The sequence below is a fragment of the Puccinia triticina genome, chromosome 5A (genome assembly GCF_026914185.1).
Source record: "Puccinia triticina chromosome 5A, complete sequence".
Lineage (NCBI taxonomy): Eukaryota > Fungi > Basidiomycota > Pucciniomycetes > Pucciniales > Pucciniaceae > Puccinia > Puccinia triticina.
Genome location: NC_070562.1, coordinates 6788080 through 6930352, shown reverse-complemented (window position 1 = coordinate 6930352; position 142273 = coordinate 6788080). Strand labels below are relative to the sequence as shown.

Below are 142273 nucleotides of genomic sequence, written 5' to 3'. Positions count from 1 at the left end.
TATCTGATTGGTGAGAGTCAGGTAGAGGAGTATTGTCCATGGTAGGAGGTGGTCTGTGGGAAGTAAAATGAGCAGGATTTCTCAGATTATCTTGGTGGTGTTGGCCCTCACTCTGAGCATTAAGCACTGGATTATTATAGTTGAGATGAGGAGGACAATCTCTATCAGTAGGTCCAATCAATTGCTCTAACTTGGTATTGGTACTATTCACTACAGAAGAAATATCACAGAGTCTCCTTTTGGTCTGCTCAAATCTATTGTGGCCATTAGATTGGAGGTCACTCATTTGATTTTCTAAAGAGGAAAGTTTGTGATACATTTTAACTTCCATTTCATCCAAATTCTTACCAAGTAAGTCCATATTGGAATGGCATTGGGATTCATTGACTAGAATGAGGTCTTGTACTCCTTCTAATTTCTCTTGAACACCTCCTAGCTTTTCTTCAAGGAGTTTTCTCAATTGTTCAAACTCATTGGAATTCACAGCAGGTCTCTCTTTGGCGCAGTCTCTCATTTGATTCAGGAATTGGTCAAGCAAATGGGGCATAAATTCCTCTCTAAAGATATCAATGATGGAAACATTGAGGACTTCTCTGAAATTTTGGACACAAGATTCTAAAAGAGTACCAGGGATTGTTTCCACAGTTCCAGACAGTTCAGAAAGAAATTTAGAGAACAATGAATGTAATTTTTCTTCTAACAAAATGGGACCATTGTTAGACAAATCATTGTTAAGATGACTAAGGAAAATTTCTCTGCTGGATTGGCTAGAAAGATTATCAAGATCTAAACTTAAACCTAGGGGAGAGGCTGAACTTATTGGTGAAAACCTCTGCCTCTCCCTCTCCCTCTGCCGCGGCCTCTCCCGTTGGACCTGGTCAACCTCATCAAAAACTCCCCGACGTTGATGATCCTGTGGGTATTCCCCAAGGGCGGGTTCCAGTTCCTCCCGGATCCTCTCGAGCCGTGGAAATGGGACTGATGGTGGTAATTCCCGCGCTGACCTCCCCACTGTTGATAATGGGGTTGAGGTTGATGGTAATGCGCGTTGGGGCGCTGGTAGGGATGATGGCGCGGCGCTTGGGTCCCATCTAGCTGTGTGGAAGCTGGTGGGAGTCTCGCCATTTGCTGTTGTTGCGGAGGGGGCGGCGGCGGCATTTGAAGAGCCTGATGGTCGTAGGGGGGCGGCATTGGCGCTTGGGGCACGTAAGGGGGGGTAGGACCCTGGTAACCGGTCTCTTGCGCTTGGTGTCGCGAAGTTGGAGGCTCTGGTGTCGGCGTAGCTACCATAGGTTGGTGGCCTGGGTGTGGGGCTATGGCTAGGCCGGTGTTGGTCTGCGCGGTTATTATCGGCGGTGCTCTGCGCTCGGCTTCTAAGGTCTGCTGGTATAACGTCCTCTCCAGAGCGTTGAGGTCCTCTCTGGGGATCCAGTCCTGGCTGAGACGGATAGCTTCGTCTCTCCCAACCATCTCTTCTATCATCTCTTGCGTCGTAGCGGCTTGAGAGAGGAGGCGCCTCAGAGCTCGTGTATTCTGCGTCTCCCGAGCGCGGACGTGCAGTTCGTATTGCTCGTTGAGAAGGTTGACTAAATCTAGGATCTCCTGATCCTCCGGCGTGAGCTCCATTGGTCCGGAGGAATCTTGAGGAGCCTGGTTCTGAGCTGGGTGAACCAGGGATAGATCTGGCGGCGCTCCCGGTCGCAAACCCTCTGGGTTGGTAGGCTGGGGGGAGGGATGAAGTCTCATCTGCTCCCTCTCTATTGGTCGCGGTACCGGCGTCGACCTGTTCGAAGCTAGGGCCAGGGACGTCTCCCTCGGATTGTACAGAGCTGGGGGAATGCCCGTGTCCGGCGGCAAAGGTTCCTCTCGAGGGAGCGCGAGAAAGTCCTCGTCCAACTGCGGTAATGCCGACTCTAGCTCGTTGAAGCCGTTCCTCTGCGGCTGGGCTGAGCTGGTAGCGGAGTCGTTGCTCTGCTGAGAGGTCCCTTCCATTTCTAAGATGGGGGGGCATTTTGTACAATTAGTTATTAGTTTTTTTTTTTTCTTTTGTTTTTTTTTTGTGTTTTTATGTTTTAATATGTGGAAATAAAGAAATAAAGAAAAGAAAAGTACCTGAAACCTTAGCTTTGGCGGAAAGTCTGCGGCTTTTACGCGTAGTAGAAGAGACTTTCTTCTTTTTTTGTTTGGCTTTGGTTTTTGCGGTAGGTTCAGTCGTCCAGTCGTCTATATTAACAGCGGCTGTGACTTTTTTGCAACGGACTTTCGGAAAAGTAGTTGTAGCAATGGGTGTCCAAGATGTACTACTAATTAGATTTCCGTTTTGCGGAGTAGCAATTATCCTATTTTCGTAATCTTCTTCTTCTTCGCTGTCCTACGCCGTTGCGAATTTTTTTACGGTCAATTGCGGCAATTATAGTTCAGAAGGCAAGGAATCTTTTGAGCGCACTCCGATTTTTGATATCTCCTCTTGATCCGAAGGTATAGAGGAGTCAAGGGAGGATAAATCCGACGAAGGAATAAATAGGTCCGCGGAAGAGTCGCAATTCTGCACTTTCACGGTTAGAGGGGACGTAAAAAAATTTTTCAAGGGTTCAGTTAGGAATTTAACCAATATAGAACCAATTTGGGAAAGTTTTGAGAGAATTTTAGCGTTAGTAGTATATGTAAAAAGAATTTTTTTTTTTTTTTTTTGATTTAAACAGGATGATCAGTCCTTGGCTTTTAAGCAGTCTAGAAGTATGAAAAAGGGAGGATATTTCCCGATGAGGCCCCCAATTGTGAGCCTGTGTCTCTTGTGTGACAACAGGACACAAGGAAAATGGGGGGATTCTGGTTGGATTTCTTGGGATAAAGAAATACAAACAGAGAGAGAAGAAAGAAAGAGAGTAAGAGAAGATCAGGCCTAGACTTTAAGTCTTAATTAATTGATCTGGGCTATTCTCAACCTGGAAAAGTTGGAAGCCAGCTGTGCAAGGCCAAGAAAGAGTGCAACAGCCTCCACTCACAACAAGGAAACGTTGGTGGGATTCAGAAGTAGAGTTACTACTCTGCTCTGGTTTTGTAGGTCTTAACCAGAGATAACCTTTTGATCTTTTAAGATTGAAAGAGTTGAAGAAAAGAAGAAACAATCAAGAGCAACAGAGTTTCACTCTGGATAAGCAAGGTTCAGAGAAAGAGTTTACTTACTGTCAATATCCTAGGCGCCTGTGACGGTAGGTATACTGGGAGTGTGGTAATCTCTTTGGTGGTGATCCTGGGTTATCTGGGGTGTGGTTCTGGTGTGCTGAAGTCTGTGTATCCGCCTCAGGCAAGGGGGATCCAGACTACGAAAATTTTCACAGTTTGCTTATGTAATTTACATATGTACATGTGGTTTGGCGCGCCTGGTAGCGCTGACACGTCACAACTGCGCATGCGCGCCACAACTCAAGAACTCAGGGAAGGAGTATAGTTACAAAGAATTGATAAGTTGTAACTAGGGTTAAAATTGCATGAGGAATCAGAAAATGAAGTCAAAACAGTGATGTCTCTTAAGATGAAAAAGATATGAAGTAATTTCATATGTAATGAGTAGAAAAGGCAGACTTTAGGTCAGCTGTGTTGACTCTAAGGCTGACATACACCAGCCCGCTCCTGTCATGGATCAACAGCTTGCAAATCTTCTTTGACACAAAGACAATATCCTTAACCATTACAAGATCAAGATCACCGGGATATTAATCAAAGAAACTAACCTACTCTCCTTCTACTCAAACAAAGCAAGGAACTACCTGCGAAAGCCGTGGAAGGTTTTCAAAGAGGCACTCTTCAAGACTGCGATTCCAGTCCGTTGGTGCCACACGCTAAAATCAAAAATTTGTGGTCTGAAAATGGAAAACACCAAGACGTTCACTCAGTTCAAGACGCGGGCTAGGACACTTCAGCGGATGGTGAACTTTGACTGTGAAACCCCAGTTATCTCAGACCTTAGCCTTGCGGAATGGATGACTATTGGTCTCCCCAAGGAACTGCAAAGCAACTTGCAAAAATTTGAGTTGCTCAAAGCGGAGCCCTTTGAGTATAACGGCTTTGCAAAACGTTTCTGAACGTTCTACAAGGCTCTGCCAAAGCCCCTACTGCCAGCGAACCAAGGCAAACCACAGAACTCCCATGCCAACGCAACCGCACAAGCGTCCTTGAAAGATAAACCAACTGGACGGATGTCAGACGAGCTACGCTGGAGGATCCATTCATATTTGGACTTGTTGGGGTGTTGCCACTGGTGCAGAGAGCACTGCGGTTCACCAAATGGAACCTGTTCGGCTCCCCGCAACCAAAATCAGGTCATCGTCCCAAAATCTTTCTTCACTCCAGTCAAACCGCCAAACTACTCCGCTCCACAAGCGTGGAGCTCAGCGAAAGGACTGCCTAACCGCCCCTCTAACGCCAGCGTGGGTCGGGCAACTTCCTGCCCAGCAGGCGTGGCAAGCATATCCAACAAACAAGGTGACCTATATCCGGAAATGGAGCAAGCGGCGACAGCCGCACTCAACAAACTTGACTCTGCCATAGCACAGGGCTATGGAGAGGACAAGGATTTGATCACTGAGGAAACAGAAGCTGCCACAGTCCAGAACTTTGACGACATGCAAATGAGCTTTGCCTCCTTGCTCTTGCACCAGGAAAAAAAAATAGTCACTTGATGGCAAGTGACATGATGCAGCTTTGGTTTCTGCTCCAGAGCTACTCCAGCGCTGCTCCAAGTCTACTCCACCAGCACTTGTAGAGCTTGCAGGACTGCACCAGAGCACTCAATGTGGCACAGTCAGCTGATCCTAATTTTTTCCCAGGAACAGCTGATGCTCATCATAAGCTGAGCAGTAGGCATTGACTGAGCCTGGGCCAAAGCTGAGAATTGGCTGAGCCTGGGCCACAGCTGAGCATTGGATATTCCAAGCCTGATACAAATCCAAGTGTCGCTGGACCAAGAATATTCCAAATCTGAGCATCAGCTTAGCCAACAATGGTCCAAAGCTGAGCATCATCTTTTAAAAGGCTTGTGCAGAGCTTAGGATCAGCTGGGACAATACTGTTCCAAAGATTAACACCAGCTGGCCCAAAACATTTCAAAAGCTGAGCATCAGCTGAGCCAATGCTGGTACAAAGCTGAGCATTGGCTGAGCCAAGGCTGTTCTAAAGCTGAGTATCAGATGTTTTGAGACTATTAAAAAGATTAATATCACCTGAGCCAAGGCTGTTCCACAGCTGAGCATCAGCTGAGCCAAGGCTGGTCCACAGCTGAGCATCAGCTGAGCCAAGGCTGGTCCACAGCTGAGCATCAGCTGAGCCAAGGCTGGTCCAAAGCTGAGCATCAGCTGAGCCAAGGCTGGTCCACAGCTGAGCATCAGCTGAGCCAAGGCTGGTCCACAGCTGAGCATCAGCTGAGCCAAGGCTGGTCCACAGCTGAGCATTGTCTTAGCCAAGGTTGATCCACAGCTCAGCATCAGCTGAGCCAAGGCTGGTCCACAGATGAGCATAAGCTGTTACAGGAGTGGTCAGACTCAGAATCTGAGAATTGGCTGGGCCAAGATTTAATCAAAGCTGAAAATCAGCTGAGCCAATACTGGTCCAAAGCTGAGCATTGGCTGGGCCAATGATGGTCCTAGTATGAGTCTAAGATGAGCCATGAGTGGAATAAAGCTGAAACGCAGCTGGGCCAGGACTGGTTCTGATCTGGGCAACAAAGCTGAGCATGAGCTGGGCAACAAAGCTGAGCATAAGCTTGGAGCTAAAGCTGAGTATCAGCTGACCAGAAATGGGGATCAGTGGTGCCCAGTGAAAACTGAGGATCTCCTGTGGAAATTCTGAAAGTGGTTAGATGGTGGGTAGATGATGGGTAGATGGTGGGTAGATGGTGGGTAGCCTGCTGGAGCTGGCATGATGTCACTTGTCATCAATTGACTATTTTTTTTCCTGGTGTTGTCCCTCATTGATGGCACCATCCTAGAACAGGACGCGGGGTATGTGCTGCATTCCCCTAGAGTTCACAGGAACCTACACCTCCTTCATAAGGGAAGAAGCTTACACGGCCAAATCGTAACAGTGCGGAGACCGAGACCAGTGATTAGGCCTAGATTAGATCTCCTTACGCTTCCCACCTCGATACACGCCAAGAACTAGACCCCCAACCCACTCCCTCCACCCCCAACCAACTCCCCTTTCCTCCTGATCCCCTTTCATTCACACGATCACTCCCCAATTTTCTTCCTTTGCAGTCACTCCACTGAACCCCCTTACATGCCTGCCAAGGCTCTCAACATCGGATTGCATTGACAAGATAAGACTGCTACACCCCACTGATTGTCAAAGAGAAAATTGAGTCCCCCTTCCCACAAATCATTGGCTCCCTTCCCCCTGACACCCATTATTACAGCCCGCGTCACTAAGCGATTTGAGGACCGTGACTGTTCCCCAGATCGACCATTTGGACGTCTCCATCCCCCCCTCCCCGTGAGCTCAATCTATAGAGGGGGAGAATGTGAGCTGCGGCTCCCGCAAGCTCACAGAGAGGTTCACAGGAGGATCACTGACCAACACCAACCACCTACTTAGTCTCAGATTCTCACTATCCTAGTTCGGCAGGGAAGTACTGAGACTTCCCCCAAACTAGGTGAGTGCGGCCCCCTTCCTTCTCTTCCACTTTTCCTCTCTCTCCTTTTCATCAGTTGTATTTCAAGTGAAGTACTGAGACTTCCCCCGAACTAGATCCCCTTTGCAATACACACAGAGGTTCTAGAATTCTGCGCCCTCGTCCCTTGCCCCTTAGCCCCGCTCAGTGAAGCACTTCCAATCAAGCGCTTGCAGGCCTAGAAGGCTGTGAAAAGTGAAAAAGATAACAGTAAAGGAGACAGGAACAGTAACAGGACAGGGTATTTCACCCGAGACAGTCAGAAAAAGGCCCATCACTTGAGATGGACAGGGCAAGTGCATCTCACTTGAGAGGAAAAGACAAGGGTTGTCTTGAATGGGGAGATAAACAGGGAAGTGGAATCACGGAATGTGATGGTGATGGATTATAGAACATTGTGGGTGGATAGTAATGACAGAACTTTGAGAGGTTTTGCTAGATTGGCTTAAATGCCTGAAATTTGCTTTTGGGATCCCACAAGGATAGTACATGCTGGAAAAATTTACCAACTTGTTCCTTGGCAGTAAAAGACATAAATATATGACCCCAGTGGGCCCGAATGATCAATAATGTATCTTTTAGCAATCCTGGTGCAGTCTTGTGAGAATTGGGCTTGAAGTAAGTAATATTAAATAGTGCTTTGGCATAAATTGCAATATTTGCTTGCTCTTTGTTGTTTTTTCCTGACAGCGGAGAAATCTCTTTCATCACCCGCCAAATTAGTTCTCTTAACTTTTGGCTTGCAACTCCGTCTGGTTCCCGTTTGAGATCTTCGTTGAACTGACTAATCAGTTCATCAACTAATTTGATTTGCGCGGCATACACAGTGAAGTATTCTGGCAGTTGTTGATAATTTTTATCACCCTTTAGTATTTGATAATTGTTATCACTCATTAGGAACAATTGGGTTGCCAATGGTTCATTGTCTTCAAGGAGTTATTTTTTCAAACATATTATTTCAGCTATTTTATATGAAACCGCTGCCAATAATAAAAGGTATATTATGTGATTGCAAGTGAGTAGTCACTTACAAATCTTGTTCAACCACTCTTCCAGCTGTGAGTCTTTTTTGGGTTCTTTCATCCATCTCGGTCTACTTGTGAAATTGCTTTCTAGAAGTAGAGTCTGTGAGATCAAAACTCCGCTTGAATTACACTCGCTGTTTTTTGACTTACCTCTTGATTTCAATCTTTGCCGTGAACAACATCCGCCAGCTGTAGAACATGATCCTTCCTCTTGCATATCTAGTTTAATCAACAGGGATCATAGTCAGTGCTGGCCAGCGAGCTTGATTCACAAAGTGTATACTTTTTTCTCTATCCAAGTTTATTAAAGACACAGTTTTTCCAAAATTGAAAAAATCAAGATCAAGGGTTTCCCCTTACAATTACACAAAATGAAGAAAAAAAAATCATGGGTTTCCCCTTTAACAAAATATATAAAAAAAGCTGAAGTTTCCCCATCACAAAAAAGACACAAACAAATTCTCAACCCATCCTTCCAACAGCGGCAAAGCCGTGCTCACAGGCTCAACACCCAGCCCGCGTCAAGCGCACGGGTCAAAAGTGATGGACGTGAAGGCCCCCGGCCCGCAGCAAAGGCTGCAGACCCGTGGGGGGCCCACTCTTTGCCCCTCAGACTGCGCACATGCAACAGCGGAGGGGTTGAGGACGATGGATAGCTGGAAGTGCAGCATTGCCAATCGCCTGGGGAGTCAACTCACGGCCAAACTATCTGCCTTTTAAGCTCTTCACCATTGACTCAAATCTAAAACTCCCAACGTCAGAACATTTGCTCCTGCCTATGCCAACGCCACGCTGTGGCCCTTGTAACCATACATTACTCTATTGCAACCATGCCAGCCACTACGGATCCGGATGAGAATCCAGCTTTATGGCGATAATCACCGCGCCACTGCTTGCAAGCCACCAGTCGCCTCCTCCCCTTCCACCTGTCCTAACCAGGCAAGGGAGCAGTTACCAGCCCCACAACAGTATCAACACTACCACGCACATGCCTGAAAATTCAACCTCATTAAACCCAACTGGTGTCATGCAACCACATTGATTACGCTGGACGTGAGTTGCAATTCCTTCCTGACCAGGATGTGAAGCCCCCGCGCACCGCGAGGTTTCACAATGAGATGTCACAATTCATAGGCTACTTCAACCCAAGTTCCTTTCCACGTCCTAGCCGGAAGAGATCCCTGCTCCCACATCTCTCCCGGCTAGGTAAGAGGATCTCTTTCATTTCCTCTCCGCGTTTCCTTTCTTTCCCTTCTTCCCTTGTTCCAGTTGTACTGAGAGATCCCTGCTCCCACATCTCTCCTGGCTAGCTTTCCCTTGTTTGCAATATCAGCCCGCGGACTAGAGTCATCCCAAGCCTTGTGTCCTTTTGGGCCCACTCTCCTCAGAATTAGTGAAGGACTCAAGTTTGAGTCCTTACACAGCAACAAAGGGTAGTTACTTTATCAGTTACTATCAGTTACTTTTCTTCTTTGGTCTTTAATTTAAACTAGGAGCAAAACAATAAATTCTGTCAGCTAGGTCAAAAAGTCAGAGCTCTCCTCTAAAAATTGAGGAAACAATTTTTGATTTTGGTCAAAAGACTGATTGGATATCTCTGATTCTGTGTCCAACTTTTATTCACTTTAGTTACTTTACTAGTAACTAAAAATTGGACATGGAATCAGGGATATCTAGTCAGTCTTTTAACAAAAATGTATTTTTTTTCACCAATTTTTAGAGTAAAGCTCTGACTTTTTTACCTAGCTGACAGAATTTATCAATTGGTTTACAATTTGTAATTGAAGACCAAAGAAAGGCATTAAATGAAAAAGTAACTACCCTTTGTTGTACACAGGAGGGCGGTGTGTTGGAGTGTGGGATGTGTATGGGGTGGGCCGGCGGGGCATGCTCTAGGGGCCTGCCATGCCACTCTCTGTAGGAGGTTTTCTGTCAAACTTGACGTGTGCAAGTCGCTGCAGAAAGTGTGCGCCCATCGTCCCTCCTTGCCCCGGACACCACCCTGCCCTGCTCCGTGGCCGATGTCCTCGCCGGACCGGGCACCTGACACCAAGCAGTGCTTCGGAGCTGGGCCAACCGCTGCGCCGCCGCCGTCAAAGCCCACCCCGCCCCGGCTGGATCTCTGCCGCTGGGTGACGGTTGGTGGATGGGGTGCACTGGACCAGCACGCGCAGGATGGCAAACTAACCTGCGGACCTTCCCGTCTGCGTCTCGCGCCAGCCCTTGGCATATCGCGCATCACTCACTCTGGGCAGTCGGGATGGGGCCAAACACTGGGCTTGGCCGTGCGGGGGCTTGCGGCGCGGGCTTCAGCGTTGGGCGGTGAGGATCAGAGGCCGCGGGTCTGGACAAGGGTGGGCCGTTACGTTACCCGTAATTGGGAACGTAACTGTAACATAACTTTTAAAGTTACGTTACCCAGTAGTTACAGATACCTTGATTTTAGTTACAATATCTGCCGCAGAAAAAGGGCTGTTTATTTTCTAGTTACGTTAACCAGAAGCTTTCAACAAAATGGGTTATGTTACAGGTTTGCCCAAATTTGGGTAACTTTGCCGTAACTTTCCAAGAGAAATGACTATTTGTGGGTTTTTTTGTTCAATATGAGTACATATTGGGCTCAAGTTGATGTAAAACAGCCACTGATGCCAGTTTCTGCCCAGGGTGTCAGGTCAAAATAGGTGCACAGTGAGGCTTGAACCCGCAACCTGCATGTTGCAAAACATACAACAGGCAAGCACTAACCATTACACCGCCAGCAAACAGCTGACGTAACCCGGATTTCGTCGCGCTGACAAAATTCAAACTCGCGCCCCGGGTGTGTCGTCACCTGTTGTGGATTTCGTCACCTGCCATTCTCAGTGGCAGGTGCAAGCAACGGTGAAACAATTACGCTCCATGTATTGCGTAACGGCTGTAACGTATTTTTTTTGTATTGCCGTTACATTTTTATGTATTGGTGTGAAATGAAGTATGAAGTGAATACTGCACAGTGAGCTGATAAAAAACAAGAATACAAAAATAACTTAGCGGAGCCGATCAATTTCTCGATGCGCTACAGCGATTGTATTCGCGGCACCAATTTTTTTGCCGATGATCTGCATTGGTACACCTTGGCCCATGAATGATGTATGCACATTTTGGCATTTTTTTCATTGGCGTGCAATTACGCTAAAATGTAACGGCGTTACATTACATGTAGCGTAATGGTTTCAGCGTTGGTGCAAGAGAGCACCACTCCCTTGATGGCCGGTGCTAACCGGTCATTGAGGGGACACACACACCTAGCTCCCTTGATGGCCCGTCTGTACCGGCCATCAAGAGGAACACCCTACACCCTCTCGATGGCCGGTCAGTACCGGCCAGCAAGAGTAAAGCACTATTTATACTCTCAATGGCCGCTACTGACTGGCCATCAAGAGGTGATACACATACCCCTTGATGGCCTGTCAGTACACCGGCCATTGAGACAAAAACACTAAACTCTCAAAGGCCCGTACTGGCCGGTCATTGAGAGCAAAACTCTCTTGGTGATGTGTATACACATCACCCTTGATGGCCCGTCAGTACCGGCTATCAAGAGGAACATAATACACTATCGATGGCCTGGACTGATTGGCCATCAAGAGGAAATACACACCCCACTCGATGGCCCGTCAGTACCGGTCATCAAGAGGAATATACTACACTCTTGATGGCCTGCGCTGACTGGCCATCAAGAGTGAAGCGCTTTGCTCTCAATGACCAGTTGGGTCACTGTGCGAGATGTGCATGTCCTCTCAATGACCGATCAGTCCAGGCCATCAAGAGTGTATTATGTTCCTCTTGATGGCCGGTACTGACGGGCCATCAAGGGTGATGTGTATACACATCGAGAAAAGAGTTTTGCTCTTGATGGCCGGCCAGTACGGGCCATCAAGAGTTCAGTGTTTTTGTCTTGATGGCCGGTGTACTGACAGGCCACCAAGGGGTATATGTGTCACCTTTCAATGGCCGGTGTGGTGTGCCGCATGGTACAGATGTAGACTCAGTTCAAAGCATTGCGCGCTGGCGCGCGGCTGGTCAAGGTGCCCTAGGATTCAAGCTTCAAGACTCAAGACTCAGTTCCTTTCAAGATCTTCGCGACGCGGCGCGCGTCGCGCCTTCAAGACGTGTTCAGGATCACCCTTTCCTTTGTTTGTTCTGCTTGTTCTCTCAGGTTGTTGTTTTCTTTTTCATGGATCCTCTGTTCTATTTTCCTTTTCTCTACTGCGCGCTTTGGATGGGTTCAGTGGGGAGGGTTTGGTTTGTTCTCTTTTGTGGCCTGCTTGTGGTTTTGTGTTGTTTTGTTTTGTCTTTGTGCGCGCGCGGGGTGTGATGACTGGTCCGCAGCGCGCTGCGCCTCCCTGAGTCTGAGTTCAGCCCCGAACTCAGACGAGGGGCGGCATGGAACCTAGCTGATCCCAATCAGGAATCCATCAGAGTTTATTGATCATTATCCGGCGCCCTCCATAGCGCTATTCCGAATCTTATTGATCTTTCAAGTTTTCTTCCTTCTAACAACAAAACCGCCGACGCGCGCTCAACGCTGTTGTAAAATTTCCCCCCCCCAAAAACCTCATCGCTCAACCGATCCTCATCGCTCATCCCGACCATCACCCGGAGGGCACATAAAAACTTCTTTTCCCCATTCCCCTCCAACTAACTGCCGCCGGCCTGCACCGGACGGAGTTCCACATTTGGTCCCCCGAGCCGGGATCGAACCAGCGACCTCAAGATTTACAGTCTCGCCGAATTTTCACGGTTTCGAGACGCTTGGCGGTCGAGTTTCTTTTTTTTCTGTTTTCCTTTTTTTTAGTGAGTTCAGCGGCGGAGGCACAAGGAGATAGAAGTAAGTCCTCCCCAATAGTGCACCTCCGAGGGCTCTACTACTTGTTTTTCGAAAGCATTACGTTGCCACAGCCGTGAGCCGCCCTCGATCGTCTCTCTTCCTTTTCTTGCCAGATCATTATGGATACACCTCAAGAATCCGGACCATCGCGTAAGATGGTGAAGATCAAACCTCAAGATCGCAATCTCAAGTTCACCGGCACGCGCGTGGAAGCGTTTCTTCGCCAGTATGAGCTGGCCGCCAACCTTGATGGCGCGTCGGATGAGGACAAGGTCCTCCAGATCCCTTCCTTCCTCGGGAGCGAGGACATCCAGGATGCAGTGTGGGATATGAGCGGCTACGCGACGAAGTCGTGGGCCGTGCTCCGCGAACAGATGTTCGAACGCTGGGGCCAGGTTGATATAGTCCGCTACACGGTCGCGGATCTCCAAGCCCTCAAAGACTCGTGGACCGCCAAAGGCGGCATCGCAACGTTGGACGCGTACAGATCCTTCAAATCCGTGTTCGACGTCATCCTATCTTATCTGATTCGCTATCAGCACCTATCTTCGGAGGACCTAGCCGTCGACCACTTTTTCTTTTCATTCTCTTCCGGGTTCCAGCAGCGCATCAAGTCCTATCTAGTCAGGAAGAAGAAGATGGTTAAGACGTTGGACGGGCGGTACCGCCTTCCAGTCCTTAGTGAGCTCAGAGCAGCCGTAAAATCCGAGATGGAAGAGGAGGTGGCTTTTACCTCTGAGCAGATCAAACCCGAGCCAGTCGCAGTTCCCGCATCCGAATTCAAGGCCGCGAATGACATCATGCAAAAAATGGAGGACGATCAACGGCCGAAGGATGCCTCCGTCTCGGATAAGGCTCCTGCGACCGTAGATGAAATCTCCAAGATGTTGCAGTCGTTTGAGCAACGCTTGGAAAAGAAGTTCGCGACGAAGGGCGCGCTTCCTGCGCCGGGAACGCCGCGCGAGCCGCGTGGACCTTTGGTTTGCTACTATTGTCATCGAGAGGGACACGGCACGGGGCGCTGCATGGAGCTTGTCAAGGATAAAGAGGCGAATCTAGTCGAGCAGAAGGGCAGCAATTTCTTTTTGCCAAACGGCGCGCTGATCCCTTTTGACTCATCACGCCCAATTCGGCACGTGGTGGCGTCTTATCAGCCTAAGGCCGCGGTGGCTTCTGAAACTCCAGAATTCCGTGCCACTTGCGGTGCGCTCAAGCCCTGGTACCCTCCGGCAATCTCTTCTCAGACCTTCTCTGGGACCTACAAGGCCGACGCCGCGAGGAAGAAGCACGAAGCTCCCAATCTCTACAAGGCTCCGATGGTTCCGCCCTCTGCAGCGCGCAAGCCGGCGCGCAAGGCTGCGAAGGCGCCAGCTGAATCTGATGTTGAAGATATGGACGAGGAGCCTGAACTGTTTGAGCGAACCCCCGCTGCTCCGGCTGAGGACGCGATTCCTTCGACCGCGGATGCGTCGGAACCAGCGGGCAAATCCAAATCACCCGCTCCTAAAGTGCGCTTCGAGAGAGGGGTTACCAAGGATCACCCCCACGCAGTGGAAGGGATGTTAAAGAAGATATTCGATCTTCCGGTGCCGGGCGTGACGGTTTCTGAACTCTTGGCGTCTTCGCCATTGGTGGCGGAGGGAATGAAGAAGTGGGTCTCCAAGCGGCGCGTGGAGATTGGCGTTGAAGATCTCAAGGTGTCCTCTGGCACGCTTTTGGCTGAAGGGCCTGACACAGAAGGCTCTGGTGGCGACGCGCGCCTATACTCGTGTCCGTTGGGTTTCCTTCCGTGCTTGATCGGCGATGAGGAGAGTTCGGCTTCCCCTCTCATTGATTCAGGATCCCAACTGAACCTGATCTCCGACGCAATGGCTAACAAGTTTTGTATAAGCCCGCGCGTTAACTTTAGCTCCGCCGTTTACGGCATTGGCAATCAGTCGTGCGAGCTCGTGGGCGTTGCGGAAGACGTTCAGATCAAGATTGGGCGGACAATCCTCGGGTCTTGCCACTTCTGGATCACTAAGGCGGCAGGGCCCCTAATCTTAGGTCGCCCCTTCCTCATAGACTTCGAGGCCACCCTCATATTTTCAGGTCGTGGAGGCGAGAAGATTCTGCTGCCCGACTCAGAGGGACGCCAGATTGAAATTTCACTCTGCGCCACGGATCAAGGGCGATGGGAGCGGGATTTTCCCGCGAAGGGAAGGAAGGCGGTGCTGACGCGTATGGCGACGGGCCGCGACGACTCTGCGGAGGGTCGTCATTTTTTATGAAAGAAGTTGAACTGGGAAGCGGCCGTTTTAATCTAGGGCCTCGCACTCGCGCCGCTGGTTCAACTCACTCTCAAGAGGACCCATGGTTTTGTCTTCCATCTTTTTCCGGTTATCATCATATAGGTCGTCAACATCAACTTCATCAAAACATTAAACCCAAAAAACAGTTTAAAAATCATCAAATCAATAAAAAAATGTTGTCTGTTTCCGGTCCATCTCTTTCTTCGGCGTCTTTTCCCTCTTCTTCACTCTCTGGCGCGTTTCCGGCCGCGCCCGCGGTAACTCCAGGCCGGGGTCTCAAGGCACAGGATATTTTGGAGGATTTTGGGCAACAGCGGAGGGCTGGAGGACTGAAAGTAAGTTCCTCCCAGTTATGCACCTCCGGGCATGATGCTCCCTTCCCGTCGAAAACATTACATGCCACATATGTGAGCCTTGGACGCCCTGCCGCTATCTCTCTTTCAGATCAAGATTCATCGACGATTGGCAGTGTTCTCCGCGATGAGCATAAACTAGTTGCGCCTTCGAGCGGCCTCCGAGAAGAGGGTAAACTATTTTCTTCGAATTCGGACGTGCGGGCATTTGTGGTGGATATGGGCACTCAGCGGAGGGCTGGAGGACTGAAAGTAAGTTCCTCCCAGTTGTGCACCTCCGGGCTAGATGCAACCTCGTCGTCAAAAACTCTACCGCGTGCCACATCCGTGAGCAAAACTTTGGATCCGGTTTCCGCCTTCTTGTTAGGGTTCAACGCGACGTTTGAGGATCTACTCCGAAATGAGGATAAACTATTTTCTTGGAGAATGGACTGTGAGGGCGGGAGCGTGATGTTTGGTGCACCGTGGAGGAACTTTGGACTGAAAGTAAGTTCCAACCAAAGTGCACCTCCGGAGCGTGATGCTACGCAACGTCATTGTACCCTACCGCGTGCCACACTCGTGAGCAATGGACGTCCATCCGGTCTTTCTTTCGCAGACAAAGCGGCGTTTTTGGATGATGGCGAGCATCGTACTTGGTCCCTTTTGGAGCACGGTCTGCGTTTCACGGAGCAGAAGGCCCTTCTGGAGGCGTGGTCATGGGGCGAATACCTCACGTTTGCGACCAAATACAAGCCAGTTTCCAAGAAGATCAAACCGGTGAATCAAGCTATGCCCCAGGGCCTCAATCCTCCCTTACGCCGGCCTCCTCTGTCACGCGATCCGTATCGCGGACTCGCGCGCTCTCTCGCGGGCCCTTTTGTTCCTCAAGGGCGCGTCACGGAAGAACGACTGGCTGTGGTCAATTTCGGTCCCGACGGGTGGCTGCGGCCAGACGAGCTCAATCTGATCAAGAACGTCTTAGCAGAGCGAAACCTAGCGATAGCCTTTACGCCAGCGGAGCGCGGTCTCTTAAAAGACTCGTATGGAATGCCATACATCATTCCCGTCGTGGAGCACGCACCCTGGCAAAAGAAAAAGATTCCAATCCCTGCGGCCAAGCTAGACGAGTATATCAAGGTCATCCGGGAGCGAGTCGAGACGGGGCTGTATGAACAGTCTACCTCCAGCTACACTTCCCCAGTCTTCTGCGTCCTCAAGAGCAACGGCAAGCTTCGAGTTGTTCACGATCTCCAGCCCCTAAATAAGGTCACCATTAAGGATGCAGGCGTGCCGCCCGCCACAGAAGAGTTCATAGAGTCTTTTGCGGGACGGGCGTGTTATGGGCTCGGCAATATAATGGGCGGCTACGACGAGCGCGCTCTGGACCCGATTTCTCGTCCCCTCACAACCTTTGAGACTCCTCTTGGGCGTTTTCAGCTTACGCGCCTCCCTCAAGGGGCCACTAACTCTGTGGCTGTTTATCAGGCCCAGATGATGTGGATCCTTCAAGAGGAGATTCCAGATCATGCCGGTATCTTCATAGACGATGGAGGCATCAAGGGCCCCGATTCTGATTATGATAATGCGGCTCTCTCTTGGCACCCCGGTATTCGCCGCTTCATCTGGGAATACGCCACGACATTGGAGCGCGTTCTGTTTAGGATTGAGGAGTCAGGACTCACTGTCTCCGCCTCAAAGCTTGCTGCTTGCGTGCCAGCGCTTGAGATAGTAGGGCACGTCGTCTGCAAGGAAGGGCGAAGGATGTCTCGAGGAAAAGTCAACAAGATCTTAACGTGGCCGACCCCCGTCAACGCAACAGAAATTCGCGGTTTCCTTGGAGTTGTCGTCTACGTTCGTATCTTCATTCCCGCTCTCTCTCAGCTTTGCCTTCCTCTTCGTCGCCTGACGCGCAAGGACGCCGACTGGATCTGGACGGAGGAGTGTCAAGCGGCTTTCGAAAAACTCAAGTCTATCGTGGGCAAGGACATCGTCCTTGTCAAGATCAACTACGGCCCTGACGCTGGGAAGATTAAGCTAGCTGTAGATTCTAGTTTTCACGCGACGGGCGCGGTTCTCACGCAGGAAGACTCAAACGGACTGGATCGGCCAGCCTTGTATGAATCCCTCCTCTTCTCTGATGTCGAATCGCGGTACTCACAGCCCAAACTGGAGCTGTGCGGCGTGGCGCGGATACTCAAGAAACTCCAGACAATCCTTTGGGGCCAACGCTTCGAGCTTCAGGTTGACGCCCACTCTCTCATCAAAATGATCAATGCGCCAAGTCTGCCTAACGCCCCGATGACGCGCTGGGTGGCCTTCATTCAACTTTTCTCGTTCGATATTGTGCACCGGCCGGGAAAGACATTCCTGATGCCTGATGGTCTGTCCCGGCGTCCTAAGGGTGAAGATGAGTCGCCTCCTGATTCTGTTTTCGACGAAGAGGAGCCCACGATCAAACCCCTAGGGTTTTGCTTGACAACTGCTAACGGTGAATATTCAGGATACCAGCAGGGGTTCTGGCGACAGTTGGAGCGCTACCTGATCGACCTTCGGGCGCCGCATGGGATGGCGACGGAAGATTTCAGAGCTCTCAAGTGCAAATCGTCAGAGTTTTTCGTCCACGCGGGGCGCCTCATGAAGAGAGGCTCCCCTTGCCCGCGAATTGTTATCACGATCCCAGCAAAGCAGGATGCGGTGCTAGAGCAGCTGCATGAAGGATTAGGCCACCGCGGGGAGACGGAGACGTATCGACGCGTGGCGGAAAGATTTTGGTGGCCCTCTTTGAAGAAGAGCGTCGCGCTCTGGTGCAAGAGCTGCGAGGCATGCCAGAAGCGCGATTTGCGACGGCCTTTAGAGATCAGAGGACCCACGGGTGAATCATCTGTTTTTGGGCGTGTGGCCATGGATGTTGTCCATATCAAAGCCCCTGGCGCTCAATATCTCATCGTGGCCCGTGATGATTTTTCCGGTTGGGTCGAGGCTAAATTCTTGAATAACCTCAGCTCAGAGGCGGTGGCAACGTTTCTTCATGAGAACTGGACGATGCGCTACGGTTTGGCGCGCTCTTATTTGACAGACGGCGGATCTGAATTCGGCGGCAAACTTGCGGAGATGTTGCGCGAACTTCCCGGCCAACATTGTGAGCCTGAGTCTCTATAGTGACAGCAGGACACAAGAAATGGGGGGGCAATAGTTGGATTTCTTGGGATAAAGAAATTACAACTATAATAGAAAAAGAGAAAGAGAGAGAGAAACCAAGCAGGATAAGAAGGAAGAGAAGTACTAGGTTATTCTAGTGGGAATGCACGTCCACTGGCAATGCTACTCTTCAGAAGAGTGCTGCTAATCTGTGCAAGAAGTGCTACAGCTTCCTCTCAGGAGGGTATCTGGATTAGATAAGTCTTAATCCAGCCACAGTTTTTTAGACTTCTCTCTGGACAGTCAAGGTTCTTAATGGGAAACCTGAGGGACAGCCCTGAACCTAGATTTTGAGGCAAAGGCCTGATGATAAGAAGGGACAGCCCTGTGATCAAGATGGAGGCAAAGGCCTATAGATATGGAGGGACAGCCCTGTGATCAAGGAGAAAGCAAAGCAAGAAGAAAAGGCAGATCCAGCAAGACACAGAGTTGTACCTCTGAGATAAACAAGGTTCAGTGAAAGAGGTTACTTACTGTCAATATCCTAGGCGCCTGTGACGGTAGGTATACTGGGAGTATAGTAGGCTCTTTGGTGGTGATCCTGGAGTTATCTGGGTGGTGGTTCTGGTGTGCTGAAGTCTGTGGATCCGCCTCAGGCAAGGGGGATCCTGACTACGAAAATTTTCACAGTTTGCTTATGTAATTTACATATGTACATGTGGTTTGGCGCGCCTAGTAGCGCTGACACGTCACAACTGCGCAAGGGCGCTACAACTCAGTAACTCAGGGAAGGAGTATAGTTAAAATGAATTGGTAAGTTGTAACTAGGGTTAAAATTGCATGAGGAAACAGAATATGAAGTCAAAACAGGGATATCTCTTAAGATGAAAAAGATATAAAGTAATTTATATGTAACAAAGGTAGAACAGGCAGCTTTTAGGTCAGCTGTGATGACTCTAAGGCTGACATTCCCTACCACCAAAAGGGTTGGATTTCTGTAAGAAATTAAACCACAGGGTTAGACCTCTTGTCACTTCTGAATTTCCTGAGAAGGATAGCAGAGTCTGGGATGTCTTTCTCAAGGAGCCATTCATCATGATCAGCACTCATACCTTTGTATCTAGCTAAGTACATCATAACATCTCTGTTTTCCACTCTCAATCTCTTGTCTCTGAGAATCTTTTGTATGACTTTACTCTGAGGGGTTTTATCCATAGGGGGAATGACAACTTTGACTTTTTGTCTCAAAGGGAACTTGTCTGGATTGGGGTCCTTGTATGGTTTCACCAAGCTGACAGGAAATGTGGGATGTTTCCTGCTAAACTCTTCAGTCAGTATCACTTCTACAGCATTCTTCCCATGTAAAGCTTTCACAAGGAATGGTCCAGTGAAGGAGTCTCTCATCTTCTTAGGGCCAGACAGGTTGTTGAAGTTTGCTGTGGATATTAGGACTTTATCACCAACTTTAAAAGATGGTTCTTTGTGACTCTTGTCCCATCTTTCTTTGTTGTAGGATGTAGCTTCTGTTATGCATTGCTCAGCATGTTTTCTGGCTTTCTCAAAGATCTTTCCATAAGCAAGAGCAGTAGGATGAATGTCTACAGAGTCTTGCTTCAAGAAATTTCTGGGAAGGTTTGGGATCCAGCCTTTTTCCAGGATGGCAGGAGGTTTTCCAGTGGTTGAATGTATGCTGGTGCAGTAAGCTAACTCAAGGATTGGTAGAAGTGAAACCCAATCATGAGTGTAACCATCATTGTCTTTGAATTCTAGACCATATGCACAAAACCTCCTGATCATATCTTCAAGTGTTTGAATCATCCTCTCAGCTAATCCATCAGTCTGAGGGTGGTAAGCAGTGGAGAAGGAGAGTTTTGTTCCCAGCATACTATGTAAACCAGTCCAGAATTCAGATGTGAACTTAGGGTCTCTATCAGAGATGATGATTCTGGGGATGCCAGTCCTAGGCATTACTCTGTTCCAAAACAGTATGGCAGTGTCCATAGCAGAGTCATCCTTGAAGCAGGGTACAAATATAGGGGTCTTAGAGTATCTGTCCACTATTACCAGACAAGCATTGAAACTAGCTGCTCCTCCAGGGGACAAAGAAGTTACCCAATCCATGTTAATAACATCCCATGGTTTTGAAGGTTCTTCAATTTTCATGAGCAGTCCAAATCTTTTGCCTGTGGGTTTATTTGCTTTCTGGCATCTATCACAGGAAGAGCAGTATTCACCAGTGTCTTGTTTCCAGTTAGCCCACCAAGCAGTATCAGCTACTTTTTCTAAAGTCCTGTCTTCAGAAAAATGACCTGAGTAGACACTGTCATGGCATTCATGCAAGATGGTGTTGATACTTTCTTTGTCAGCTAGGACTAGGACAGAGTTGTGTTTCTCTCTGAAGTAGATGAGGCCATCAAATATAGAGAACCTTCCTTCATCATATAGCTTTCTCCAAGGATCTTGTAAGGAATTTTTCAGCTGGGCATCTTTAGCATCTTTCAACAAAAGTTCAGATAATATGGTAGTGTTCTTGTCTTGCTTGTAGCCTTCTCTCACTGAGTCAAAGAACTCATTCTTGAAAGTGGAAACATGTATGCCCATGATGGGGAATCTATCATCATCCTTGTCTTCTGGGTCATAAGCAGGGTTACTAGGATCATTTGGCAAAGCCCATCTGCTCAGTCCATCAGCATTCTTGTGAATATTCCCATCTCTGTGGATTATGGTCATATTGCCTCTGTATTCCTGAATAGCGATCTGCCACCTGAGCATATGTCTATTGGGAGTCTTCATGTTCAGCAGTGATCTCAAAGCTGTGCAGTCTGTTACAACATGAAAGACACTGCCATCTAAGTAGTAATGGAGTTTTTCCAGGGCCCAGACCAGACATAAGCATTCAAGTTGACTAGCACCATATCTTGTTTCACTGTCCTTCAGTTGTCTGGATATGAAAACAATGGGTCCTTCTTTTCTCACTCCATCAATGACTTGGACTTGATGTAAAGCAGCACCTAGACCAGTCATGCTAGCATCTACATATAGTGTGAAGGGATGGGCCCAGTCAGGAAACAGTAGCAATGGAGCTGTGGTCAGTTTCTCTTTTAACAAGTTGTAGGCTACTATTCTATGATGAGTCATCTCATATATGACATCAATCCTTGTCAGTTCAGTCAGAGGTTTTGCTATCTCTGCAAACTTCTCAATGTGTTGTCGGTAGTAGCCAGCAAAACCAAGAAATGATTGCATTTCTTTCCTATTACTAGGCACAGGCTTTTGGAGAACAGCAGCTACTTTATTCTGGTCTATTCCTATGGCAATACCAGACACAAGATGACCTAGAGCTTTGATCTGATCGAATCCAAAGTTACACTTCTTCAAGGAGATTTTCATGTTCATGTTAATAACAACTTTCAGGATCCTGTCTATCCTATTGAGGTGTTCCTCCCAAGTGTTGGACATAATGATGATATCATCAATGTAGATAATGGCCCACTTCTCATCAATTTCCTTTCTGAATTCAATGTCCATCATTCTCTGGAAATGAGAGGGGGCATTCTTGATCCCAAAGGGCATTCTCAGGTACTCATAGATTCCTTTGTGCATAATAATCCTGAGTAGATGTCTGGAATCTTCTGCAATGACATTCTGGTGAAAACCTTTGAGTACATCCATGCTAGTCAGGTACTTAGCTTTAGCCAGATTGTTCAGAGTCTCACTGATCTTAGGAATGGGATACCTGTCTGAAGCAGTGTAGGAATTCAAAGCTCTGAAGTCTCCTACCATTCTGGACTTTCCATTGTGCCAGGCAATGATCACAGGAGTAGTGATCTCAACTACTTCATTATGACCAACTTTCCTTAGAACATTCAGTTTTACTAGCTCTTCAATGTGTTGCTCAAGAGCTTCTCTGCTTTTGGGGCTGGCAGGATAAGGAGGTCTTCTGAGGAGAGGAGGGTAAGGTCTCTCAGTTGTCAACTTGATATGAACTTCATGACCCTTAATGGCACCAAGGGGCTGATTGGTGTTGGAGAAGGCAAGGTTGTTATTGTAGAGGACCTCAAACAGTTTCTCCTTTTGCTCAATAGTCAACTTATCACTGAATTTGGCTTCACAGAGTTCTTCTGTAATAAATTTCTGCAGTTGAGGATGGGACTTCTTTACAGCAGAAATTTCATTAGAAGGGCTCATTTTCTCCAGATGATGAGACTTAAAGCTGAATTTCTTCCTCTTGTTCTCATTTCCAATGGTAAAGAATCTCTCTTTGCTGTTTGTGATGTCAAAGCCATAAAGAGACATGTAATCATTTCCAAGGATAAGATAGTTAATTCTTGCATTTTTCATGACTACAAATTCTGTTAGAATTCTAATAGAACCTTTAGTGTGAGGAAAAATCAAAGCCATTTCTATTATGCCCATTGGCTGTAATTGGTCACTACAGCTGTGGAATTTAGCATGGTTAATTGGCATGAGCTTGTTTTCCCATTCTGGTAATATAGAATCTAGCAATTTGTTGCTGATGATTGAGCAAGAAGCTCCACTATCAAGAAGACATGATTGTTCTCTGGATTCAATGAGGACAGTAGTAAGATTTGCTTTTCCAGTAAGATGAGCTTTTCCTCTATCAGGCTTGCATTTCATTAGTCTAGCATCTTCTATGTGGGAAGACTGGCAGGATTTGTCCCAGGTCTGAGGTTGATGAGTTTCAGCTTGAATTTCAGCAATGGAGAAGTCTTGGTTTATCTCACACTCTACAGCATGTGTTCCAAAGTCAAAATCAACTAAGGGATCATAATTGGCACCATTTCCATTGTCCATGGCAAGAATCATGTGATTGGTTCTATGATTCTCTTCTTCTTCATCTAGTTCTGATTCAGACTTGTGTGGTTCACCTTGTTCTTCTCCATTGTCACTTTTGGGATCATCATCATCATCCATTCCTACATTATTGATTCTGTTCTTCTTCTTAGGGCATTCCCTGGAGAAGTGACCAGTTTGTTTACAGAAATGGCATATAAGTTTGTCTTTCTCAGGGGCAGAGACAGGATTCTTTTTGGCAGAGGAGTCAGTTGGCTTATCAGTTTTCTCAGGGGCAGGATTGCTTCTCCATTGGGATCTGTTTGGAGTGTTATAATTATTTGTCACAGGCTTGTTCTTTTTCATGACTCTGTCTATGACCTCTTCAGCAATTATAACCATATCCTCAAAACTCATTTCAGTGGCATCTCTTTTGTATCTGCTTTTAATAGCATGCTCAAGGTTTGGAGGGCACTGCTTTAAGATCTTCTCACAAATAAGGTACTGACTGAGTTCAGGTTGATAAGCTTTCAGTCTTTCTCTCTGATTACCAAACCATTTATGGATTTTCCTCCCGTCATAGGCAAAGTGATCATTCTCAAACTCTTGTTGCATTTTCCATTTCCAGTTCTCAGTGCCAAACTTATTTCTGATGGCATTCTTCCACCAAGCCCAAGATTTGTTTCCATACTCATCTCTGATGCCTAGGTACCAATTCCTTGCAGTGTCATTTAACAAGATTGTTAATCTACTGATTATCATGTTATCCAGCATCAAGTAGTCTCTAACCAGGATATCAGTATTTTTAATCCAAAGTTCATGATTGTAAGGCAATTCTCCAGAGAATTTCTCCCAGTCTCCATTTTTGGGGATACCTTTCCACAGTTCTTTCCTCATTTCAAAGTCTATAGCTCCATGATCAATGTAGGGGAATTCCTCTTGGGTCTTAGTATCAGGAGTATTGCTAGCAGGCTTAGGAAAGTGATCTCTTGGTGGTCTCTGTGGTTCAGGAGTAGGAACAGGAGGAGTTGGTCTGTGTTCCTGTTGTTGCTCATGGTGGACATTCTGGAAGGGATTATTGTACAAGAGATGAGGGGGTTGGTCTCTGTCATCTGGTATTAACACGGAATCCAGCTTTGAGCTCACGGTGTTTACTACAGAAGATATGTCACTGAATCTTCTCTTAGATTGTTCAAACCTGTTGTGCTCATTGGCATGAAGGTCATTGATCTGATTATCAATGGAAGTAAGATTGTTGCTCACTTTCTCTTCAAAATCTTTCAGATTTTGGCCAATTGTATCCATGTTAGAATGACATTGTGATTCATTTACCAGAATCAAATCTTGAACTGTCTCAAACTTATCATCTATGTGTTTCTTCAGTTGTTCTAACACATTGTTATTCACTGTGGATTTCTCTCTGGCACTTTCTCCTATGTTGTTCAGGATTTGATCAAGCAAAAGGGGAATGAATTCATTTTTAAATAGATCAAGAATGGAATGATTCAGGACATCTTTAAAATTGCTGACACAAGATTCAAGAAGAGTACCAGGAATGGTTTCAACAGTACCAGATAATTCAGAGAGAAATTTGGAGAACAATACTTGTAATTTTTCTTCTAGAAACAAGGGGCCATTTCTAGACATTTCAGAGTTAAGATTATTGAGAAAAAATTCTCTATTTGAAGGATCAGAGAGATTATCAATATCTAAACTGAGGCCTAGTGGTGAATCACTACTTAAGGAACTTTTAGGTAAAGATTCATCTAATAAGGGCCTCTCCCTCTGGCTCTCCCTCGTCCATAGCCTCTCCTCACTCCTTGTGTGGCTCTCATCAATTATTCTCCTATTTCTAGAACTCTCTGAGTGTCGTCCTGAGGGCGTCTCCAGTTCCTCCCTGATCCTCTCCAGTTGTTTTGAGGAGGAGGGGGGTTGTGGCCTGCGAATTCTTGCGGCATTTGCGGATAATGGGGTGGATTGTAGCCGCCAGTTTGCAGATGCGGGCTGGGGCGGAATAATTGAACCACCTCTCGCGGTATAGAAGCTGGTGGCTGCCTCGCTTGGAGCGTCTGCGGCGGTTGTGGCGGCGGCAAGGGAGTTCCTTGGTAGTTCTGATTCTCTGGGCGCATTTGAGGCTGCGTCTGTGGACGGGATTCTGGAAGATTGGGAAGGATAGGAGCCTGGAACTCCTGCGCCAAGGCTCGGTGCTGAAAACCCATAGGCTCTGGAGTCGGCGTGACTAGTAAAGGCTGTTGGCTGGCGTGCGGTATCATTGCTAGCTGCGAAGGATCTCGGATTTGTAGCGCGGTCGAGTTCGGCGGCCCGTTGCCGTTGTTCTGGCGCGTCAGAGATATTTCTAGATTGTTGAGTTCCTCTCTGGGGATCCAATCCTGACACAGGCGTATCCCGTCGTTCCTCCCAACCAGATCTATGATCATTTCTTGGGTCATTGAGGCTTGGGAGAGGAGACGCCTCATAGTTAATATGTTCTGCGCTTCCCTGGCGCGGACAAAAAGGTCGAATTGTTCGTTGAACATACTGATGAGGCTGGATAACTCCTCCTCTTCCGGGATAAGGTCCATGGGTCCTGAGGACGCTTCCCGTCGAGGGCTCTGAGTGTACGGAAGGAGGGCTAGATTGGACGGCGCCGTGGGTCTCATGCCCTCTGGGTTGATAGGCTGGGAGGGCGGCTGACTCGTCTGAGGAGGGTTCACCGTCAAATCTATTTGTTCCCTGTCGACAGGCCGTGGAACCGGCGTGGATCTGCTCGACGCTAGAGCTATGGACGTTTCTCTCGGCTGGTATAGAGCCGGAGGGATCCCGGTATCTGGGGGGAGCGGCTCCTCTTCCGGGAGCTTGAGGAAATCGTCCTGTGGAGGTGGCAAGGCTGCTTCTAGCCCTTTGAAGCCGTTCTTCGGCGGCTGGGCTAAGGCGGTACCGGTGGCGGAGCTCTTCGGAGAGGTCTCGGCCATTTCTAAGGTGAGGAGGCATCGTGATAAGGAGTAAGAGAGGTTAATTTAAGCGGAAAGAGAAAGTTTTTAAGAATTAATTCAAGGTTAAAATACCTTGGGACTTAGGTTTAGAAGATAACCTTTTACTTTTACGCGTCGTAGTAGAGGTTTTTTTCTTAGTTTCCTTTGCGCTGGGTTTTGCGGCGGATTTTGAGGTCCAATCAGAGATATTAACAGCGGCGGTGACCTTGCGGCGACGGACTTTTGGGTATTTAGTAGTAGCAATAGGGGTCCAAGAGGAACTATTGATCCAGTTTCCTTCTTTCGGATCAGTTACGCGGTTGTCGTCGCAATTTTCGTCTTCTGCGCTAGTCTGCGTCGTTACGAATTTTTTTACGGTCAATTGCGGCAATTATATTTAAGAAGCAGGAGAATCTTTTGAGCGTACTCCGTTTTTCTCTATCTCTTCTTGATCCGAAGATATAGAGGGTTCTGGGGAGGATAAGTCCGACGAAGGGATAAATAGCGGCGCGGAGGAGTCGCAGTTCTGCACTTTCACGAGTACACAGGACGTAAAAAAAAATTTTCAAGGGTTCAGTTAGGAAATTTATCAATGTAAAAGCAATTTTGGATGATTTTAGAAGAATTTCAGCGTTAGTAAGACATGTAGAAAAATTTTTTAAGGTGATTTTTCGAATTTTTAGAGTTTTTTTTTGTTTGATTTAGTCAGGAGGATCAGTCTTTTGGCTTTATAGCAGTCTAGAATTATGAAAAGGTGAGTATATTTCCCAATGAGGCCCCCAATTGTGAGCCTGAGTCTCTATAGTGACAGCAGGACACAAGAAATGGGGGGGCAATAGTTGGATTTCTTGGGATAAAGAAATTACAACTATAATAGAAAAAGAGAAAGAGAGAGAGAAACCAAGCAGGATAAGAAGGAAGAGAAGTACTAGGTTATTCTAGTGGGAATGCACGTCCACTGGCAATGCTACTCTTCAGAAGAGTGCTGCTAATCTGTGCAAGAAGTGCTACAGCTTCCTCTCAGGAGGGTATCTGGATTAGATAAGTCTTAATCCAGCCACAGTTTTTTAGACTTCTCTCTGGACAGTCAAGGTTCTTAATGGGAAACCTGAGGGACAGCCCTGAACCTAGATTTTGAGGCAAAGGCCTGATGATAAGAAGGGACAGCCCTGTGATCAAGATGGAGGCAAAGGCCTATAGATATGGAGGGACAGCCCTGTGATCAAGGAGAAAGCAAAGCAAGAAGAAAAGGCAGATCCAGCAAGACACAGAGTTGTACCTCTGAGATAAACAAGGTTCAGTGAAAGAGGTTACTTACTGTCAATATCCTAGGCGCCTGTGACGGTAGGTATACTGGGAGTATAGTAGGCTCTTTGGTGGTGATCCTGGAGTTATCTGGGTGGTGGTTCTGGTGTGCTGAAGTCTGTGGATCCGCCTCAGGCAAGGGGGATCCTGACTACGAAAATTTTCACAGTTTGCTTATGTAATTTACATATGTACATGTGGTTTGGCGCGCCTAGTAGCGCTGACACGTCACAACTGCGCAAGGGCGCTACAACTCAGTAACTCAGGGAAGGAGTATAGTTAAAATGAATTGGTAAGTTGTAACTAGGGTTAAAATTGCATGAGGAAACAGAATATGAAGTCAAAACAGGGATATCTCTTAAGATGAAAAAGATATAAAGTAATTTATATGTAACAAAGGTAGAACAGGCAGCTTTTAGGTCAGCTGTGATGACTCTAAGGCTGACAAACATCGCGTCTCTACGCCCTATTACCCAGAAGGTCAAGGGATGGTCGAGCGCGGCCATGGTCCTCTGAAGGCTGCCCTTGTCAAGCTCGCAGGTGAAAGCGCGAAGAACTGCCGGAAATATCTCCCGCTTGTCTTATTCGCGGATCGGATTTCAACAAAGCGCATGACGGGATACTCGCCTTACGAGCTCGTCTTTGGCCAGCGCGCTGTGCTGCCTATCGATCTGGAGATGGAATCCTACCTCGGAATCGACTGGGACGAAGTTCACAACACTGCCGACCTCCTAGCGGCGCGCTCACGACAGCTGGAGCGCAGCGAAGAAGTGCGCGATCTGGCGCACCGTAAGCTGATGAAGTCACGCGAGGAATCCGTCAAGTATTGGGAGGAGAAGAACGCGAGCCGGCTTCGGGCGCCTCTCCAGCCTGGCGACATGGTGCTGGCGTACAACCGGGCCCTTGAGACACAGTGGGGCAAGCTCTTCGCCGGCCGCTGGAATGGGCCTTTTCGCGTGGTGCGTCAGGTTCACGGTGGCTCCTATATCTTGGCGGAACTCGACGGGACCCCCTTGGCGCGGCGTTTCTCAGCAGATCAGGTAAAAAGGTATTTTTCTCGTGGAGGCATAGGAGAACAAAAGTAAGTCCTCCCAATGTGTGCACCTCCAGGGTATTTCTACCGCTTGTTTTTCGAAACCCTACTTTATGCCACGTTTGTGAGCACCGCGCCGGCCTTTGGTTCCTCTGCAGTTTCTAGGCTCCCCTTCCCCCTTCCTTTTCTCTTCCTTCCCCGATTAAATTCCCCGGTGGCGGACGCGAGCAGTCTAGGGACAGACTGCAAGCGTGGTGGAGATGTGGTGTGCCGCATGGTACAGATGTAGACTCAGTTCAAAGCATTGCGCGCTGGCGCGCGGCTGGTCAAGGTGCCCTAGGATTCAAGCTTCAAGACTCAAGACTCAGTTCCTTTCAAGATCTTCGCGACGCGGCGCGCGTCGTGCCTTCAAGACGTGTTCAGGATCACCCTTTCCTTTGTTTGTTCTGCTTGTTCTCTCAGGTTGTTGTTTTCTTTTTCATGGATCCTCTGTTCTATTTTCCTTTTCTCTACTGCGCGCTTTGGATGGGTTCAGTGGGGAGGGTTTGGTTTGTTCTCTTTTGTGGCCTGCTTGTGGTTTTGTGTTGTTTTGTTTTGTCTTTGTGCGCGCGCGGGGTGTGATGACTGGTCCGCAGCGCGCTGCGCCTCCCTGAGTCTGAGTTCAGCCCCGAACTCAGACGAGGGGCGGCATGGAACCTAGCTGATCCCAATCAGGAATCCATCAGAGTTTATTGATCATTATCCGGCGCCCTCCATAGCGCTATTCCAAATCTTATTGATCTTTCAAGTTTTCTTCCTTCTAACAACAAAACCGCCGACGCGCGCTCAACGCCGTCGTAAAATTTCCCCCCCCCAAAAACCTCATCGCTCAACCGATCCTCATCGCTCATCCCGACCATCACCCGGAGGGCACATAAAAACTTCTTTTCCCCATTCCCCTCCAACTAACTGCCGCCGGCCTGCACCGGACGGAGTTCCACACCGGTCAGTAGCGGCCATTGAGAGTGCAAACAGTGCCTTACTCTCGCTGGCCGGTACTGACCGGCCAACGGGATAATGTTGTGTGTTCCTCTTGATGGCCGGTCCAGACGGTCCATCAAGGGAGGTGTGTGTGTCCCCTCGATGACCGGTTAGCACCGGCCATCAAGGGAGTCGTGCTTTCGTCTTGCACCTGCCACTGAGAATGGCAGGTGACAAAATCCACAACAGGTGACGACACACCTGGGGCGCTGGTTTGAATTGGAATCTGGATTACGTCAGCGCGACAAAACCCAAACTACGTCACCTATTTGCTGGCAGTGTTATGCTAAATTCATTAGTCAAGTGAACCATTTTTTGGAAAATATTGAACCAAAAATGTCCACCCCAAAAAATTTATGTTATCCAAAACCTCCAAAACTCAAAAATAAAAAAAGTTACTTTATGTTACGTTACTCAAAAAAAATGTTACGTTACCCAAATGGCTAATTTGGATAACTAAAAAAAAGTTATGGTATCCAATTAGCCCTCCGTAACGTCACTGCCCACCCTTGGTCTGGATGTGCAGGAGACGCTGGGAAGGCCTGGCCACGCATCTTGCTGCCAACAAGCCCTAAAGGGGCTCGCTCTTAGGCGGGCCGTTTCGGAGGATAAGATGGCACTGGCTTGGCATAGCCTTGCCAGCACTTGCTGGCCAGCTTGCGCGAAGTGCATGCCAGGCTTATATACCCAGACGGAGCTCGCGTGTGAGAACCAAAGTTTGAGGTGCATTTTTTTTTTGTTTTCTTCTTTTTAAATTTTGTCTGTAAGGACTCTGTTAGTCCTTCACTGAGAGTGAGCTGGAACGGGCACGAGGGACAAGGCGGGAAGCCTAGAGCGGTTCTAGGACCAAACACAGGGGCGATTGGATTGCTAGCTCAGAGAGAAGAGGGATCAGTTCTCTGCTGTGAGATGAAAGATAAAAGGAGAGAGAAAAGAGACAAGCTTACCTAGCTCAGAGAGAAGAGGGATCAGTTCTCTGCTGAGCCAGGGATAAAATGCAAGTGCGCTATATACAACATTGTGACAGGCTTGTGTCATCTCATGACATATTGTGAACCCAACAGAGGAGGGGGGTTTACAGTCTCCCCTCCTATAAAAGAGAAGAAGGGGTAAATAAAACAGGAAATAAATTGGGAATGGGACATGAGAAGAAGGAGGATAGAGGAAGGGGGTGAGGTGGGAGTGGTAGGCCAGGAGGGAAGTTCAAGGAAAATGGGATGTAGGGACTTTGTCGGGAAGGGCAGGGTGTTGGGTGGCTTGTTGACATGGCGTCAGGCGGCGGAGAGGCGGAAGAGGTCGGCAGAAAGGTGGCAGAGGTCGGCAGAGAGGCGGCAGAGGTTGGCGGGGAGCCCGGTGACGTTAGATTAACATTTGCCGGAGAGGGGTAGTTTGCGCGTGGAGACGAGGGGATGGAGCGAGGCGGAGGGAGTGGGGAGGGATGGGGTGGAGTTGTCCTGTTTTTGATCGAGAGTGACTCGAGTCGGTCCCCAAGAAGACGTCGTATCTGTGTGAGGCAGTGGTTGAAGCTGTGTAGATTATTTTTGGGGGGCTGTAGTTTGTCAAGTCTTGGAGGTCCAATTTGTTGCGTGAGTGATGGACGAGTGGGGAGCGGCCGTGAGTAGCGAAAATTCAATGGTAGTGTGGTTGACACTGAGTCTGAGGAGGCGAGGGCGCGAAATGGGGCAGGAGAAGTAGGTTGAGCAGGGGGGAGTGCAGGATTTTGATGTACTCGATCAGAGGCCAGCAAGATTGAGGGACGCGCGGGGGGCGGTAGTTTGTCGAGGTTCGGAGGCCCGATTGGTTGTAGGAGCAATGGGAGAGCGGAGAGAGGAGGTGGGTAGTACCCTTTCTCGGATAGCATAGACGGTCTCGACGGCGCTTCAGAGGACAGAGTAGCGTCCAAGGAGGTTTTGAGAGCAGGCAAGGCGTTAGCGGGGCAATGAGGGTGGCTTTGAGAGGAGGGCTGCGGAACTGAGAGTCTGTTGAGTTGATTGAGTTGATGGGAAGAGTCGCCAGGAAGGGTCGCGCGGCTTTGCAAGTTATTGCAAGGCCCTGAGGAGTCAAAATCGGGGCTGCAGACTTTAGTGGAGCAATTGGAGGCCGACGAGAGAGATGGACAGTTGAAGACGGTTGGTGAGGAGCATGCAAGGGAGCCACCTTGGTCGCTGGTGGCGTTGCCAAGGAGGGAGGGGGCCGGCGGCGAGACTGGGTGTGAGGTTGCAGGGAGCTTGCTGGGTGGTGTAGTAGCCGGCACCGCTACATTCTGACGGGGAGAGTACGATTGGATGAATATTTCCACTTCCTCGTCCATGTGGGGCCAAAAAAAGTTCCGGCTGAGCGCTCGGGCTGTTTCAAGATATATTGCATTTCCCAGGCGTCTGTGCGTCCCGGCAATGAGATTGAGACGGATCACGGGGTCTGCTGGGATGACTAGGCGGCCTTCAATGAACATCAGGCCTTCAATCAATCTGCCTTCTTTGTGCCGGTGAATAGCACTCCGGAGCATCCGACAACAGGAGTCGACCGCGTAGCCGGATAGAATCCTGCGCTTAAGGTGGTCGGACAGGGAGGCGAGGATCTTTGGGAATCTAGGCTGTTCAGTTGCCATTGCCGGTGATTGGAGCATGCAGTCGGTGGATTGGGGGTTGTTGATAGAGTCTTGAGGAATGCAAGCAGAAGGGAAAAAAAAATTGATGGACGGAGTTGGGACGGTCGGATTTTGGCGCGGAACGGAACGGAACGGATTCGGAACGGAACGGACGGATTTCGGACGGAACGGAGTTGGGTGTGTTTGGGTGTAGAAAAAAAAAGTGTAAGGACTCTGTTAGTCCTTCACTGAGAGTGAGCTGGGACGGGCACAAGGGACAAGGCGGGAAGCCTAGAGCGGTTCTAGGACCAAACACAGGGGCGATTGGATTGCTAGCTCAGAGAGAAGAGGGATCAGTTCTCTGCTGTGAGATGAAAGATAAAAGGAGAGAGAAAAGAGACAAGCTTACCTAGCTCAGAGAGAAGAGGGATCAGTTCTCTGCTGAGCCAGGGATGAAAGGCAAGTGCGCTATATACAACATTGTGACAGGCTTGTGTCATCTCATGACATATTGTGAACCCAACAGAGGAGGGGAAAAATTGGAGTAACATGTACTCAGAACCAAAGAAGTGTGACTAAAAAAACACCCAAAATCAGGGGAACATTAAAAGACCTGATAGACCACTTTTCAATGCAAGGGAGCTTGTAATGAGAGATAATTGTAAGTTTTTGAATTCTTCTAGAAAATCATATGAATCTCATCAAAAAATTGAGATCATTTATTTTTGCTTCCTGTAAAATCTAGTGACCTTGGAAATTAATCCTCAAATGATATTTTTGCCTTGAGATTTATAATCATTCTCTGTAAGGATACAATGTGATTTTCAACATAAGTGTGAAGGAAATATGCTTGAATGGATTTGACTTTCAGAATAGAGCAAATAGTCCTGGAATGCTCTTGTGTCAGCAGATCAATGTACATGGAAAATTTATCCAGCTCCTTTAACTTCATCTTTGGAGCTGTTTCCTGATGAATGGCAGGGTTCCTTGATGAAATAATGTAGAAACTTTGTCCATAATACTTGTGAGATGAGTAGGTACCATACTTGTGATAAAGATATATAGAAACCTTGTCTAATTCAGAAAGAAAATGTCTGCTTGAGTGTAACATACTGAGTTTCTCAATCAAATCTTGGTCTTGATCCTTCAATCCTGAGAAAATTGTTGGATGATATTCATGAATGAATTCAAGAAAATGGGACAAAAGGATGGTCTCCAAACCACCAATGTCTCCCAATGCTGGATGCACTTTTAGTTTTAAGATTTTATGTGCCACTTGTTCAAGCTGGATATTTTCCAAGCCTTTGTATACTTCCTCAAATTTGAAATCCCGCTCAATCATTAAGAATGACCTGCAAAGGTTGATCATACTCGCTTGGAATTTGAAGTCTTGAGAATACTTCTGAACTTCAGACAAGTATTTTTTGGCTTTGAGAATGAGAAGATGGTATGCAAAATAACTCTGTTGTTCACGCCCAAGAACTTGAGAGAAAGATGTTTCCAAAAACATGAAAATTTTAAGTATCAAGGAAATCTTGACTGGGTTGTGTTATAATTTTCCCTTACCTTTGAGCAAATTTGTAAGATCTGAGAAATACCAGCACTGCCAGCATTTAAGCCTCGGATGCGTCCATCCCCATTAATCTGGGATGCACACAACTGATTTAACATTGGTTGCGCGCATCCGATGCTATCCGCATCCGAGTTGATATCGGGGGACAGTAACCCAAGGGTTTGGCCACCCGATTCAAACTCGGCTGGTCCGCGGCCGAGCCAAAACCGGCAGGCTGTCTGACCGACGAATCAAATTCCTTGATCAGTGGCCAGCCGAGTTAACCTCGGCCGCCACCAACCGAGCAATGGAAGCTCGGTTGACAGGTCAAGCGAGCTTTCATATGATATGAAAGCTCGGTTACGGACCCACCGAGTAAAATGAATATCGGTGGGTCAATCACCGATGAGTTCAAATCATCGGTGGGTAAATCACCGATGAGTTCAAATCATCGGTGGGTAAATCACCGATGATTTCAAATCATCGGTGGGTCAACAGCCGATGATTTTGAATCATTGGCTGTTCCACCCTCCTCGGAGAACTTTCCCGGGGAGGAGCCCTCCGGCAGATAGCACGTCGAGCCACAGTGGCCGGAGCAGTCTGCTCGCTGGTCCAAGAAGTCGACTCGCCGGTCCAAGCAGACTGCTCAGACTGGCGAGCAGTGCTGCCCAATCACGTACAGGTACCTGCTCGGCGAGCAGGTCAGCCTGCTTGCCAAGCAGGTACTTATACCCGCTTCGCCAGCAGGTTAACCTGTCAAGCTGCTGGCCGAGTAGGTCGACCTGCAGGCCAAGCAGGTTCAGGTACCTGGTCAGCGAGCAGGTCAACCTGCAGGCCAAGCAGTTAAAAGAGGTTAAAAGTACCTGCTCGGCGAGCATGCTGACCTACTCGCCGAGCAGGTAAAAGCTCTTTTACCTGCTCGGCCATCAGGATGACCTGCTCGCCGAGCTTGTACGGTTACAGGTACTTGCTCCGACTCGGCCAGCAGGTCAACCTGCTGGCCAGGAAACAGTACCTGCTCGGCGAGCAGGTAAAAGTTCGCCGAGCGGGTACTTTTAGCTGCTCGGCCGTCAGGATGATCTGGTCGCCTGGTTACAGGTACGTACTCCGTCTCGGCCAGCAGGTCATCCTACTGGCAAGGAGGTAACGGTACCTGCTCGGCGAGCAGGTTGACCTACTCGCCGAGCAGGTAAAAGGTCGCCGAGCAGGTATTTTTACCTGCTCGGCCATCAACCTGGTCGCCGGGCGGGTACAGTTACAGGTACCTGTTTCGGCTTGGCCAGCGGGTCATCCTGCTTGCCACGCAGGTAACAGTACCTGCTCGGCCATTAGGATGACCTGCCCGCCAAGCAGTTGCTTTTACCTGCTTGGTAAGAAGGTTGACCTGCTCTGCAAGCAGATAGCTGTAGCCGCTTTGAAGCGGGAAGAATTACCTGCTCGGCGCTGTTATTTGCTTGGCCAGTTGACCTGCTGGACGCGCCGGAGCAGGTACCTGTAACTGTACCTGCTCGGCGAGCAGTTCATCCCAATGGTCGAGCAGGTAAAAGTACCTGCTCGGCGGTCTTTTACCTGCCCAGCAAGCTTTTACCTGCTCTGGGAGCAAAACTCCACAAGCGAACTGCTTTAGCAGTTTTCCTGGGAGCAAAACTCCACAGGCAAACTGCTTTAGCAGTTTTCCTGGGAGCAAAACTCCACAGGCAAACTGCTTTAGCAGTTTTCCTGGGAGCAAAACTCCACAGGCAAACTGCTTTAGCAGTTTTCCTGGGAGCAAAACTCCACAGGCAAACTGCTTTAGCAGTTTTCCTGGGAGCAAAACTCCACAGGCAAACTGCTTTAGCAGTTTTCCTGGGAGCAAAACTCCACAGGCAAACTGCTTTAGCAGTTTTCCTGGGAGCAAAACTCCACAGGCAAACTGCTTTAGCAGTTTTCCTGGGAGCAAAACTCCACAGGCAAACTGCTTTAGCAGTTTTCCTGGGAGCAAAACTCCACAGGCAAACTGCTTTAGCAGTTTTCCTGGGAGCAAAACTCCACAGGCAAACTGCTTTAGCAGTTTTCCTGGGAGCAAAACTCCACAGGCAAACTGCTTTAGCAGTTTTCCTGGGAGCAAAACTCCACAGGCAAACTGCTTTAGCAGTTTTCCTGGGAGCAAAACTCCACAGGCAAACTGCCTTAGCAGTTTTCCTGGGAGCAAAACTCCACAGGCAAACTGCTTTAGCAGTTTTCCTGGGAGCAAAACTCCACAGGCAAACTGCTTTAGCAGTTTTCCTGGGAGCAAAACTCCACAGGCAAACTGCTTTAGCAGTTTTCCTGGGAGCAAAACTCCACAGGCAAACTGCTTTAGCAGTTTTCCTGGGAGCAAAACTCCACAGGCAAACTGCTTTAGCAGTTTTCCTGGGAGCAAAACTCCACAGGCAAACTGCTTTAGCAGTTTTCCTGGGAGCAAAACTCCACAGGCAAACTGCTTTAGCAGTTTTCCTGGGAGCAAAACTCCACAGGCAAACTGCTTTAGCAGTTTTCCTGGGAGAAAAACTCCACAGGCAAACTGCTTTAGCAGTTTTCCTGGGAGCAAAACTCCACAGGCAAACTGCTTTAGCAGTTTTCCTGGGAGCAAAACTCCACAGGCAAACTGCTTTAGCAGTTTTCCTGGGAGCAAAACTCCACAGGCAAACTGCTTTAGAAGTTTTTCTGGGAGCAAAACTCCACAGGCAAACTGGAGAACACACTGGGGCCTGTGAACAGGGGTGGTTTAAATCCCAGCAAAGAATGGCGGAGAATCTTAAGAGAAGGGGCTTAAACTTACTAGTAAAAAGCCCTTAGGGTCTTGAGGTTCTACAGGATAGAAAATGGGAAGCTGGAAGCGCTTGAAGAAGGTGATTCTGAAGGCTGGATGGAAACTGGGTAGTTTCTGGCGAAAAAATGAGACTAAAAATAACTACTAAGGGTCTTACCAGGCTGGAAACAGGCTATTGAGCACATGTTGAAGGCGGGTAAAATATAATAGTGTAAATAAGCATCGAAAATCTCCTTTTGGGCGGAGAAAGAGCCCTTTTTATAGCCTAGGCAGGCCTCCAGGGGCGCCCAGGGGACATGGGGACACTTGTGGGCGCCTTCTGAGGCAAATTGGCTGCGCAGGAGGGCGCTGATGGTCGTGGAACCTTGTGACTTGGATACAAGGGTTGCCAAGGATCAATTGCGGAGGTTCTGCGTGATTTTATACCATCTTTACCACGTCATAGGGGCTGGTTGGGGGGTTGTGTGACACTTATTTCCGTGGAAATGTGCCACAGAATGTACTAGAACTGGATTCTGTGGAGTTGTACATGTGTAAGCAGTGGTTAATACATGTTCTGGAGGCGCTCATTGAATGCTCCAGTTCATTTGCCCCATTCTACATATTTATTACATGTGTAGGTCATGTGTGCTGAGGCGTAGGAGGGAGCTAGGGCGCCTTCTCTGCTCTCCTGCACACGCTACAAGGGGTATTCTGGTCTCGTGAGACGTGCAAGATGTCCATATTTGATGACATGGTTATTATACCTTATCTAGCTGTAAATTACATGTGTGTGGTACGTGTAACACATGTAATATTCCTATTGGGGCGTATTCTGGCCCATTCTTGGGTACTGGTAACCCAGGCGCTTTGGTTGCGGGCTGGTTTATGCATTATGCATATGTGTACACCACGCGTGGGGGCTTGAGCTCCTGGCAACAGGGCTCTACTGTTGTCAGGTGCGCCTGGCTACAGAGCACGCGGGCTTGGATGCGCCACACAACAATATTGCTATTTTCTAAACTATACACAACACCTCAGTTTCGTCACTGAAACTGGGGTAAAAGCATATGTGCTTATGTACATAAGCATAAAGGTGCATCCACGCAGGATGTGGTGCACCTATTAAACTTTGAAGTCAATTTACACAAGGAAGGAATAACAATTAAGGGTACCTTTAAGTGAGTTACCCTAGGTTAAATTAGGCTTAGATTCAGAATCCAAGTTTATTAAAACCACAGTCTCACAGAAACTGACTTCATGGGTTCATGCTGCATTTCATTGAAATTGCAGGCAGAAGAAATTAAAAGTTTGAAATTTGTGTTCCTTAAGTTTAAAAAGTTTAAGTTTTTTTCATTATGTACAGAGTTTATGGTTTGTTTGAGTTTATATAATTATTGTTTTTGTGTGAGTTTATTTTATGTTTTTGTGTGTTTTGATTGTGTTCAAATGTTTTTGTTTTGTGTGAGTTCAAAGATTAAATTTTTTTGTGTTGTCTGAGTTCAAAGTTTAAATTTTCTTGTTTTGTGTGAGTTTAAAGTTTAAATTGTTAAAGTTTTGTTTGGGTTTGGAATTTTTGTTTTTTGAAATCAAGAAGGGGCCTACTCAAATGAAATAGGGGGCCTTCAGGGAGGGGGTGGACGAAACCAGATCCCCTGGGGGGACAAACAGCTCCCCCCCCCCAGCCCTTTAAGTATCCGACCAAGCTCACAGGGCCCTGACATCCTGCAAACCAAAACTTTTGGTTGTCAGGGCCCTGCACCTGGGCAGACACAATGCTGGCCTGTACACACTCATCCGAGTGTTTACAGGTCAGCTTGAGAGCTTGAATCCTCAAGATGACCAGTCAGGGTCATCGAGACATGTTCCGGAGAGGCATCCTCCCCGAGGTCTCCATCTCGTCTCAATGCCAATCTGTAGTGGTATCGGGGGGATTCACACGACGATCAAGGGGTAATGCACTGTGGAGTCCCCTCGATGACCGGTACAGACCGGCTTCGAGCAGATTCTCCTCCTCTCCAATGACTGGTCTGTGCCGGTCATCGAGAGGAGTCATAGCTCTCGATGACCGGTCTGTGCGGTCATTGAGGGAGGTAACACCTCTTGATGACCGGAACAGCCCGGCATTGAGGAGATTCATACCTCTCGATGGCCGGTCTGTACCGGTCATCGAGGGGACTCCACAGTACATTACCCCTCGATGGTCGGTCCGACCGGTCATCGAGGGGTCTCTCACCTCCCAATGACCGGTCGGACCGGCCATTGAGGGGTCTCACACCTCTCGATGACTGGTCGGACCAGCCATCGAGGGGTCTCATACCTCTTGATGGCCGGTCGGTACCAGTCATTGAGGGGACTCCGCAGTACAGTACACCTCGATGACAGATCAGTGCCGGCCATCGAGGGGTCCCTCACCTCCCGATGAGTGGTTGGACCAGCCATCGAGGGGTCTCATACCTCTCGATGGCCGGTTGGTACCGGTCATCGAGGGGTCTCACACCTCTTGATGACCGGTCGGACCGGCCATCAAGGGGTCATCAGGGGGGCTCCGCAGTACGATGACCGGTCGCGTGCCGGCCATTGATCTCTCACCTCCCAATGACCGGTCGGACCGGCCATCGAGGTCTCACACCTCCCAAAGACTGATCTGTACCAGCCATTGAGGGGTCTCACACCTCTCAATGACTGGTCTGTACTGCTCATTGAGAAGAGTTGCACATTAGCTGGTCATCAAGTGGGGTGTGCCCTGCTTGATGACTACTGTGGGCACTCCAGTTCATATTTGCACACTGGAGTGCAAAGCCAAAATCAGGGTGGAGTGCATCCCATTTTGGTGTATTTTGGAGTGCCGAGGCATGTGCTCCAACAAACATGGAGTTAAGAGTAAAATAGGCCCTCCAGATTTTTTGGAGTACCATCTTCCTAACCCACCTCCCCCAAAGCCAAAAATTAGTACAAGTTTGGAGTACATTTAGGCTTATCCTACTTTTAATTCAGAGAATATTAATTTGATATCAATTCAAAGGTACATCTACAGTTGCGCGCAACATTCTACTGTACAGAGCTACCCGTAAAAATTGAAACCCCAACTGGGTTGGGGGTCCAGCACTCTAACAGAGTATAAAGAGTGTGTGGATTCCAAATCTAAAGTGGCAACCAATTTGGTCCAGCCAATTTTTTTTTTGTTCACAGCCCATATTTTGGGATCCACCTCCCAAATAGGGGCATAAGTACATATGTATGGGCTCCTAAACCCATACTTCTACCTTCTGGTTGGGCACTAAACCCACACATGAAGGCAGAAACTGTCATGCAGTGCTTTGAGGAGTGTCTGGTGGGTGTAAAACCATAGCTAGGACACCATACCATGTCCCAGCCGCCCAAAAATATGTGAAAAAACTGTATTTTTTAGGTTTTGGACCCCAAAATTTGGGACCAGACAAAAACCTTGTACAGTGGAATGCTGCGTGCAACTGTACAGCCTAAAGACCAGCCTGAGAGAACTTGGGGATCTCAATCATAGAAGTATATTCCACCTCCTTGTGGATTAAAAACTTTGAAAACAGTACTCTGGTCAGATCAATGTCTAATTTAATTAATCTCTTTCCAAAGTATGTATGTATATCCTGAGGAAGAGGATTTTGATTTTCAGACTTAGGCTAGGGGTATAATTGTGGCATCATAATAAATAGAAAATTGAGAGAGTACTCCATGAGTACCACAAATATTCCATAAATCTTAGATACTGGGACCTGGGAGTGCAGCGGCGAAGCCGCCTTGGCCTCTAGTATGGAATAATATTCCAGGTTTTAAATGTGGAATCATAAGTAATAGCAGTAATAATGTCTCTTTCTTATGTAATGATATTTCATGTTTGCTTTTGATATGATGTCACAGTGGCTCTGACATAGTAGCCAGCTGACACTTGCCCCCCTCCTTAAATGAAGGGCTGGTGTAAAATCCCATGCTCCATGCAGGTTTCAAAACTCAATCACTTAAATATCTTGACTTGCAACCTTCATCCCTGGCCCCTGCTCCCGCCTAGATCAGTAGAGAACTGGAATGGGTCAATCTTCTCCTGAGCTCTTTAAGCTCCCATTTACGTTTCACTACATCTTATCACGTGCTCCCAATCCACCCACAATTTTATCACCTTCAGATGAATAGGGGAATCCTGCCACTGCAGCTGACTACTGTGTTGGTATATGTTGGAAAGCAGTGTAGCATTTCCACTCACCATAAGGGTGGAAGCGCTGCACTACAACAAGTGCAGCACGATTTGCCCCCGCTGTGGTAGAAGAAAGTGGGGCTCCAGTATAAAATGACTGGAGTGACTCTTCTACGCAACATATATCCCAGGTAGTCGAGGGAACATCCAAACTCCTGCGCGTAAAGCACATGAAGAAATCGGCAGAAGGTAAAGGATCCTTTACCTTCTGCACTGCCAGCATATTTGCCTGGCATGGCGCAATGCCCCTCTTCATCGGGTGCGCTCAACCTTTTCAAACTTGGTTGAGTGCACCCAATCAAATAGGCATCCGAGTTAAAATTGGATCAGACCCGCGCGAGGAAAATGCCTCCCGATGTGAACTCGAGTGCGGTACCCCCGAGCTCGGATCGGTCAGACATCCAACCGATTGAAATTCTTAATAGGTTGGGAGTAATCCAAGGCTCAGTTGGCTGGTCTGAACCGAGGGATGGCACCTCGGTTGGACCCTCAACCGAGGAAAATGACCTTCGGGTGTTGGCCAACCGAGGAAAATGACCATCGGGTGGTGGCCAACCGAGGAAAATGGGTGGTGGCCAACCGAGGAAAATGACCTTCGGGTGTTGGCCAACCAAGGAAAATGACCCTCGGATGGTGGCCAACCGAGCAAAATGACCCTCGGATGGTGGCCAACCGAGGAAAATGACCCTCGGGTGTTGGCCAACCGAGGAAACTGCATATGTATATACACATTTCCTAAACTCATGGGCTGGCGGGGCCAATCAAACCCCTGTCAACGGAAGCGACAACCAAAAGCAGCCTCTTCTTGACCCTTGCCCCGCCACCGACAATCAACGGCAGCCAGGAATATGAAGCCGTCCTTCATCTCCTCAATGTCACCACAGCGGTACATGGCTCGTTTAGCCGATTTTTTCAATTAAGACTCAACTAAAAAAATTTACAAAAAAAAATGAAAAATAAAAAATAAAAAATAAAAAATAAAAAATAAAAAATAAAAAATGTCTGTATAATTGGTCCCTTGATGAACTATGAGATACCAAGCCTACAATTATAACAAAAAAGTGATGGTACACAAGGACTAGATCCGGCCCATCTGATGATGAACTAACCGGATTCAGATCGTGCCTGATTCTCAACAAGAAATAGTTTACAGTTTCAGTATTTTCTTCTGTATTTTTATTTCACTGATCTGCGACTTACCAACCCGCCATGGCGAAGGACCAACTCTCTTGATATCCTTTCCATGTAAACATCAAAATTCTCTCCCTCTTGACCTACGTCAGCCCAATCTTCAGATGTATCTTGCCCTTCTACCCGCCTCCTGATAACGTCCTCGATCCACTGTGTTGCGATGGTCGTCTGGCGTTCAGCCTGTCTTACGAGTTCAACGTCAGCAGAGTCTGCCGCTATCCCCACCGTCGCCTCTGAATACGCCTTCTCTGCCTTCACAATCGTACGACGAGCCTCGCTGATGGTCACTTCGGCCTCGTCCATAACCCTGATATGCTCCTGAATGCTATATTCGATTATCTCGATGAGTTTATCCGCCCCAAGACGATTTGACGGGAACCTAGCCTCCCTCCCAGCAATCATAATTGGTTCCGCGCTCTCGACTTCACTGCCGTTTGATTCGCGTGGCAGGGGCTTGACCATTTGATCCATAACATCGACCAATTTCTCAAGCTCGCCAAATTGGGATGATGTGATACAGTCTGCGCCTGATACATAATTATATAGTAACAGGAGATAGTCAGAGGTTCAGATTGTTCCGAAAGTAGCTGCATATTAATACTTACGCAATAAGCCAAGAAGCACAGTGCGAATGGAACCAAGAAGATTTCCGCGCTCTGTTTGCTTTGCTATCAGACAAAAGCCATGTCGTTAGAATCACAATCTGGCTCTTTTGACTGGTCAAGACCTACAATCGGTACTAGCTGAGGAAGTTTGTTGCACCATCTCAGTATTGCAGTGCTCAATACGGCCTCCTCTCACTCGCGACATCCCATTGTGGCCTTCTCCTACGAAAGAATGATGTCAGAATAATTCCCTATTTATCTGCGTAATAATGCTACCCACGCATCAAGTTGGAAAGTGTGACGCAGAAAGAAGAAACAAGACACTCGAAATTATCGGTGCTGGCGGACGACATCCTATCAGGTTAATTGAAAACTAGTCAAGAAATGTTGGAATGTAGGCTGTTGGTAGTGATTTTGGGATGTGCCGTGGGCTGTTGGGAGCGATGCAGGCGTTGGATGGCGATGTTGGGATATAGGCCGTTGATACCAATGTTGGGAGGTACATAGGCTATTGGTAGCAAGATGATGTAGGAATCGTCTTTTGGGAAAGAAGCTGGCCTCTGAACCCGCCTGAAGGGGAAGGAAATTTGCAACCTCCTTGGCCGCGGCGGCACCTGTGCTCTACAATATTCTTAATTCTTCCTCAAAACTTTGCCAATCCAAGCTCACGCTGGCACAGTGGCAAAGCAGTGTAACATCCCTTGGCTACGCTGAACACAAACAGCCATTATGTAGCCAATCCTAAAATATAAGTTATGCATCCTCTCCGAACTGTAAAAAAATCAAGTTTATTCAAATCAATCATTTCTTTCAGCGGCTCAGCCAGCATGTATGTACATAGCTCATGACTTCAAATCATCAACCCATCATCCATCCAAACAACGGTGTATACGCTGCGCACACCAAAAAAAGCGGCCATTTAGCGTAGCGCAGCGGTTGACCGCCACGTGATCAAAAAGCGATAGCGCAGCGGGGACACCGCTGCGCTACTCGCTACGCGCAGCAATTCACCACTACCCCGGGTCTAGCAAAAGCGCAGCGGAAACCCTGCGTTAAATGCAGCTAAGCGGATACACCATTGATCCCTCAAGGTGTACCCACTTTCTGAGAATTGCTTGTTAGCAAAGATTCCTCTGCAAGCGGCTTGTTTTATGTGCTTGCTGGGGCCTGGCGGATTCCGCGTTGGCAGAATGCCGTATTTATGTATTTACATAACGGTTCGGTCCGCGCGAAGTTATACGTACATACATAATTATCATATATACATAAATATTTGGCATTTTGATTTGCCTTTGTCAGTAGCTTATGTTTGTAAAAGTGACGATACATAGTTCAAACTTCAACTTCACAATCAAGCGGTTGGTGCTACTCTCAATCGTAGACCTCAACAGTAGGCGGCCGGCAAGAGCAAACATCAGTACACTTTTGAGTTCAACTGGCTAACGGTGTCGCATTACAAACTTTCCGGATATCAATTCTTCTCCAGTTGGCTTGCTTTTTTCAAAAACCCTTAGGCTTCAGACGGTGATACTTGAATGGTGAGTCATCAGTCAACTGTCAGTCGGTGACAATCTTTCCAAGATTCCTTAATCCCATCTCACGACACTGCCTGCCCCCCCCCCCCCCAAAACGCACAGATGGATACTCATATTCCAACATCTCGAGACTTGGAGAGTATCCAGCTTCAAAGTAAGTTCGACTGAGCTACCAGAACCATGCATTACAAACCTCATGTCTAAGTCCCGGGGTTTGCCATAGTCCTTCATCTTCAAAGTTGCTTAGCAGAGAATCGCGAGCGTTTAGAAATCGTTGAAAGAGCTGCCGTGGATAAAGTCGCACTATTGGAGATTTCTATCGAGCAGTTGGAGCGCCATATCTTAGAACATAGAGAACTCTTTTGAAAATCCTGCGGTGTTTTAATGCATCGCTTCGAATTTGACAGTGACATCCGTAAAATCTGTGAGCGGCTTCACGCGCAACACACTGTAGATATTGAAGACTTCGTCAACGGCAAACTCTTTAATTGTGAAGATCGGCTTCTTAATAACTTAATTCAGCATCTGGAAGGGATGATCAATGACTTTGGAAATTGTACTCGCACATCGGCGATGGACCCCGGCGATAGCACTCGCGCCTCGGCGATGGACCCCGGCGATAGCACTCGCACCTCGGCGATGGAATCCGGCGATAGCACTCGCGCCTCGGCGGTGGACCCCGGCGATAGCACTCGCGCCTCGGCGATGGACCCCGGCGATAGCACTCGCGCCTCGGCGATGGACCCAGGCAATAGCACTCCTGCCTCGGCAATCGACCCCACCAATAGCACTCGCGCCTCGCCGATAGACCCTGGCAATAGCACCCGTTTCAGTAACGGCACTGTAATCGGTAATCACTCCAGTCTTGTCGATAATGCCGGAGTCACCAGTAGCACCTTGCCTGATCCCAGTCTTAATGATATCGAAGTTACAAGTATCACCACGACTACTAATCAACATCGCGATTGTCATTATGTTCGCCTCGTCAGTCGTATTCTTGGTGCTATAGGTATCAACAATGAAGCGCAAAAGAAATCGATTGAACATATGTTACATCAACAACAGCTTCACATTATCAAGGCGATTAGAGAGTACCAGAAAGATTTAAATACTGGCAGCAGTGAAACCTCCTCGGCCCTGGATGCTTGACAGCCACGCTTTCCCAAGAATGCTAACGCCTTGTTACCTAATTCTTGAATTTGAAATCCATGTTCTCTAGGCCGTTTATGGATTTTATGTTCTACAAGGTCACTCTGCTGAAGCGCATGTATCTTTCCAATTTGAATTAGTTTCTCATGACACTTGAAAAAGATGTGCCCAGAGGATATATCAGAACTTGTGGTGCCCGTGTTTGTGATTTTTAGTGTTGTGGGTGCTGTCTTTGTGTAAAGTTGTGCTACATTAGTGACCAGCTGGAAAGTGCAGCCCAGATGCGCTGCTTTGTGTCATTAATAATTTTAACGTGTTGAGCCGCACACCAATAATTTTGGTATGTCAAGCAGCACGCCAGGGAAATGACAAGGCTCACTTGCCACCTGTGAGCTGGATACATATGTATCCATATTTCTGGGAGAATGCAGGAGTCATTCCAGCAAGCTGTTATGTATCCAGCTCTCCCAGATCAGTGAGCAAGAGGCACATTGCCCCAAAAGTTCTCTATTAGGGACCTGGTGTTTGGTTTTCAACCATGAGTTGAGTCCAACACCATCCCTGAGGTTTTTACTGGCCATCATTTTTCATAATTACCTTCTGCATATAATTCACAATAAATGATTTCCTAATTGACTAGTGAATCTTTGTAACAGTTTTTCCAGACTCCAATCATATTTGAATTACTAGTAGGAAGTTCAGCGCACTGACGCTGAAAAAGAGGCCAGCAGCCACAGTTCTGCCAGTGGGGCGCAGAAAAACCAGCATGCTGACACTGAAAAAGCATCCCATCTGCCGTGCTGCACCAAGTTTCAGTGTTAGTGCTCATTTTGGTCCTGTGCTAATGCTGTTCACCGGTATCAGTGGTAAATCACTCAATTCAGTGCTAGTGATTCACTAACACTGGTTAGTCTGGAGGATCAATGGTAGACCACTGCACTGCGCTAAAAGTACCTCTGGTGTCAGCTCAGCCCACAGCAGTTTCACAATTGCCACCAGCAACCCCCTGTTTCAATTTCCCTTCAGCATTATTTTTTAATGATTTGGAATTACATCAGCAATAGTTCAGTGCAAAGGCGCTGATTACACCAGTAGGGAAGCGGTAAAAAAGTGCTATTCTACACAAGCGGGGAGCAAAAGAACTTGGTGCAAAAAGAGAGCAAATTACCAATGATAGAATAAAGGGTATGACTTCAAATAAATAAATGGACTTACTTCGCGCACTGCGGAAAACTCTTTGCGCACCGCGCAGTGCGCGCATTTCAAAACACTTTGCGCACTGCGGGTGAAGGAAGCAAAATTTTCAAGATTTTTTTCAAAGAATCAATAGACAGCCCTTTTATCGTCCTCTGTGAATTTTTTGGGAGTTTTTTGAAGCTTCCATGTATGCTGTAAAATTCATGTTCCCGCATGGCAAAATTCCAAATAATTTATTAAGGGGGTTGAGAAATTGACTCCCAAAAATTAAAAAATTGACTCCCAAATTGAGTTTACGTCGCGCAGACCGCCGCGCGACGTCTGTCCTGGGTCCCCATGACCCAATTTTGACCCGGGGGCATTTTGGGAGTTGATTTTGTAATTCCGCGATCCCAAACGGGAGTCGGAATTTTAATTTTGCAAAAAATGCCGGAAAATAAAGAAAAATTTATACCTCCGCACTGGGTCACGCAAAGCCCCCCAAAATTTTACAGCACTCTAAATACACTCTTTAGAGAATATTGTGAGCTTCACAGCATTAGTACTCCTCAGGGAAACCCTGTGTAGTCAGGGGGCGGATTTGGCGGATTTCCCACTAAGGCAAACCCCCAAAACCTTATCTACGGTGCTCCAAACAGCCCCAAATTTTTTCTGCTATAAGGATAAGCTCTTTAAAACATATGTTAAGCTTCACGGCATTAGCACACCTCAGGGAGACCCTGTGTAGCCGGGGGCGGATTTGGCGGATTTCCTACTACCGCAATGCGCCATATCCTGAGATACGGTGATCCAAAAGCCCCCAAAGTTTTTCTGCAACATAAATACACTCTCTAGAGCATATTTTAAGCTTCACTTCATTAGCACACCTCAGGGAGACCCTGTGTAGCCGGGGGCGGATTTGGCGGATTTCCTACTAACGCAATGCGCCATGTCCTGAGATACGGTGATCCAAATGCCCCCATGGTTTTTCTGCCACATAAATACACTCTCTAGAGCATATGTTAAGCTTCACGGCATTAGCACACCGCAGGGAGACCCTGTGTAGCCGGGGGGGCGGATTTGGCGGATTTCCTACTTATCCTCACTTGAACCCTCTATATCTTCTGATCAAGAAGCGATAAAAAGAAACGGAGGCTTCTCAAAAGATTCCCTGCCCTCTTATCTACAATTACCGATACAGACTGGAAAAATATTCCTAACGGCGTAGGACGGCGCAGAGGAAGAAAACTACGACAATTGCCTTAGGAGGAAATCCGCCTAATCCGCCCCCGGCTACACAGGATTTCCCTGATGTGTAATACACCCGTAAATCTCAGAATATGTTCTAGAGACTGTATTTATGTGTCAGAAATATTCTGGGGGCATTTGGATCACCATATCTCAGGATATGGCGCATTGCGGTAGTAGGAAATCCGCCAAATCGGCCCCCGGCTACACAGGGTCTCCCTGAGGTGTGCTAATGCCGTGAAGCTTCAAATATGCTCTAGAGAGTGTATGTATGTGGCAGAAAAATTTTGGGGGCATTTGGATCACCGTATCTCAGGATATGGCGCATTGTGGTAGTAGGAAATCCGCCAAATCCGCCCCCGGCTACACAGGGTCTCCCTGAGGTGTGCTAATGCCGTGAAGCTTAACATATGTTTTAAAGAGCTTATCCTTATAGCAGAAAAAATTTGGGGCTGTTTGGAGCACCGTAGATAAGGTTTTGGGGGTTTGCCTTAGTGGGAAATCCGCCAAATCCGCCCCCTGACTACACAGGGTTTCCCTGAGGAGTACTAATGCTGTGAAGCTCACAATATTCTCTAAAGAGTGTATTTAGAGTGCTGTAAAATTTTGGGGGGCTTTGCGTGACCCAGTGCGGAGGTATAAATTTTTCTTTATTTTCCGGGATTTTTTGCAAAATTAAAAGGGGCTTGATTAATCGACTCCCAATATTTTGACTTCCGACTCCCAAAATGGGTTTACGTCCTGGGGACCCCAAAATGACGCCTCCCCGGGTCCCCAGGACCAAAAATTGACCCCGGGATTTTTTGGGAGTCGGAAGTCAAAAATACAAATATGAAAAGGGAGTCGGACATTTAATTTCTCCGCCCCTGATTTATTATTTTCATACCCCCTGCGGGGGAGTCGGAGCGCCAATTCCCCGCGCGAGGACGGGAGTCGATCCCCTAATCAGCTTTCGGGGAGTCGGTGCGACAATATTGCCACGTCAACCATCCCCAACCGCGACTCAACCCGAACCGCCCACGCACAGGTACGCACGCCGCACACGCCTCCACACGCACGCCACCCGTCCGTCGACCACTCGATCGTTCCCCGCGCACGCAGACCAGGCCGTTTTTTCGTACAGCTTGTATAGATCGTTCGATATGTCGTCCAGCCCGCTTCCCCTCACAAAAATCTCGTCTCCAGCCCCTCAAAACGATGCTCTGGACCCTGAGCTTATGAAACTCACTCAAGATATATTACTAGCTCACAAGAAAGACCTTCAAGACAAGCAAACCACCCAAAAAGACGAACAAGATCTAGATCAACAACAGGAAGATGAAACCAACAAAGAAGAAGAAGAAAATCAAGAAAAACTATATGAAGAACTGAAGGCTGATGTACTTTTAGATTCATACTTAAATCTGCTAGAAAAAAATGTCTCTGATGTAGATAGTACTCAAAGTAATAAAAAAACTAAAAATGAAGACCCAAAAAAAATTGCTGAAAAATCTGATGAAAATAATGAAGAAGGAGAATATGACTCAGAAGACAAAGAAAATCCGTGCGCTGCTGCCGCTGAATTCGTGGAAAATTTCGATCAAGATACGTTTGAGGTTAATCCGGCGAATGGGGAGCCTTTGTGGTCATTCCCGGTGCCCGCCAATGGCCAATATGAAACTCTAGACAAAATCTCCGCCGCGCTTAGGGATTTTGCCATTCGTCACGGGTACGCGGTTGGAACCAGAAGGAGTGTTAAAGGTAAAAGTAAAACCTTCAAGTGTGACAGGTGAGTTTTCCGTTTTTTTTGGCCTTTCCCCTCTCAAAATGGGATTTTCTGCCAAATTTCCATCATTTCTGTCCAACCCCCATTTTGAAAATTCCGACTGACATTTTTATAATTACGACTCCCAAAATTTGACATCTGACGCCCAAAATTGCAATTCCGACTCCCTTTTTTTTAAAAAAATTTCCCTGTTCCATGATGGTTTTTTGGGATTATGGCTAATAAAATCCATCATTTTTTTTCGTCATTATTAGGGGCGGCAATCCACACCAAAACAGGCGTCCAGGCGAAACTGAAGCAGCCACGGCATCAACTAGACTCATCAACTGCCCTTTCACCGCCACCGCCTATTTCCAGAAGAAGACAAATACGTGGAAGCTCACCGTCAATAATCCGCTACACAATCACCTTCCGTCTGAGTATCCTGCCGCCCACACGACCAATAGAAAGCTCACGCCGTCTCTCTATGAAGAAATGAAGAATCTCGGCGACGCCGGCTTGAAACCAGCGGCTATCCTGGAAGCACTGAAGAAAACCCACCCAGATGAGAAGATTCTAGCCACTATCAGTACAATCTACGTTGCCCGCCGGAAAGCTCAGCAGCAATCGCTTCAAGGTCTCAGTCCGGTCGGTCACCTCAACAAGACGCTCAACGAGACTGATTTCACTACCTCTGCAAAAGTCGACGACAACGGCAATCTCCAGGCCTTATTCTTTTGCCATGCTCAATCAATTGAATTGCTCACAGTGTACCATCATATCCTCCTCCTCGATTGTACGTACAAGACGAACAAGTACGACATGCCGCTGCTTCACATCTCCGGTATTACTGGTGCCAACAAAACTTTCAGTGTTGCTTTTTGTTTCATGAGAGAAGAAACGACATCCTTCTACAACTGGGCGCTGGAATCAATGGTCTCAGTCTTCAATTCTCACAAAATCCCTCCCCCGGCGGTCGTCATCACGGATCGTGAAAAAGCTCTGATCAACTCTCTCTCGACCGCCTTTCCGGATGCTGATCATATGCTCTGTACTTGGCATATTCAGAAGAACCTTCTCGCCAAAGCTTCCAAACTCATCAAGGATCAAGCCCAAGAGAAGGACATGCTCCGACACTGGTCGAATTTGGTCAAAATACGCACGCAAGCTGATTTCAGATCTTCTTTCAGCCGATTTGCGTCGAAATACGGGCCCAAATTCGAAAAATATGTCACAGATACTTGGCTTCCAGTTGCCAAACATTACTCAAACGCGTGGACTAAGGATCTTGCTCACTTCGACAATCGCACGACATCTCGAATGGAATCTGCTCACGCTTTCATCAAGTCTCACCTCCTTGGCCCCCAGCACAACTTCACCGCCGTCATCAAGATCATCAGCAATGCTCTTGAGGCGCAATACCATGAAATTGCGTCAAATTTCCATCAACAGAAGATGACAACCCTGCGGTATCTCCCAAAGTTCTTCAACAAATGCCGTGGCGTCATCACAAATTATGCGCTCCGCAAGGCATACAACAATTTCGTGGACGCCAAAAAGCTTTCACCCAAGGATCAGTGCCACGGACATTACAGCAAACGGACCGGAATCCCGTGCAAGCATCAGATGGTTGAACTTTTGGAATCAAAGGATTCACTGACCCCCGATATGTTTCACGACCAATGGCACATTCAGGTGAGCAGCGGTTTTGTGTGCGGCCTTTTTGGCAATTTTCCATGCCTCTTTGCCTTTTATCTTCCGTAAAAATTGTCGTTCTTTGGGTTTTTTTTTCGGGAGTCGGAATTATTATTCTGGGAGTCGGAATTATAATTCTGGGAGTCGGAAATTTAATATTGGGAGTCGGATGCATATTAATGCGGGTCGGATGTCAAAACATGGGAGTTGGTCATTTAAATCTGATACAGCGCTGACATTTCTTTTCTTTGCCCCCCATGTCCATCCAGTCCTTGCGCCTCACCAAGAAAACCCCTGATGAAGACCTTGTTTCCGCCATAGACAACATCAAGCGCAAGCTCCTGGCCATGAATCCCGCGCAACTGGACTTTCAACTCGCCGCAATCAACCGTATCATTGAAGGCACCGGCACCGTCATTGACATCAAGCTTCCTACTGAACCTCAAAAAACGCGTGGAAGACCTAAAGGATCCACGAACAAACCCAAATCCACTCGCAGGGACCCTTCAAGCTTCGAACACGTCGAAAAGAAGCGCAAGAAAGAAGAGAAGCACGCCGAGAACGTCAAGTAGCAGAAAGTTGAAGATTCAAAGCCTGCGGAGAAGACAAAGAAGAAAACGCCAGCCAAAAAACCCCAACCGCCGACAAATAAAACCACCCTGCCCCCCGCAAAAACTGAAGAACCACCTAAGAAGAGGATCCTCCCAGCGCGCAAAGGAAAATCAGCCCCGCCCAAAAAAGTGGAAGAAGTCGAAGAAGTCAAAGAAGAAAAAGAACCGTCGGAATTTTCAGCAAAGGAGGAATCTTCAGAAAAAGACGACACCTCAGACAATGAGAAACCAGCACCAAAGAAGAAATTCCGCCCAATCAAGGCTGCCAACCAAATCCCACCTCACCGCCCGCAGAGCCTGAAGAAAAACCCGCCCCAAAGACTAGATCACGCGCAATGAAGACCACCGTCGCCGTTTTTCCTCCGCCACCGCCGCCAGGGCCTGTCTCTTGTCCGCCACCACCCCCAGGAGCCTCCAAGAAACTGCCAGTCCCCCCTCGACCCAAAGAACCACGCCAACAGCCTGCCGCCGAACCCCCTGAAGATAATTCTTTCATTCCCTCCCTCCCCTTCATCATTCAGGATAGTGTCTCGAAGGTCTTGGACGTCGACGCAGATGGAAATTATGGATTCTGAGCAGTGGCCTGGGCTTTGGGACGCGGACAGGACGATTACAAGCATATCCGTGACGAATTGATTGACGAAATCACCAACCGCCGCAAATGGTATGTCCAGCACCAAATCTTCCACAATATCGACGCTTTCTTGCACCGACTCAGGGCAGCACCAGGCTTTGTGGATAGGAATAAGTGGATGTCTATGCCATCGACGGGTGAAGTCATGGCCAATGCCTTCCAGCGGCCAGTTTTTTTCTTCTCCAAAAACTGGTCTCAGACTTTCCTCCCATATTTCTGCCCCCCCAACCAAAATCCCCCCATTTTCCTTGGTCTGGTCCAAGATCACTTTGTTCCCCTAGTCCTCAAAGTTCCATTCTTATTCCCTGCTCCCCAGCTTCTTCGCAAGGATTGGGTTTCCAAGGCTTCTCCTGAAGCTCTCCCTTGGGAGAAAAAATTCTCTGACTGTTTCAAATGTACTGCTGGGAGGAAGCTATTGACTCAAGCAACCCATTACTAGTTTTATTTTCTTTTATCTTTTGTTAGTTTTTCTCTTTCTTAGTCATTTATTCTTATTTTCTGCTGTCTTTCTCCCCCCCCCCTCCGAAATGATTTAAGTTGTTGAAGAATCTTATGAAGTTATAATGACATGTTTGAATCAGTGCTGTGAAATTTTGGGGCACTTGGGGGCACTACAGCATTAGCACACCTCAGGGAGACCCTGTGTACCCGCGGGGTAGTTATTTATTCATATTGTGTATAGTCGTAGTTTTCTTCCTCTGCGCGGTCCTACGCCGTTAGGAATATTTTTACGGTCTGTATGGGTAATTGTAGATATGAGGGCGGGGAATCTTTTGAGCGCCTTCCGTTTTTTTATATCTCTTCTTGATCAGAAGATATAGAGGGTTCAAGTGAGGATAAGTAGTAGGAAATCCGCCAAATCTGCCCCCCCGGCTACACAGGGTCTCCCTGAGGTGTTCTAATGCCGTGAAGATTAAAATATGCTCTAGAGAGTGTATTTATGTTGCAGAAAAATTTTGGGGGCATTTGGGTCACCGTATCTCAGGACATGGCGCATTGCGTTAGTAGGAAATCCGCCAAATCCGCCCCCGGCTACACAGGGTCTCCCTGAGGTGTGCTAATGCCGTGAAGCTTAAAATATGCTCTGGAGAGTGTATTTATGTGGCAGAAAAAATCTGGGGGTGTTTGGAGCACCATAGCTCAGGATGTGGCGGATTGCGTCAGTAGGAAATCAGCCAAATGCGCCCCGCAGCTACAAATGGTCTCCCTGAGGTGTGCCAATGCCGTGACGCTGAGTATATGTTTAAAAAAGTTTGTTTTTATGGCAGAAAAAAAATTGGTGGCTTTTGGAGTACTGTAGCTAAGGCTTTGGCGGATTTCCTTAGTAGGAAATCCGCCAAATTAGCCCCCTGGCTATTTAAGGCTTTTCTGAGGGTTCAGACTCACGTACATCTCATCATAATTTCTAGAAAATGTATTTATATTGCTGTAAAAATATGGGCTCGTTTGGGTGCTCCAGTGGCGAGATATGAATATTTCTATGTTTTCTGGGATTTTTGGGAAATTAAATGTCCGACTCCCTTTTCATATTTGTATTTTTGACTTCCGACTCCCAAAAAATCCCGGGGTCAATTTTTGGTCCTGGTGACCCGGGGAGGACGTCATTTTGGGGTCCCCAGGACGTAAACCCATTTTGGGAGTCGGAAGTCGAAATATTGGGAGTCGATTAATCAAGCCCCAATTAAAATTCCGACTCCCGTTTGGGATCGCGGAATTACAAAATCGACTCCCAAAATGCCCCCGGGTCAAAATTGGGTCATGGGGACCCGGGACAGACGTCGCGCGACGTAAACTCAATTTGGGAGTCGATTTTTTAATTTTTGGGAGTCGATTTCTCAACCCCCTTTATTAACTCATGGAAAATATAGGAGCAGCCATTTTTGAACTTTTTAGCTACTTTATGCAAGATAAAGGGTCTGAAAAATGAGAAAATTTCATGTGCAATCCACCAAATTTTGCTATTATGTGGTGAAATTTCCTCATTTTTGAGACCCTTACTCTTGCAAAAAGTAGCTAAAAAGTTTCAAAATGGCTGTTCCTATATGTACCATGCATGATGAGTCAATAAATTATTTTGAATTTTCTGCCCTTGGGAACTTTGATTTTCAGGCACCCAAATTCTACATCTGTTTTTTGCTTTTAATAATTTTTTTGGCATACAAGGAAATCTGGAAAAACTCCCAAAAATTCACAGAGGCCAATAAGAAGCCTTTCCATTCATTGGTCAAGAAAAAACTTGAAATACTTTGATATTTCTCCCGCAGTGCAGGAAATGTTTGGGGACTTTGCGCACTGTGCAGTGCGCAAAGAGTTTTTCGCAGAGCGCAAAGTAAGTCCGTTTATTGATTGGTGGTATTTTTAGGGAGTTGAAAAATTGACTCCCAAGAATTAATAAATCGACTGCAAAAAGTTGTTGACGTCGAGCGGACCGTCTTGGGACGTCCCCCCTGGGTCCTCAGGACCTGGATTCGACCCAGGGGGTTTTGGGAGTCAATTAATTAATTCCCCTCTTGAGAATGGGAGTCAATACATTAATTTGACAAAAAATGACGGAATGTACAAAAAAAATATCTCGTCACTGTTGTACCCAAACAGTTCAACACTGGGTCGCTGCGCTACGCTACGCTATTTCAGCGCTACGCGTTAGCGTAGCGGCAAAAAGCGCCCATCTATTTTGCATAGCGTTAGCGCGCTGTTAGCGCCGCTACGCTGCGCTAATTTTCAGCGGCGCTAACAGCGCGCCAATTCTTTGTTAGCGTTAGCGCGCCGCTAAAGTCGCTACGCTACGCTGCGCTGCGCTACAGCGCTTTTAGCGGAAAAAAAGCCCTTTTTTCCCGCTAAAGGCGCTGTAGCGCAGCGTAGCGCGCGCTCTTTTGCGCCCTGCATGTGTAGCGTTAGCGCAATTGCGCGCATCTGCGCTAACGCTACTCTATCAGCTAAAATAGCTGCGCACCGCGTGCGCGTAGCGTTAGCGCATATGCGTGCAATTGCGCTAACGCTACGCTAAAAAATAGCGCATTTGCGCTGCGCTACGCTACGCTAACCGCTATGGTTAGCGTAGCGACCCAGTGTTGGCAAACACCCTAAAAATTTTCCAGAAATCTAAATACTTTCTTTAGAGAATATTTGGAACTTCACAGCATTAGTACTCCTCAGGGAGACCCTGTGGAGCCAGGGGGCTAATTTGGCGGATTTCCTACTAAGGCAATCCACCAAATCCTTAGCTATGGTGGTCCAAATGCCCCCAGATTTTTTCTGCCAAATAAATACACTCTCTAGAACATATGTGAGTCTTCACGGCATTAGCACTCCTCAGGGAGACCCTTTGTAGCCGGGGGCTGATTTGGCGGATTTCCTACTAAGGCAAACCCCCGAAATGTTATCTACGGTGCTCCAAACGGCCCCAAATTTTTTCTTCCATAAGAATAAACTCTCTAGAAAATATTTCAAGCTCTAAGGAGGTATTACACATCAGGAACACCTTCTATCAACCGTGGTGTAGCGTAGCGCAGCGCAAATGCACTATTTTTTGGTGTAGCGTTAGTGCAATTGCGCGTATCTGCACTAACGCTTCGCTAAAAGCTAAAATAGCTTTGCACCCTGTGCACCTAGCATTAACGCAGATATGCGCAATTGCACTAACGCTACACTAAAAAGTAGCGCATTTGTGCTGTGCTACGCTACACCACAGTGAATAGAAGGTTTTCCTGATGTGTAATACCTCCTTGGAGCTTAAAATATCTTTTAAAGGGTGTATTCTTATGGCAGAAAAAAATTGGGGCCGTTTGGAGCACCATAGATAAGGTTTCCGGGGTTTGCCTTAGTAGGAAATCCGCCAAATCCGCCCCCAGCTACACAGGGTCTCCCTGAGGAGTTCTAATTCTGTGAATCTTAACATATGCTCTAGAGAGTGTCTTTATGTTGCAGAGAAAATCTGGGGGCATTTGGACCACTGTAGCTAAGGATTTAGTGGATTGCCTTAGTAGGAAATCCGCCAAATCAGCCTAATGCCGTGAAGCTTAACATTTGTTTTAAAGAGTGTATTCTTATAGCAAAAAAATATTGGGGCCGTTTGGAGCACCACCAATAAGGTTTTGGGGGTTTGCCTTAGTAGGAAATCCGCCAAATTAGCCCCCCGGCTACACAGGGTCTCCCTGAGGAGTACTAATGCCGTGAATCTCACAATACATATTCTCTAAAGAGTGTATTTAGATTTCTGTAAAATTTTAGGGACTTGGGGCTAATTTCCACATTTTGGCCTGAGAGATTCTGATCTTGCAAATGTTTTTGCAGGCAATTTTGTGCCTTTCAATTTTTGACCCTGTTCCCAAAGGGCCCATGCCCTTTGAATCATTAGAATTGTCTCACTCTTCCCTATCTTTTGCCGTTACACATGTCTCTAGAAGTCCAAGTTTTCTCCTCCCATGACCGTCCAAACTTATGGTTTGTGGGGTATTGGAGGACTTCCCGTCATTTTTGAATAAATCTGGAATTTCAGATTTCACAGGGAAATCTGGAATTTGGGAGTCTGGATTGCTTCGGGGATCTTTGGAAACCTAGATTGCCCTGCAAAATCTGAAATCTGGCGGCTCAGATCTGACTTTCCAGATCAACAGGAAGTCCTCCATTCTGGGCTGTATGACATGTGTGGATTGAACTGACCTTGGAAAACAGTATGCTCATTCAATTCAATTCCACAGGATCCAAGCTCTCCAAGCTCTGGTTAATATGCCTCGGCCAATCCAGCTTGTGCATCCAATACTCATTATGAGGACAGGGATCTCAAGCCAAGAAGGTCAGCTATATTGACCCTTCAGGGCTCCTGAAGAGGTTTGCCAGTTTTTGCTGTGTGGAGGGTGAAAGGAAAAAATGGCATAAAAAGCCACAAAAGCCCCAACCTCTCAGGTAAAAAGTATGACATAAGTCATAAGTGTTGGAATATATACTTCAAGCCCCATTTGAGTGGCCAATCTATATGATCTAAGTTCCATAAATCACCAGTAAGACCAACAGTGTGTTTAGCTCAGTGGTATAAGAGCAGCTCTCATGAATGTAGAGCGTTGCGGGTTCAAATCCCACAACACACAATTCTTTTCACCTGAGTAATTTCAACACATTATCAGTACGGATGCTCTCAGTGAATTGAATTAAAGTTGGACAAACCCTGTGCTTATTTGATATTCATGCTTCCATATGCATATGCAATATCAAATTTCATAATTGTTATGCATTAATCATCATCTACACCACCGCTTGAATTCGAGCTTGGGTTGACGTGGGCCCAACGGCGCGGTCGGCGAAAGGTTGGCCCGGGTGGGCGCCAACCTGCCCGCCCAGACTTTGACCGCGGGATCGGATTGTGTTGAAGATTGGTTGGGCCCCCCTTGACCCGACCCATCCAGCACCGCGGGCGGTCGGATGGGTCGGCCGTGTCTAAACGCAGCCAACCCATGCCGGCTCTGATCCGCGTGCCCACAGGGGAAGCTGGTTGGGCATGAAAAGAGCCCAACCAGCTTTACTCAGCGAGCGCGCCAACGTTGTACTCTGGTTGAGCCCGCGTTAGGCCAACCAAGAACTGATTTTTTTTTTAAAAAAAAAAAAATTTTTTGTGAGCCTCTTTCCATGTTTGGAAAAAGGCTACATAAGTGAGAAATTAAAAAAAAAAAAAAAAGACAAAAAGAGTCTTGTCCAAATCCGCAGACTTTGTCTGACAAAATTTGGAGAAATGGGGTGCATATAACACAATAAACCGCCTGGTAGTATGGAAATGTCCGATGCCCTAGTCGGCAAGGCTGGTGCCTCTCCTAAGCGAGCGTATCATGTCGGTGCTCGACATGCAGGTTGGCGGGTTCGAACCCGGGTAGAAAGCCATATTTTTGCTGCCCGCTCACCGGACCCCGACCGCGGCGCCCACGGCAGGCCAACGTAAGGAATTTGCCGACCGCGGGCTCCGCACGTGGGAATCACGTGGCAGGTCGCGCCGACCGCAGGTGGCGATCACTCCCGCTCCAGGTGACACCAGAACTTCAGGGCGGGGTCGCGGGGGTCGTCTCCACATCGCGTCCCACGTCCAACCGCGGTTGGGGGCGCTCCGTGGTGTATGATACATGACAAACATATTAGATTTGCATATGCAATCTTCATAGTTTGCTCATGGTGCATGAAGCAAGGGGGTGTGTTGGAATATATACTTCAAGCCCCATTTGAGTGGCCAAGCTATACGATCTAAGTTCCATAAATCACCAGTAAGACCAACAGTGTGTTTAGCTCACACTACGGGCAAATAGGTGTTGTTGGGGCCCGCAGCGTCACCTGACGTTGCATTTAGGTTCGCGGCCGCAGTGACTGCACCTACTTGCGCAGTCACGCGGGCTTGCAACAACAGGGTGACGCTGCATCCCGCAGGGACAGCTACATGCCTGTAGTGTCAGTGGTATAAGAGCAGCTCTCATGAATGTAGAAGGTCGTGGGTTCAAATCCCACAACACACAATTCTTTTCACCTGAGTAATTTCAACAATAAGCCTCTCCTAAGGATAGTCCCTTTGGGATATGGGGGTCCCCCCCCCCTCTGTTTGAGAGGCTTAGTTATCCTAGGGAAAGATGAGCAGGGGGGGGGGGCACCTGGACCCTGCGGCAGCAAAGCTGTGTTGGCCTTTAGTTTTATTTAAATACTCATTTAGTTTTGGCAGTCTCATAGCTCTTCTTCTTTTTTGTGACCTGGAATTTAGGGTTTTCACTGTCAGCCGCGGTGATACCAAGAGCTATACTCTTCAAGCTACACCGGCTGATGAGTAAGAAAGTAGCGCGGTTTTCTGGATAAGAACACCGGCGGAGATATAAAAAAAATGCATTTTATTTTATAGAGGGGCCTAACTAAGTTAGGGGTATTTAAGTGCCCTCAGAGAGTTGGTTCAGGGCCTGCGACCAGGGGTGTTTAAGTGCCTGAAAATGGCGGGGGCCTGTAGAACAGGGGTAGTTTACCAATAAACCCCGATGAGATCTAAAATCCTCCAAAGATGACGAACAGAGAAACGGTACTCACTACTGGACAGTAGTCTTCGGCGAGTAGATGGCGGCGAAGAGGTCAGAGAGAGGATCAGGGGTTGTGTTGTTCGCAGAGGGTGAGGATAGAAAGGGGAATAGGCGCGTTGAGAGGGCGCGCCGAGTGCGATGGCTGAACTTCAGAGAATCAGGCAAAAACTAGAGGGCCAAAACGTTTGTCGAGAGGATATCAAAGAAAAGGGGCTGGGCTAGTTTTTGTCGGTTAATGTGAAGATGGGGGGAAAAAGCATCCGGAGGGGCGAACCGACCCCCTTTTTATGCTATTCCTCCTGGTCTTGTCCTCTCCTCTTCAAGGGGAGGATAGACCGCTTTGGCCGTGTGGATTAGTTATAGCCTAGTTGTCAATGCCTGGGCCGGCGTTAGCCGAGCCTTCTTTTTCATTTTATTCTTAGATTTTTTATAGCTTTTTCCTTTTAATTTATTCTTAGATTTTTTCTATTTCTTTTTAATATTTATTTACTATTAAATTAAGGAGCGCGCTACGGGTGCGCTCAGTACGAAAAGGAGCGCGCTGCCTTAGCACTTTACTATGAAAAGGAGCGCGCTGCAGGTGCGCTTATTTATGAGAAAGGAGCGCGCTGACTGTGCGCTCAAAAACATAGTTGTTATGAAATTTATTTGTCTAGCCAGCTCCTACTGGGTAGCTGGCTGACATTCACAATCCCCATCAATGAGCTTCTGACAGTCTGAGAAGTCCCCTTCCATCCTAACCTTGTTGTGCAGCCACATATGGCTGCTGAGCCCATGCTCAATAGTTCCTATCACCAGGCTGGACCAACCTGATGAGCAATCATTGGCCGAGCTTGCAGGACAGGCAAGATAATCCCTGGCCAAGGAACCCATAACGGGGAAGTGCTTGGTTGTATTTGAAGGGATAGAACTTAGAAGGGGCATCTTCTGGGTGTATGCAAGTCATATTCAAGCAGGAATTGCACAATAGATTGGTGAGGGAGGGAGGGAATTGTGAAACTCCATAAAATATTATGTGTCCTATGGGAGTTGAACCCATGTCTCTTATATCCATGTCAAGTGTACTAACCACTGTACTAAGGACGCTTGGATATGAATTGCTGCAGGTGGGTGAATGAACATCCACTGGTGTCACATGAAGATCCCTAATTGAGGGTAAGACCTGTAAATGCCAGGTCATGGATGAGTGACACCAGCAGGTATGATAAAGCTAAGAGTAGCAGAACCACAAACTGACAGGAATTGGGAGTGGGGAAGTAGTGCTGGCTCAGTCCACACCATTGCTGGCCGGATGATGGATGTGATGGGTGGGTACATGCATCAATCCCTGCGTAGCAGCGCAGCCGCCACGAATGGCGCTGGGCTCCGCTACTACGCTTTTACAGCCAAAAAGTGCATGTAGCGGGAAAGGAGCGTTTTTTTGCTGCACTGCGCTATTTTTTTGCAAAAGCACGGCATTTTTGGGCTTTTTCCCCCTGGTAAAAAGTGTAGTGCAGTTCTACAGGCGCTGTGCTACACCTTTTTGGGATAGGCACGTAGCAGGTACCCGCTGCTCTGCGCTAAAACAAGTGCTTTGCGTAGGGCAGCATAGCCTTTCACCATTGCCTGGGGGCGTATTCCTAAATTTGACCCCTACCACCAAGCCACTGCCTGGTGAAAACGGTGAAACCACTGCGCTGCAAACAGCGCAGAGGTTTTTGGGAGCGCTGCGCTGGGCTAAAAATCAGCGGGGAAAGTGCTGCGCTAATTCCACTGATTAATTTCACCGGAAAAAAATGGTAATTTCAGCGCCGCTAAATCAGCGCAGCGGAATGACCGCTGATTGACCACTGACAGTCGCTGATTGCTTTTTCAGCGTCAGCGCGCTGATTTTGCGGCGCCTTAACATGGTCATGAGGACCAATTGAGGTCCCATGAGGGGCAAATGGTTGGTTGATTGTGTGGATGAATCGCTCTAGTTAGTGCGCTGGGTTAGTGCGCTGGCAGCACCATTGTCACTGCAGCCATGTTCAGTGCCCAATAGTGCGCATCCATTCAACCTGGACGCAGCGGGGCCGCACTCAGACTCAAGCAGTGCGCAGGGATCTGTTCTCGGCGGGGTCCCGGGGGGGTCCCCACCTAGTTAGGTTTTACACTTCCTGCTCACAGGTTCAGCGCAGCTTAGCGCGCCTAGGAAGCCCCGAGGACCCGGGAGGGGTTCCCCAAGGCTTCCGTGTGTGGGTCGGGGGGAGGTGTGGTCCCCGCCCCCGCTAGGGTTACCCCTCCTCGTGGCCCGTCATAGGATCCAAGAATCCGCAGAGGGATTCTAAGAGTCTAGAGCCACCTGCGAGGGAGGAGTAGGATAGCGGAGCGGGTCCTCCGGGAGCAGGTGCAGCCCAGAAGGGTGCAGTGGTCGATGCGCCAGACCCTGGGTCTGGCTGTAAGCTAATTGTCGTGGGGTGGGTGGGTGGAGAAGAAAATTGTTTCCGCTAGAGTCCCTTTTCCGACACAAGGCCGTGTTGGGGGGGGGGGGGGGGGGGGGGGGGAAATGGATGGAGACGCAAAGGGCGAGCAGGAGGGAGTTCCTGAGGGGGAAGGACTTGAGGAGAGGCCAGCTCTTGAGTCGCCCTCCTTGACGGCTGAGGTGGCCCCGAGGTCCCTGTATTAGGCGAGGGGGCGCCTCTGCCTCACGTGGGCCTGCAATACAGGGTCAAGAAGACCCGGGTACCCTTGGCTTACAGCAAGATCCAGGGACCCAAGCAACACGGCCCCGTGGACTACTCTCCCCTCCCGCTGCGCTCCCGGCAACAACCAGCAAAATCAGCGCGCTGACGCTGAAAAAGCGGTCAGCGGCCATCAGCGGTCATTCCGCTGCGCTGCGCTGATTTTCAGCGTTAGCGCCCTTCGCTGCGTCAACGCTGATCAACAGCAGGTGTCCGCGGCGAACCACTGAATTCAGCGTTAGCGCAGCGCCAACGCTGATTGGGCTGGAGGATCAGCGGTAGACCGCTGCGCTGCGCTAAAAGTGGCGCTGATGTCAGCGCAGCGCACCGGTTTCACCGTTACTGGTGAAGAAAAAAAAATGCTGAGTTAACCACATCAACTTTGAGATTCAATATGTTTTGGCAAGCTTGTCCGACTTCAGATCAAAATTTAAAACTTAAAACAAAAAACAAGAAAACATTGAAGCGCTTATTTTGGAGTAGGCCACTTGGAATCTCGGGTACACCTATTTGCATGATGTAAAACCGATTGGGTTTTTTTGGCTCGAAAAAGCGCAGTAACTGACACTGCAAGAAAAACTCTAGAAACTGCTTGCAGTTGAGATGCAGCAAGCTTCAATCAAAGATTGGCTCAAGCTGGAGTCAAGCACCCAAATTCTGTGCTGGCACACCTTCACTGTGTACCTTGTTCACCATTTCAATGTTGAACATGCTGTAGTGCTCATGCAGTAGGTTGAGGCAAATGAGCATCCCCCTGAGCACCCTTTTATTTTCTTTTATTAACGCTCCATGTGCCATTTAATTCAGCCAGAATAACATAAATAGGGTATGTACACATGAAAGGGATATGTACAGATGAAAGAAATATGTACGCATGAAAGGGGAATGTGAGAAGGTGTATAAACACATAAAAGGGATATGTGCACATGATGAAAGGGGTATGTATGCATGAAAGGGGTATTCATGCATGAAAGGGGTATGTGCAGTAAGAGGTATTTGCACATGAAAGGGATATGTAAACATCAAAGGGGTATGTAAACCTGAATGATGAAAGGGGTATTGAAAGGGATGTAAAAAACTCAAAGGGGACATGTAAACATGAATGGGTCATGAACACATGATGAAAGGGGTATGTACACATTGTGAAAGGGATACATGCACATGAAAGGGATATACACACATGAAAGGGATATACACACATGAAAGGGATATACACACATGAAAGGGGTATGTGCACATAAAGGGCTATGTACACATTATGAAAGGTGAATGCATACAAAAGGGATATGTGCACATGAAAGGGGTATGTGCAAATGAAAGGGGAATTTTCACATGAAAGGGGAATTTGCACAGGTATCAACTCCTGTACTCAGTTTTTTGTACCTTAGACTCACTCTTGCATAAATTAGGCAATGTGCATGGGATCAACCAGTGCTTGATTCATGCATGAGGCATAGCTTGCCTTGAGCTCTTGCATCTCAACTGCAAGCAGTTTCTAGAGTTTTTCTTGCAGTGTGAGAATCTACAACTCAGCAGCATGCAAGCAAACCAATCCCTAAAGTTCGATTCATTTCAAATTCAGCACAATGATTTCTAAGCTTACGACCAAAGAGCATAAAGATTTACTCACATTTTTGCTCAAATCAACTATCAAAAGAGCTTTTTTATTGATGCCAAGTAATTTTTGAGGTAAGCGCCATGTAGCCCCATGTCCGATGATTGCATCCATTTCTATGTAGTCCTTCTTTGTCTTTGAATCGTAAACGATGTGAGTTCGGGCATAGGGCCAATCTTCAAATCGGTGTTTCTTTTGATCACAAGCTGATAAGTTGTTGAAACGTTCAACTTCAAACCACAGGTGGATTGAACTGGGGGTGTCCTTCCTGGTTGAGAAACACATGGTGAAGATCTGACTTATTTGGCCACAAACGTTTCGGATGTCACCCTTGGTACCCAAAACCCGATAGAAGATGGTGCTATTCCCAATGTGCTTGTTGACGGTTGTGTAGCTTACATGGCCAAACGTGATTGATTTTTGTTGATGTACTAGCCTTGGAATTAAGATGGAATCATCGCTTCTTCTCCAGGATTTGTAGATACTAGTGGACAAAGCGGCCTGAACAGAAAATTTCTGCTTGAAGCTGCGAACAAGATTCTCATGAGTTTTGAGGTCAAGTGTCTCAAGCTTCTTAGGATTATAATTCAACTTTGAAAAATCTATTAGTTTTGTGTTCGCAGCTTGTGAGAACTGCCCGGTACTTTTGCTAGGTGTGATAAACTTCAATAGAGATTGAGTGGTGTTGGGTGGAAGGTTAGAGCACAAGGAAGGCAGGAGATTTCGTAAATTCTGAGCTGTCACCCATCGCCTCAACATGGTAAAATCCCGTGTATCTTGAGTCCCAAAAGAAGTCATGTTTAGCTGTGTTACCTATAAGAAGTCTGGGGCATAGATGAACTTGCTTACCGATATGATTATTTGTTGGTATGGAAGCCAGTGCACCATTTAACCGCTCAAATGACCAAGCTGTCCACTGTGGTGCCGGACCAAACTGAAACAGGCAATCAGGCAAGTGAAGAGCTAAGTGATGGTTTGGTTTGGTTGAGAAGGACGGAAAGATGTCCAAAAGCCCCTGACGATAGAACTTGAGATGGAAGTCTAAGGCTGCAATATCATCGTTGGTTACTTTTAAGCTTCGAACAATATTCGTGATACTGCATAGATGCAGCAAGTTAGATAGTATTCCCATGTCGAAAATAGAATTTGAGTCATCTTTTTCTGAGAGAAGACGGATGAGAGTGGGAATCATCACTATCTCAAATAGTATTATCCATTCATCTGCTTTGAGTTTGCCCCCCTTCGCACTACCAACTGTCGCCGGGACCCGACCAATCCAACTGGGAAGCTGAAACTCTCTGTTGACTTCACGAAGTATCTCCAGGTTTTTGGCCTCGCCAAAGAATTTCGCTCCAAGGGGATTCAATTCAGTAGGAATATTGTCATCGACCGAATCTGTGCAATCATCATCGTCGTCTTCTTCCGCTGAGCTTTGATTGGATTCCTCGTCGGAATCTGCAGGCTCTGAGTTGCTACCAGCGAAATCAAAGTCACGGAACTCTGCAAGCAGTCCCTCGATGGGCTGATTATCTTCATTAGAAAATGATACATCTTCTTGCTTCACAATGCCAAGGTCGGTACCACAAACTTCAGGATCGTCCTCTTTATCGCTCTCTTCATCTGATTCGGCAGGTCGCGCCGTTGATCGAAATCCGCGCTCTTTCTTTCGGTTGTCGGATATCTTAAGTCCGAACAAATCTTTGCCATGATGGCCCAGCAAACCAAGGAAAATATTATGCATGGGTTCGACAATTGCATGTGATAGAGGATTGAAGTATGGTAGCTCGTATAGTATCGAATAGCGGACGCCGTGATCTTTGAAAATTCGGTCACGTTCATCAAGGGTGAGCGCATTCTTCCACAAGAATGCTTTACTCCTAAGCACATCGGCCTTCCTTGGACGTAACTGATCTAAATCAACCGTTTTAATTTTTCTCTTGCATACCAAACAGAAACAACATAGATGCTTATGTGAGCTATGTCCTGCCATTCCTAAAACCTTACGAATAGCTGGAAGATCGCAGACTATAGGACCCAGCATGACTCTGATTGTACGGCCTTCAATAGGATAATTCACGGTGCTGTTGAATTTTACTCCTACCCAGAGTTCCTTTAGTTCTTCAACTAGGGGTTTCAAGACATGATTTATCTGAGTGACGGAGGGTTCGGTGGGGCCGGGGATCAATCCGGCTAAGAAGATATTTTCGTGAGATGCTCGAAGGTGGGCCGGTAAGTTCAGACAGATCAACGCAACTGTGCCCAGTGATACATGCTTCCCAGCAGTCTTATTTCCGGAAGGATTAAACCAATCAATATTCAAGGAAAAAACCAAGTTTCCTGAGAAGCTGGTGAATTGGCGACCATCCGAAGTTTTCAGTGTTTTCCAAATGTTAGAATCCCACACATCGCTCAAGCAGGAAGCTTCGGGAGTATTCGAAAGACATTCTTCAAGGAGATCTTCAATACCAGGTCTTGCTAAGAAACGAGCCAGCCATTCGGTAAAGGATTGAGTGGAAAAATATCGCCGGAAAGTTGAGGAATCCTTTGAGCTACCAGATTCTGCTTTATACAATGGCTCGAGGCATTTCCTACTTCTTCGAGTTTGACGCGCCGTGCACCTTTTTGGGGGTGGATTCATCGGGTAGAGGTGAAAGCACTTCGGGCAGGAGACTATTCTTTTGATTTCTGGTGCGAGACGCATATCACTTATGATTTTCCGGATATCAATGGGTAGGTAAAATCGGGTTGAGCACATCGTCACGTTTGATAGAAGTCCTTTCAGGCAAACAAGTGTTTGGTCTGCGCCCCCAGCACTCAAGTTAAGGAACAAGTACTGACATGCAGCCAGAAGAACTGCGGCCAGGCATTTTGGATGAATGACTTCTGTGAAGTAGTTGTATTGTCCTACTAGAAATCGGCCTATTTGTCATTCACTCATTTGTCAGAGAGTGATTCCCAAGAATTGAGAAAAACACAACAGACATACCACAGTCAAAAAAATTCTCCTTCCGCAGCGCAATTTTGGGATCCGGAATTAGAAGTACATCAGAATTTGGTGATCCTGGCGCAGGGGGCTCAACTGCATCTTGCCCAATGATTCCAGATGTGCCGTTCAGAGTATGAGACATTTCTGCATGTCCGGGTTCGGCGTAACTAGCTTGATTAGAGGTTTCGGTATGTCCGGGTTCGGCGTGACTAGCTTGATTAGAGGTTTCGGTATGCCCGGGTTCGGCGTGACTTGCTTGGTCAGAATTTGTACGGCGGAAGACGGGTGGTTTGCCACTGGTTTTGGTAATCGATTTCGCTTCCGGAAGACAATAAAAGCTAGGCGAGTCTTCAGTTGCCGAATCTCTGCGGACTAAAGATGCTCTGGCCAAAGGAAAAGGTACTGCAGAGACTTCTTCATTGACGGGAGGCTTGGTTTTGCTGTGCTCGTTCACTGAACGCTCGGTTTTGTTATGCGTAGAACGATCGGAGTTTTGTGTTTGGGAATAAGACATTCGTGGAGGAGGTATGAGGTGGTCTTTATAAGGTTTCGAATTTTTATTCCATTGACGGCCAATAACAGTTTCTTTCTGAGAGTTAACATAATGAGATTGGGAACATTTATTGCACTTGCAGAGGATCCAAAAGGGAGGTGCCATGATTAAGAGCTGAAGTTATTCGGAAGTCTAGGAAATTACGAAAGTTGGGAAGTATGACGATTTAAAAATGACATGTAGCAGAATACATATATATCATCAAAAACTTTAGAAGGGGACCGCAAAAAGTGCAAATTACCTCAGCATGATTAACTTGGATTGCTCGTTTTTAGTCTTTTTACTGAGCTTGTAAACGGTCTGAGGTTATGAGGAGAAAAAAAACTGAGTGTATCGACAATCACAGAGCCAACTCCACCTCAGCAACAAAGCAGTTCTAATTTTACATACGAATGAGGAAAAAATTTCGGCGAAGCCCATCTCACTCAGGAATAAATCGAATAACTGATGTCCCTCCCCTAGCACCCTCCTACCAAGGGAGGCTCAGTTGAGGCCGGGAATACATGCTCAATTTTGGCTTGAGCCCCCCCTTGTGCTGTTCATCTTATTCTGGTCACTGAGTCTGAGCTGAAGCAGCTCAGGAATCCATATGGGCGATTTCGGAGATACAAAGGTGTACAAATATTTACAACTACGGGACTTGTTCACATCACTACTGGGTCAATCCGCTTCCCAAAAGAGGGATTTCCGATTACCCCCTAAAGTTGTTTGACATTTTAACATTCCCGCAAAAAATGAATACACGTGTGGCGCCTCCCCAACAAAACCATGAGCCCACCAATCCTTGCATTACACCTTTTAAACGATCTGCCGAACACTTCGAGCTCCAAACCAACAGGGAACCAAAACCTGGTAACGAACCTTCTAAATCACGCAGACTGGATTTTATGGTCAGTCCATTTGTCGCGGGGTTATTTTAATATTGAGGTGGCTTACTTATGTACAAATATGAGAGGTTCAGAAAAACCGAATCAGAACCAATCTAGAGGCATACCGTTTTCTTGCAGAAAAATCAGAAAGCGCCTACCATTACTTCACCCTTGGAAATCTATCGGTGGCCGCAACCCATTACAAAAATTTCCTGGCCAGGTGTTCTTGGTGGAAGACTTCGGTCAAGGAAGGTGGACAACTTGTAATCATCCGGTCAATTTTCAATCTGGCACGCTGTTATCTTGCCATGGGCCAGTTTCGTGAGGCCGAAATCACATTGCAAGAATTGTGGGATTTGAAAAAAGGTGGATCGATTTCCTCAACAGATTCCATGTTTACAGAACTGGCCGTTCTGTATTCCGAGGTGAAGAAAAATTCTACCGGCGATGATGAGTTAATTGATGATGTGAGTGCAATTTACAATTGGCAGTAACATATGGTCTCATCCATTTCATAAATTTTCCGCTTTTGATTTTGAGTTTGTAGGGACCTGAAGTGTTGGGCCTGGAGCGCAGGATGAGGAGTGCACAGAGACGTAGTCAGAGCTTGAACGTCACTGGCCACCACAACGAAGCTGTGGATATTATCTACCGAGCACTTCAATCGCTACCAACAGGTCCATACAAGTTAGACAAGAGCTTGAGAGACCTTCTTGTTGACCTTCATCTCACTCTTGCCGAAGGCTACGAAAAATTGGGGAGGCATGCTGAAGCATCCTTGACAGTTGAGCAGGTTTGGAATCCAAATAACAAAATTGTAATCACATCGGGCCATACATTCTTCAAACGAATGGCAAAGCTTCACTGGAGATTAAAAACTATGCCCAACAATGTTCTCCAGTAAAAATGATTCAGCTGTACTTTTTCTTGGGTTCGAATTTCTATTTCTAGCTAAATAATCCATCAATTGAAATCTAGATGTTAAATTTTGGAGGGTCCATTGAAGGCCATCAATACTGACCGGAGTACCATTTTGAGCTATGTAACAAAAAAACGATGAGGTCACTAAATTGGTTTCAGTTGTTCAGGAGAAAACAGACGCCACACCCTCACCATACAGCATATTGTAGAGCGGCACCTTTGCAGGTGCCCGAGGAAGGAATTCGGGTGATGGGAGCTTGCCACTTATGTACTCTTGAATTGGTATCCGCGGCGATTCCATTTTGGAAATGAGGCGTAACTTATGTTTCCGTCTGCTCACACCCGGGCGAATCGGGAAAAGCCGCTGCGCCCACCTGACGCAGGTGTCATACATGCGCCAGGTGGGCGTTACAGGGCGCCAGCGTGACCAGGAGTCACGGTGGTGCCACCTTGATACACTGCTGTCCGCCCGAGCCTAGAAGGCGTCAGGATGTGCACCATCGCGGCAGATCCCGGGTTAGGCGTCAGCCGGCCACCTCAGCGGGTCGCCTCCCATGCGTTATGGTTGGGCCGGCGTCATCTGGTGCCGCCAACTGTGGGCGGCACCCGATGGGACCAGTCATGCAGCCGCCCGCTGAGGTCTATATGAAGTGGGCGTCCCCTAGTTGCCCGCCTGCCTAGGTCGCCAACTCTGCGCCTTGAAGAGTCGCGAGCCCGATGTGATCATCTGTGTTCGCCATCGGGCCGGCGAAGGCGCGACATGAAGAGGCATTGCGGGGCTCACCCCAGATGCTTCGGCCACCCAATCATGGGTCCGTGTTTCAGATGATGGCGCGACTGGCCACCCACCCAAAATGTGCAAGAAGCACATGCACATCCCTTCCCCGCTCCCAAGTCTTCCCAGCGAACCAGCACGACCAAACCAGCTACATAGGCGCAACAGCAATACTTTTCCTTTCTGATTTGCAGCCATATAGTTGTATATTTAGTTCTCTTTTTTTTTGCAGATGTTTTTGAAATTCAATGCCTCTTGCCTTAATCGAGCTCTGAGAAAAAATAATCTTTTCATGGAAAGGATTTTGCAATTTTATGGACACGATAAACTTCAATGACACTCTTACTCAATCCTTGCTCTAGCTGGATATTGAGAGATTGAACAGTATTCTTTCTTCTTAAAGCATAGGAAACCAATATGTGTCACTTGTCCAGCACCGCCAGCTGAGTAAACAGGACATGAGAATGGGGAACGCTTCCCCGGGGCATGGGTGCCATCCATGCGCGGGGTGCTCCGCTGTCTCCGTGGTAGCCCCGCAGTAGTGATGTTCTGTGGAGCCGCACCACCTTAGGGCTACCCCAATCACCCACTTAGGGTAACGCGGCTATATGAGCCCTCTCCGGAAATTAGCTGCCCGCACCATTACTCCTCTTTTCCTGCGTCGCCCCTCGAAGTCCACTCCACCACCGTTGCAGAACCAACAAACATCACCTTGACGCCCCCACATGACCAACATTTCATTTGTGTCAATTGCTGCCAAACCATCAACAACCGGCCACCAGGCACCTTGACCAGGCACTGACCGTAAGTTGCTTGCAAAATTTTACCCATGATTGTTCACCCCCTCAACTAACAGCTTCTTTAACCTTCATGTTTCCTACCCCAGCCACCTGAGGAAGACCAAAACGGTTTTGCATTCAACATGTTCGCGGCCATTCCGCAGTGACTAGATCCTGGCCCACAAGGCGCCCCTCCGGGGCTCCTGCTGCCAGCGACACAATCCCCGCGTAAGTCCCTCAGAGCTCTCAACCTACCCATGCAGGACCCTGGCAACCCCCTATAAATGGGCGGCATGTAAAATCCCCAATTTTTCCAAAATTCATATATTTTCACAGCCCTTTCATACACATTTCATGTGTACCCTCAGAGGATTTCAAAAAATTTCATACATATTTCATGCCTACCATTTTTTTTCCGCGGGGGGGGGTGCAAGCCTGTTTTTTTGAAGCTATCCAGTTTTTCTAGCTTTAAGGGCGCCAGTGCACATGAAAAAACATCAAAATAAGAAAGAAAATGTCTTGAATTACTGTACTAATGTTGAATGAATACAATCAACTGAAAATTCAATCAAGCTTTATTTTTTTTTCTTTGCAAGAGCTTTCATATGTAAGAACTCTTTTTCCCAGTGTTCCAAGAATGAAGGTTGAGACATGGCAAGATAAAAAAAATTCATCAACCGGAAATGTCATCAACACATGGCTGGGCGCGCACTTTGCGCCAAATTGACACCAATGAACAAATTTGACTGTTGACCATCCTGACAGGTCCTGCCAAGGGGGGGCTGAGAGGGAGCCCTTGGTGACTCCCGGCTGGTCTCATACATTTTTTGACCATCCTGACAGGTGCTGCCAAGGGGGAGGGGGGGGGGGGGGGGTCAAGAGGGAGCGCTTGGTGGCTCCCAGCTGGTCTCATACATTTTTCATTACTAACCTCCCTTCCCTGAGGAAAATCTCATACATTTGAGGTGCCTACCCTTAATGGCAAAAAAAGGCATTCATACCATTTTCATGTGTACCATTTTGTGATTTTGCCAAATAATTCATACATTTTCATGCTGCCCATTTATAGGGGGTTGCCAGGGTCCTACCCATGCACCACCTCGATGCTGATCCCTGAGTACCATGCAGGTAGACTCTACTTGTGGTCCAGAAGTACCTGCTTCGTATGTCACCACTTTTGGTAATCTTCATAGTATGCCCCGCTGCGCGGGCGACTGTCCCAGTCACCCTATTTCTACTTTTTCATCCTCCTGCTCCCCCTCCCCCTTGTAACTACCCATAAGCAATTGATTAAGGAATACAGTTCATCACCCCAAAATCCCCCACATACGTATGAGCCCCCTGAGCATCACCGTGAGACCTTCCCCCCCCCATTTTCTTGCCCCCAATGAGGCAAATTAGGCCCTCTCGGCCTCATTTTGCTAAGGGGGCCAAGCTGCTGCTCAGTGCGATCCTCGCGCCTCCTCTCCCATCACCTGCGTCAGGGACCGCGTGCATGCAGCCGCGGCATAAAAGCCCTTCATCGTCCAACCTGTGGATGCGGGAGACGGCTCAGGGGCGGACAGAGTCGCCAACCAGCCAAGCCAGGCGGAGCCCTCGGCATCTGCCAAACCCCCACCCGGGCGACCTAGGGGACGGGAAATTTTCCACGCCTATGCGGCACGCCCTCGTCCCCCAAGGCGTTGGGATGAGAGCCCACCAGGCAACCGAAAGACCCCCAAAAGGTGTGCGCAGGTCATCAGCAATTGGTCATCATGACCGCCATGGCCCCCGCAAGCAGGACGCCAGGCAGGGTGCCAGGCGCTCGCGGGGGCCTGGCGTTTTGAATGCAGACTCAGATACGGCGCCACCCCCCCCCTGGGCGTCCCCGAGGCGCCCATCTGGGGCCGTTTGCGAGGCGCCTATGTCCGACGCCTGGCCGGCATTGCTAGTTCCAGCGCCATGTGGGCGCAATTGACTTGCGGGGCCACGGTGGCGCCAGCGGCAACGATCGGGGGGCGCCCCAATTGTCCCGGTGTGTAGGAATCGTAGGAAAGAAGATAAGATGGCTTGGTAATTACACCCGATTTGGTAGCTGTAGCTGCTTGATAATAACTGCAAGGTTTCTATTGCATGTTTGGGCGGGAGGGTGTAACCACTTGCCACTTACCCTTGAATTTATTCTGGCAGCCGTCCTACTACCCGCGCGGCTCGATTTCGTCTGCAATCAGCTGTAACCAGCTTGTTTGGCTACTTGAAATGGCTGTTTGAGATCAAAAAGATTTACAATTTTTCAGGATGGGAGCAGCGGGTATGATTAGCAGGAACTTGCTGTCTACCGTTGAATGGATTTGAATGGGGTGGAGCAAGCTGCCTTCTTAGCCGCCGGTTGATAGCGCCTATTGGGTGTAAGGGTATGTGCATGTTTGGCTGGTTGCAGTAACCGTTGGTCAAGATCAGTAAACGTGAGACAATTCGGAGAAATGTGTGGGGTGTGGGAGGGGATTTCCGCTTACCGGCCGAACGCAAAAACCAAAGCAGTTGGGTGGCCCGCCACACAGCTTGCTGGACAGGAGGTCGGCCGTCCAAATGGCTGAATGTGATTCACGTCCGCCTGGGAAGTGCACTTGCTGTTGTTAGAACTTGACTGGTAGATTGGCCGCCTGGCAATCAGGTTGCACGCCTTGGGGGCTTGGGGATCCTTCCCGGCGACCTGTGGGCTAGGGCGTTGGCGCCAAGGCGTGTCAGAAAAGAAATGGCTCCACCAGGACTCGAACCCGGGTTGGGCTAACTCTAGGTGCCTGCTTTACCACTAAGCTACAAAGCCTGAGTTGCCAGATTCATAATCTAACATCCTCCCGGAATCTGGATGCTCTAAGGCTCTCCTAGACCCGCTGGTGTGCTCTCTCCTCTGCAGGTACGCTTGGCTCTTTGAGCTCGAGACTGTAAATCTGTCAGAAAAGAAATGGCTCCACCAGGACTTGAACCCGGGTTGGGCTAACTCTAGGTGCCTGCTTTACCACTAAGCTACGAAGCCTGAGTTGCCAGATTCATAATCTAACAAGGCGCATCCGCCTCACACCCATGCGCGCAGTCCCGCACTTTTGCCCGGAGACGGGAGGGAGGCCGCCGCGGATTAGACGGCCAAAAAAAGCAATTTGAATGAGAAAGGGTGGGGACAAACTTAACTACATAAGCCCTCGTCCCCGTTGCGGCCGGGGGGCACCCATTTGACCTGGGAGAGATGTTGATGCTATCGGTATTGAGGCACAAGCCGGGCATACTTTCATGCGCCGTGCTGCGGACGTGGACCGATTGTGTTTGACCCTAGTTGATGGGACTCTGAACCCTAACCGTAGATTTAGTATTTCAACCGTCATTGTAATCCGTTGTTTTCCTTCATCTTCATTTATTGTTCTCAATCTCAATCAACTCACTCAAACATCTCTCACTTGGTCTTAGGTATGCTCATCTTTCTCATCCCCTTGTTTTTGTGGTCTCACATCTTCATTGTCTTTCATCTCAGGTCTGCTTCCATCTTTCTGAGTCCTCATCCGCGTGTTTGTCTACTCACAGCCTCTGCGCTGCTTCAGGTTTGTATGGTTGTTTTCATCTTCATTCATTGTTCTCAATCTCAATCAACTCACTCAAACATCTCTCACTCGGTCTTAGGTGTGCTTCCACCTTTCTGAGTCCTCATCCGCGTGTTCTTCTACTCACAGCCTCTGCGCTGCTTCAGGTGTTCTTCCACCTTTCTGAGTCCTCATCCGCGTGTTTGTCTACTCACAGCCTCTGCACTGCTTCAGGTATCTCTGCTTGTTGTCCATTAATTGGCTTGGCGGTGCCGCGGGCTTTGTTACTCTGCGGGTGGAGAGGGACTCAGCGGGACGGGTGGGTTTTTTTTGGGCGGTTCGGTTTGCGGATGGGCCTGGATGGCCAGGTTACAGTGCCCCCCACGACTTCTCAACTACCCCGCACCTGCAAAAAAAAATTGAACTTTGAACAATGTGTTCAAAGTCACCAGACATGTATCACATGTAAATTATACATTTTTGAGCCCTACAGACGTAGGAGAACTCAAAAATATAACTTTGAAGTCTGTGCAATGCCTCAAAAAAAAGTTTCATTTTTTTCAGATGCAAAATTTGGAACAGCTGGTTTTAAGACCATAGTATGTGGTTACAGACATGTACTATGGACTTATGGAATATTTATTATGTATTTAGAGACTAAATTATCTATGTACATACATACTACAGGTGTAGGTATTTATGTAAACATGTACCTCCTTAGTTATTGTTGATTGCCATATCCATCAGTACACTCTTTGGAATGTGGCAATGTGAAGAATATTTCTTCATTGCTCTCTTGGCAGCGGGTCCAGTGAAATTTCAATGACTTTGGACTATTATCATGCATGTTACCAGGTCTGGTTGGTGAAATGTGACATTTGCATCAAAAAATGGGCCAAAACAGCCCAGCATCAGCCCACTTTTAAAAGAATTTTTGGAAAACAAATCTCCAAAATTTGGAACCCCCCTGTAGGGGTAGCTGAGAAGTCGTGGGGGGCACTGTACTGAATAGATTGTGGTGAGCGTGGCCATTCAAGTATGTATGTACATACACATTTCCCAAACCCATGGGCTGGCGGGGACGATGGAACCCCTGTCAACGGAACGGCAGCGGCTGGCAACAACCAAGAGCAGCCTCTTCTTGACCACCAACAAACTCAATAATCGAGCACAGTCAAAACCAAAACCACATCAAAAATCAAGCTACCCAACAGCGGCAGCAAAACAGCCAGACACTCTCCCCCTCAGTCACCGACGTCAAAAGTTGGATGCCCACCTGAGCAACCCCATCATCTCCAGATCCATCAAAGACAAACTTCCCTCGTCAGACACGGCCTGCCCTCGCCACCAACGATCAACGGCCGCAAGAATGGAAGCTCACCGGCCAACCACCACCCACTCAACCCCGGCCCCCCTGTCCGCACAGGCCAGCAGTATTCAAGCTTCTCATCAGCCAGGAATATGAAGCTGTCCAAGAGGGAATCCCTGCCAGGTACATACATCACATACATCTTTACTTCAAAGTTCACTGTCTGTCTACCCAAGAACTCACGGCCATATATTTACAATTCAACGATCAATCAGGGCCTTACCCTTGTCCGTGTGTCTGTGTCCGCTCTGTCTCTGTTCTGCGCCGCACCCACGGCCACCACATCGATCAAATCAATCAACAACACCCAGGCAGCCCCCCTCAACTCAAGACAACAGCCCATCCCAATCGCACAGGGAAAGACTCCAATCCCCAGACGACCCGCCACCGCCGACTGACCCATGTCGGCCGCCAACCACAGACTCAAGAAAACAATGGAAAATATCTTGTGAGAATGCCGCCCTCTTCAAGAATCCCTGTAAAGACGACACCAAAACCCTAGTAAACAGCCCTGCACCAGCAGAACAAGGTGCGCCCCAAGTTTTTTTGTACATTTGTTTATAAATATAGGCAGGGTGGTCATAGCTGAGAGATGTGGTAGTGATAAAAGCTTTAAAAAATACCATGAAATAACAAATTAGTAGATTTTGTTACATTTTGCTGTTATAGGAATATTTTTCTTTCAGATACCACCACGCATTGACTCTATCCTCATCTCCAAAAGTCATTTGCTGTTTGAGGATAAAAACGAAAATGAAAATGATCCCTCCGAAAACAACTCTACTAGATAACCCACAAAGAACTGTTCCTATCATTTCTCTAATACAGAACATGATGTTGAACAGTATCTTTCCCCAGGAATCTGTTCGCTTCAAATCTTTCATGGACTTTTTATCGCTTGTAAGATACTTTCTGGAAGAAAGAGTAGAACATGTAACCTGTTGAGTACCATGCATCGCCACTGTCTTGGTTTCTTGGGCCTCCAGAGAGTGAATTTGGTTGTCCGGATATCTGATCTCTTCGGAGAGGAACGGTGTATAATGCTCCACGGAAGGTTCGACACTGGCAAGCAGTTCTCTGGATGAAAATAGTTCACTGATCGTTCGATTCAGGTCCGTGATCATAGTTTCCTGCGCGTCAATGTGCTGTTTGAGCTCCAAGATTTGCAAGCTTTCTTGTGCATCAAAGAGCCTTTTAAGCTGGTTCTGATAGCTTCTTGAAATCTCTGACTCCTCGACACGCTTCAGCTTATCATTTTCCTAGTGTTCAAATGATTTATTAGTCATAGTAGCAAGCTTTACCCGTGTCAGAGAATGGTGTTAATACCTGCTTCTTGTTCCCGATTTTTTGTTCCTCCAAGCGAGAGACATCCAAACTTGATCTTATCGATTCCAATTCAAGCTTTGCTAGACGCAGTTGTTCTGTGAAAGTGAAACAATGTAGTTACTGATAAAAAGTAAGTTACATCTCCATATGTGCAAGGCTCACCTGCGATCTCAACCAACTGCTTCTGTTGGAAATGACACTTGTCATTAGCTTGGTTCAGTTCACCCTCCAATCTATACCTTTCCTCTTCGCTATACATTAACTGTCCCTGGACAACCTTTTCGGTTTTTAACATCTTTCGTTCTTTTTGCTTCAATTTCTTCAAATCGTCCTTGAGCTTTTCATTCTCCATCCAAAGATCGTTTTCATCACGATCCCGTCTCTCGTGCTCTTGTCGAATGAGTAAGAACATTGGAAGTTCGCCCGCTCGGACCACGCCTTGGGTTAATCCAGGGCTTGAGCTTGTTGAAGACCCTTCCAGCTATGGAGAAAGACAGTCAAACACCGCTGTGATCAATTTTACAAGTACATTTCTGTTTGACAATGCAAGCAAAATCACTCACCAATCCAGTTGTGGAAGAGGAATCAGCTTCGGACATGATAATAATATATGTGACTGGAATAAGACTGGAAGAAACCTTTTCAGGCTTGAAAAAAAGAACCGAAGTATACTTGGAAAATTGTGCGAAAAACAATGCCGTAGAAAGATATCAAGACAAAAATATGCTCAAGCCGGATGGAAGTCCTTTATATAATCTGTAGAAAGATGGTTGCAAAGTTCGCATGTATACGGCGAAGCAACTGAGCTACATGCTCATCTGAAATAAGCGGTCAAAGTTGAGGCTCATGGAGGCCTTGCCCGTAACGTAGGCATTTTTCCACATTGAAAAAGGCTACATATAGCGCGCATGAATGCCGCTAAGCGACTCAGCTACAATCTGCATGTTCATCTGCTTAATGCTCAATGTTAAGGGTACATAGATGTTTTTCTAAGCGGCCAAGCTACATGTTCAACTGTGTTACATCAACAGTCACAATTGAGGCTCAGGGCATCTCCACCGCGGGTGCTATTCCGGGTTGCAAAACCCGGGATAGCACCCCAAACCCACTTTGGCAACGCCACCGCGAGTGCCAAACACCCATCAAATATGCAAATTCGCCTCTCGGGTTTTCACAATGGCACCTCGCGGTGCAGCACTCACTCGCTGCAGGGTTCTAAAACTGCGTCGCAGTCGCCGAACTCGAGCATTTTGCCACCCGGGATAGCACCCGCGGTGGAGATGCTCTGAGATGGAGGGCTTGCCTGTATGTCAGGATTCAGTTTGGATGGCAAGCATGAATACGGCTAAGCGACTGAATACGGCTCAGCGACTGAATACGGCTAAGCGACTGAATATGTACAGCTAAGCGACTGAATATGTACAGCTAAGCGACTGAGACATGTTCACCTGTGAAACGGCCAATGTTGAGGTGCCCGTAGGTGTTTTCTTTGAATTATTCTTCACAGGAAATGGTTGCGTAGCGCATACGAAGACGGTTAAGCAGCTGGGCTCATAGATCAGGCTAGAGACACAAAGGCACCAGAATGATGAATTTTAAAGAACTAAGCTCGCACCAATTTTGCCATCCAGATTACTTCTACTAGGCGATCACAACTTTCATTGCTGCATCTCATTCTCAATCTCCCAAAATATTCCCAACATTAGCTTTGAAATGTCAAGCCACTACGCTTGTCCTCACCTCTCTACTTGTGGCGATCTGAAGTATAACAAGAAAGCATGCAACCAGCACAACCGTCTCAGTATCACTCGTGTCAAAGCTCACACCTTGAACCAAAAAATTCACGGAAACTGTGGGCCTCGTTGTCCTGCATTTAGACTCAACGGTAAATATTTATGATTTTTTTGCCATGATGTGCCGAAATCTGAACTCTTTTTGCCCAGTTCAATCTATAGATCAATTCTTGTTTCAACCTTTCCGACTTAATCTGGTGAACCAAGCTCTACCCACTCAGGAATCCTACCATCACATAGGAGCCAACTCTACATTTCACAACCAGTCCATGACAAATCAAAAATATGGTATGTATGTATTTATCTTGTAGCGATTGCAAACAATTGCACTAGCAAGCAGTTTTTTTATATGATTTTAACACTTGTAAATCCCACCATTTTTAGCCAACCATTCAGGTTTGATACCGGGAATACAAATCACATTTAGAGCACTTGCATATGGGATCCTAGTTCACACCTGGCTGAAAAGTGGATTTTTCCTCGCTCCTGCCGACTACACCCATCAAAATTTTGGCTACATGTGTGAAGTGACATGTGTGCAATTCCGTTCATACCTTATGCATTGGTTTCGCGTAGAAGCACCAGGGGAATTCTGCATGACTGCTGTACAATTAGGCTTATGCACAATTTTTCTGCTATAAACTACTTTCAAAATACATACATCTCTTCGGGCTGAGGGTCTGGTCAAGGAGGTGTACATACCTTGGCAGAATCACTCCTTTTGAGGAAGTGTAGACACCTCTGACCAGAGGAATCAACTCCCCATTCGGAGGTGGTTTTTTTTTCTGCGCTACCGCTTTTTTAAGTGTTAGCGCAGGAAAAAAAGCTACGCTACAGCTTTGATTTAGCGGATTCAAATCCCACTGACACTACAGGAAACCAGGGCCTCTGTTAGCACCGCTACACTAATGCTAAGTGGCCTTGTAGCGTAGCGGCTCACTGTTGCCAGTGTTGACTGGAGGCACTACAGTTGCACGCGGCATATTACTGTAACAAGCTGCCCGCAAAAAAAAAATGAGACACAGGCCGGATGTACGGCCGCCTATTGGGTGCTTATGGCATGTACTACATGTTTTGGGGCTATTTGGGCCATGCCGATTCTAAATCTGTGGGGGCTGAGTTTTTTGCCCAGCAGTCTTTTATTTTTTTCTCTTAACAGTGCCGGAGGTAGTGCCCCCGCCACTATTAACACGTTGAAAAAGCAGGCAGCACAGCGGGGTTTTCCAGCTTCTCAATTGACGGGCATGGCTGAAAAGCGGGAAAAAGCAAGGGGAAAGCAGGGACATATTTTGTCCCTGGGGGAGAAGAAAAACACACAAAACACCCAAAAATGGATGAATCCACATGTATTAAGACTAAGTATAGCAAGGATGAAGCTGCTGTGCTGCAAAAATATAGACCAGGAAGCTACACATACCCAGAAGCAATTGAAGCAAAGTGAAGCATTTCAAAATGGTATCCCTTGGGCTTAGATTAATCTAGACTAGCGTTTATGGGCGGCTACGCCGCCCCGCGCCCGCTGCTGCAATATTCATTCACCATTAATATAAGACACGTCCCCAAGTTGTTAACCTTATGGTATGCCAAGAAGGCATCCACCTCCAACCAGAATACGGCCAAGGCCCGCATTTGTGGTCAAGTGTTGAAGACCCAGAATAAATTACCAGAGGAAAACTGGCTACAAACTGCGGACCAGTACATAATATATTTTCACAAAAAGCCTAAGTCAATACATGTTTCTCAACTACATTAAATAGGTTGGTAGTAGACCCAATTTGAAAAACAGCTAAATTTTCTGGACATGTCACTTGCAACAGAGCTACATACAGTTGACCATGGGCAAAGACTTGAGACTTTATCAGAACTACTAAATTTTGCAATGTTTGACCTTGACTCTTATTAATGGTCATTGAGAAACATGCACCTACTGGGAATTGATTCCGGTAGAATGAAATTTTAGCCTGCAGCTTGCCCTTGTACCACAACATTATTTTTGTCAATGTAACCTCTTTAACTCTATGCTAGCCCGTCAATATTGTTGCGCCCATTTTCTACTTTGTTAAGCATGTCACCATCAACCAAGTTCCATTGCACAAGTGTGGAATGTTCAAGTTACACAATAACATTAATGGCATACCAACTGCCAAAGATAACTTATGCTCGGGGAAGCTGGGGAATTTGAGTTTATTTAGGATTTCTTCAGGCAAAGAATCTAAAGCCTCATTGTTGGGCTTATTGACTGACATTGAGCATGATACTTCTACATTCAGGGGTTGGAGTTTTTATAGAGCACCAATGTATGGATGTGAGAGGGAGGAGAAACAACTGTGCACACTCGGAGGGACGCCGGAAAAAGTGTCAAGAGGTGGAAATAGCTTGATTAGTTAATGCGGATTGGAGAAAGACCCTATCCTGAAAACGACCTCATAGTAAGTTTTTATAGAGCACCAATGTATGGATGTGAGAGGGAGGAGAAACAACTGTGCACACTCGGAGGGACGCCGGAAAAAGTGTCAAAAGGTGGAAATAGCTTGATTAGTTAATGCGGATTGGAGAAAGACCCTATCCTGAAAACGACCTCATAGTAAATCGGAGAAGATTCCATTCCCAGCAGCGCAATAAAGTTACAAGTTCTGAGAAAAAGCTCAGTTTCCCATTTTTGGGGGATCAATTGCATCCGGGTAGACTTGGAGGGATGCCAGAAAAGGTGTCCGCCTGGAGAAGGGCTGGGTAATATAGGGAGGTGGAAATGGCTCGAGGTGATTTTAAGAGTTCTCAAAAGAAGCTCAGTTTACCATTTTTGGGTGATTGATTGCATGTGGAAAGGTGATGAAAAAAAGGAAAGGGGGATCTGTGCAAAGGTGGGAGGGGAAAAGGAAATTAAATAATTCTGTCTGGCTTGAATTGAAGTATAGGGGAAAAGTATAAAAGAAGGCAGCATTTCAATGATTGCACGTCATTGCTTGGCTCTTGATTGGTGCCAATTGCTTAAAGAGCCAAGCAATCCAGGTCCATTGGGACCTTTATTTTTTTTGGTTGGGGAAGGGGAGAAATGCTGCCATTTTTTTTGTTGGTGGGCACAGCAGTTCGCTTAATGTTAAACTGTTAATTGACTGCCTTGTTAATCAGCAAATTTTTTTATTTTATTCTTAGTTGGTTTTGGTTTTAGGTGGGCAGCTCCTGAAGATACCATATGGTATCTTGAGGGGTATTGTGAGTAAATATGTAGTATACAAAAATTTTGATTTTTCACTTTTCCGTCTACCACACCGTCAAGAAAATCAAGCAGGCAGGCCCTGAAATTGCAATTTTTGTTCTTTGAGATCTATCTTGGGTTAAAGCAGTATTGGAGAATCTTATCCTGAGGGTTAAATCATCAAAGTGATGAATTCTCTGCACTCCCTTCACCTCAGGCTTCATTAAGCCGGAGTTTATCCACCCCACCAGCCTTCCACCTCAGAACCTTAGGAGAACCAAAAGCCAAAATAATAACAGAAGACCACTCTCATTGGGCGCCTTGCCGCCGACTATGGCAACTTGTAGGCACCTGGGTGAACCCGTGGGCGTGGAGTACATACATAGCAGAAGTATGCGGCTCAATGGCTCATTCCATTTTTTTCATCTTTTGGACCTACCATGTATCAACAATGGGCCTATACTATACTCTACAATAACTAGGCATTTTGGTTATCGTACAGGGCTGAGTCTACGCCCTATACTGATAACTGTAATAGTATTGGCCCTTGGTGCCGGCGCCCAGTATAGTATTTTAGTTTTTTTTTCTTAAACCCAAAATACAGTTATAGTAACTTCCCGAAGTAGTTATTCTCGATAAACCTTCAAACCCACCATCTGCTGGAAGCTCTCTTATGGCCCGCCTAGCTTCTTGCATGGTACAGCCAACCGCAGAGGGAAACAAGGTTGAGTCATATCTAAAGGCCGACCTTGCGTTCAAAGACGGGGCAATTGATGACAAAAACACCCCTTTGATGTGGTGGAAGGTACGAATTTCTTCATCTCTTAAACAAATTCAAGCTCACTCAGACCAATTCTGTTTGCTTGAAAATAATTGGCCAGGTAAACCATTCTACCTACCCGGTTCTTTCGGTAATGGCACGGGTTATCTAGGCACTCCAGGTAGCTCCTGTGCCGTTGAGAGATTGTTCTCTGTGGCTGCAGATGTATGTAGCTCCAGCTGTGGTTGTTTGCTACCTTTGACTATGTCACGGTCAGTCTGCAGCCTTATGTGGCTCCGTGAGGATGTTCCCCTCTCAGGGGAATTTTCTGAGGCCGAAAAGGCTTTGGGGGCTTTAATGCCCAGGGCCAAGCCCAAGAAATAGATAGTTTTTTACTCCTTACTAAGTATTTGTACGGGCCACATCTGGCCAGTATAGTATTGATTTTTTTTTATTCCTTCAGTTGGATATAGTAGTTTCAAAAATAAAAAAATACTGATTTCATCACATATCGTAGTAAAAAATCCATGACAGATATTGGGAAATTGTATACCGTTATAGGACAAAAAAAAATACAATAATGGTACTATACCAATATCCGTATAGTAAAGGCCCATTGTTGCATGTATGGAAGGTTTTGATAAAGGTGGAGCCTACAGTTTCCTCTGTTTTGAGAATCTTGAAATAGGGTTTTATTATTTCTGATTGTTGGGTCAAAAATCCTTCCTGCTATGCTCCGGCCTCTCTTTCAGCAAGTGTCCTGTGGGGACGCCTGGAGAGAGGTTTTTTGAAGTAGAAGCTACAGAGATTTGAGGCGCGAAAGCATGAGTGGCCCAAGCTGTTCAGGTGAGCACCTGCCATGTGGAAATCACCAACAAGCTCATGTTACGGGAGTGGCACAGGGTGCCACTCCAGTCGACGGCTTTCACGCCTGCCAAAGCCACAAGCTTAAGCAGCCTCTCTACGGGTTTTGCGGGGGCAACACTCTTGTAGAGAGGCTTATGCGCAAAGTCGGGTCGCGGGGCTGGCAACATTGCCAAATTACTCAAATTACCTCCTTAAAATAGATATAAAAAAATCAACGCCCTCAGTTGACAATTCCAATACATAGAATTTTTCTTTGTCTTGATGCGCATCTTTTGTGCTATGTAGCTTTTTCATAGGTTGACGACCTGATTTTCTATTGAAAAAAGAAAACTGCCTCAAAATCCTCTTTTTTCCATTGCAATGTCCGATTGGAATTTGTGCCATCGGACTGTGAAAGTATGAAAGCCATATCTCTTTTCACATGAGGGCCCAGGACATTCTGTAAGTCTCTCGGTAAGCTCTCCTTGGCGCGGTCTTGCGGAGTTGTTGCTCATAATCAGGGGGAACTCAGAACATCAACAACAGACAGCCACCGCCGAAAGATCATCAAGTGCAATTCCGATGTCCCCTAAAAGTCTAGCCAAGAAACTGTTCAAAAATCAAGCTGTCCGAGACAGCAGGATCAAGTTGATACAGAAAATACTTGAGATGGATGAAAGCTCTCTGCGTGAGCCAACCGCGGCTATTGCGCAGAGAGCTCGTCCGCTTTGCGCAGGCTTTACGCAAAGCATTTTGCGTTGCGCAAGGCTTGCGCACAAGAGATGCCGATGCGGTGACATTGTGCAAGCCCTGCGCAGAAGATATGCTGATGGACTGGCATTGCGCAACGCTTGCGCAAAAGAAATGCCGATGCACTGGCATTGCGCAACGCTCGCGCAAAAGAAATGCCGATGCACTGTCATTGCGCAACGCTTGCGCAAAAGAAATGCCGATGCACTGCCATTGCGCAAGGCTTGCGCAGAAGTTATGCCGATGCACTGTCATTGCGCAAGGCTTGCGCAGAAGAAATGCCGACGTCTGACCTTGACGAAACGCCCGCATCGGAAGATATGCCGACCGCGGCTCCGACGGCCTCCCGCGCAGAGACAGCAGGTCGGCCACCAAAACTTTTTGGTGGCGTCGGGGAGCTCGGGCCGACGCGACTCCCCGCGTCGAGCTTGCGTCGACTGCGAACGTTGGTGTAGACGCCGCAATGGAGCCTAGGCCGCGGATGCGGGGCGCAGCGGGTTAGGGAACACCGCGCCGCGTGGCCGTGCTCTGGCAGTTCCGGTGCGGGTCGCTGCGGCACGGCCGTCCGTAGCCCAGTATGTGTACGCTTTATGACGGCTCACACCACAGGGTGCTCACATTTTGAGAGACCCGAGAGGCTGGGAGGGGCTCCCCAAGTGACATCTCGTGTATGGGTCGGGGGAGAAAGGTCCCCGAACCTCTGTATTAGCCTCTCATTTAAGTTCCTCTCAGGTAGAGGCTTCCGGAAAGGAAGACGTGCCTACGAGACACCTGAGGGGGGAGAGAGGACAGCGGGACGGAGTCTCCCGGAGCAGACTGACACCCGAGGGTGCCAGGGCGAAGGCGCTATACCCCACGTGTGGCACGTGGTTGTTTAGCTTCTCTTTTTTTTTTTTTTTTTTTTTTTTTTTTGTTAGGGTGGCTGGGCGGTTGTGAAAATTTTGTTTGGGCGAAAGTGGGGGAGTTCCAAACTGGTGGATAGGGAAGTGAGCTCGGATGAGGAAGGGGAAGAAGGAGTTCTCGACGAGGATCTCTCAGAGGGAAAGAAGGCAAGCGCTCGGAGAGGTCTATGGACCTGGGTCCTGGGGGAGCATCCTGCGGCAGGGTCCTTTGGCCTTCGGCTCCCTTGCCGCCCTCCCCCTTTCCAATGGGGGAAGCACGAGCTACCGGTACAGCCTTTACAGGGTTTACCTCGTGACACCTACAGGGCTGGGCTGGGCGGTACCATGGACCCGGTGCACCTCCCATTGCATTCCCGGTAAAATAACAGAAAACCGTCGTTAGCGTCTGCTATTCCAAAGTCCAGAGGGGTCTTTGTGGGGTTTGCCGAGGCCGACAGCCACAGCGCGGCGACCAACATAGGTTGGTTTCTTTCGAGCATTGGCTCCCCATCTCACCATCAAGGTTGATCGATTGACTTCCACCAGAACCACATTGAGCCATCCACTTCCCATCTCGACCGCAGTCAGTAGAATCGGACGTATGGCTTCCCCAACGCCCTCAACCTCGGGGTCTATTGCAGTAACACCTTCAGCGAGTCGGAGCGAAGATCCACTAGCAAAACCTGGCGATGCGCAGGACCCACCGAAAAAGCTTGCCGAGTTCCTGTCTGTTGGCTCGTCCACGCGGCCAGCATGGTCGATGTGTGGTCTCTGCAAGTCATCTCTCAGTTCTGAGTCCTGACACCTTCTTCGAGGCTCTTATGTAACAAGATCTCGCCTGAATGGCCCGTCGGCATCATTTCACATCTGCTTTTCAGTGATGATGTCCCTGCCGACGCGTACTCGATTCTCTGGTGCACTATATCCGACTGGATTGGCACCAACCTGGCAAGTCACACCGTTGGCTATGGTCTTCGGCTTGAGTGGGTGAGTACACTCCTGCTCTCAAAAGAAAAGAAAAAACCAAACGACTCCCTCTCCCTCATCTAGCCCTCCGTTCATTCCACAACAGCTACATTACTTCAGCAGGTGATTACTATAACGGTTCCGGTACAGCTTCTGGTATGTCTTCTTTCACAACACCCCAGATTTGCTCACTGATCTATGAGAAATTGCATGCTTCTCGTTTCAAAGTAATAGGAATGCTGACCTTGTGAATGGCTTCCTCCGTCTTTGGTACGACCGATTGCCTGAAAAACAACAGCCTGGAGTGTCATATATCTATTCTTACACGGAAGGGGTTCATGGAGACACACACTTGCACGACCACCCAAGACAAAACTGAGCCTCTTCCCGATCTCTCTCTCCGCCTTCGCGCTCACCAATGGGATCATTCATGGATATGTCTATTGGTCCGGCTTCTATTGCGATCAGTTGAAGGAAGAATTGGAGAAAACTAAACAGTCCTCTTAACCTGTCAGATATCCTCATTCCAAAACAAAATGCATCGATATACCATTAAAACAGCCGACAGTGCTAACCTATTGTTCCTACAAGATCGAGAACTCCTCTCTCTTTCGATATCATCTAACAACAACTGAGCAAAGTATGCCCATCTTTGTTTCTCAACTGACTCAACTCTCAACAATGCAGATGCAAATAGTTAATCAGAGTTTCCATTTCCTATTTTTTGCGAGGGGCAGTGGGAAGTCTCAACAATTCCAACGCTGAGCAGACGCGGTCCTTCTTTTTCTCGGCCTGGTACTCATCCGAAGGCTTAGCTCAACGGATGGTGAACAGAGGTGTACCCGCATTGTTGATCGGACGACTATTTGCTCTAGACCTGGGTGCTATTCAAGCCGGCGTAAGCTACAGGGCCAGTTTGAAGAGCGAATCAAATACATTCTGAATGAAGTAGAAAAAGCCCCCGAAAAGGGTGAAAACATTATCCTATTCATCGACTAGATGCAACTGATCATGGCCGGTCAAGGCGCCAGCTCTGGCGGGATAGATGCTGCAAATCTGACCAAGCCTCTCTTGGCTCAAGGCAGACTTTGTTGTCTAGGGGCCACTACCCTCGCGGAATACCGAAAATACATCGAAAAAGCTGTGGCCTTCAAACGCCGATTCCAGCAAGTTATCGTCAATGAATCTTCAGTTCCCGAGACAATTTCCATCCTTCAAGGTCTGAAAGAGAAATACGAAACTCACCATGGTGTCACCATCCTCGACAATGCCATCGTCACTACAGCCACTCTCGCCCACCGATACTTGACGGCCCGTCGATTACCGGATAATGCTATTGATCTGGTTGATGAAGCAGCTGCTGCTGTCTGAGTTACACGGGACAGTCAACCAGAAGCAGTCCACAGACTAGAGCGTAAGAAACTCCAGATTGAAGTTGAAGCCCATGCATTGGCTAAGGAAAAAGTAAGTGTAACAAGTTTGAATCCCATTCTATGTCGGCATGTCCAATCTTCACTCATGCATCTTTATTGTGTTCCTTTTCACATGATGATGAGAGTACAGCCAGACTGGAGGCTGTGAATCAAGAAATCGCCGCCATCAATGTCGAATTGCAGCCTCTCAAAGTTGCGCGAGGGAATAAAATCAGAGCTGTTTGAGAGAAAATTGATTCCTTAAAAGCCCAAGCGGAAGACGCGGAAAGGTGACACGATGTATCAACGTAATTTAATTGTCTTGGGTACTTTGACTGTCATGCCTGTCTTTCTGAGATGTCTGTTGCTAATTATTACAGTGCCGCCGATCTCCGTCACTACGTCAAGGTTACCCCCGAGATTTTCCGACTATGTATGGGTTGGATGCTCTCCGAATACACTTTGGAGACAACTAGAAGTGGATATCCACCTCGGAGAAAGTCCGAAATGGATTTGATTCAATCATGCAGGCAGATTTAAGAAACATAAAAGTTATGGATACGAATTGAAGACAAATCGTGTGTTAATCAAGGTCAAGATAACTAGCATTCTGGAGAAACTTCCCGGAACTCCTCGAATAACAATTCTAAGGCTGGGTTCTCATCAATACCGTTAGAAATATAAGCCTGCAGTTTCAAATTCAACCGTAAGTGGCAATGTTTTGTGAGTAATGATTGGTGTCATTGGTGATAGACTTACCTTCATTTGCTCAATTTTTTGCTGAAATAAAATTAATTTCTTCCGCTGCAATTCCACCAAATACCATCCACGTTTCAAGTAATTTTTGTTTTGAATGAGCCAAGACAAAACTCCATTTGTTTTGTTCTCGTTATATCCAAGGTTTCGAAATCGAAAAAAATTCAGGCCGTACCAGTATCCTCTTTGAATGAAAGAAATCTCTTCATGAAATAAAATTGATGTCTTGTCTTGCTCGACGAGAACTGCATATGTTGATTCCAAGGTTGCATGGATGTGTTTATGCAATTTCTCAAGTCGATTTTGTGAAAGTGTCGGTAGGGATTCAAAAGTCACGTCTTCTGAGTGCTTGTCTTGTCGAATGCTTTTGAAGTACTATAAATCATTCAAACCAGGCTCAAAGCTACATTTCGAGTTTCAGAAAAGAAGTCAAAGATTTAATGATGTGCTCTTACGTCTTGTGAAATAAGCCTAATAGTGTGAGACCCGAGTGAGTCCAGCTTCCCAATTTCATCGCTAAAAATTGAGTGAATTTCGGCTAGGTTTCGCACTTGAGAACTGATTTTTGTATGGTTACTCAATTTGTTGTCCATTAACAGAAGCAGGTTTGATAATTGTAACAAGTCTGTTGTCTCAAGTAACGAGTTTTCCGAGTGGTTGTGAGAGATCATAAGGGACGAAGTGAGGCAAAGTGGATTCGTATCTTTTGAAAGTCGCTGAAAAGTAGAAAATTGAGAGCTGCAATTCCGCCATACACCACCGCAAAAAGCTGTGCAAACGATCGTTTGAGAAACGTCCTTCGCCAAGTACCAGACGCTCGTGATTGAAGCCGCAAGCCAATTCTTCGACACCGATTTGACATGAGAAGACAACAGGTGGAAAGGCTTGAATGGGAGAATTAAAGACATAACATCATCTACCATTGAAAACAAGTATGATGCGAGCAGCAAAAGGATGACACAGGTGCAGGTCTGCCTTGGATGAATAAGGAATAAGGCCAAAACCCTCAGTAGTAAAATACAGAAGACGCGCAAAGGATATAGAAGAATCTTGAGGCTGAGATTATAATTATCACAAGTGTGATTTCTACTGCGGTGCTTGGAGCTGGAAATGGATTTCGGCATGTTTGAATTGAGATATATAGGAGCACAAAAGTCAATGATAAATCGATGTAATACTCTAGTGTAGAGGAAAGAATAGACAAGACTCCTTGGGGAACTCGGAACAAAGCCTTAATAAAGAAAAGCTGGTTCCAAAACAAATGCATTAAACCTTCATTCTGGTGATGATCTGCTGCTTTCGGGATCCTGAGGCATGCTTAGCCTTGCGCCCTAAAAACCCCATGCTACAGGACAAAGGTTTTCCTAGCGATTTACAACAGTTACATCAGAATTTTCTCCCTGAGTTCGGGCGGATTCCAGGTGCACATGTACTACATATGAACAAAGGACGAGTGTAAGTATTTTCTGAGCATCTTTCAGGTTGCTATTGTCCTCATTCAACTCAAAATTGTTAACCAAAGCCTCAGCGTCTCAGGTATTATACTTATCAAGAATGAACGGTTAGTCCAGCTTTGATCCGAATACAGTGCTAGCATCATTAACCATCAATCTTTACTTATGTAACAGGTTTCAAGACAATCTCGAATCTCCTTTCATTCAAAGTTGTACGGCTTGGAATCTTGGCAGCGACCTGGTTTTTTTGTCATCAAACCTACATCGATTTATCAACAGCAAACATCCGCGCCCATATCTGTTCCGCCTTCGAAAACTTAGTACTGAGGCCTTTGAAGTTGGAGCCAATGGATGATTTCTGTGATACATCGTTGAAGTGGGTCTACTTGATAATTCTTGGTACAACTGCGGTGTATGTCTTCCGTTGCACTTGGGTGTATGTCAAGGAAGAGTTCCAATCATTTTGGATCGAATTACATGAATAAGTGAGTTTAAAAAAATGTATTGTAAATTTGCTGGATATATATGTACTAACTATAATATTTAGCAGTTTTCTTGATCTTGCTAGGCTCAAGACGTAGTGGATGGGGAATGGGCCTCAAGGAGGATTTTCGGCCACAAGGCCAGCCAAAGAAAAATGCCTAGCTTCCATCACAACCGCTATTTTGAACTAGATCATGCCACTAGCAACGTGAAACTAGCCTGCTAAATCCACAGTGCTAAGATTGTTGTACAGCTCGGCTTGCTTGGGGGCCTGTGTGACCTGGTTGTTGCCTGTGGGCTGTTCCATTGCCGGTCAAGGGCGCAGGCCGGCCGGGTGAGGGATGCTGGATGGGCAAGATGGATGCGAAGGAGGAGTAAAAGAGACGGGGCTCGGCGAGCATGTGGTGTTGGTGCTCGAGTGAGGCGCAGGTGAGCAGAGGGGGTGTGGTGGCAAGCGACGATGCGGATGTGGATGGAGGCAGCCGGGTGGATGAGTTGGGCCGGCTGCTGCTGCTGGCTTTCCGTGCCGTCAATCACCGCTGGATGGGCGTGATCGGCGGGACCGAGTTTGACTGGGGAAGCTACTGGCGGGCTGATGTCCTGGGGACCCCCGGCGCTCGGCCAAGCGGGACTGGGGCATGTGCCCAGACGCGCTTGATACACCACGGAGCGCACCCGATCGCGGTTTGACGTGGGAGCCGACGTGGAAACAACCCTCCCGATCCCACCACCAAACTTTGGTGTGCTCCATAGCGGGAGCTGTCGGAGCCCGCGGTCAGCCTAACCTCCCACGTGGGCCCAACGTGCTTGGCCCGCGGTCGGGAAATTCCCGACGCTGGCCCGCCGTGGGGTGCCGCGGTCGGGCTTTTGTCTGACGTGGGTCCGCCGGGAATACCACAACGCTGGCCTGCCGTGAGTGGTCGTGAGTGGTTTCCACTGACGTGGGTCCTGAACAATAACTCACCAGTGTTAAGTAGTACAACGACTTCGGGAGAGTCCCATTGTTGTTAGGGTTGTTTGAATATGCTTCGATTGTTGGCTTGAGTAAGATTATGCGAGCGGTTTCTCTGACAAATTCCTAATTAGTTTTTGTGTTGTATTCAAATAATCCAGAAAACAAGGTAGGAAGGTTAGATGAGTTCAAAACAATAGAAAAGACAAGATTGAAACGATTGAAACTGACTTACCTTGAAGGTCACATCATATGCATAAGCTGTAGAGTTTGGGGGAGGAACGGTCTTCGGAACACCAAGTTGGTGAAAGGCACCATTAGAAAAGACGACAGCTGCATCAGGGGCTTCGGCAATATACTTGAGATACAAAAAAGGGTGATCAATGAATAAATTAGTTGACAGGTTAGAAGAACAAGAGGAATTATTACCTTGCATGCAATGTTAGCGATTTTTAAATGTTCGGGATCGAGTTGTAGGCTGGATTGAAGTTGAGAGCATACTTCCTCAATCGTATCGTTCTGATTATAAGAGACTGATCCATCGGCCATAGCAATATCTCCGCGGTGAGTTGGTATATCAAAGAAGTTATTAGGATCACGAGTTTCAAACTCTTCAGGGGAGTGACTGTTGTGGTTGCAATTGGGTGGTGTTGATGGTTCTTCGTGAGTACCTTGAAATGAAGAAGGGTTATCGAAATCTCCACGAAGGAGATCATTTATGTTGAGTGGCATCGCGGCGTGATCAAGGGAAGGGTTGAGAGAGATGATCGATCAAGGAGGGGGATGGTCAGCAGAGGGGAGTGAGGATCAAGATGAAAGCGGAAGTTGGTGACCGCTTGTCTGGGCTGATTGGAGGCTTATAAAGGTTTTAAGTGAAGAAATAGTAAAAGGCATGGTCAGATTGGAGATCGAAAAAACAAGTAAGAATGAAAAAAAAGAAATAGCTAAGTCAGCCATACCTCGGTCCCAATTTTCGATCCTCCGCTTTCAGTCGAGCTTGAACCACCAGGTTACTGCCGAGCACGAATTCAATCATCAAAAAAAGGAAGCAAGGAGCGTAGTAAGGAGCATTAATCAAACACCAAGATGGACCAAGTTTTAGCTGTAAGCCTGCTATCAATATCTTTTCGGACACAACATATATAAAAAACTGACTTTTTGCTTGAAGACTTTATTCAAAGAAACTCATTAGGGTTAACAAAATATGAGTGTTGTCTATGTAGAGGCAGGCCTACAACTAATCAAATGCAACATACCAAAAATTGACGCCACCAAACCCTAGTCCAAGCGAACAAAGACCAACGTGCTCGTCGGGCTGCTCGGAGAGCCGCAGTTGAGATTTCGAATAATGAGCCAATGGTTACCGAAGAGGAGACCAATTGACTTGAGCGTGTGATAGGCGGGGACGAAGGACTGGATCCTGTAAATGAGTCGAATGATGAATCTGAGGAGATCCCACCGGGTACTTTTGTGGAGGAGGAATCAGATGACGATGAAGAGGGGGAGTTTAACTGGATGGATTATATTGGCGTGGCGGTCGGCCAGATTGAATCCGAGCCTGAGGATTCGAATCCACCTTCTAGCCCACTCTTTCAGCTTGAAGAAGAAAAAATCAGGAAAATCACACCTGATAATACAGCCTGATATCCATTGCTGAGTCAAGAAGTGAGCATGTTTTGACTAGAAAAGAATCAATAAGAAAAAGCAACTTACAATTCCGCTTTTTTTCATTGCAGTACCTTGTTGGTTCACTGCTCGTTGGTTACTTACACAAGCTGATCTCCCGGGATCTGTACCATCAAATCCGGAGCATCTTCACGCTCTACCACGTTAAGCATCCCCGCTGGGAAGCCTTGCGACAAATGCAAGCCAATATCCGGCGCCTGATCACCTGGACTAAGGTTGAAATGGAAACAGTTTTTGGTCAGCCGATCTTTGGGTTGAATGCAGGTGAATTGGTGAAAAATGTGAGGAAAAATTACTGAGTTTCTTGTTTCCGGTGGACCGCTCAAGCTGACTTGGTTGTTTGTGGTAGGATCTGGAAGATGCGCGCGGCAAGAATATCTACAAGCTTTCTCAGTCCGCAAAATGGCTGAAATACACCAAGCCAGATCTTCAAGCGCAGGTGGTGGAATTAAATACTAAACACTTCTATATTTTTGAACCGGCCCAATTATTTTCTTCTGAAATTACCATTCCAATTTTTTTTTACACTGACAATAATCAGGGCCCAATTATAAACACTTATTGGAATTTTATTGAAAAAAAATCCAAATTCATTCGAAATTTTTTTTGTCTTATTTTTTTTTGGGGGGTTAATTAATCGACTCCCATAAATTCGAGTTCCGACTCCCAAATGTCGCGGACGTCCGGGAGACCGCCGCAAGACGTCCCCTGTGGGTCAACGACACCTCAATTTGACCCGGCCGACTTTTGGGAGTCGGAACTCGAATTCCTGCCGAAAGTTTGGGAGTCGGAAATTTAATTCCAAAATATTCCCATCAAATCAAATAAATTCAATAAATCCTCAATGGGGCATCCAAATGCCCCCAAAATTTTACAGCCATCTGGGGAAACACCTTTGAGCATATTGTGAGCTTCACGGCGGGATTACACATCAGCAACACCTCATATGAGTGTGGGGTGGATTTCGCGGATTTCCCTTAATACTAAGGCAAACCACCAAATCCTGAGCTACGGTGCTCCAGAAGCCTGCAGATTTTTTCTGCCACATAAATAAACTCTCTAGAGCATATGTTAAGCTTCACGGCATTAGCACAACTCAGGGAGACCCTGTGTAGCCGGGGGCGGATTTGGCGGATTTCCTACTACCGCAATGCGCCATATCCTGAGATACAGTGATCCAAATGCCCCCAAAATGTTTCTGCCACATAAATACACTCTCTAGAGAATTTGGTGAGCCTCACGGCATTAGCACACCTCAGGAAGACCCTGTTCCGCGGGGGGGGGGGGGGCGGATTTGGCGAATTTCCTACTACTTATCCTCACTTGAACCCTCTATATCTTCTGATCAAGAAGAGATAAAAAAATTCTGAGGCCGCTCAAAGGATTCCCTACCCTCTCATCTACAATTACCGACACAGACCGCAAAAATATTCCTAACGGCGTAGGACAGCGCAGAGGAAGAAAACTACAACAATTGCCTTAGTAGGAAATCCGCCTAATCCGGCCCCGGCTACACAGGATTTCCCTGAGGTGTGCTAATGCCGTGAAGCTTAACATATGCTCTAGAGAGTGTATTTATGTGGCAGAAAAAATCTGCAGGCTTCTGGAGCACCGTAGCTCAGGATTTGGTGGTTTGCCTTAGTAGGAAATCCGCGAAATCCACCCCACACTCATATGAGGTGTTGCTGATGTGTAATCCCGCCGTGAAGCTCACAATATGCCCAAAGGTGTTTCCCCAGATGGCTGTAATATTTTGGGGGCATTTGGATGCCCCATTGAGGATTTATTGAATTTATTTGATTTGATGGGAATATTTTGGAATTAAATTTCCGACTCCCAAACTTTCGGCAGGAATTCGAGTTCCGACTCCCAAAAGTCGGCCGGGTCAAATTGAGGTGTGGTTGACCCACAGGGGACGTCTTGCGGTGGTCTCCCGGACGTCCGCAACATTTGGGAGTCGGAACTCGAATTTATGGGAGTCAATTAATTAACCCCCTTTTTTTATGTACAGATTCAAAAATAGCCCAAATGACCTCGAGGAGGTCATTTGGGATCAAAAAATTTCAAATTTTTGTTATCGAAACGACTTACAGGCATACAGTACATGTATGCAAGACTGTACCGCACTAATCCAACGGTAGAACTTTAGTTGTACCGTTGGTCAGCAATAAACAGCCGCAGGCAGTTGAGATTCGGCAACAGCCCCGCCGCTGGATGCATTTCCAACCAGGATCCATCCCGCCATACCTAACCCGATCCAATCTCAGGGATCCCGAAAATAACACGACGGCGATGAACGCTTCAAACGGCCCACCCCCCGGAACAAGCCTAGCTGACTATCAATACCAGCTGGCTTGCGGATATGTTCCCCCAACCCCCAAGCAGCCCTCCGGCCCATACCTCGCGGCGCCCTCCGGTCCCCAGTACCCACTACTTGAAAATCGGCCCCTAGGAGTGGCGTCGAGGGGAGGAGGGATCATTTGCAGCAATTTGGTCGGGTGAGGCCGTGCGGTTGTGGTTATGGCACTAGTTGGGCGGGGGGGGGGGGCGGAACAGGCGGTGTCAGCCAGGAATTTGGAATTCCTGCTGTGTGGCCGCAGGTTTATAATTGTACATAATTATTGAGGCTTTTTTGAAACATTTTTGGGTCTGTATTTGCCACAAAAAGTTAAGAGTTTTTTTTTTGAATCAAGTTTGGAATAATTCACAATAAAACTTCGATAACTGTTTATAATTGGGCCCTCAGCTATTTGATCATAAGTTAGAAACTCCTCAAGACTTGAAGAACGCATTTCCTGGCCACGAAATCAGTCAAATATCCGAATTGAACCTCAACAAGAAACAAGTTCTCAAAATGGACTATTTTATTCTGTTATTTATCAATTTAGTATCTTACATCCGCCAGACTTAATCTAATTGTTTTGAATCCTTTTGTTTTTCTACAGTTCAATGGAACTCAGCTGCAAAACTCTCAAACTCACATTGGCTGCATTGACTCCATCTGGATCGTTGAGAAACCTGCTCATCTACGCGCTTTTTTTATTCACGCCACGGTATTTCAAAAAATGGAAGAAAACACTTATTACAAGATGAGGGAGATTGAAAGGACTTGCAAAACAGTGCTATTGAAATCTTCGGCACGGCAGAGATAAATTTTTCTTCATGATACACTCTTAGACTGATTCACAACATTTCAAAATCTGAAGGCCATCGTGAGCAGACAATGTTCAACATAATTGCCGCCGTGCTGATTGCGAGCTCACGGCAACAAGGACGGCAATGGTCGAGCCGAGAAAAAGCACTCACAAAACACTTGAACTTACGCACAAAGACTCACAGCATTACATAATTAATATTGCTTCACTCTAGACCTCGGCTATACACAGGAGTATCTCTGATATCGCGACACAGTCAATAGAGCCGCTCCAATGGGTGGAAACTATGCATAATGGCCTTTGGAAATGGCTTGCGGTTGTAGAGAAGAAAGATGTTACTTGTAAATCTAAAAAAAAGAAAACACCTGTGGCTTCGACTTCAATTGTGGATCTGGATCTGTAAAGCAATATGTGCGGCTATGTAGCTATAATAAAGATACAGTTGATGTCTGGACAGTGTACATAATACACGAGGTTGTTTTGGTTTTGAAGTTTGGAGTGAATGCTTCAATGGCGAGGTCGTTTGGATCCTTCGGCTTTTGCCTCGGATCTTTCGGACTTCGCGTTGTTCTTCAGCTCCACGAGGTATGTAATTGGCCGGGAGACTGATGCTTCCCGATCCATTCTTTTGTTCAAAGACGCGACGGCTTCGTCGCAAGTCGTGGCGGGGGGATGTTTTGGTCTATTACATAACAGGTCCCCTTCACCCTCCGTTCAAGGGGCTTAATTAAGCTGGGTCTCGAGACAAAGAAGAGCCTACGTATACTCCCTTTTCAATCATCGACAAGATACTGCGGAAATAATTACTTGCTACTCTTGGATTTTACTCCATGTCAAACCTTCAGTCTAGCAGGCTCCACAAACCACCTCAAGTCCAAACCAGCATGCACGAAAAACCCGGAGGAACATTTGGGAAGAAGGCCGCGATAAGATGGAAATCGATTAAGAAAAAGTGGCATATCATCCTAGCAATGATGATCGGTCTTGTAATTCTACGCAGTTGAGTTATTGGGTCATTTTAAGTGATATTTTGTGAAATAACTATTGGCTTCATAACAGCGACTAAGATCATTTTGGGGAAGAAGTCTTCACACAGCAGCAATCGGCTCTTAACAAGAAACAACTCGCCATCGAGAAACGGTTGGACGATCTTCTAGCGGCTACGGAAACTGCAAGCGAACTCAAGAATGCTGTAGTCAGGCAATCTGACCTGAACGAGCGCCTTCGTCCCATTGAAAATCACTTGAAGATGATCACTACATCAGACGATTCGAACCTCACACCTCTGGGAAGAAAAGACGACAGCAGATACATCAGGTCCTCAAGAAAAGATTTCGCCTCCTTCTCCGCCGGTGCATCCATCATTGAACCTTTGACATCTCCAACCTGGACTCACCACCGCAAGATTCGTTCGTCCAAACTTCCCTTTTACAAAACAACCGAGAAAATAACAGGAAGTCCGCCAGTCACGGTACTTATTTCCGATCTCAGCCTGGGTACCTGCTGGCCCTTCCATGGAACTACGGGCCAAGTTGCTATCCGACTGTCTCGGGCAATCTGGATAGACGGAATCACAATCGGGCATGTTTCCAAATCCTTGGCATACGATATTCAAACTGCGCCCAAGGAATTTGAGCTGTGGGGATTAGACAACCGGAGTCAGGACAAGCGAGGAACTTTAATCCTTACGGGGACTTATTCGATCTCCGGTTCAACAAACTATCAAGAATTCTCTGTCTTGCCACAAAAAAAACAGCTTTTTTCCGAAGTAGTACTGAAAGTAAAATCAAACCATGGGAACGCAGACCTCACATGTGTGTATCGGATTCAAGTTCATGGGGAAGTGGGAAGTATGCCTGACAAATACAATTTTGGTTATTTTATGCCAACCTGAGTAGTTCTTCGTATAATAAATTTATAGGCTATAAATGAGATAACACAGACACAGAAGGAAGACTGCACCCAACATTGTAACAGCTGCGCTGCTTTTAGCGCAGCGAAGTGGTTTTTTGTGCCGCTGCACTACTGCTACGAGTAGTACGCGCAGTGGCCAGACCGCTGCGCTAACTGCTTATTGCTTCCTCTGGAAAAAAATGCTTATTTTTAGCGCGCTCACGTAGCGCTGAATCGCTGCGTTTCAGCAGTAGTACAGCGTTTTCAAAAGAAGAAAGAAAATGCTCTAAGTTGTGTTAAAGGAGGTTTTACACGCAATGAAATTCTGCTATCCGCTAAATTAACGGATAGCGCAGCGGAAGCGGAAATCCGCTGCACTATTACTAATTGCCCTGGGTGGGTAGCGGTCAAGCGCTGCGCGTAGCAAGTAGCGCTGCGGTTTTCCAACAGCTTCCGCTACGTCCCTCTGCGCTAAATGTGCACTTTTTTTAGCGCAGCGCAGCTGTTACATCATTTCTGCACCTCATGTGCCGCCGGTGGGTTTCCACTGCGGTGGCCGTGAAAATCTGTGGTTGACCACCAAAAACCAGTGGTTTGGAAGCACTTGTTTGGATGAAAAAGGGATTAGTGCAGTGTCCCACCCACTGATTTTCAGTGCAGCACAGAGGTCCCAAAACTGACTCTGCTGAACCAAGAGTGAGTCACCAGGCTACACTATGTTACAGGGCCACTTAGCATTGGTGCAATGTTTTAACTGCTTTGCTTCGGAAAGCGCAGCGATTTTGGCGCCGCTTTGCTGCCCTGAAAGTAGCGCCCGCTGCGCTACCACTTTTTGGGTTGGGGAAAAAGTGCGGCCCACTATGTGAAGTGGTAACCCAGCAAAACTGCGCTTGCGCTACCGCTTTTTGGCCTAGCTGGAAACTGCGCTTCACTGATGAAAGTTTTTAATCAAAGTGCACTGGTTACACCATTGGTAAGCACTGGTGTAATTAACATGCTGCAGGGCAGAAAGCGCAGCAGTTTTGGCGGCCGCTTTGCTGCGCTGAATGTAGCAGCTGCGTCTGCTGCGCTACCACATTTTGGGTTGAGGAAAAAGCGCGGCCCGCTATTTGAAGCGGTAGCGCAGCAAAACTGTGCTTGCGCTACCACTTTTTGAACTAGCTGGCAAACACAGCACCGCTGCGCTTCCTGCAGCAAAGCCCAGCGGTTACAACATTGATTAGTGTAGTGGGCTAACAGCAGCCCTTTTTTCCTGTAGTGCTAGTTTCTGGCTACTGCCGCTACACTGCTTTATGTTACCAAAATCCCACCATGAGGTACCGTAGCGCAGGTTAGTGGGTGATTTTATGTGTACCATGCACATAGCTTCAGTGCATAGACACAATGGTGAAACAAATACAATACATGTATCTGTATCTGCCTGTATTGATATCTGTTTTGCACCCAATACTATTTATTTGTATCATATTCAAAGACCAATACTATACAAATGTATTCAAACTTTGATATTTTTTCACCAACACAGCCCAATACAAGATACTGTATTGTTGAATTGAAAAGTTGAACAATTTGTTTAGCAGTACCTAAAAGGATAGTAGAATCAATTCTAAAACCCTCAATGTGTTTTGGGGGAAGAGTTCTGGGCAATAATAATAAGAAAGTTGACTGTATCCGTGGGAGACTTCTTTCTGGGTTTACTGTTAAAAGTAACAATGCAATTTGCAGACATAGCAGAAAATGATTGAATTGGGCAGGATGTGAACCAGCAACCTCATCTAGAAGCTAAGACACTGTACTAGAAGTGCTGCCTTTACCAACTAGGCTACCAATTTTCCATGCCTGATCATGTGGTGAGATTTTGGATTACTCTTGATTACAATATTCCAACATTTACCACCAACAGTGAAAGGCTATGCTGTGCTTCAAAAAGTGCCTGTTTTAGCGCAGCGCAGCGGGTAACCACCAAGTGCCCATCCCAAAAAGCTGTAGCGCAGCGCCTGAAGTGCTGCGCTAATGTAGCCCACATGTGCTTTTTTCCCCAGGTAAAAAGCACAAGTGCAGCGCACAAAGCCGCGCTGTTGGTACTAGGTACCTGTGGGTGGGTACCCGTCGAAGTACAAAGGTACCTGTGGGCGGGTACCCGTCGAAGTACGCAGGTACCTGTGGGCGGGTACCCGTCAAAGTACGCAGATACCCGCCGGCGGGTGCCTGGTACGGGTGCGGGTGTCCAGTCTGGGTCAAAATTTGGGCAGGTACCCAGGTGCAAAGTGCCAGCTCTAGCTGCCACGCGGGGTGGTGGTACATGTACCCGCCCAGGACATCCATCAACCGGCCAGTGGTAGACTAGTATGGACTGAGCCGGCACCACTTCTTACTCCCAAGTCCCTCCCTCACCAATCTGTTATCCCCTACCTGCGTGAATATGACTGGCATACACCCTGAAGATGTCCCTTCTACCCCTCCAAATACAACCAGCAATCAAATTTCATTTCCATCTACCTCTATTAAAGTACAAAAAAATATTATGGCCCTGTTTATTAGCATAATAAATTAAGTGTAATATCAAAAACAGGCAACAACTACATATTGCAAAGCAGCTTTTTTAGGCCAATTTTTTGTAAGTAAACTGTCATAACCCTTAACAGTTCACTTAAAAAAGATTGAGCCAAAAAACAATGTTTTATATGTTGTAAATGTAGTTTTGATATTACACTACATTTATCACGCTAACAAACAGGGCCATATAAAATAATAAATAAAGGGGGTTGAGAAATCGACTCCCAAAAATTACAAAATCAACTCCCAAATTGAGTTTACATCGCGCGGCGGTCCGCGCGACGTCTGTCCCGGGTCCCCATGACCCAAATTTGACTGGGGGTCGATTTTGTGATTCCACCATCTGAAACGGGAGTCGGAATTTTAATTTCACAAAAAATGCCGGAAAATAAAGAAAAATTTATACCTCCGCACTGGGGCACCCAAAGCCCCCCAAACTTTTTCAGCACTCTAAATACACTCTTTAGAGAATATTGTGAGCTTCACAGCATTAGTACTCCTCAGGGAAACCCTGTGTAGCCGGGGGGCGGATTTGGCCAATTTCCTACTAAGGCAAACCCCCAAAACCTTATCTACGGTGCTCCAAACTAAGGTTCCGATCCGGTGCCCCGGAGCCGGATATCAGCCATCCCCCACCCTGACCCTGGTCTTATCCGGAATCCGGCCGGATTTTCCCGGATCTGAAAGCAAGGGGCATTTCCCAAAAAAATTGCCAATTTGATTGGGTATGCCGGGGATTCCCCGGTAGAGTTCCCGATTCATGCGGGTTTCACGGGTATTCCCCGAGAAAAGACCCTATTTTCGGGTGTTTTCTGAAGTTTACCCGCATAAATCTTGCTTTTGGAGTGCTTTTCACTATCCGGCCGGATTCCGGATCTCTCAAGCTCAATCCCGAACCCTGATCCGGTCTGCGGGGTTTCCGGATTTCTCCGGATCTGCGGGGTCCGGATCGGAACCTTACTCCAAACAGCCCCAAATTTTTTCTGCTATAAGGATAAAGTTTTTAAAACATATGTTAAGCTTCACGGCATTAGCACACCTCAGGGAGACCCTGTGTAGCCGGGGGCGGATTTGGCCGATTTCCTACTACCGCAATGCGCCATATCCTGAGATACAGTGATCCAAATGCCCCCAAAATTTTTCTGCCACATAAATACACTCTCTAGAGCATTTGGTGAGCCTCACGTCATTAGCACACCTCCGGGAGACCCTGTTCCGCGGGGGGGGGGGGGGGATTTGGTGGATTTCCTACTACTTATCCTCACTTGAACCCTCTATATCTTCTGATCAAGAAGAGATAAAAAAAATTCAGAGGGCGCTCAAATAATTCCCTGCCCTATTATCTACAATTACCGACCCAGACCACAAAAAAATTCCTAATGGTGTAGGACAGCACAGAGGAAGAAAACTACGACAATTGCCTTAGTAGGAAATCCGTCTAATCCGCCCCCGGCTACACAGGATTTCCCTGATGTGTAATACACCCCTAAATCTCAAAATATGTTCTAGAGAGTGTATTTATGTGTCAGAAATATTCTGGGGGCATTTGGATCACCATATCTCAGGATATGGCACATTGCGTTAGTAGGAAATCCGCCAAATCCGCCCCCGGCTACACAGGGTCTCCCTGAGGTGTGCTAATGCCGTGAAGCTTAACATATGTTTTAAAGACTTCATCCTTATAGCAGAAAAAATTTGGGGCTGTTTGGAGCACCGTAGATAAGGTTTTGGGGGTTTGCCTTAGTAGGAAATCGGCCAAATCCGCCCCCCGGCTACACAGGGTTTCCCTGAGGAGTACTAATGCTGTGAAGCTCACAATATTCTCTAAAGAGTGTATTTAGAGTGCTGAAAAAGTTTGGGGGGCTTTGGGTGCCCCAGTGCGGAGGTATAAATTTTTCTTTATTTTCCGGCATTTTTTGTGAAATTAAAATTCCGACTCCCGTTTCAGATGGTGGAATCACAAAATCGACCCCCAGTCAAATTTGGGTCATGGGGACCCGGGACAGACGTCGCGCGGACCGCCGCGCGATGTAAACTCAATTTGGGAGTCGATTTTGTAATTTTTGGGAGTCGATTTCTCAACCCCCTAAAAAAATAGGGTTTTCCCTCTCCTCCAAAATATAGCACAAAAGTAATTTACTTATCCTGCCCCCCAAAAAAATCACAAAAAGTGCTACAAAATAGTGCAGCACACTTTTTTTGTACTTTATCCTCCCTAGAAAAAATAGTGCAAGCGCAGCGTCTTTGCGCTACATTATGGCTACAAAAAATCAAAAGCTACGCGCCGGGCCAAAAAAGCGCAAGCTGTAGCCCTAAAAAGCTGCAAAGTAGCACTGCACAGCCGGCCCAAAAAGTGCTGCGCTGCATGGAGCAAAAGCCTTTCACCATTGTTACCACACATGTGCTGCAGAATTTTTCTTATAGTTTTCATCAAATTCACTTGCTATATTTGGAAACAATCAGAAGTTATGGATGATAATGCAAGAGTAAATTCCTGGTGGTACCTCAAGGAAAAATATGCTCTGTATGTATAATTAATTTTTTCAATATTTATTCATCCAAGTATATTTAAAGCCGGTAAATCATGGAAGAAAAAGTCAAGGGTTCCCCTTCAAATCTACAGTGCGTAGCGGCAAGCGTAGCAATTTTGACCCCACTTGGCTGCGCTTTTAGTAGCGGGCTGGGTGCTACACTTTTTAAGGGGAAAAAACACGCGAAAATAGCAAGCTTTTTTCAGCGGCAAGTAGTGGAAGTAGCGGAAAGTAACAGACAGTAGCAGCACTGCGCCACGCTTGCCGCTACAGTAGCGGAAAAAAAGCTACTTGACCGATTTTGCGGTGCTACTATAGCGTCATTGAAATTCGAATCCTCAACATCTCATTTACACAGAAAAGCGGACTCCTCCGCTACGCTTTTTGCACAGTAGCGGCCCCATTCACTACGTTTTTGGCGGTACGTAGGGCTTATAGCGCTACAAAGCGCCAATTCCTTTAGCGTAAGCAGAAAAGCCCCGCTTTGCTACACGCAGTTCAAATTCGCAGTAGCGGTGCCAGCGCTTCGCTACCGCTCTAAAATCGATGTCCTTGAAGAATTCTGGATCGTTCACTTGCGCTAAAAAACCCACAGGCACACACAATCAGCCGGATCCGTCCCCACAGAGCTGGGTGGCGAGCTACGCTCGTCTTCCTTGTACTTCGGTGGCTCGCTGGCTTTTGCTTTCGAGAGCCAGCGGGCTCATCAGTCCCTCATCCTAGGACACCTGATCGACCTGATCGACCCTCTTCGACTTCCTCCTCTATGCCCAACATATCCTATTCATGGGTGTCCGCTTTGCTAACTCATTTTTCGTCGCCATCGCTATCGGCCCAATCTGTTGTCCTCCTAATTGCCAAGCTCACTGAAACCATGCTCACCGTGCGCTCTATTTCCTCTTGGGCGTGTAAATGTGTGTGTGGATCCTAATTATAAACTTTTTTTCTTCGTCGCTCTGGCTTCCCTGGGGAGGCCAAGCAGTAATGGCCCCGCTGACGTTCCTCACCTTGGTCTTGTGGATCATTACCGCGGTGATCCTGCTGCTCCGCTTGGGCGCGCAAATCCCGCTCGACGAGCCCCGGAGCTCCCAAGCGGGCGGGATTGGGGGTGCATGGTGGCGCTAGGACTGCAGCAGTGCCAGTGGCAGTCGCTCGACACGGCACGGCCGGGTGGCGGTTGCAATCGCGGCCCACCGGCACCGGCTGGGGCTGCGCAATCCGACGGGGATGTCGCGGCGGGCAACAGGCACAGAGGCCGAGCTCGCCCACGGCGCTCCATCCTCGCTTTTTCCCCGCTTCGGGACGATCAAAGGCGAGGACGTTGATATCCTCCCCTCCCCGACCCGCTCTACCCCGCCCCTGCCCCGGCCGACCAGAGCGTTCCTTCATCGGGCGACGGAGAAGACGCCCTATCTGATGTACAAATCCCGGCCGCAACTCGTGGCGCACCGCCCTCAACCCCACAACTAACCACCAAAGCGTGCCAAACTTCCCCACCCGCTCCACACGCTTTCGCCGACGCCCGGCAGGAAGCGCGCACAAGCACAGCGTTGCTATGGGCTATTGATGCTATTCCCATCAAAAAGCGGACAAAAGCAAAGAGAAATGGTGCCAGCCACTAAAAGGTAAAAAAGAACTGATACACAGTCTCTAAAAGCAAAAAAGAAAACAAGTGTGCCCCCAGCCAACAAACCACTTTTGCTGCAGCCTGTACCATCTTTAGTCAAAGCGGAAAAAATCACTTTGCACACAAAAGGAAAAAAACACAGTGGTTGCTATTTCCTCATATTTCGCCAAAGCAAAAAAATTCTTTGCTACACAAAAGGAAAAAAAACACAGGCGTTGCTATTTCCTGTGCTGGCGCTGCAAATGGAAGTCGGACCCTGCCACAACTTCTTTTTGGTGCCAAGAAACGCGGATGGAAACTGTACTACACTAATTTACTGCTTTCTGCAGTTTATCACAGTGTTTGCCGACTGGTGGGAGCATTTAAAAAACGGAAGATATTTTTCCAGAGCATCTGGGCTCTAAAAGCTCCGTGGTGGGGTCATTGTGACAGCATCACTGTAGCATATGTGGCAAGGCCTATGGCTATCCGCAATCAATCATCATAAAAGGGAAAAGCGTAGGACCCCTGCTTGGGCCATGACCTGTGGGAGCGAGAGTTGCCCACTTGTTTTGCGCGGAAGGGGTTTGCTGCCAACATTCCGATTGGCAAGAGCAACACCAAAGCTTGACAGCCTGGTGCCCTCCTGATGTCTTTTCGTGGTGAACACCTATGAAGCGAGGCATTGGGTCATCGGGTGGATATCCAGCACTATCCAGCAGCACTGGTGGTTCACATGTAGGCCACACTATGTCCGCCATACAGAAGGTTGCAGAAATTCAATGTAAATCTTAGTTTTTCAAAGCTTTTGTTTGTCATTTTTAGCCTCCAGCTATTTGTATGTACATACATGAAGCCGTTTTCGTTCTTCTATGACTATCATCTGAATCGCTTTTCAACAAGATTTGATAGTCACCAAAATATTTTCGGATTCCTATTAACCTGCCAGAAATCAACTTGACCGTTTTTGAAGAAGATGGCTCCGCGTCAAAGACCTAATAATGTCAGTGGATCCAAATTCTCCAAATAATTATTTACGAAGCAACAAAAATTGATAAATGTCCTCACCTCACATGTCCAGCCGAGCTTGCGCGATCTGCATGATGTTCAGTTACAAAATCGAGTAGATGAGCTTGAGGTATGATGGTGAATTGTAAAATTACTCCACTTGGGCTCTGAAGTTGACAATACATGCATGCTTTTTTCCTATCGGTCAAACAGAAAAGTATAGACTTGAGTGTGCTTCAGATAAACACCAGGATTGAATCAGAGATATCGTCTACTGTTTGTTGTCGAGTTCTTTTCTTAATTGGAAGCTTTTAATATATGGTTACTTGACTTGTTGCTATTGGTCGGGATTTTAGGCTAAAGTTTTGTCAGATTTGCGCTTAAAGATTGCCCAACCAGCGGGGGACCATAACCAACCCAAAGTTAGTCAACACGTGGAGATCACTTCTTTCTATTTGGGTTTTGAGTATAATCATTATTTTTCAAAAAACCAGGTGCAAGCGGATACCGATCTCCCAGCAAAGGTCACCAAATTAGAAGACACGATGATGATGGTCAGCTTTAAGATGATTGAGATAAATTTGACCCTCATTTACAAATGTTCAATTTTCCTTTTAATACAGATAAATGCCCGACTACAGATGGAATACCGTCCCAATGTTGGTCAACAAACCACTTCTCCAGAAACTATCGACATTTTATCCCTGCTGATTAAATGAGATAGGTCCAGGAAATGCAAGAGCTGAAAGAAATGGTCGGCCGGTTGAGAGATAACTCACTGGTTGTAAGTCTCTGTAAGAAAACAAGTTTTGAATTCAAAACTGATTGCCTCAGCCCATCAGTGGAACCAATGGGGGAGTAAATTTTCTGAAATCGAATCAAAATTTGAAGAAATGAATGGCCGTATAGAAGCTGAGGTGAGAATTGCAATAAGACACAACACCCTTGGTTCGGTATGTTTCACTGATTTCTGTTCGCTCCATCAGCACCTGAACAACAGAAGTCTTGCCGTTCCTCATCTGGAGATTGAAACATGGAACAACTCAATGTCCACCAAGGATGAAATAGAAGCTTTAAAAAAAAGCATGGAGTCGATGCAAGAAGTTCTGCGAGGAAATCATAAATCTAGCCTGGAAAATCACGAGGAGCTCTTGAGGCAGGGAAAGGAAGTAGACCAGATGAGAGATATAGGAAAAACGGTGCGTGAATTGTTGGTTAGTTAAACCGGCATAATATTAATGGCAATCATGATTCATTTCCAAGATTTCAAAACAAGTATTGCACATCGAAAAACTGTCACACATAAACCAGCAGAAGCTCTCGGAACATCGCACAGAAATTGAGTCTCTTGCTAAATTTGATGAACTGTTCAAGAAGCTCGAAGTTGATCTTGATGACAAGCTTCGAACTGTGGAAAAAAGTGTTTTCGAGTTGTTGAGTAGTACTGAGCTTGCTGGAAGAAGTGGACAATTGATGGTAAGCTCCTCTATTTTTGAAAATATCTAATTCGACTGTTGAATAGCAAAATTTCGATAGGAGTTGGACAATGCGGCAACTGACATTTCGGCTGGGAGGGCGGCTTCTTCAAACCTAATTGAAATTGTAAGTTATTTTTACCTTTTTTTATCTGTTCATTCTGGAGGCTTACCACAAAAGGCTTCCCCAACCGATCAAGAAATGTGACACATCATTCGAAATCCACAAACGCACCATAAACGCCACTGTCGAATCCTTAAAGGAATGGGTTTTCATGCAGACTAAAGAATTCCAGGCCAACTTGGAACAGGCTACAACTAACGAGCTTATCAAACAGAGGCATGCGATTGAAGCATACACAGCCCAAAACGTCTGTAAATTTAGCTCATCTCACTATATTTTTTGCTGATTATTATCCAATCTTTCACATGGAGCAGAATTCCCAGCTTCACGACAAAGTTCTTGATAGGATTGCGGTTCTGGAGGCGGAGGTCGTCAGGTTATCTAGGGAGAAAAACGAAATTCAGCTTGCCCATTCAAATATCCAAAACCAATCGGTTGTAAGTTTTTCTTTTTCGGTATCTTGCCTTTAATTAATTAATTTGATGATTTTCTGGCTTTTATTTCCAGGAACCCGCTGTTTGGAGTGCTTACAGGATGGAAACTGAAAGGCTTGTCCAACTTGTGGTAACCATTTTATGAACTCCTGTGATTTTTGTAATCTAACCACTAAAGTCATAATTTGGAGCAGAAAAATCAGTTCGATGAATCCTTGGAACTATATCAAAATCAATTTGATGCCCGACTTGATTCGCTCAAGCATGTGGTTCTTTTAGCCCAAAACAGGGAGCTACAGCCTCTTATCGAACAGGGTACACAAATCTCTGGTGAACTTCTCAGGCAGGGACGTGATCTGCGATCAGTGTTAAATGCCAAATTGCACGTAAGTAAATTTGCCTCATGAAACCCATTTGAATCGTTGAACTTCTGATTTTTTGTTACATGCTCATTGCTAGATTGAGGGGAAGGTAGCAAACCTCGAAAAGGCTGGCGAAAAAAATGAAGCTATCCTTTCTAAGGCAAACTTGGCCATTGATTCGCTCAGGCATGATAAAGCACTGATTTCTCAGTGGCAAGATAATATTGAGAACAGTGTTGCCAAGTTATCCAGGGAAAATAACGAGCTTCAGCGGATCAGCACTAATCTGCAAAACTCGCCAATGGCAAGTGAACCACATTTTATGTTCTTGCATCGGGCATCCTGGATTAACCAACATTCTTCTGCACGCTGCCCAGGATTTGGATTCAAATTTTTTTGAAAAATTAAAGAGCAAAACCTTTATAGAACACATGGTGATGTTTTCAAGTATCTTCATACCGAGCCCTTTAACTAATAAAACTGACTACCGAAGCAAATCAAATAGAAAAAGATATGTGCTGAGTGCCTAGAGATTCAAAATGGCAACTTCAGTGAAGGCCTCAAGAACGTTAGTCTATTTCACAACAGCTTGAAATAATTGATTTGTTTATTGGTTTTGTGTTTGCCAGATCAACGACAAAGTCGCAAGCATGGAAGAGGCTCTAAAAAGCAACAATCTCTGCCTCGCCGAGGCAAATTCGAACATTGCCTCATACGTCAGCAACATCAAATTTATTCAAACTAATCAGAATGCGCTGGAAGAACGTCTGACCGCCTTTCAAGATGGGTTTCTCGAAAAGCAACCCAATTTGGAAGCTATCAACTTTCCCGAGTTTCAGGCTTTGGTCGATGATGTAGCTGTTGTGAAAAAACATGTTTTTGAGCTTTCAAAATTTCGAAATGTGAGGATGAGAACGCATTACGCTAGTTTTTCTGTTTGGTTGACAGGGATTGACTTCTTTCTCATCTAATCATTGATTGTTCTCAAAGTCATTCGTTGACCGGGAAATTCAGCTTGAAAACGCTCATCCGCCAGTTGTAGCTTGCCCTACCCCTTCCGTACATAACCCTGCCCATTTACTGAAAGAATCCCAAATTCAATCCAATTCAGTGGTGAACCCATTGACCCTCAATCAATTTGGTTCAATTTACCCTGATAAACCTCCTTCAGCTAACCTCAATCGACCTGATCGAATTGAAGAACGCACCGAAAGCTTTGAAAGGGAAGACGACTTTTCTTACTATTTTGGACTTTTTGATAAAGAGAACAGCGAATCGGAAGAAGAACAAGGAACAAGTAATAAAACGGTTGAACACGGCATTGAAATTGATCTTCCCCCTCGACTTAGAATCGGTAGCCATAGTGAAACAGATTCAGACCCAGATGGTAACACAGCCACCAATCAGTTGCCACAGGTGAAGAATCACACTTTCATGTTCTAGAAAGCACTAGCTGACATTTTCTCATGAGAAAAAATCAGGGAAGTTCCAGAAGATCGGATACATTGCCCACCCGAGATATTCAATCAGCTTCTCTTCAAGCAAACGCTCCAAAAATAAAAAAATGGAGACGGGAAACCCAGAAAAGCGGACCAAGCAGGGGCAGGAAAGAGAGTTTACGAAAGGAACGGAAGAGTATGGATGCTGAGACAAGGGCTGATGACGAGACTTTGGTGAGTAAAATTATTGATAGCCGTAGATGGTGGGAGCTGAATTTTCTGTTGTATGTATTTCCAGTCCAATGCAATTCAACAACACATCCGGATGCTCATGAGCCTTAAAAGGTCCAAGAGTCATTTCCCTCGCTCACCAACCGAGGAGGAACTCCGAAAATTGCCAGATTTGGGTGATGGCTTTCCCGTGCTAGCCGTCTCTGCGCAATGCCTTATAAAATCAAATAAAGTTACAAGAACTTGGGACACGGAAGAAACAATGGGCCAAGGATTCTCTGATTATTGCCTTCGACGTATTAGGCAATACGGACTTCCCTTCTTAGGACTGAGCATTGAGCTTGAAAATCCAAAGGCGCAGGAGTGGAACCGAAGGACGGCCGCTTTCATCACCGACACATTTTACAAAGCATTTGAGGCGTCAGATTACTCCGATTATTTCCGTGCCGGTTTTACCTTAGAGGGAGCTGTACCTAAAAGGGTCGAAACCCTGGTCCAAAAGAACATCGATTATCGTATTGGGGAAATGAAAAAGGATTACAAACGCGCGAAGGGAAAGGGACGTGAGACTAATCACTCCAACCACTCCCCTGATGGTTCCGACAGCTCCAGTGATTCTGAAGCTGGAAGACGAGTTGCAAAAATGTTGCGAGGGGTAGATGAGCAGCGAGATCGAAGATCTGCACGACGTTTAGCGGTAAGAGTCTCTGTTATTACTGGTATTAGTTGCATGCAAGTAAGGTTGAATGAATTTACTTTTTTATTCAGTTGGCACAGAGACGCTATAAAACAGCCGCGTCATTTGAGGAGCTTGAAAAATATTGCCCACTCTTTTTGGATGAGCGACTCTGTTCTTCGGATGAATCGGATTTGAATGAAGAGTCGAGGATAAGGCGTGTACCCATTTGGCGAAGTAAAGCGGCAACAGCACTGGTTGAAAAGATTGACCTCTTCACTCGAAAGCTCAATACTGATATGCCGAAAAGAGCGGGCAGAAAGCCAGCACAGCGGAAAAACTTAGGTGCGCTGGCCCCACAGGGAGGAGTGCGAGCAACTCCATGTGGTCTCCCTGAAGATACCTACGATGTGATGTGGTTGGCTAATCAGTCGTCTGAGCAAAGAAAAGGACTTCAAATGAAAGCTCCGCTGCTTAATTAACATTCTAATTCAAGAAGCAATAGGACACCTATTTTGCTTGCTTTGCGAATCAGAAAAATCATCATGCCGGAGAATACATTCTCCTACAATTTGTTCACATCGTACTACATAGTTAGAAACCCCTACTGCATGTAGCTATTCAGCTTCCCTTGTCTTGTCCTACCAATCTTTGCCAGATCTCAATGCACACCATGAATGTACCCCTCAGTTCCTCGAGTCGCCCCATATTCAAATATCAATTTTCTTCCCTGGCGAGCATCTTGATGTTGTACCTGCTTGCCAAGGTCTTTAGCAAGCAGGTACAAGATTCTCACCTAAGAGGAAACCTCCTGGACGCGCAGAAGAGAATCTATTGTTGCTGAGTGGGTACAAGCAACACGGGGTCAGCTACACTACCATGAGCAATAGCGCAGCGTAGCATAGCTTAATACCACTAAAACTAACAGGATTTCTTATTAGCTGTTAGCGGTATTACACTAGCGCTAACCCGCAGAAACCAAAGACTAAGCCCGCTACGCTGCGTTATGCCACTCTTTAGCGGGGTTTTCCGCTGAAATCAGCATAACGTGGCGTAGTTTTAGTGTTTGCGCCGCTAACAGGACCCTAACGCTATCCCCACAGCACACTGCACTAAGGGCCGCCGTTTAGCGTAGTTTAGCGTAGCGGCCCACTGTTGTGGATCTAGCCAACTATCACTACGAAAGGAATTTCAGTGGACTAGTTAGTTGGTCCGGGGGACCCACGCGGGGCGCTCTCCGTAGGAGAGGCTTACTTGCTAGAGCCATCAGCACAAGCGCAGCAGATTTGCGCTGCACTTGCGCTATTTTGCAGCGCCAAAAGCGCCAAACATGTCTTTTCGCCCGCTTTGCGCTGCACTTGAGCTATTTTACAGCGCCAAAAGCGCTGAACCCAGCTTTTTGCCCGCTTTTGGGCGCCACCTAGTGCGCTGCGCAGTGCGGGAGAGGGACCATTGGCAGGTGACTTGCCCACAGGTTGCACCTCCTCACAGGTGACCCACCGCAGCACCCTGGCATGCATTTTTCCCCCATAATTTTTTTTTCTTGAATGTCTTTATTTGCACCTGTCAACCTCCTAAAAATACCCACTATTAATCAGTGTAAAAGCGCACATCAGCAATGAAAAAGCAGAATTCACTGCTATATTCTGCGCTTTTAAAGCGCAGGTGCGCTTCACTATTGCTATAATTAGTGTTTACACGCTTTTTGACATTGTGCGCTAGAATTAGTGGGCTGAAAACTTAAAAAAACCAGGCCCCAAAACATTAAGTGGAAGCGCAAGCGGCCTAGAGCTATAAATTAGCGCAGCAAAGCAGGGGCAAGTCGTGCTGCGCTGCGCTTTTTGTAGTGCAGCCGCTTAATCCTTGCTCCCTGAGCACACCCTCTGGCACTATGAAGAGTGCTCCGGCACACTGAATAGTGCCTCTGGCACTATGAAGAGTGCTCCGGCACACTGAATAGTGCCTCTGGCACTATGAAGAGTGCTCCCGCACACTCTGAATAGTGCCTCTGGCACTATGAAGAGTGCTCCCGCACACTCTGAATAGTGCCTCTGGCACTATGAAGAGTGCTCCCGCACACTCTGAATAGTGCCTCTGGCACTATGAAGAGTGCTCCCGCACACTCTGAATAGTGCCTCTGGCACTATGAAGAGTGCTCCCGCACACTCTGAATAGTGCCTCTGTCTACATACAGTGCTCTATTGGCGCGGCAATTCCATCAAAAACCTACATACTCAGCCGGCAGACCCCCCGCCAAAAAAAAAATCAGACAGGTGAGTGGAGCCACCGTTTTTCGGTCAATTGATTGATTTACTTGTTCCAACAGTGGGCCGCTACGCTACACTACGCTACAGTGCCACTTAGCGTTAGCGTAGCGGCAAAAAGCGCCCGCCCATTTTGAGTAGCGTTAGCGCGCTGTTAGCCCCGCTACGCTGCGCTAATTTTCAGCGGCGCTAACAGCGCGCCAATTGTTTGTTAGTGTTAGCGCGCCGCTACAGTCACTACGCTGCGCTACGCTGCGCTACGCTGCGCTACAGCGCTTTTAGCGGAAAAAAGGCCTTTTTTTCAGCTAAAAGCACTGTGGCGCACCGTAGCGCGCGCTCTTTTGCGCCCTGCGTGTGTAGCGTTAGCGCAATTGCGCGCATCTGCGCTAACGCTACGCTAACAGCTAAATTTGCTGCGCACCCTTCGCGCGGAGCGTTAGCGCAGAGAAGGCGCAATTTGCTAACGCTACACTAGAATTTACCGGAATTCCGCTACGCTACGCCACGCTAACGCTACGGTTAGCGTAGCTGGCCCACTGTTGCTTGTTCCCGTCCTGACATCTCCTTTCCGCCTCCCTCTCCACCCTCCCAGCCGCCCATTTGGAAAACCGCCCGCCCGGAAGAAAAAAAAACAGGTGAGCCTCTGATTTTTGGGCATGATCAACCCAATTCCATTTCCGACTGTTCTCAAATTTTTCCTTTCCGACTCATCTGTCTGTTCCTTCACCCTTCCAGGCACTCAAACCGTACTTTACTTCAATTTGGACACCTCCGACTCCACGCGATACGAAACAATTGAGTTTCTGGTGTGTCATTCCACACCCCAACTGTATGTTAAGCTAGTTTTTCTGATGTTATTTTTTATTCATTGGGTCTCTCCTCTCAGACCATGCAAAACCAGGCTACACTCAAACGATTTGCTCTCACCCGCTGTGTCGACCTTGATCCGTAGCCGTTTGCAAATGCCCATGGCGAGCCACTAAGATGTTCTTTGAAGAACCAGAAACACACGCATACTGGGTTGGCTCGCAATGTAAGCAGTGTAGTTGCAGCTGTGGCCAACGGACCACTGGAATTCACTCCCCTGTTCTTTGCAGCCCCACGCCAATCTCACATCGGACCAGCGGTCTGGCGAGCGAGCCCGAGTTTGGGCGGAGCTCCAAATCTACCTCAAGGAGAAGTACAGTGGAAATGCCAAATCCATGTAAATCAAGGACAGATCAATCTAACTGACTCCCTTTTTTACTTATTTTCAGGTGCAGGTTCCAAGCTCAAGGCGTCCTCGCCACTGAGCTCGATACAATCTACCCTACGCTCCATTCCGGCCATGCAACTATTATCCGATTTGGGATGGTATAAAACCAAATGGAACACAGACGAACATCGCGAGAATGATCGATGGGAAGGGTGGTATGACCAAATTAAGCTAGATCTTACGCTGTTTCTTCGATCTCAATTGGACAACCAACAGGCTCAAGAATATCTCCCGACCGGCCTCCAATTTCCATCCCCGCTTGATCAGGAGCAGCCTACAAAAACCCAATAGAAGCCCATCCGGATAATCAGTAATAGCTTGTCTGATCAAGGGGCCGCCAAGGGTAACAACAAAGGCTCACTGAGCCTTTACGCTGGGCCGCTGACCATGGCGCAATTGGACAATGGAACGGAAACGATCGAACAGGAAAGGATCACCTTCCAACGGTTTGCTAGTTGTCGCTTGAGTGGGGTGACTTTACACAACTTCTGTCTTCTACTTCACGGTTCTTGGCCCTCAATTTGCTAACAATCTTGACATTGTTGCGGACGATTACTAGATACATTGGTATCTGAGAAGGCGGGTTTTATATTCAACGCTGAAGCACCAGTATGGTCGATCGACTTCCTACCATCCCCAGAGCTTACCTCACATTCGTGTGTTGGGCAAGAGAACCAGCACCGCGTGGCGTGTGACTTCCTCGCAGTGGCTACGATCAGCTCCGACCCCGGCTTGATCCCCCCAGCAGAGATTGCAAAAATGGAGAAAGATGCGAAGAGCATCGCGCAGATCTGGAGCATCCCTGATTCCGAGCCAACCAAGTTCCATGAGCAGCTCTCTAGCGACAAAACATTTGATCATCCACTACGCCGTTCTGGGAAATCTGTGATCCCTTTGCCCCGCAACGGTCAACCAACTGTTTCAGGAAACCACAATGATTGCCCTCAGTCTATTCCACCTGTTTGCTTGCTCCCAGCTATCCGGCTCTCTTTCTCAATTAATGTTTCAAACTCAAATTCTAGAAAATCAAGTTTCATTTTTAAATTATCTCGAGGTTGGTTATGACAGATGATATCAAGAGCTGGAACACCAACAGGCTCAAAATAGTAATCAACATAAAAGTATCAAAGAAAAGGAATAGTTTTTCCTGATTCCTCATGGGCCCAATAAGCTCAATGTTCCTAAACGGCCAAAAATAAACATCGGGGTGAGGTTTGTTACTCTAGCATTTGTAATTCACTAATCTGGCATCAGACTTACCACCACACCATCACGAAGTACCAACTCATTTGTGATCCTGTTCATGTAAGCATCAAATTCCTCCCCCTCTTGTGCCACATCAGCCCAATCTGCTGGCGTATCAGGCCCTTCCAATTGTCTCCTGATAACGTCCTGGACCCGTCTCGCCACAATCATGGCCTAGTGTTCAGCCAGTCTTGCGAGGTCGGCGTCAGCCAAATCTGCAATCATTCCGACCCTGGCCTCGGGGAGTGTTACTCGCGGAGTCAGTGACTGTAGCTATGAGTTATGTAAATGTTTTGATTTCGATGAAAGCTGTAGGAAACAAATAGAGACACACATGATGACTTATATATACAATTGTTTTCTGGTTATGGTCTTCGATGGATGGTCAAACACATAGGGAAGAATACATACATAGGTTGTGATATAATGAGACATAGGAATTGATAAAGAAATGAGAAAGCTTTAAGAGCTGAGTGATTCGGAGTTGAGTGTTGATCAGTTGGCTTGTCGAAGAATGAGTGGCAAGCAAAGTTCAGTCAAGCGATGTTGAGTTATTGAAGATGGTCCTGAGTATTCAACTATAGACCGGCTGAGGTCGTGACAGATTTAGCGGCGCCTGTTGGCACTGTGCTGCGCTAAAATCACCGCTTTCTACACCGTAGCGCCGCTTCTCAGTTTTGAGAACAGGTTTCACGGCAAATTTAGATTCAAAACAGAAACACTAAACATAAAGATAATTGTAAAACAGTCAAGCAGAATGTAGCTGGTGCAGCTACACGAAAAAAATACAACAGGTAAGAGCGAAATTGCACACATGCAAAATCACACATATGTTCAAGATTGAAATCAGACTTTTCCATGCACATGGAAAGGGAGCCGCGCAACCAGGTGCAAATTAATATGATATATGCCAGTGTCTTCAAAATGACCTGAAGTCCAACCACCACCCCTGTGTAATTTCCAAAAATAGTCAGGTTTTCAACAGTGAGAGTTAGCACTTGAGATAAATATGGCTTACATGTTTTTTTAACCTTTTTCTGACCTGAACCGTGGTGGTTGCTTGGCTTTCTTGTTTCTTTTGAGGTGTGGTGCGAGGCAATAACGGATTTGCGATTGGTGTCTTGGTGAACTTCCTTCGCCTGCGCCAATATTTCACAAGGGTTGAGGTCGAAAGGCTTGAATGAAAAACTATCTATGGATCGAGCTAATAACAGGATGGAAAATGAGTTGATGTTGTGAATACTAGAGTAAAAAATGATATTCACCGCTGAGTTGATATACTGGACATGAAGGCCCGCATTTACCGTGAATTCTTTGGTTCAAGGTGTGCTTTTTCACGCGATCAATGTTGAGGCGACAGTGTTGGTCACACGGTTTCTTGTTATATTTAATGTTGGCGCTGCAAGTTGAGAGGTGAGGACAAGAGTAGTGGCGACTGGTCATTTTGTGATTTGATATGTGCATGCGTCAAATATACTAGGAAGATGAAGTAGCAATTTGGGGTGACGGTAATGAGTAGGGGTTTAAATAATTTGCATTTCGAGTGGTCTCAAGCGCGTGTGTCTTTGTTTAGTAGGTTGAGCCTGTTTAGTTCTGTTATGAACAACGGTCACAGGTAGCCTCCCCACTGAGCCATACTTGGCAATGGAGCTATACTGAGGCGGAGAAATACCTGAGGCGCGCCTAAAATTATGAGCAAATGTTCAGCTATTGGCAAATGTTCAGCTTTCAGACCTGTGTACTTCGACTCGAGCTCAACACCAACAGGACCGAAAGCATCCAGAGCTGGCTAGTGCGGACAGGGGGGAGGATGGGTTTGAGTGGGTGGTGGTTGGCCGGTGAGCTTCCATTCTCGCTGCCGTTGATCGTCGGTGGCGGGGCAAGGGTCGAGAAGAGGCTGCTTTTGGTTGTTGCTTCCGTTGACAGGGGTTTGATTGGCCCCGCCAGCCCATGAGTTTGGGAAATGTGTATATACATATGTATGCAGTTTCCTCGGTTGGCCAACACCCGAGGGTCATTTTCCTCGGTTGGCCACCATCCGAGGGTCATTTTGCTCGGTTGGCCACCATCCGAGGGTCATTTTCCTCGGTTGGCCAACACCCGAAGGTCATTTTCCTCGGTTGGCCACCACCCATTTTCCTCGGTTGGCCACCACCCGATGGTCATTTTCCTCGGTTGGCCAACACCCGAAGGTCATTTTCCTCGGTTGAGGGTCCAACCGAGGTGCCATCCCTTGGTTCAGACCAGCCAACTGAGCCTCGGATTACTCCCAACCAATTAAGAATTTCAATCGGTTGGATGTCTGACCGATCCGAGCTCGGGGGTACCGCACTCGAGTTCACATCGGGAGGCATTTTCCTCGCGCGGGTCTGATCCAATTTTAACTCGGATGCCTATTTGATCGGGTGCACTCAACCAAGTTTGAAAAGGTTGAGCGCACCCGATGAAGAGGGGCATTGCGCCATGCCAGGCAAATATGCTGGCAGTGGGAAGAAATCCATAAAGCAAAAAGAGTAATAATACCCACAAGAATCCACCACAAAAGTAAGGTAAACCACCGCAGTAAAAGCTAACATAGAAGCCGTAAGAAAACACCACCACAAAACGCAATCCATCAAGAAATAAGCAAGAAACCGTAGAGTAAAGCAAAATCTATGATCAGATCAATAATCCATGGAAGAGTAAGTTAAATCATAAAATAATGAGATGATAAGATGAGGGGGGAAGAAAGAAACTGTGACTGTATAAGTAGAAATCCCCCCCTCTCCGCCGTAGAAAGTAGAACCCAGTAAACTCTGCCACACGTCATAACCCAATAGAAATAGAAATAACAAATAACAGTAGAAAAGAAACTCCTCCTACCATCCCACGCACACCACCTGCCTCCGCTCCCCCATTGTCATATGCTCCTCCGCCGCTCGCCGTAGACAGCCACCAGCCCTTTGATCATCCATCATCCACCCCCCCTGTCTAGCCTGCGGTGTTGAGATCCCACACACCACCTCGGCCACAGCCACGCCCGCTGACGTGACCTGCTCCGGCTGCACTGGCTTCCCCCAATCACCGCGCTGCACTGCCTGGACTGAGAAAGTCCGCTCTGCTCCGCACGCCGCAGCTCCGCCGCCTTTGACTGCACGCTCCGCGCCTAGCCACTGCGCTCCGCCGCTCCGCATCCGCTTAAAAATGAAGGCCCTGTGCCGCTCCAGCTGCCTGCGAAGCCCTTGTGCTTCGCAGCACTGCACACCCCAAACCCCCCGTTGGACAACTTGAAGCGCCGCGCCGGATTCAACGCTACACCGCTTTGCTTCACTGATTTAAAGCGCTAGGCCGCTGGCGCTTGCGCTTAATGGTTTGGGGCCTGCTCTTTTTATGTTTTCAGCGCACAAAAAGCGCATAAACGCTAATTATAGCGATAGCAAGGCATGCTTGCGCTTTAAAAGCGCGGAATATAGCCCTGAATTCCTCTTTTTTATTGCTGATGTGAGCTTTTAAACCGCTTAATATCCGGTACTTTTAGGGGGGTGACAGGTGGAAATAAAGACATTCAAGAAAAAAAAAACCCCAATTTTTTTATGGGGGAAAAACAGATGCCGCGGTGCTGCAGTGGGTCATCTGCAAGGAGGTGCAACCTGTGGGCAATTCACCTGCCAATGGGCCCTCTCCCGCGCTGCGCTGCGCTTGTGCCGCTGCGCAGCGCACTACGTAGCGCGCAAAAGCGGGCAAAAAGACGGGTTTGGCACTTTTGATGCTGCAAAATAGGTCAAGCGCAGCGCAAATCCGCTTTGCTTGTGCTGATGGCTCTGGGAGAGAAGCACGAAATTGCTAAGCTTAGCGCAAGCGCAGCGCGCGGCCGCTTGCGCTTGCGCTGATTGTGCTGGGGCTGCAGGGCAGGCCGGCTTTGCTTCACTAAACGGTGTGCTTTCTGTAGCCAAGTGCAGCGCTTCACCCTTGCTGAGCACAAAAGCTCTAAATATTGAAACTGAGGTGATAAGCAGGTGTGCTTATGTATTTCACATGTAAGCTGAGGAAAACCTTGAAAGTACTACATACCTACAACAGGATGTGGGAAGCCTGGCAGTGGCAATCAGAGAAGCTGCTGACCTGGGGACTCAACACGGGTGCAAAGGAGCTGGGGTTTGAGCCATGTTCCGTACCTGCGGACTTAGTGTTTTGGTAGGAGTAGGATGGCTGCGGAAATCATGGACAGACTTACTGGTAGGGGCGCAACACCAGGTGAACTGGGGCGGTGGAAGCTGATGGCAACAGCAAGCAATGTTGCATGTGCTTTTGATCTTTGCTTCAAAAAGTGTGGTTTAAGAAAATCACAGTGGGGGGCGCTTCACAGCTGACCCAAAAAGCGGCCAGGCAAGCGGATTCCCGCTGCGCACATCTTACCCTGCCTATAAAGCAAAAGCAAAGCACAAATATTGCACTAATTCCGCAAAATAAGTGCAGTGCAACACTCCCAAGGCGCTGCATGCTGTGCTTCCACACTTTTTTGCGCCTGCTGCACTGCAGGTAAGCGCAGCGCTAACCGCTGTGCTGCGCCCACAACGTTGCTCCAGCTCAATGAGTGGAATTGGTACTCCTGGTCTGTTTTGCTTTGACTTTGCCGAAATATTGGATAGGGAATTAGCTTTTATCTAAACATCAATCCTTGAGATATCTCGCACTGCTTAACTTTGGCACAGGTTGTGAAGAAAACGAGTTAGAAAATGTAAAGACATCCAGGCCTAGCCCTTTCCCCTTATTTTTTTATCTATACACAGTCAATACACACTTTATTACAAAATACTCACCCAATACATGCTCAATAACACATTCTTGATCAAATGTTTTCTTACTTTGACCTCTGACTTTTGAATTTTCTTGGCCCACTTGCATTTCTTCTCTGAGATTACGAGGTCTTTTTCTTTCAACAGTTCAAATACCCTTTTCATATGGGTCTTGTGTTCTTCCATAGATTTAGAAGAAACAATGACATTGTCAAGATACACCAAAGCATATTTACCTAGGCATTCCCAAAGAATTGAGTTCATCATATTTTGAAAGGTTTTTGGGCATTACAGAGACCAAAAGGCATAACAAGGAACTTGTACGCGCCGTTGCGCGTACTGAAGGCTGCTTTTTCAATTGATCAATCCAAGAGTTTTACTTGCCAAAAGCCAGACTTTGCATCAATAGAGCTGAAGACAGACACTCCTTCTAAGAATTGGTATGTGTCATCAATTCTTGGCAGCGGATATGAGTTCTTGATTGTTAGTGAATTCAGTTTACGGTAGTATACACACACCTGCAAAGATCCATCCCGCTTTTTCACCAGGATCAGGGGAGCTGACCAGGGCAATTTTGATGGCCGCATGATGCCATCTTGTAGAACTTCCTTGAAGAATTTATCTATCAGCTGGCCAAGCAGTTAAAAGAGGTTAAAAGTACCTGCTCGGCGAGCATGCTGACCTACTCGCCCAGCAGGTAAAAGCTCTTTTACCTGCTCGGCCATCAGGATGACCTGCTCGCCGAGCTTGTATGGTTACAGGTACTTGCTCCGACTCGGCCAGCAGGTCAACCTGCTGGCCAGGAAACAGTACCTGCTCGGCGAGCAGGTAAAAGTTCGCCGAGCGGGTACTTTTAGCTGCTCGGCCGTCAGGATGATCTGGTCGCCTGGTTACAGGTACGTACTCCTTCTCGGCCAGCAGGTCATCCTACTGGCAAGGAGGTAACGGTACCTGCTCGGTGAGCAGGTTGACCTACTCGCCGAGCAGGTAAAAGGTCGCCAAGCAGGTATTTTTACCTGCTCGGCCATCAACCTGGTCGCCGGGCGGGTACAGTTACAGGTACCTGTTTCGGCTTGGCCAGCGGGTCATCCTGCTTGCCACGCAGGTAACAGTACCTGCTCGGCCATTAGGATGACCTGCCCGCCAAGCAGTTGCTTTTACCTGCTTGGTAAGAAGGTTGACCTGCTCTGCAAGCAGATAGCTGTAGCCGCTTTGAAGCGGGAAGAATTACCTGCTTGGCGCTGTTATTTGCTTGGCCAGTTGACCTGCTGGACGCGCCGGAGCAGGTACCTGTAACTGTACCTGCTCGGCGAGCAGTTCATCCCAATGGTCGAGCAGGTAAAAGTACCTGCTCGGCGGTCTTTTACCTGCTCAGCAAGCTTTTACCTGCTCTGGGAGCAAAACTCCACAAGCAAACTGCTTCTTTCCATAAGAGTCCACACTCTTATATCTTTTTCTTGTTCCCAGAGAGGCAGCCCATTAAAGCACCATTGCCTCTCCAGCTCTATTCATCCCAAGAGTAGTTCCACAGCGCTTGTTGTAGTGCAGCGCTGTGGTAGACGCTTTGGTTCCGGATGGAAAAATTCAAAAATTTCTAGTTTACATATGTAGTGTTACATTACACCACCTAGGGATACACACACTCCCTTCAGCTTACATACACAGTTTTACATATATATGTGTGTATATATGCGGCTACATAGCAACCAGCCAGCCTCAGATGTGGCTGTGTAGCAACCACAAGCCACTTATTACAGTAACCTAGCAACCACAAGCCACATTAATAAAGCGGCATAGTAACCATGGGGCTGTGCAAGTCACTCAAGCAGACTACACAGCAATGCAGAAAGCTGTGCGGGTCACTTGAGAAGACTCCATAGCAACCAGAGGGCTGTGTAAGCCACACTTGTAACTAGATCACCAGGTAAATTTGCTCATGTCTACACTGCCACACTGTACATAGTTGTATTTGCACAGCATTTGTAAAGGCACACCAGCCAAAACCCCTCATGTACATAGACCACCAGCACAAATGCCTCACATTTTCCTATATAAGGAGGGGCTCTCTCTTCCTTTTCCCCCCATCCATGGAATGGCATCCAATCAAGGAGATCATTCCCCCCACGAGATTCAAATAAATTGTCACCCTCACACTCTCTGCCACATAATAAAATACTAGCTTTATATCTTGCAATACACAGTACATTGTGCGTCACTTGTAAGAAAAGTATTCAACTACACTAGACCACTGTCTTCTTGCTTCCAGCCTAGCTGGGGGTGTTGTCAGTCTTTGTCTTTCAGAGAAGCAGGGGTTTCCCCACACATACTTCTCTAAATTCAGCCATAAGAGGTGCAAACCGCTTTTGGAGTCTCACAGCGCTTTCACCCTTATACTCAGCTGTGTGCTGCTTTCCATTTTCGCTGCAGTGAGTGGATTAGCAGTTTGCCTGTGGAGTTTTGCTCCCAGGAAAACTGCTAAAGCAGTTTGCCTGTGGAGTTTTGCTCCCAGGAAAACTGCTAAGGCAGTTTGCCTGTGGAGTTTTGCTCCCAGGAAAACTGCTAAAGCAGTTTGCCTGTGGAGTTTTGCTCCCAGGAAAACTGCTAAAGCAGTTTGCCTGTGGAGTTTTGCTCCCAGGAAAACTGCTAAAGCAGTTTGCCTGTGGAGTTTTGCTCCCAGGAAAACTGCTAAAGCAGTTTGCCTGTGGAGTTTTGCTCCCAGGAAAACTGCTAAAGCAGTTTGCCTGTGGAGTTTTGCTCCCAGGAAAACTGCTAAAGCAGTTTGCCTGTGGAGTTTTGCTCCCAGGAAAACTGCTAAAGCAGTTTGCCTGTGGAGTTTTGCTCCCAGGAAAACTGCTAAAGCAGTTTGCCTGTGGAGTTTTGCTCCCAGGAAAACTGCTAAAGCAGTTTGCCTGTGGAGTTTTGCTCCCAGGAAAACTGCTAAAGCAGTTTGCCTGTGGAGTTTTGCTCCCAGGAAAACTGCTAAAGCAGTTCGCTTGTGGAGTTTTGCTCCCAGAGCAGGTAAAAGCTTGCTGGGCAGGTAAAAGACCGCCGAGCAGGTACTTTTACCTGCTCGACCATTGGGATGAACTGCTCGCCGAGCAGGTACAGTTACAGGTACCTGCTCCGGCGCGTCCAGCAGGTCAACTGGCCAAGCAAATAACAGCGCCGAGCAGGTAATTCTTCCCGCTTCAAAGCGGCTACAGCTATCTGCTTGCAGAGCAGGTCAACCTTCTTACCAAGCAGGTAAAAGCAACTGCTTGGCGGGCAGGTCATCCTAATGGCCGAGCAGGTACTGTTACCTGCGTGGCAAGCAGGATGACCCGCTGGCCAAGCCGAAACAGGTACCTGTAACTGTACCCGCCCGGCGACCAGGTTGATGGCCGAGCAGGTAAAAATACCTGCTCGGCGACCTTTTACCTGCTCGGCGAGTAGGTCAACCTGCTCGCCGAGCAGGTACCGTTACCTCCTTGCCAGTAGGATGACCTGCTGGCCGAGACGGAGTACGTACCTGTAACCAGGCGACCAGATCATCCTGACGGCCGAGCAGCTAAAAGTACCCGCTCGGCGAACTTTTACCTGCTCGCCGAGCAGGTACTGTTTCCTGGCCAGCAGGTTGACCTGCTGGCCGAGTCGGAGCAAGTACCTGTAACCGTACAAGCTCGGCGAGCAGGTCATCCTGATGGCCGAGCAGGTAAAAGAGCTTTTACCTGCTCGGCGAGTAGGTCAGCATGCTCGCCGAGCAGGTACTTTTAACCTCTTTTAACTGCTTGGCCTGCAGGTTGACCTGCTCGCTGACCAGGTACCTGAACCTGCTTGGCCTGCAGGTCGACCTACTCGGCCAGCAGCTTGACAGGTTAACCTGCTGGCGAAGCGGGTATAAGTACCTGCTTGGCAAGCAGGCTGACCTGCTCGCCGAGCAGGTACCTGTACGTGATTGGGCAGCACTGCTCGCCAGTCTGAGCAGTCTGCTTGGACCGGCGAGTCGACTTCTTGGACCAGCGAGCAGACTGCTCCGGCCACTGTGGCTCGACGTGCTATCTGCCGGAGGGCTCCTCCCCGGGAAAGTTCTCCGAGGAGGGTGGAACAGCCAATGATTCAAAATCATCGGCTGTTGACCCACCGATGATTTGAAATCATCGGTGATTTACCCACCGATGATTTGAACTCATCGGTGATTGACCCACCGATATTCATTTTACTCGGTGGGTCCGTAACCGAGCTTTCATATCATATGAAAGCTCGCTTGACCTGTCAACCGAGCTTCCATTGCTCGGTTGGTGGCGGCCGAGGTTAACTCGGCTGGCCACTGATCGAGGAATTTGATTCGTCGGTCAGACAGCCTGCCGGTTTTGGCTCGGCCGCGGACCAGCCGAGTTTGAATCGGGTGGCCAAACCCTCGGGTTACTGTCCCCCGATATCAACTCGGATGCGGATTGCATCGGATGCGCGCAACCAATGTTAAATCAGTTGTGTGCATCCCAGATTAACGGGGATGGACGCATCCGAGGCTTAAATGCTGGCAGTGCAGTGGTTGTAAACCCCTCCTATGAAGGTGGGATACCGGCGATTCCCATCATCCGCACGGCCTCGGATGTATTCCCATGCATCCAGTGCTTCCAAATGTGATGCAGCACGTTGCAGATTGGGTCTGTTGAACAAAGACTGCAAATCTTGAACAGTGATGAGCTCATTCTTGTACATGAAATAAGCGGCTTGGAAAAAAATCCTTTGGCATTTGATCCCAAAATTTTCATTTTCAGATTGGATTAAACTTATCTGATCAGACAGATATTGCATCTTTTCCATCAACTTGATGGTTGCCTGGCGCATTGGACAATTGCAATGATAATATCTATGAGTCATCCTTCCTTTAAGAACTTTGGGTGATTCATGTTTGTATTGGATATCTTTGCAATGAGCTGCAGAAAATACATCCTTCAATAAGTACCTCTTCCACACCTGGTTTCAATCAATTTAATCACATACTTACCAAGATCTTTCCCCATTTCTTTCTTTGAATCAAACCTGATTTGAGAAAAAACAGTTGGTTGTGGATCAATTCAAAAGCCTCCCCTTCCAACAAAGCTGAAATACATCATGCACAAATTGGATTCAGAATCAGAAGTCGACACATTTACTCACATCAAATAAGTCAGGCTATTGACATATCTCAAGAGATCACCAAGCTCCTCATCATTCAAAATCATCAACATTTCTTCCTCTCCTGAATCTGGAAGGAAGACTTAAAGCCTATGCTTTACATGAACCAAAAGAAGTGTGTCAACCTCTGCTATAGCAGCTTTCAAGAGTTGCTGTTGATTTGGATTGTAATCTGTAGAACTTAATTGCACTACTTGTGAATTTTTCTTTAAGGAATTCAATTCCTGCAGAAGGCACTTCATAAGAACTATCAAATTTGTTTCAGAAATCCATCTTTTTTTTTACTTCATGGAGCAAAGAACAGCAAAATAGACCTACCTTTTCTACCCTCCAAATTTTCTGGACTTCTTATTTCTAAATATTAGATTCAAGAGAGATTGGTGATATTTAATTCTTCTGGTGAGTACTGCTTGAGTCTAATTGATTGTGGTTACTCACCATCTGTTTCCAAAATCCCCCCTGCTTCTCCCCCTTGTGTTTTCAGCTCTGGAATGTCTTCTATAAATTCAAGAACTTTTTTTTCTTCTTTTGTATATGAAAGTATGGGAACCTTAAGCCCCTGTGAGCTTTCATCCAGGTTACTCCAGTGGGTAGCCAAAATAGGACCTGGATTCATGTAAATGTTATGCAGAAGGAAAATTATGAGTCTCCTCTATCAAAGCAAATAAATTGCTAATCTATGATATGTAACTGTCAAAGATACCTCTCTTTGGTGCATTTTTTTTTCCTTTTGTTCCAAAAACCTTTCCAAACATGCACTGTGTTGCTGGCAAGCAGCACAAAACAAGTAAGACTACCTTTTTCATATTCTGAGAGGACCAGATGGGAAAATAAGTTGTAATAAAATACACAGAGCAAAAAGAAGCTAGATTTTGGGTCTGTTGTTTGGAGTCAAAAGCCTGGTCTCAATGTATTGATGACAGTTGCACCAAAAAGGGCTATCTTGTGCTGATACAAACCAATTATGATAAAAACGTTTCTTGCCAGGATCAGCTAACTGAAAATACAGCAGCTGATCCAACTTAGATTAAACTTAGATTCATCTGAAATCATATATCATTACAGGCAGGTTTCACTTAGCTATGTACAATTATGCTTGAAAATTTCCCACACAAAACATCAGGTGCATCACTCAAGATTTTCATACTGCACACTTCAAGGATGAAACACTGCACTACCAGCTTTTTGGCTGTATATACACAAATCAAAACTAAGACTCCAGAGATGTGTGGATTTTTACAAAACTCTTTTTCCTTCCATGCCACAGAATAATATTTGATTATTAATATTATCTGGAATCTGTAATCCAAGTATATTAAAGCCTCAGGTTTGTACAAAAAAAATTCAAGGGTTCACCCTACAAAGTAGCCAAAACAAAACAAAAAGATCAAGGGTTTCCCCTTTTACAAACCACAGAAACAACAAACAATAACTCTTGCCACAAACACCCAAAAAAACAAAAAGAATGCACACAAATTGCTACAAAAAAACTAGCCCGCACCCAGCCACCCAGCGCAGCAAGCTGACACACCGTGGCCCAACACCCATCCCTGTCTAGCAGGGTCAAAAAGTGTTGGGAAGAAGACCCCCAGCCCTAAAGCACAGGGGGGCCCACGAATATCCACCGCCGGACTGCGCAATTGCAACAGCGGACGGTGGTGAGACGACCCCTTGGCTGGAATTACAGCTTTGGGAGTCGCCTGGGGATTAGCCAACCAGTCCGCACACCTTCTTATAGCCACTGCCCCCCACCTTCATCCCTCCTCGATGCCCGCACTCACCACCAACCACCCTACTCGGACCTATCAATCCATCCAGTCACCTAGGCAATGACCACCAACCACCTCAATCAGCCTCCTCCACACCGCCATGCCAACCCATCGCCTCGGCAGCCACTACCACTCCATGACAACTTAGCTTTATTCCGCCGCCCAACCCACACCCATCACGACTCCTCCCTCCGCCCCCAACCAATCTGTCATAACCACCCCCTAGCCTCCTGCCGCCACGCCAACTTGCCCCCAGCCTGACAACGCCTCATACCTGTATCTCCCGCCACCCACATCAAGGCTGTCGAGGTGGGCGGCCGCTTGGACATGATCTTTAACAAATATGTTTGCTCTCCTGACCCGAGAGCGGCCAACAATGCAAGCTGAAGGTCTCGGGACATTCAGTGTGGGGATCATGCATCCTGACGACTTGGATGCCGTCCAGACGGAGGAGAAGATCTGGGACCTCACAATGCGTGTGAACTGCAAAGGGGTCTGGTGGGGTTGCAAGTATGGCATCCAGGCAATGCTCGCTAACCCCGTGGATGAGAGCAAGGACCTGAAGCCGGGCGGAAGCATCATCAACACGGCCAGCTTTATGGCCAAGCTCGGCGCCGCCACTCCCTGACTCGCTTGTGCGCACTAACATCTCTTGTTTGTCCTTCTCATCACTGCCATGGTCCACTGATATTTTCAACATGGTTCCAGATACCGCAAGCAAGGGCGCCGTGTTGGCGATGACTTGAGAACTGGCACTTGAGAACTGGCGATGGTCCACGCCCAAGACGGGATCCGAGTGAATGCGCTTTGTCTGTGAGTACTGCTCGAGCTACAGCCACTGCAAAGACGCCACCTGACCGGCTCTTCTCTCTGCCATGTAGAGGTCCTCTTCGCACGCGTGAGTTGCTCGGGCCCAGATGATGACGTTTTGAGCGGAAGCTGACATCCGGAAGCGGTCGCCATACAGCCCCGCTAATGGACTTTTTGAACACTCCCGAGAAGCGCGAGCGCAGGGTAGTCCATCTCCCACTGGGCTGGTTCGGCAAGGCAGTTGAGCAGGCCCGGGGCGCATTGTTCCTTGCCTGCGAGGACAGCAGCTATGTGACCGGCACAGACTTTATGGTCAACGGCGGCGCACATGCCTGTTATGTTGTCAGTCTCACCGGCCGCCACTCGTTCCCCTCTTCTTCTCTCCCTCCACTGACCAACTGTCTGTTTTTTCTTAGACTCCAACCGGTGAGCCTGCGTCCAATCCCCCCAAGAGTCTCGCCTCGGCATAAAAGATCCTCATTGCTCCATGAATGCCCCCCGTCAGTTGTATAACCACGAAATCCTCCTTGCGCGTCCTCTCTCCCGCCTTCATTTGCGTATATGTACTTCCCCTTTTTCCGAGCGTCACAAAGCCCGCAAGCACTGCCGAGAGACGTGAGGCCAGAATGTTGGATGTCAATCATATCATACAGTTGGCTGCACTGATTGTCAGACTCAAGGCTGATAAGCCCCCCTCCCTTCCTCCCTCCTAGCAATGGCGAATGCGCCCTTAAGCTTCAGCCCCAGCTCGCCAAACCCGCCGAGCAAGCCGGGGGAGTGGGGGTGGGGAGAATCATCTGAAGTCAAAGCGCCTGAACGGCAATCTGCTGACCTACCCGATCCGGCTGGAGTCAACCAACCAAGAGCTCGCGGCGATCCTCAAGAACCAAGTGATCCGGATCAAAAAGGTCCTCTCGAGCCTCCAACTCCGCACCCTTGGCCGCATCTGTGAGGTCTTGTTGGCCCTCGGCGATGCCATTAAGATCCAGCCTAACGTGCTCCTGCATGAACTCAAATTTTTTGGACTCGCAACCAATACTGCCGGCCTGTTTTGATCCTCCCACCCCTTCTGCTCCATTGCATATTTATATCTCTCTCTCTTGCTCTCCTCCAAATCACGGTTCCTTCTCTTGCCGGACAATCTCACCTCTATCCTGGTGATCTGGTTACATGAAGAATACCTAAAATTCCCCTAAAAACAAACTAAATGCAGTGTACAATGAGGCTTAAAATGATGTTTTTTTTTTAAAAAAAAAAAACTGTTGTGATGGAGATCAATTGACCAATCATTACCATAACATCACTCTTTTGCAATTGGTAATTGTGAAGTGTTAGGGCCTTTCTACTGTAAAAGGGAGTTCAAACAGGCAGCTACAGTCAAAAGGAAACAACAAGAAGATAAATCAAGGCAGTGCTGTAGCCAAATTCCAAAACCCCAACAAGAAATGAGCCAATTTGGCTCAAGTTTTGAATTAATCAAATCACAAAATTAAATTTGAATAAGTTTATTGCCTGAGGTAATGCACACAAGGTACATGCAATGCTGATTTGAACTGAATTCCCAGTGCAATAATGAAATTTTTCTTGTCAATCAACCGATTTAACAGGAAGGAACACCTCAATTGGGCTAATTTCTGGGGTAAGGATGGTTGGAATTGCAGGAACTGGCATTGAAAGTGTGAGCTTGCCTTACACTTTACATTTATATGTGCATAAAAAAATTTCATCAAATTGAGATCAAGTAGTAAAACAATTTGAGGTTACAGCTTCAAACCTTTTGCAATGATACCATAGTTGAAATGGTCATGTGGGTTTTGGGAGATAATTTGATTATTCGTAGTGCACCGCTGTTACTGGTAGAAGCAGGGGAAACACAGCAAACATTTATGAGATATGACCATGGTACCAGATTCATTATCTCAGCTAACGTTAAACCAGAGTTGGCCTGACACTTGCCATGAGATCTGCAGCGGCGCAGCCGCCTTGGCCTCTAGTGTGATGATGAAACCATGAATCTATAAAACACACATATTTAAAGCAAATTGTACCATGGCACGGATTGTATCATTGTTTTCTGCTTCATGTTTTAAATCTGCCCTACAATGACAAGATGGATTGCAATGTGCATGCGCTTAAAATATTTACTAGAGACCAAGGCTTCTTTTTTGCTTTACTGTTTAGAGCTTTGGTAAATTCACAAGCAGAAGAGCACAGCTCCTCTGAGAATTGAAACTCAGGCAGCTGTTGCAGAGAGTGTAAAATAGAGATGGGTCTGGTGAGATTCAAACTCACAAAACCAGCTATGCTGGAACGTACTAGAGTTCTTTGTTTAACAACTAGGCTACAGAAGTGTTTGGCTGCTATGAGACTCCATATGTTGTGGTGGTTTATATGGACAGGCATTACCCTTATTCTACTTGCTATTGCAGACTTGGTGCTTGCGGATTGCAGAGCCTGACCACACGCAGATAATTACAATAAAGATCAGGCTCATTGCAGAGAGCTAAATGTTAGTGGAAAGTAGTGGTGCAAAGGGGGCATCATCAATAATCACTCAATCACAGCAAACATTCTTGAAGAAGGTGGAATTGGAAAGTTCTGACTAAGAGCAACCTTTATTTCTATATTTTCCTAGGCAGAGGCAGTCGGGAGAAGGCAAAAAATTCTGTTTAGGCTGCCCTCTGTGTAATTCCAGATGATGAGGCAGACAAATAGTTGATAGCTTGGTTGGGGGTTTGATTTCACAAGAAAACACCAAGGTTGGAAGCTCAGAAACAGTTTGGATGGTTTGGTGGGGATCATGAAAAATAAAAAGGAAAGAACAGACTGGTCCCCCTCAACACTCACTGTGGGAAACAAAGAAAAATTCGGAACAGCATAAATTAAAACCCTGAATATCAATTGGAGAAAAACTTGAATATTCAACTCCACCTGCGGCAGACATTAAAAACTGACACAAATATGAATAATGTGAACCTCTTGAAGCATGAAAAAGAGCCCTTCACGTTACACGCAAGGCCTGCAAAGACCCCGTTACAAATAACGTAACAGGCAGCTGCGGGTAACAAGGGTAGTTATGTTACCCAAATTACGTGAATAACGTAACGTAACTACCCATTGCTGCTTCCAACAGCGGCAAAGCCGTGCCCACAGGCTCAACACCCAGCCCGCGTCAAGCGCACAGGTCAAAAGTGATGGACGTGAAGGCCCCCGGCCCGCAGCAAAGGCTGCAGACCCGTGGGGGGCCCACTCTTTGCCCCTCAGACTGCGCACATGCAACAGCGGAGGGGTTGAGGACGATGGATAGCTGGAAGTGCAGCATTGCCAATCGCCTGGGGAGTCAACTCACGGCCAAACTATCTGCCTTTTAAGCTCTTCACCATTGTCAGCCTTAGAGCCATCACAGCTGACCTAAAAGCTGCCTGTTCTACCTTTGTTACATATAAATTACTTTATATCTTTTTCATCTTAAGAGATAACCTTGTTTTGACTTCATGTTCTGTTTCCTCATGCAATTTTAACCCTAGTTACAACTTATTGATTCATTGCAACTATACTCCTTCCCTGAGTTATTGAGTTGTGGCGCGCTTGCGCAGTTGTGACGTGTCAGCGCTACCAGGCGCGCCAAACCACATGTACATATGTAAATTACATAAGCAAACTGTGAAAATTTTCGTAGTCAGGATCCCCCTTGCCTGAGGCGGATCTACAGACTTCAGCACACCAGAACCACCACCCAGATAACTCCAGGATTACCACCAAAGAGCCTACTATACTCCCAGTATACCTACCGTCACAGGCGCCTAGGATATTGACAGTAAGTAACCTCTTTCACTGAACCTTGTTTATCTCAGAGGTACAACTCTGTGTCTTGCTTGATCTGCTCTTTCTTCTGGTTTTGCCTCCTTCTTGATCACAGGGCTGTCCCTCCAAATCTACAGGCCTTTGCCTCTATCTTGATCACAGGGCTGTCCCTTGTTATCACTTGGCCTTTGCCACAAATCTAGGTTGCAGGGCTGTCCCTCAGGTTTCCCATTAAGAACCTTGACTGTCCAGAGGTAAGTCTAAAAAACTGTGGCTGGTTTAAACTTATCTAATCCAGATACCCTCCTGAGAGGAAGCTGTAGCACTTCTAGCACAGATAAGCAGCACTCTTCAGAAGAGTAGCATTGCCAGTGGACGTGCATTCCCACTAGAATAACCTAGTACTTCTCTTCTTCCTTATCTTGCTTGGTTTCCCTTTCTCTTTCTCTTTTTCTCTTATAGTTTTAGTTTCTTTATCCCAAGAAATCCAATCATTGCCCCCCCATTTCTTGTGTCCTGTGGTCACTATAGAGACCCAGGCTCACAATTGGGGGCCTCATCGGGAAAATTACTCACCTTTCATAATTCTAGACTGCTATAAAGCCAAAGGACTGATCATCCTGACCAAATCAAACAAAAAACTCTTAAAAATTCGAAAAAATTCACTTTAAAAAATTTTCTACATATCCTACTAACGCTAAAATTCTTCTAAAATTATCCAAAATTACTTTTATATTGATAAATTTCCTAACTGAACCCTTGAAAAATTTTTTTTACGCCCTGTGTACTCGTGAAAGTGCAGAATTGCGACTCCTCCGCGCCGCTATTTATCCCTTCGTTGGACTTATCCTCCCCAGAACCCTCTATATCTTCGGATCAAGAAGAGATAGCGAAAAACGGAGTACGCTCAAAAGATTCTCCTGCTTCTTATCTACAATTGCCGCAGTTGACCGTAAAAAAATTCTTAACGGCGCAGACTAGCGCAGACGACGAAAACTACGACGATAGAGTAGTAGCAGATCCGTGTAACGGCAACTTAATCAGTAGCACGTCGTGGACCCCTATAGCTACCGCAAAAGCGCCGAAAACTCGACGAAAGAAGACCGTAGCTCCCGTCAACATAGCCGAGTGGACTTCTAATCCCTCAGCGAAGTCAAGTGCAAGAGAAAACAAGAAGAAAGCGTCTTCTACTACTAGGAAAAGCAAAAGGATTTCCACTAATTCCAAATCTTCAGGTATTTAACCTTGAAAAACTCTTAATCCTCAATTTTACCGCTTAATTACCCTCCCTTCTTACACATAATCATCATGCCTCCTCACCTTAGAAATGGCCGAGACCTCTCTGAAGAGCTCCGCCACCGGTACCGTCTTAGCCCAGCCGCCGAAGAACGGCTTCGAAGGGCTAGAAGCAGCCTTGCCGGAACTACAGGAGGATTTCCTCAAGCTCCCGGAAGAGGAGCCGCTCCCCCCAGATACCGGGATCCCTCCGGCCCTATACCAGCCAAGGGAAACATCCATAGCCCTAGCGTCGAGCAGATCCACGCCGGTTCCGCAGCCTATCGACAGGGAGCAGATAGACTTGACGGTGAACCTTCCTCCAACGAGTCAACCGCCCTCCCAGCCTACCAACCCAGAGGGCATGAGATCCACGGCGCCGCCCAATCTAGCCCTCCTTCCGTACACTCAGAGCCCTCGACGGGAGGCGTCCTCCGGTCCCATGGACCTTATCCCGGAAGAGGAAGAGCTTTCCAGCCTCATCAGCATGTTCAACGAACAATTCGACCTATTTGTTCGCGCCAGGGAGGCGCAGAACACGTTAACCATGAGGCGCCTCCTCTCCCAAGCCTCTATGACGCAGGAAATGATAATAGAACTAGTTGGGAGGAACGACGGTATCCGTCTCTGTCAAGAATGGATACCCAGAGATGAGCTACACAACCTGGAAGCCTCTCTAATGAACCAGAACAACGGCCTAGGTCCGCAGAATTCCACGGCGCAAGTATCCCGGCCTCATTCGCAGCTAGCCTTAGTGCCGCACGCCAGTCAGCAACCCATTCTAGCAACGCCAACGCCGGAACCCACGGGTTCTCAACTACGAGCTATAGCGCAGGAGTTCCAGGGTCCTATCCCCTCCAACCAGGCTCAGTTTCAACCGCAGCATCAATCCCAGCCGCGCCTAGAGAGCCAACATTACCAAGGAACTCCTTTGCCGCCGCCGCCACCGCCGCAGACGCTCCAAGTGAGGCCACCACCAGCTTCTATACCGCGAGAGGTGGTTCAGTTATTCCGCCCCAGCCCGCATCTTCAAACTGGCGGCTACAATCCACCCCTTTATCCGCAAATGCCGCAAGAATTCGCAGGCCACAACCCCCCTCCTCCTCAAAACAACTGGAGAGGATCAGGGAGGAATTGGAGACGCCCTCAGGACGACACTCAGAGAGTTCTAGAAATAGGAGAATACCTGATGAGAGCCACACGAGGAGTGAGGAGAGGCTATGGACGAGGGAGAGCCAGAGGGAGAGGCCCTTATTAGATGAATCTTTACCTAAAAGCTCTTTAAGTAGTGATTCCCCATTAGGCCTCAGTTTAGATATTGACAATCTCTCTGATCCTTCAAATAGAGAATTTTTCCTCAATAATCTTAACTCTGAAATGTCTAGAAATGGTCCTTTGTTTCTAGAAGAAAAATTACAAGTCCTGTTCTCTAAATTCCTCTCTGAATTATCTGGTACTGTTGAAACCATTCCTGGTACTCTTCTTGAATCTTGTGTCAGCAATTTTAAAGATGTCCTGAATCAGTCCATTCTTGATCTGTTTAAAAATGAATTCATTCCCTTTCTGCTTGATCAAATCCTGAACAACATAGGTGAAAGTGCCAGAGAGAAGTCCATAGTGAATAACAATGTGTTAGAGCAACTGAAGAAACACATAGATGATAAGTTTGAGACAGTTCAAGATTTAATTCTGGTAAATGAATCACAATGTCATTCTAACATGGGGACAATTGGCCAAAATCTGAAAGATTTTGAAGAGAAAGTGAGCAACAATCTTACTTCCATTGGTAATCAGATCAATGACCTTCATGCCAATGAGCATAATAGATTTGAACAATCTAAGAGAAGATTCAGTGACATATCTTCTGTAGTAAACACTGTGAGCTCAAAGCTGGATTCCGTGTTAATACCAGATGACAGAGACCAACCCCCTCATCTCTTATACAATAATCCCTTCCAGAATATACACCATGAGCACCAACAGGAACACAGACCACCTCCTCCTATTCCTACTCCTGAACCCCAGAGACCTCCAAGAGATAAATTTCCTAAGTCTGCTAGCAATACTCCTGATGCTAAGACCCAAGAGGAATTCCCCTACATTGATCATGGAGCAATAGACTTTGAAATGAGGAAGGAGTTGTGGAAAGGTATCCCCAAAAATGGAGACTGGGAGAAATTTTCTGGAGAATTGCCTTACAATCATGAACTTTGGATTAAAAACACTGATATCTTGGCCAGAGACTACTTGATGCTGGATAACATGATAATCAGTAGATTAACAATCCTGTTAACTGACACTGCAAGGAATTGGTACCTAGGCATCAGAGATCAGTATGGGAACAAATCTTGGGCTTGGTGGAAGAATGCCATCAGGAACAAGTTTGGTACTGAGAACTGGAAATGGAAAATGCAACAAGAGTTTGAGAATGATCACTTTGCCTATGATGGGAGGAAAATCCATAAATGGTTTGGTAATCAGAGAGAAAGACTGAAGGCTTATCAACCTGAACTCAGTGAGTATCTTATTTGTGAAAAACTCTTGAAGCAATGCCCTCCAAATCTTGAGCATGCTATTAAAAGCAGATACAAAAGAGATGCTACTGAAATGAGTTTTGAGGATATGGTTATAATTGCTGAAGAAGTCATAGACAGAGTCATGAAAAGGAACAAACCTGTGACAAACAATTATAACACTCCTAATAGATCCCAATGGAGAAACAATACTGCCCCTGAGAAAACTGATAAGCCAACTGACTCCTCCACTAAGAGGAATCCTGTCTCTGCCCCTGAGAAAGAAAAACTCATCTGTCATTTCTGCAAACAAACTGGCCACTTCTCCAGGGAATGCCCTAAGAAGAAGAGCAGAATTAATAATGTAGGAATAGATGATGATGATGATCCCAAGAGTGACAATGGAAAAGATCAAGGTGAACCACACAAGTCTGAATCAGAACTAGATGAAGAAGAAGAGAATCATAGAACCAATCACATGATCCTTGCCATGGACAATGGAAATGGTGCCAATTATGACCCCTTAGTTGATTTTGATTTTGGAGCACATGCTGTAGAGTGTGAGATAAACCAAGACTTCTCCATTGCTGAAATTCAAGCTGAAACTCATCAACCCCAGACCTGGGACAAATCCTGCCAATCTTCCCACATAGAGGATGCTAGACTGATGAAATGTAAACCTGATAGAGGAAAAGCTCATCTTACTGGAAAAGCAAATCTCACTACTGTCCTCATTGAATCCAGAGAACAATCATGTCTTCTTGATAGTGGAGCTTCTTGCTCAATTATCAGCAACAAATTGCTAGGTTCTATATTACCAGAATGGGAAAACAAACTCATGCCAATTAACCATGCTAAATTTCACAGCTGTAGTGACCAATTACAGCCAATGGGCATAATAGAAATGGCTTTGATTTTTCCTCACACTAAAGGTTCCATTAGAATCCTGGCAGAATTTGTAGTCATGAAAAATGCAAGAATTAACTATCTTATCCTTGGAAATGATTACATGTCTCTTTATGGCTTTGACATCACAAACAGCAAAGAGAGATTCTTCACCATTGGAAATGAGAACAAGAGGAAGAAATTCAGCTTTAAGTCTCATCATCTAGAGAAAATGAGCCCTTCCAATGAAATTTCTGCTGTAAAGAAGTCCCTTCCTCAACTGCAGAAATTTATTACAGAAGAACTCTGTGAAGCCAAGTTCAGCGATAAGTTGACTATTGAGCAAAAAGAGAAGCTGTTTGAAGTCCTTTACAATAACAACCTTGCCTTCTCCAACACCAACCAGCCCCTTGGTTCCATTAAGGGTCATGAAGTTCATATCAAGTTGACAACTGAGAGACCCTATCCTCCTCTCCTCAGAAGACCTCCTTATCCTGCCAGCCCCAAAAGCAGAGAAGCTCTTGAGCAACACATTGAAGAACTAGTAAACCTGAATGTTCTAAGGAAAGTTGGTCATAATGAAGTAGTTGAGATCACTACTCCTGTAATCATTGCCTGGCACAATGGAAAGTCCAGAATGGTAGGAGACTTCAGGGCATTGAATTCCTACACTGCTTCAGACAGGTATCCCATTCCCAAGATCAGTGAGACTCTGAACAACCTGGCCAAAGCTAAGTATCTGACTAGTATGGATGTACTCAAAGGTTTTCACCAGAATGTCATTGCAGAAGATTCCAGACATCTACTCAGGATTATCATGCACAAAGGAATCTATGAGTACCTGAGAATGCCCTTTGGGATCAAGAATGCCCCCTCTCATTTCCAGAGAATGATGGACATTGAGTTTAGAAAGGAAATTGATGAGAAGTGGGTCATTATCTACATTGATGATATCATCATTATGTCCAACACTTGGGAGGAACACCTCAATAGGATAGACAGGATCCTGAAAGTTGTCATTAACATGAACATGAAAATCTCCTTGAAGAAGTGTAACTTTGGATTTGATCAGATCAAAGCTCTGGGCCATCTTGTCTCTGGCATTGCCATAGGAATAGATCAGAATAAAGTAGCTGCTGTCCTCCAAAAGCCTGTGCCTAGTAGTAGAAAATAAATGCAATCATTTCTTGGTTTTGCTGGCTACTGAAGACAACACATTGAGAAGTTTGCAGAGATAGCAAAACCTCTAACTGAACTGACAAGGATTGATATCATATATGAGATGACCCATCATAGAATAGTAGCCTACAACTTGTTAAAAGAGAAACTGACCACAGCTCCATTGCTACTGTTTCCTGACTGGGCCCATCCCTTCACACTATATGTAGATGCTAGCATGACTGGTCTAGGTGCTGCTTTACATCAAGTCCAAGTCATTGATGGAGTGAGAAAAGAAGGACCCATTGTTTTCATATCCAGACAACTGAAGGACAGTGAAACAAGATATGGTGCTAGTCAACTTGAATGCGTATGTCTGGTTTGGGCCCTGGAAAAACTCCATTACTACTTAGATGGCAGTGTCTTTCATGTTGTAACAGATTGCACAGCTTTGAAATCACTGCTGAACATGAAGACTCCCAACAGACATATGCTCAGGTGGCAGATTGCTATTCAGGAATACAGAGGCAATATGACCATAATCCACAGAGATGGGAATATTCACAAGAATGCTGATGGATTGAGCAGATGGGCTTTGCCAAATGATCCTAGTAACCCTGCTTATGACCCAGAAGACAAGGATGATGATAGATTCCCCATCATGGGCATACATGTCTCTACTTTCAAGAATGAGTTCTTTGACTCAGTGAGAGAAGGCTACAAGCAAGAAAAGAACACTACCATATTGGATGAACTTTTGTTGAAGGATGCTAAAGATGCCCAACTAAAAAATTCTTTACAAGATCCTTGGAGAAAGCTATATGATGAAGGAAGATTCTCTATATTTGATGGCCTCATCTACTTCAGAGAGAAACACAACTCTGTCCTAGTCCTAGCTGACAAAGAAAGTATCAACACCATCTTGCATGAATGCCATGACAGTGTCTACTCTGGTCACCTTTCTGAAGATAGAACTTTAGAAAAAGTAGCTGATACTGCTTGGTGGGCTAACTGGAGACAAGACACTGGTGAATACTGCTCTTCCTGTGATAGATGTCAGAAAGCAAATAAAGCCACAGGCAAAAGATTTGGACTGCTCATGAAAATTGAAGAACCTTCAAAGCCATGGGATGTGATTAACATGGATTGGGTAACTTCCTTGTCCCCGGGAGGAGCTGCTAGTTTCAATGCTTGTCTGGTAATAGTGGACAGATACTCTAAGACCCCTATATTTGTACCCTGCTTCAAGGATGACTCTGCCATGGACACTGCCATACTGTTTTGGAACAGAGTAATGCCTAGGACTGGCATCCCCAGAATCATCATCTCTGATAGAGACCCTAAGTTCACATCTGAATTCTGGACTGGCTTACATAGCATGTTAGGAACAAAACTCTCCTTCTCCACTGCTTACCACCCTCAGACTGATGGATTAGCTGAAAGGATGATTCAAACACTTGAAGATATGATCAGGAGGTTTTGTGCATATGGTCTAGAATTCAAAGACAATGATGGTTACACTCATGACTGGGTTTCACTGCTACCAATCCTTGAGCTAGCATATTGCACCAGCATACATTCAACCACTGGAAAACCTCCTGCCATCCTGGAAAAAGGCTGGATCCCAAACCTTCCCAGGGATTTCTTGAAGCAAAACTCTGTAGACATTCATCCTACTGCTCTTGCCTATGGAAAGATCTTTGAGAAAGCTAGAAAACATGCTGAGCAATGCATAACAGAAGCTACATCTTACAACAAAGAGAGATGGGACAAGAGTCACAAAGAACCATCTTTTAAAGTTGGTGATAAAGTCCTAATATCCACAGCAAACTTCAACAACCTGTCTGGCCCTAAGAAGATGAGAGACTCCTTCACTGGACCATTCCTTGTGAAAGCTTTACATGGGAAGAATGCTGTAGAAGTGATACTGACTGAAGAGTTTAGCAGGAAACATCCCACATTTCCTGTCAGCTTGGTGAAACCATACAAAGACCCCAATCCAGACAAGTTCCCTTTGAGACAGAAAGTCAAAGTTGGCATTCCCCCCATGGATAAAACCCCTCAGAGTAAAGTCATACAAAAGATTCTCAGAGACAAGAGATTGAGAGTGGAGAACAGAGATGTTATGATGTACTTAGCTAGATACAAAGGTATGAGTGCTGATCATGATGAATGGCTCCTTGAGAAAGACATCCCAGACTCTGCTATCCTTCTCAGGAAATTCAGAAGTGAGAAGAGGTATAACCCTGTGGTTTAATTTCTTACAGAAATCCAACCCTTTTTGGTGGTAGGAAATGTCAGCCTTAGAGTCAATACAGCTGACCTAAAGTCTGCCTTTTTCTACTTTTTACATATGAATTACTTCATATCTTTTTCATCTTAGAAGATATCCTTGTTTTGAATTCATATTCTGTTTCCTCATGCAATTTTAACCCTAGTTACAACTTATTAATTCATTGTAACTATACTCCTTCCCTGAGTTATTGAGTTGTGGCGCGCTTGCGCAGTTGTGACGTGTCAGCGCTACCAGGCGCGCCAAACCACATGTACATATGTAAATTACATAAGCAAACTGTGAAAATTTTCGTAGTCAGGATCCCCCTTGCCTGAGGCGGATCTACAGACTTCAGCACACCAGAACCACCACCCAGATAACTCCAGGATTACCACCAAAGAGCCTACTATACTCCCAGTATACCTACCGTCACAGGCGCCTAGGATATTGACAGTAAGTAACCTCTTTCACTGAACCTTGTTTATCTCAGAGGTACAACTCTGTGTCTTGTTTGATCTGCTCTTTCTTCTGGTTTTGCCTCCTTCTTGATCACAGGGCTGTCCCTCCAAATCTACAGGCCTTTGCCTCTATCTTGATCACAGGGCTTTCCCTTGTTATCACTTGGCCTTTGCCACAAATCTAGGTTGCAGGGCTGTCCCTCAGGTTTCCCATTAAGAACCTTGACTGTCCAGAGGTAAGTCTAAAAAACCGTGGCTGGTTTAAACTTATCTAATCCAGATACCCTCCTGAGAGGAAGCTGTAGCACTTCTAGCACAGATAAGCAGCACTCTTCAGAAGAGTAGCATTGCCAGTGGACGTGCATTCCCACTAGAATAACCTAGTACTTCTCTTCTTCCTTATCTTGCTTGGTTTCCCTTTCTCTTTCTCTTTTTCTCTTATAGTTGTAGTTTCTTTATCCCAAGAAATCCAATCATTGCCCCCCCATTTCTTGTGTCCTGTGGTCACTATAGAGACCCAGGCTCACAACCATTGACTCAAATCTAAAACTCCCAACGTCAGAACATTTGCTCCTGCCTATGCCAACGCCACGCTGTGGCCCTTGTAACCATACATGACTCTATTGCAACCATGCCAGCCACTACGGATCCGGATGAGAATCCAGCTTTATGGCAATAATCACCGCGCCACTGCTTGCAAGCCACCAGTCGCCTCCTCCCCTTCCACCTGTCCTAACCAGGCAAGGGAGCAGTTACCAGCCCCACAACAGTATCAACACTACCACGCACATGCCTGAAAATTCAACCTCATTGAACCCAACTGGTGTCATGCAACCACATTGATTACGCTGGACGTGAGTTGCAAATCCCTCCCTCCGTATGCCAGCTCTCCCAAATATGCTGCTTACAATCATTGCATCCCTTCTGTAGATTACAATTGTCAGCCACTGAGACAATTATCCATGTGCCTACGATGATATTCACATCTCATGTCACCCAATGGCTAAAGGCTACCTTAAGGTTGATCTTGATCTTGTGGAAGATCCTGTGTTCAACCCCTCCTGTTGTTTAATAGTATTACTTTTGTTGCAATCATCACTTTACATGTACTAAACTGTATGATTTCCCACTTATTATGTATCTACCTTGATTGAGAATAATAATGTACTAATGGAGTATATCTCTCTATGGATTTACCATACATAGAGAGATTACATAATTATTCATGTAATTCCTCCTCTGAATTCTGTGGACCTCTTCTCCCTCCTTGCAGTTAAGGATCCCTCTGGGGCCTTGACTCGAAGGAGGATCAGGTCCCTGTAATATAAAAGGGGGGGATCTTTCCTCTGGAGAGATCTTTTCCCCCAGATTATTACACATACAAACCCGGTGACCTTACTTAAACTAAAGTGAGTGGGGTTTCCTAGTAATCTACTAACCTTATGTTTCTTTTACATTTTCCCTTTTCCTTTGAGTATTCTCCTAGGTACAGGTCTTCATACCTGTATCCTAGAAGAACAGAGTTTCTGTAAACCTGTTTTGAGCAACGGCGCTTGGCTAGAGTAATTGCCACGTCCCCTCACTTACGTAAGGGTGCTAGTCCCTCCGCCTTTGGTGTTGAGTTGGACTTTTTTCCACTGGCCATCCGGCTATAGTGTGACCCTTAAGACCTCTGGCCGCTATTTAGCCGCTACAGATAGTCAAAAACCCTATCAGCCCCGTGTCACACAAGAGACCGGCGCTGACAACAATGGAAGCAACCATATGAAAACTCAATTGACTTCCGTTTAGAGGTCCGCTTTGGAAGCCTCATTTCCCACCACAAATCCAAGCTCTTCAACCACCCCCTCGGCCCCTGCTCCTCACCTCTGCCCTGGAATACCACTGCAAGCCTTTCACCAAAGCCAACCTCACCCGCCTCCAATCTGCCGCTGCCAATGCCTCTCCCTCTTCCAACACTACTCAGCTCATCCTTTCTAACAAGCTCAGGCGGCCAAGTACCTCCGCTTCCCACCAATCCCAGCCCTCATCAAACTTTCCAATTGCATCCCCCCCTTTATCCACATATATATACATACAAATTTTAATGAGGGTTTTTTTTTATTGGACAGAATTCAACAAGAAGGACAAGGAGCCGGCCAAGAAAAGCGGGAAGCTGAAGCCGCTGGAACAAGTGAGGAGACCTATCTGGGCCGACTCGGGACACAGGTTGAGAGGAGCAAAATCCCGAGTGTGTTAGCGTCAAGGTAAGTCCCGCTCCGCAAACAAGTTTCTGCAGCAGAGTGCAACAGATACTGATGATGATGTGGTAAATATGTGTATATGTGTGAGGGGGTGGATAAGTAAATATGTTCCATCTCGCGGCGCTAACCAAGTACATGGGCTCGTTTGAGTAGGTTTGAGTTCAGTCACAACAAATCAATCCACAAGCTGCTCATGGTCGTTGATCAGCCCACAGAAACACAGCAGATCAACTGGGTCATTGAAGCCTTTGCCAAGCGCTACGTCGACTTCAATCCCAAACTCTTTGCCTCCCCCGTTCTATTG

At 46.9% G+C, this 142273-nt stretch overlaps 14 protein-coding genes across 14 annotated transcripts in view; 9 read left to right on the top strand and 5 right to left on the bottom strand.

The window, feature by feature from the left end:
- The window catches only part of PtA15_5A795 (uncharacterized protein), a gene marked incomplete at both ends in the record, with an annotated part of 67304 nt that extends 24761 nt beyond the window's left edge, over positions 1-42543 (bottom strand). Inside the window, 3 exons of the mRNA XM_053169594.1 lie at positions 41788-42305; positions 42384-42446; positions 42510-42543. Of these exons, the coding sequence (XP_053020776.1) occupies positions 41788-42305; positions 42384-42446; positions 42510-42543 (615 nt within the window). The remainder of the gene's footprint in view (positions 1-41787; positions 42306-42383; positions 42447-42509) is intronic.
- Positions 42544-44020: 1477 nt separating this feature from the next.
- On the top strand, positions 44021-45067 carry PtA15_5A794 (uncharacterized protein; the record flags this gene model as incomplete). The annotated part of the gene is made up of 3 exons (XM_053169593.1): positions 44021-44072; positions 44142-44244; positions 44326-45067. The coding sequence occupies 3 exons, from the start codon at positions 44021-44023 to the stop codon at positions 45065-45067; spliced, it is 897 nt and encodes a 298-aa protein (XP_053020775.1).
- A 14151-nt stretch (positions 45068-59218) lies between these two features.
- On the bottom strand, positions 59219-67026 carry PtA15_5A793 (uncharacterized protein; the record flags this gene model as incomplete). The annotated part of the gene is made up of 3 exons (XM_053169592.1): positions 59219-59377; positions 64782-65341; positions 66513-67026. 3 exons carry the CDS (start codon positions 67024-67026, stop codon positions 59219-59221), a joined length of 1233 nt encoding a protein of 410 aa, XP_053020774.1.
- Positions 67027-67799: 773 nt separating this feature from the next.
- Positions 67800-68912, top strand: PtA15_5A792 (uncharacterized protein; the record flags this gene model as incomplete). Its single annotated transcript, XM_053169591.1, has 4 exons — positions 67800-67955; positions 68027-68401; positions 68482-68718; positions 68886-68912. 4 exons carry the CDS (start codon positions 67800-67802, stop codon positions 68910-68912), a joined length of 795 nt encoding a protein of 264 aa, XP_053020773.1.
- Positions 68913-76040: 7128 nt separating this feature from the next.
- On the bottom strand, positions 76041-77254 carry PtA15_5A791 (uncharacterized protein; the record flags this gene model as incomplete). The annotated part of the gene is made up of 5 exons (XM_053169590.1): positions 76041-76060; positions 76126-76588; positions 76656-76750; positions 76818-77136; positions 77219-77254. 5 exons carry the CDS (start codon positions 77252-77254, stop codon positions 76041-76043), a joined length of 933 nt encoding a protein of 310 aa, XP_053020772.1.
- Positions 77255-85482: 8228 nt separating this feature from the next.
- On the top strand, positions 85483-87218 carry PtA15_5A790 (uncharacterized protein; the record flags this gene model as incomplete). Its single annotated transcript, XM_053169589.1, has 4 exons — positions 85483-85637; positions 85760-85868; positions 86617-86745; positions 86847-87218. 4 exons carry the CDS (start codon positions 85483-85485, stop codon positions 87216-87218), a joined length of 765 nt encoding a protein of 254 aa, XP_053020771.1.
- A 643-nt stretch (positions 87219-87861) lies between these two features.
- On the bottom strand, positions 87862-91636 carry PtA15_5A789 (uncharacterized protein; the record flags this gene model as incomplete). Its single annotated transcript, XM_053169587.1, has 3 exons — positions 87862-87945; positions 91140-91262; positions 91334-91636. The coding sequence occupies 3 exons, from the start codon at positions 91634-91636 to the stop codon at positions 87862-87864; spliced, it is 510 nt and encodes a 169-aa protein (XP_053020770.1).
- A 3246-nt stretch (positions 91637-94882) lies between these two features.
- Positions 94883-97310, top strand: PtA15_5A788 (uncharacterized protein; the record flags this gene model as incomplete). Its single annotated transcript, XM_053169586.1, has 3 exons — positions 94883-95006; positions 96831-97154; positions 97237-97310. The coding sequence occupies 3 exons, from the start codon at positions 94883-94885 to the stop codon at positions 97308-97310; spliced, it is 522 nt and encodes a 173-aa protein (XP_053020769.1).
- Positions 97311-103709: 6399 nt separating this feature from the next.
- On the top strand, positions 103710-104347 carry PtA15_5A787 (uncharacterized protein; the record flags this gene model as incomplete). Its single annotated transcript, XM_053169585.1, has 3 exons — positions 103710-103833; positions 103972-104045; positions 104102-104347. The coding sequence occupies 3 exons, from the start codon at positions 103710-103712 to the stop codon at positions 104345-104347; spliced, it is 444 nt and encodes a 147-aa protein (XP_053020768.1).
- Positions 104348-105081: 734 nt separating this feature from the next.
- Positions 105082-113890, top strand: PtA15_5A786 (uncharacterized protein; the record flags this gene model as incomplete). Its single annotated transcript, XM_053169584.1, has 20 exons — positions 105082-105099; positions 105696-105761; positions 105834-105893; positions 105963-105998; positions 106064-106123; positions 106182-106256; positions 106326-106553; positions 106603-106815; positions 106876-106941; positions 107015-107185; positions 107253-107375; positions 107446-107502; positions 107567-107758; positions 107832-108058; positions 108287-108302; positions 108364-108636; positions 108725-109150; positions 109216-109407; positions 109472-109967; positions 113601-113890. 20 exons carry the CDS (start codon positions 105082-105084, stop codon positions 113888-113890), a joined length of 3285 nt encoding a protein of 1094 aa, XP_053020767.1.
- A 96-nt stretch (positions 113891-113986) lies between these two features.
- Positions 113987-114642, top strand: PtA15_5A785 (uncharacterized protein; the record flags this gene model as incomplete). The annotated part of the gene is made up of 3 exons (XM_053169583.1): positions 113987-114056; positions 114159-114559; positions 114622-114642. The coding sequence occupies 3 exons, from the start codon at positions 113987-113989 to the stop codon at positions 114640-114642; spliced, it is 492 nt and encodes a 163-aa protein (XP_053020766.1).
- A 1725-nt stretch (positions 114643-116367) lies between these two features.
- PtA15_5A784 (uncharacterized protein) lies at positions 116368-116893 on the bottom strand (the record flags this gene model as incomplete). The annotated part of the gene is made up of 2 exons (XM_053169582.1): positions 116368-116527; positions 116610-116893. The coding sequence occupies 2 exons, from the start codon at positions 116891-116893 to the stop codon at positions 116368-116370; spliced, it is 444 nt and encodes a 147-aa protein (XP_053020765.1).
- Positions 116894-126891: 9998 nt separating this feature from the next.
- Positions 126892-127176, top strand: PtA15_5A783 (uncharacterized protein; the record flags this gene model as incomplete). Its single annotated transcript, XM_053169581.1, has 1 exon — positions 126892-127176. The coding sequence occupies one exon, from the start codon at positions 126892-126894 to the stop codon at positions 127174-127176; it is 285 nt and encodes a 94-aa protein (XP_053020764.1).
- A 141-nt stretch (positions 127177-127317) lies between these two features.
- On the top strand, positions 127318-128413 carry PtA15_5A782 (uncharacterized protein; the record flags this gene model as incomplete). The annotated part of the gene is made up of 3 exons (XM_053169580.1): positions 127318-127361; positions 128072-128135; positions 128210-128413. The coding sequence occupies 3 exons, from the start codon at positions 127318-127320 to the stop codon at positions 128411-128413; spliced, it is 312 nt and encodes a 103-aa protein (XP_053020763.1).
- Between the last annotated feature and the right edge of the window lie 13860 nt (positions 128414-142273).